Source organism: Paroedura picta, chromosome 5 (genome assembly GCF_049243985.1).
Source record: "Paroedura picta isolate Pp20150507F chromosome 5, Ppicta_v3.0, whole genome shotgun sequence".
NCBI lineage: Eukaryota > Metazoa > Chordata > Lepidosauria > Squamata > Gekkonidae > Paroedura > Paroedura picta.
The window spans coordinates 78,472,585-78,616,763 of NC_135373.1; the positions used below are offsets into that span (position 1 = coordinate 78,472,585).

General features: G+C 42.3%; 1 protein-coding gene across 1 annotated transcript; it reads right to left on the reverse strand.

The window, feature by feature from the left end:
* Nucleotides 1-12,839: 12,839 nt before the first annotated feature.
* On the reverse strand, nt 12,840-72,097 carry LRIG3 (leucine rich repeats and immunoglobulin like domains 3). Its single transcript, XM_077338659.1, has 19 exons — nt 71,709-72,097; nt 61,643-61,714; nt 61,327-61,401; nt 36,921-37,055; nt 35,626-35,769; nt 33,295-33,438; nt 32,914-33,057; nt 32,282-32,425; nt 29,413-29,493; nt 28,751-28,822; nt 28,436-28,507; nt 27,349-27,512; nt 21,162-21,482; nt 20,395-20,676; nt 19,775-20,227; nt 19,385-19,552; nt 15,622-15,765; nt 15,253-15,528; nt 12,840-13,551 (listed from the first exon to the last, which is right to left on the reverse strand). The coding sequence occupies exons 1-19, from the start codon at nt 71,888-71,890 to the stop codon at nt 13,310-13,312; spliced, it is 3,315 nt and encodes a 1,104-aa protein (XP_077194774.1). The 5' UTR covers nt 71,891-72,097; the 3' UTR covers nt 12,840-13,309.
* Nucleotides 72,098-144,179: the final 72,082 nt, after the last annotated feature.

Consider the following 144,179-nt stretch of genomic DNA (forward strand, 5'->3'; position numbering starts at 1 on the left):
AGAAAGTCCCTAGAATATATCTACTCACTTGGTAGTAGTAACCATGTGATTTTGGACATTATGATCTTGGGAAAGAGAAAAACTGTACGTAGTCACACTTACAGGCTGGGACTCAGGAGTGCAAATTTTAACAAACTTAAAATTATGTTGGATATATTTGAATGAAAGAAGACAGGGAAGAAAGAAAGTGTATTTTGCAAGAGAAAGAAAAAGGGCTAAAAGAGAGATTTTGAAGAAAAAAAAAAGATTTATGAGACAAAAAAATAAAACAATATATTTTTGAAAGAAAAGGAAAAAGGTAGAAAGAGAAAGCAATGTTTTTTGTTTTTTGTTTTTTAAAGACAGGAGTGTAAAGTGCCATCAAATCACAGCTGGCTTGCTTTCCTTTGCAGAGCTTTCCTTGGTGGTCTCTTTTCCGAGTATTTAAAAAAATAGAAAAAGAAATCAGACAGAGAGAGTTTAAGTGGAAAACATGCAACAACCTCTTCCTTTACCTCAGCCTTTTGCGGGTGGTTAGTCATGGTATCCATCCATACCTCTTCCTTCTTTCTCTGACCTGATGCCTCTTGAGCCTGTAGGATTGCTTGCTAATTTCTGAAGTAAGATATTATAGGGCTGCGAGCCAGTATCTGGGCACCACAGTTCAAGAAGGATACTGACAAGTTGGTGTTGTGTATATGGTTTCTCAGAGGACCAGAGCTTTGGGATCCAAGCTGGGATCGTAAAGCACCCAATCTAGAGTTTGAAGTGCCAGCTAGGATAATAAAAAAACAGCCAATGGGAAACAAGGATTACAGCTTTTCTGTAACCAATCATATGCCAGAGTTAATGTCCAATGAGAGGTCTCCACTTAGGACCAATGAAGTTACTGGGCAGAGAAATCCTTTTGTTCAGGATCTGTATATATTGGGTGAGGTTGTGGAACTCAGTTCAGTATTTTGCTTGGGTCAGATAAAGAGCTGAAATTCACTTGCCATGTCTGTGCTTGAACCAACAGGTGTAATATTTAGAGCAACTAGGATGGTTGAGGAGTTGGGTATGGGTAGCTTGGAGAATAGAAAGGCAAGAGATGATATTATAGTTGTGTTTAACTATGTAAAAGGTAGACATGTTGAGGGGGGGCAACCTGTTTATTGCAGCTTTAGAGACAAGGACTAGGAACCATGGATTCAAATTATGGGAAAGTAGGTTCTACTTAAATATTAGAAAATTGTTTCCTCATTATGAGGACTGTTAGTAGATGGAATATGCTGCCTTGGAGGATAGTGGACTCTCCTTCATCATAAGTTTCCATCGGAGATTGGATGAGTACCTGTCAGGAGGGTGTGATTTTTAAGTTCCCAAGAAGGTTGAGGGTGGGACTGGATGGCCCTCTGTGGGCTTTTCCAGCTCAGTGTAATTTTGATTCTGAACTGGGGCAATTACATCATTTCCAGGGAGAACCTGGAAGTGACATCACACCACTGATGAATTCTAGAGCATTGATATATCATCAAGTGATGAAGATTTCAAAAACATTTTTCTCAATCAGCCTACCAAGTGGTGGGAGGAAGGGATTGGGAGCTTACCATCAGAAGGTCTCCCAGTATAGCGGGAGACCTGGAAGCCTACTGATACATTTGCTCTTGGCTGGCATTGGGCCCTGGTGCATCTCAGGTTGTTGTTCCCAGCACTAGTAACAGAACTAGCAGTGTCTTGTAAATTTCAGGGTTTTCCCATCTTATAGTTCCAGAAGAAATGAATAACAGCAAAACTACCATGTCCCTTTAATATCTTGAATACAACTACTGCCTGTGCTTTGCTGTCTTTTAACAAGGGATAAAATGTAGGATTTTAAAGTACAGATATGAAACACCCTCATGAGGAATTCCCCTTTGCTGTTCATTTTCTCTTGCCAGAATTATGGGTTAGTTGCATAGAAAATCCATTTGATGATTGGCTAGATTTGTGTGGTCATGTAATTTCTTGCTTCAGTAGTAGAACCCAGATGTTTCTTAACATGTGTACTTTGTTCTGTATCGGAGTGTATCATTGTTTGTGTAACTGCTGCATAAATGTACTTAACTAGTGCTTATCGTACTTGCAGTCTACATGGAGGCCCTGTGAGACAGGTGGACTAGAAACAAAGGAAATAATAATGAAAGTCTGGAGGTAGAGGAAAATGGGCCCTGGCACCCCACCGGTTCATACTGAATGCATGTGAAAGGGTTTGCCCATGATCAGGTTCAATATTCAAAGGTGATACCAAATTTGACACACTAGGAGATATCGTCATATCCCATTATTCCAACTGCACATTCTTTGCAGTTATCCATTCAAGTCTAGTATTTGTTAGCTCCAAGTCACTTTTCTTGAGACTTCATTTTCTCTATCATCTCTCTCTCAAAATTATCCATAGACTCACCGCATCATTAACTTGTACATTGCCATTGCTCATTTACTGCTTCTTTTTCCCAACAGCAAGCTTTCTCAACTAGGGTTTTGTAAAACCCTGGGGTTTCTTGATGGCCCTGGAAATGTTTCCTGAATGGGTGGGAGTTAATTCTTTACATATTTTTTTTAAATTTGTTAAACATTTATTGGGTGATACAACCATACATGGTCATGTTGATTCCCCCTCTCCCAAAATGGCCAATGTTGGGGTGGGAAGGGGAGATGCCATGGATGGGCATCTACTCAACAATGCCTCCCAACCATATTCTGCATGACTTCTAGGGTTTCTTGAAGCCTGAAGAATGCTTCAAGAGTTCTCAACTGTCAAAAAGTATAGAAAGGCTGCCCTACAAGTAGATTCATGCATTGTCACTTTGGACATTAGCAGGAATATGTTGTCTCCAATGTGTACATTTTTCAATTCTACCATGTAACAACTGAAGCCACTCTGGGTCTTTCATATTCATATCCTTACATTTGAATCCCCACTTTGCCATGGAAACATGCTGGGTGACACTCTCAACCTAACTTACCTCACAGGATTGTTTGAGTTATTATTGGGGAGCAAAGTGGTATCTAAATGAAATAACCAGTATCCTTTTCCCTACTACCACCCCAGTCCTATATCTTCTAGTCAACTCTCGGCAGAATATACTTTATTACTGCAGTATTATCCACCATTGGGGCAACTACATGGTTTATTATTTCCTTATTTTCTGGCCCATCACTGCTTCTCTCCAGCTCCTCTGCCTCAGCATTGATACTACAATTTCTGTTTTAGTAACTGATGTCTTTGGGAACACTTTTCTCATGCATATTTAAGCAGTATACAGGTTGAACCCATATCTGAAGTCCAAAGTACACTGTATAACATATTCAATCTGTAGATATAATTTGGATAATGACTTTATCAGGATTTTTAAAAAATGGTTGAGTGAAGTCATGGAACTGGCCCTGCAGCAAGAGATCTCTACACACATTTTATTTATGACTTACTTCCCACCTACACTGACATGACTGGGAATTTACAGCCGTACCAAAAGCATTACAAGCAGTAACCTCAGAAATTCCACATTTTACCAGGCTGCATTATTATGGAACATTTGTCATACAGCCAAGTGCTGTCTCAGTCCTGTAACTGATTTACTGCAACTTCTGTTTAAAAAAAAAAGGGAGGAGAGAAGGAACCTGGCTCTGCTTTGGACTTTACTGTTTCAGAGGATCTTAGTGCCATACAATATTAACAGACTGAATGAGGGGGGACTATCCTTGCAAATTCATAGAAAGGAAAGGTTAACTCTCCCCCCCCCCCCTTGCACTATAGTTCTAAAAGTCAGCATGTCCTCTTTTGGACATGTTTTGTCTTTCTAGGTGGGGAGAGTCATATTGAAGGTGATACTAAAATCAGGTGTGTCTAAGAATGAATCAGGCAAGCATTTTTATAGATAGTTGAGGGTGAAAGGGTAAACTTGCTTACTTATAAGACCAGTGTCCAGTTGTATCCCTGTGCTAGCAAATGAAAAATGCAAACAATGTTTTTTTTTCTCCCTTCCTACAATGAGGGATACATTATGGTTTGCAACCTAGGCCATCTCTCACTCCAGTATCTCAAAATGACAAATACTGAGAGCATAGGATATTTTTCATAGTGCTTAATTTTCAATCAATTAATAATTTAATTGACATATATTTATTAAACAAAACAATCTCCTGAAGGCAAACTTAAATTGAACCCATTTATTCTCCTTAGAGAGTCTGGAAGATCAATGTTTTTCTTCTGCTTTCTTCTGCCAATGGACTAAGCATTTGATGTGGTTTTTGCTTTGGTGAAGTGGCATTTCTTCACAACATTAATATTCAGTGTTGTATAGTCTGTATACCTTTTATCCACCATTGATAATCAATTGGTAGGATACCTTGTTTAACATATTAGGAGAATATCAAACAAATTCAGGATTCCAACAACAATAATAGAACACTGTGCCTCTTGTGTCATTCAATTATGTTTGTGTTTTGTTCAGCCAGGAGCCATCCCTAACACAAAATCAGGCTAGTCAGAAACATTATTTGTACCCTTATGCTGCATGATATGAACAGATTAAGTAGTAAGCTTCATTAAATTTATATATCATACATAACACCATAGTACCAATGAGTTTTGCTTCACTTAAGACATAATCCAGCAGAGGTTATGCAACATTTAATCATGTTGATTCCATTGTGAGATTTTAAAATATGATTGGCAACATTCCTGGATTTGATACCCTCCTCCACCACAATCATTTTTTGTGAATTTTCCTGCAGAACATTTGAATAATTTTGAGTACAAGACAACCAAATTCCTCCAAGCAAATGGCTGCTTCCTTAATTTTCTGGTCCCCCCTCCTCCAACAGGAGCTGATATTGCTGATTCTGCGAATAATCTTACAGGAGGGAGAAAGATAACCTCCTTATGGGATCTATTTTTTTTTGTAATTACAAAACCCACTTTCCATGACCAGCAAGATGGCATCTATAGTGGGTTTACTTGCCTTTCTGTTTGAATCAGGAGGAAGAATTAGGTTGCTAACTCAGAAATCCTAGAGATTTTGGGGTGCAGCCTATAGAGGGACGTCCTCCAAAGCAGCCTTTTTCTCCAGAGGAACTTGTCTCTGTAGTGCGGCAATTAGTCGCAATTCTGGGAACTTTCTAGGCTCCATTTGGAGTTTGGCAATCCTAGGCAGAGAATACTACAAACCCATAATCCCTAGCAGAGACATAGCCAGGAAAGGTAGAGTTCATAGGTGCAAGAAAAGGTTTGTTCTGATCTTAACATGCAGGGCTCACTGCTGGTTATTAGCCCTGCCCTTTCCAAGGTGAGGGGTGGGGTGGCTGATGGTTGGGCTGATGTGCATGAGTATGTGAGCAGAAGCAAGAACTGAGCCAGCTGGGAAGGAAGACAAAACCCAGGAGAGGGCAGCTGGGAAGGTGTTTTGCTGTTGTCTTTCCTTTACTGTTAAATTACTGGGGAGCATAAGCTGAGTTTGCTTTTTGTGAGTCTGAGGTTGAATGGGCGCTTGTAGCCTTTTGAAGAGTGGTGTTTTTGTCTGGTATGTTGCTCAATAAGCAAGGTCTGTTTGCCTGGGAATGATTGTAAGCCCCATCCTCTGCTGCAAGGAGTCAGGGGTTGTGGGCCACTTCCTCCTAGGCAGAGCTGACAGCCACTTGGGGACCCTATATCATTTTAGGTACCTTTAAACCAACAACCAGTTATGAAGCTATAGAGCCAGCAAGGGAGCAGGAACCATCCAGTGCTTTGCAATGAAAGCTACTTATACAATTTTCTACCCACTAGGTAGAAATTGTGGGCCTGTGCTCACTAAATGGAGCTCAAGGCTGAGTTTCAGGGAGTAGGTTCATTCTCTAGAGGCTGGAATTGCTGACCTGTAAATGTTGAAGCAGAGAGAGAGGTTTAAGAAACCCTTGAGAACTTACCAGAACAATCCCGCTCCTGTGCTGACAGCTCTTTTGTTGTTGTGGGGAGTGAGAGTCTTGAGGCCAGAGGGTGTCAAAGGAGAGATATGATCCCTTAGAAGGGATCCCTTCCTTATACAACAGACCAATACCTGCTCATACCTAGGAGGCTGAAGGGAGGTGGGCTTCTGATGGTGGTTAGGAATATAGAAAGTTGTATCTGTGGCAGGCATTTTGACCACACAGTGACTTGCTTGCCTGCTGCAAAAGTTGCAGAAATTATGCACTGTCTAAATAAGTTGATAGGGCTGGGGAGGTTTCAGCGGTCATGGTATGTTGGCACCCAATGACCTTGAGAAATGTAGTTGTGTAGTCCTGAAGGCAAAACCTAGGCAACTAGGCAGAAAATCAAGGGCCAGGACCTCAAAGGAGCATTTTCAGAATTGCTGGTGATTCCATGGCAGCTAGACAGGCACAGATCAGGGATCTCAATGCATGGATGAGAAAGTACTGCCAGGAGGAAGAGTTTAGATTTGTTAGGCACTGGGACTAGCTGAACCTGTACAAAAGAGACAAGCTTCATTTGAACCAAAGGGAACTAGGCTGCTGGCAACTAATATCAAAAAGGTGTCAGAGCAGCTTCTAAACTAATCCTGGGATGGGTTGTATTGTATTGTCCATCAAAGGGGGCATAGAATCAAAGAAGACAGTAAATATCAGGGGTATTAGCTTCCCAACTGGGCCCTAAGGGTTACTTAAAAGGGAGCTTGTACTATTGCGCATCTAATCAAGCCTTTGAGGCTGATCTTAAGATGGAGAATAAAGGAATTTTTATGCTGGGAGGCTTTAACTACCCGCACATTGACTGGGCAAGCATATGCTTGAGTCATGCTGTAGATATGAGATTCCTAGACATCACAAGTGACTGCACTGGGACAGCTGGTCAGAGAGCCAACCAGAGGAGTAGTGATCTTTGAATTGATTCTGAGAGGGTCTCAAGACCTGATAAGAGATGTAGAGGTTTTTACACCAATTAGGAACAGTGGCCACAATGATATTTTCAACATCCAGGTCCATAGAAAGTTATCTTTAAAATTCAAAACTTTGATATCTGATTTCAAAAGAGAGAACCTTACAAAAATGAGAGGAATAGTAAAAATGAAGCTGAAGAGGAAACACATGTGAGTCAAATCCTAGAGGATGCTTGGAAGCTATTTCAAACCACACTAATTGAAGTTTAAATAAAATACATTCCACAGGTTAGGAAAGGTACTGCCAAGTCTAAAAGAAGGATTTGTGGTTAACAAGAGCCCATTCCGCACACATTGGATAATGCCTTTTCAATGCACTTTAGAGGCAGGTTTTCCTGTCTTGCACTGGAAAATCCAGCTGCAAAAACATATTGAAAGTGCATTATCCAATATGTGCAGCATGAATCAAGGCAAAAAAGTTACAGAAAGTCAAGAGGCTTCTTTTAAAAAGTGGAAGATCTGCCCTGATGAATTGAACAGGAGGGATCACAGGCTTTGGCAAAAGAAATGCAAGTCAGTAAGAAATGCAAGTCAGTAATTAGGCATGCATAAAAGAGATTTTGAGGTGTGGGATGCTAAATTCATCAAAACAAACAATAAATATGTTAAAATATATCCATAGTAGGAAACCAGCTAGAGAAGCAATGGGGCCTTTGGACGACAGAGGAATAATAGAATTGCTAAAGGAAGATGGGGAGATGGCAGAGCTCAATTACTTTTTTTGTTTCTGTGTTCACTGTGGAAATCGCAGGGCTAGCCATGACACAGCCCCTATTTTCAAGAAGGGACTCTGAAGAACTGAAACAAATAGAGATGATCAGAGATGACACACCGACATTGTATGGAAGCAGGGATTAGTCCTGCTGCCATATGAGCACTGCTCCAGCCTTTTCTGCCCGTGTGGAATTGGTCACAGAGGGACAAAGTCTGCTGAGGGAAGATCAGTTTGGTTTCTGCAAAGGAAGTCTTGTCTCAACATGTTTTTGGAGTTCTTTGAGGATGTAGACAATAGTGACCTGGACTTCCAAAAGGCTTTTGGCAAGGTGGACTTCCAATATGTCTGGACTTCCAAAATGTCTGGACTTCCAAAAGGCTTTTGGCAAGGTGCCTCACTAAAGATTTCTGAGTAAACTTAGTAGTCATGGGATAAGACAATGGGTTCTGTTATGGATTAAAAACTTGTTAAATGATACAAAGCAAAGAGTAGGACTTAATGGGCAGTTCTTCCAATGGAGGTAAGTGAGCAATGGGGTCCCACAAGGTTCAGTATTGGGGCAAGTACTGTTTAATTTGTTCATCAGTGATCTGCAATGAGTGAGTAATACAGAGAAAAAAGTTGAGGAGGGTGACAACCAAGATGTGGAAAGTTTGGGACTTTCAATTTACAAAAAAGACAACAAAGGGAAGACATGATCTAGGTTTATAAAATTATACATGGGGTCAAATGAGGTAACAAAGAGAAATATTTCTCTGTCTCCCAAAATACTAGAACTTAAGGGCATCCAATCACGCACTAATGGACATCAGATTCAGGATGAACAAAATGATTTTTTTAAAATAAAGAGTGATTGAAATGTGGAATTTCCTGGCAGAGGATGTAGAGATGGCCACAGGCATACATAGCTTTAAAAGGGGATTAGATTAATGGTGGATACTATTGATGGCTATTAGCCATGACAACTGAGGGGAACTTCCACATAGCAACTAATCCTCTGAATCTCAGCGCCAGGAGACAACATTAGGGAAAGACCTTGGCCTCTATGTCCTGTTGTTGGCTGTCCTGAGGAAATGGTTAGCCATTATGTGAGACAGGATGCTGGACTAGATAGACCATTGGTCTGACCCAGGAGGGCTCCTCTTATGTCAATTTCACATTTGTTCCAGATTGAGTTGCAAGTTGGGAGTCTGGAATGGGTGCCATCCAATAACAGTGTGATGTCACTTTTGGGGGGAAGCTCCTTAATGTCATTATACTTCTCTTAGAATCACCAGAAACTCTATGGTGAAAAGATCTCTACCTTAATGGCACATTCAGACTCTATACCACCATCTATAAGAAACTTGAATTATTCCTCTTCTTAGGTCTTACTGTAGTATTCCTGAACAAACAAGAGGTAACATTCTGTTTTGCTGTGATACTTTAAGTGCACAAGCAGGTTATCAAACTCAGAAACTGATAGATACAAAGCATGTGCTCTACCACTGAGTCCTTGAAATAAAGCTGTCAACAACTTGAATAAAATTGTGTCTGTCTCAAGAGGGAATTCTACAAGGGGGGGGGGAGGCATCAATGCAGAATAAGATTTTTCCCAGCTGGTATCATTCTCAAGATAGAGACATCTGGAGAATGCTCTAAAGTAGTACCCAAACAAACAGGTGCCACTAAAGTACCTTCAGCAGTGGCATGCACAGTGCATGCACACTCACACAAATACCTACATAGAGAAATACCAACTTTCATCCAATAGCGCTGATATGTAAGAGCAGTCTGACAAACTCAACAGTCCTACATGCGTTTCACTGACTAAAGGCCAAAGGTGATGTGTTAATGGATTCCAATTCACCAAGAAACATAATAGATTTTTCACCGTTGGTGAGACTAAGAATTTATGGAAGTGTCATAAATCTGTTTGGCTCCTATTCAGACTGTAATTTTTATTTTTTAAATTAAATATTATATAATTGTAAAGAACCTAGTCAGAAGGGTAGGGTTTAATATTAAATACCGCTTCTCATGAATAGACAGGAAGGTAGACTCAAACAATCATTTTGAAAGGGATACCAACCTTGTTTTTTTATCCATCTAGCATTTTCTTGGTATCTGCAGTCATGTGGATTCCTAAATTAGCAAACTTTAGAAGAACCAAGAAATCTTAGTGATTTAGTGAGTAAATCTCATTTAGGATTTCTTGCTTTATTGACTTTAAGCTTTATGTTTGAGCCAAGAAAAATTAATTTCTTCCCAAACGTTAATTATTCTTGAGTGTCGATATCAGTGTCTGTCACCACATATCCGCATCTGGCAACAATGAAGACAAATTAACAATAAGTCTCTGGAAGCGTGACTATTTGAGAAACAAATGCATGAAAAATCTGTTCTGTACAGGTTGACCACCAGTGATTGAAGATGGATTAAGTTCCTGTCTCCAATACTGGTGCCTAAATTAAAGAGAGAAATTAACTGCAATCTGGATACCAGGTTCCTGGAAGAGGAAGAAAGGGACTTGTATTTGACTTTATTAGACCTTTGCTCCAAACTTATCCTCTGATAGATGCTGCCTAGGAGTCTCTGTTCAAACAGCTGCTTTCACTTTAGCTGAAAAGTCTGACAACTGTATACATTTGCACCTTCAAAGTGAATGGATTGTTAAAAGGAAAAAACCTCTAGTAATATTAGCCCACAGGGAATCACAGAGGTCTAAGTATACTGCTGACTTGAGGAGTCATGAATTCAGAAACTCTGGTGGTGGGGGGAGCAGGGAAGTAGGACTGTCTTAATTTAACTTTAGTTATCCTCCACAATATGACGTTTTTTTTGTTTTAGCAAAAAAAAAAAGAATATGTAGGGATTCTCGGTTGAATCCTGCTCTAGAATGCCTATTTAGCAAATATATTCTTGAAAGATGTGCTCCTCAATGAGCACAGAAGACTCCTCGAGTGTCAGGTTTTCTCCCTAGTGTTTGCTTTGCATGTGCTGGAGATGCAGACTTTTGGTTTGCTGTGTGGGAACTGATTGTAAGCTTTATGGAGTATCTGAACAAACCTAAAAGCATTGCACCTTAAGTGTACAATATCCAGATTGACGATGACCCTGAGCATCGAATTCAGTATCTTGAGAATTTCATTGTTGAAAAAAGCAGAGTTCTAGCCTATAGCAGGTAGAAAATAGATTCTGAAGTATGTAAGCAGTAAATATGAGAGACTGGGAAGGGAATGGTATGACCCACATAGGTGTGGTGCTCTGCAAAGCTCTTTCTCCTTGCTAGTAGCAGCATAACAAATCATGCAAATAACTAAGTAAATCAGTTTGAATCACAAAGGGCACAGAATTCTATTTTTCACATCCTGGAATTTTGATCTGTGAAAAAGCTACCACCATCGTTAGGTTAGTAAGGGAATTGCAAATTCTACTTCTGGCATCAATTTAAGTGTGCTGATTTGTTATGGGAAGACCATGACCATAAGAATTTTCCCACCTGTATTTTACCTGTAGAGTGCAATTTATGTAGAATACAAATACCAGTGCTATTTTCCTACAACCAGCAGCAAAAAGGCAAAGATACAACACCACGGTAGTCTAAAGCAGCAGTCCGCAACCTTTTTCTTGTTGCGGCCCGCTGCCAAAGGGTGGGAGGAGAGGGCAACCAGCAAGCGGCAGTTTGCGCATGTGTGCATGCACAAAACCACCGCACGGGCACAAATGCGCATGTGAGTTTGCACCCTCTCCACGCCCCCCACAGCGAGTTCACTGGGCCGCGAGCTAATCAGCCGCTTCGATGGCCAATTTGCTTCGGCCAGGCAAGCTTCTCGCTGCAGGGGTGGGGTGGGGAGAGGGAGCCATGGCCAGCTGCCTGTCTAAAGGAAGGACACAAAACCTCACCGTAAAAAAATAAATGAGGGGTAGAGTTCTAAAAATTGAGGTTAACTTCTTTCACCAAATTCATAGCCCTTCAGGGAATAGTAATAACACATTAGAAAATGTGTATTATTGTGGGGGGTAGCCATGTTATGAGCAATTTGTACACTGATCGTTTGACATGTGTAAAAACTGAAGCCAGTTCATTTTATCACTCTTCCTTGAACCCTAACTTGTACTCACATGGAGCTTCCCCCGCCCCGCCCAAGTGACTGCCTTCCAACATGTGCTCCTAGGAAGAAACACAAATATGAAAAAGGAAATAGGCCGATGCAGCAAGTAGCAATTGATTTACAAGAAGCGACACTCTTTTCTGCAACTCTGCTGGAAGAGCCAGAGGCATTTCTGGGTATGTAGCTGAATACAGACCCCACATCCCACAAGAACTGGCCATTTTAGAATGACCCTATTTATTTTTACCTAGAAGTTATTTCAAGACAGTTCACTGGGGTTTACTTCTAGGTAAGCATGACTATAATTGCTGCCTTAAACTGGAAGATGGTGCACAGCTGAATAATGACACAGGCATTGAGATACATTCCTTCCTTCCTTGATTTTTCTCTGATAACCTTAAGATCAGCTGTATCATGTGAAAAGGAAATAAGAAACAGGGCTTCTCAATGCCACATTTGTCTTTTCCTTCAAATCTGGTAACATTTTTTCTTTTTAAGTTATTACAAAATGTCTTTATTGGCATATACTTTCGAAAACCAGGACTGAGGCAGTCAAGAGTGGGTGGACTTGGCTCTTGTTCAGATTTTATGAAGCTTCAAATGTTTTAGCAATTGCTTTAAAACAATGGTTTCAATTATAAAAAATGAATTTTGCAACAGATTGGGTAGGACTTCGGAACTTTCAGTAGCTAGATTAATATCTAACTAAGTAACTAAAGTTATTTCCATGCAAATGTGCTAAGAATGACTCAAATTGTGCTTTTTTTAAAAAAGTGAAAAGCAGCCAATAAATGTACTAAACAAAGAATCACAAGAATTTGCAGTCTCACTGTACTTGTGATTCTTTAATTTGTACATGTATTCATTTATTTTCAATTTATAGAAAGCTTTGGAGTGTGTTATCACATACTTGGTTCCAGAAAACCATAATGCACATTGTAGAATTGTATATATAATGAAAACCAGTTGTTGGAGGAGGAATACTAAACTCTACAAGGAATAACAGACCTAGAAGCACTTTTTTACACATCATCTGGTGTGAACCTTTAAGTGCTGTATTGTTGAAAGACTGGTTTTAAAACAATTTACTTTGCAATTTCAGTGGACATGAACCTGGCTTCATTTGTGATTTATTACAATGCTTCCAATCCACAAGGCAACCCAATTTATTAACAGAGATGTGCAAATATTACTAGCTGACCTGAAAAGTAAAAAAGGTTAAAAACAGAGAAGTACATATGTAGCTAACAGTTTAGAACACTTTAGCACCTATTTCAGTAAAACAAGGCCCATCTTGATAAACACCTAGATAGTTATTATTTACACCATTAATTTACAAAAAAGGTATCATTTGGTTAAAATAAAGCTATAAAATAATTAGAAACATATATTCTGTAAGGACTGTATATTTTATGAAACCGGGCAACATTTTGGCAATAAAACCGTATCTGTTAAAAAACAAAAAAAATCATAGGTCCAATGAAGAAAAAAACTACAAAATGTTTTGGGTTCTTTTCTTTTAAATAAAGTCCACTTTGAGGTAGTAACTTTGTTCGTTCATAAATCAATCTGTGAGCCACTGGCTATGTATCCAGTTCAGAGAATTGAAAAGCAGGAGTCCTCAAGTGGTCGGCAGCCTGTCTGTAAAGACAATTGTCCCCATCAGGAAACGTCCTGCCCTTTCTGTGATCATCCTCAGACTCAGAATCCAAGTCCCGTGATCCCCAAGGATGATTATGGGAGGTTTTTGGTTGCCAAACCAGTGGCTGCCTGCAGCCAGGGAAGGAATCAAGCTGATGTCTCCATATAGGTTTTCCAAATGTTCCTTAAAGAAGAAGAAAAAAGTCAGTTACAAAAGAGTTTAAATTTGCAAAGAGGTACAAAGCACCAAACTGCTTAAAAGAATAAGAGTTTGACTGTGAAGAGAAACAATTTTGTATAGAAAGGGAAGTGGCAGAGACCTAACTAGCTGTCTAACTTCTGTTGTGCAGTCATTCTGTTCGTTTTGGAGGGAAGCAGGGAGGAAGTCTGCTCAAAGGAGCAGGCAGTCTCCAAATCAGGACACAGGAGGAGACTATTTTAAAAATATCAGGAACCTCCTAAGCTAACTATGTTAAATTCACATCTCCTCCAATGCCCACTGTAGGATATTCTTCATATGCTTTTGAATCATGCACATTATAGATCTTGCATATCCCAACAAAAATAACCCATAACAAGCATTTCATATTCTGAACTAAGGTTTGCTTTTGAGTTATCACTTCATGATACAATTTATGCTGAATTGAATAGGTGCTAACAGTTCTTAAAAAAAAAAAAAACCTTTCCTGGTCCTTGAACAAGGCTTCCTCATGCATATCTCTAAGTGGACAGGAAAATTCATGCGCATTTGGGTACTTCAGGCATGGGTTTTCAACCTGATCAAGCTATGCCTCTGAAGGGCTGCAGAGACCCAAGTTTGAATCCCTACTCTGTCATGGAAGCTTACTGGGTGGCCTTGGACTTATCACTCTCTCTCAGACTATTTATTTATTTATGTATTTATGTATTTATGTATGTATGTATTTATTTATTTATTTATTTATTTATTTATTTAATATACCGCCCTCCCCGAAGGCTCAGGGCAGTTTACATAGGAACAAAGAACAATACATAAAACAGTCTATAAACAAGTGAGTACCTTATAATAATAATATTAATCGTTGTAACCATATAACAATATAACAGTATAAACAATACAACAGGGCAACGATGCAAAGTGGTCCAGAGCATTGGTGGAATTCTGAGGGGGGGCAGGGGAAGAGCAGGGGCCCTTCAATCGCTGTTGATTACGTCTGGTCTCAACCAAATGCCTGGCGGAAGAGCTCCTTTTTGCAGGCCCTGCGGAACTGTTTAAGCTCCGTCAGGGCCCTAATCTCCTCCGAGAGCTTGTTCCACTAGGTGGGGGCCAGAGCAGAGAATGCTCTGGCCCTGGTCGAGACCAAGCAAACTTCTTTGGGGCCAGGGATCCTTAGCTGGTTGGTGGTGGTAGAGCGCAGAACTCTTTTGGGGGCATAGGCAGGGAGGCAATTCCTCAGGTACACTGGGTAGACTACCCCTTGAGCCAATATGAAACTTCCTCAAAGATAGAACAGCTAATTTTGTGTATGTGTTCTTTCCCTCAACAGCTCAGGAAGAAAATCAGGTGCCTATTATGACATAGGATGACAGATGAAATCACAAGTTTTAGTATCAGGTGGTTTTATGTTCTTTCTTTCAGATGAAGCAGCCATTATGTAATCACCAATTTAGACCACTTCCAATATTTTTGTAGAACCCAAACAATGGTCCATCAGTTTCCTACAGGCAAAGGTCACCTATACAATTTAAACCAGGGGTAGTCAAACTGCCGCCCTCCAGATGTCCATGGACTACAATTCCCATGAGCCCCTGCCAGCATCCACTGGCAGGGGCTCATGGGAATTGTAGTCCATGGACATCTGGAGGGCAGCAGTTTGACTACACCTGAAAACAGTTGAAAACATACCAAGAAAAGTGTTGCTTGTGGCCACAGAAGGCGGTTCCTGATTTCTGTTAAAGTCACAGCTGTCCATATTGAGATGTGAGTTTTTTATTCCACTTTCTTCATTTGAAGTGTAAACAGAGGGAAGCCATTTCCTACGTGGTGCGTGCATTCCAGAAATGCTGATATGCTGGTCAAAAAATTCTTCAGGTGGGTGTGAATACAGGTCACATTCCTTTTTCTTTAAGCAGCTAGAATCGTAAAGGTCTGTGGACATGACTCTTTGCTCTGGGACACAGCCTTAAGTAAATAAATAAATACATAAATAAATGTGGGTTAGCCTAAAGCAAAATAAAAGTCAAGCAATTTAAATTCACACAGAGCACAGCTTACTTGTTCGGTATACTTCATACACATCTGGCCCACAGATATTCCCTTTCAGATGGCCACTTCCTGAAGTCCCCAGATAATGGCATAACAACGGATCAATTACAGCTTCCAGGTCAGTTTCACTGTGATTATCTATTTGACAAATTCCTGGAGAACAGAGAATGGCACACATCAGTGCTTTCTTCTTAATGAAGAAAATTGTTGTTTTTTTAACTGTCTGCAGAAAAAACTTTGATTGCATTTACAGTATCGATTTAGATGTAATATTACAGAAACCTGTGCTGAGAAGACCCGACCAATATTTATTTCAAGTCTTAGTAGCTCTGAGCCTTTTAAATTGTGGATGCAAGGACTGCTGGACCTCTGCTTCATTTACTTCAATAGCCTAACTGGGCTCCCCTCTGGATTTCTTAGGTGCATGTTGAACTGGATATGCATTGGGACTTCTGTTCTTGTCAAATCTTCATGAACAGACTTCTGATAAGGAAAAATAATCTTAAATTCCACTTTCTAAATCTGGCTTGCCAGGTAGCCCTCTATAGTCTTTATTACAATATCTGCCTGGATCCTGTTACATGTTCCTTGTGGTTTTTTAAATAATATACTCAAGGATGTCCTCTTTGTGTTGATACTGAACATTATTATTATTATCATCATTCAATTTATTCCCCGCCACTCCCTTGCGGCTCGTGGCGGGTTACAACATCTTAAAACCCCATTAAAATCCATTAAAACAACAACTACAGTTTCAACATTATTAGTTAATTAACTAGCATGGCAAGATCAGCTAATCAACTTCCCCCTCCCACTACTGGCAGGTGGAGAGGGGATCCTGATGGCTCCTAGTCCCAATCCCAATCCCAGGTCCCGGGGGGGCATAGGTGTTAGCCTTGGCCTCAACCATAAACCTGGCGGAAGAGCTCCGTCTTGCAGGCCCTGCAGAACGATGGAAGATCCCACAGGGCCCGCAGCTCTCCCAGGAGCTCATTCCACCAGGCAGGGGCCAAGACCGAAAAGGCCCTGGCCCTGGTCGAGGCCAGGCGTGCTTCCCTAGGGCCGGGAACGACCAACAGATTTTCACCCGCGGAACGTAAGGCTCTGCGGGGCGCATAGGGCGATAGGCGGTCCTTCAGGTATATGGGTCCCAACTCGCGTAAAGCCTTGAAGGTTAGAACCAAAACCTTGAATCGGATCCGGGCAGCAATTGGCAACCAGTGCAGCTGCCTCAGCACTGGCTGAATGTGGGCCATCCAAGGTGTACCAGTGAGGAACCTAGAAGCTGCGTTTTGCACTAGCTGAAGTTTCCAGATCAAGGACAAGGGAAGGCCCGCGTAGAGCGAGTAACAGAAATCTATTCTGGAGGTGACCGTTGCATGGATCACTGTGGCTAAGTGTTCGGGGGACAGGTAGGGCCCTAGTAGTCGGGCCTGGCGCAGGTGGAAAAATGCCTAGCCCGCTACTTTTCTGACCTGCGCCTCCAAAGTCAGTGAGGCGTCAATGATCACACCCAAGTTCCTGGCCTGGGACACGATGGTAAGGTGCGTCCCTCCCAGGGTGGGTAAGCGCGCTTCCTGATCCTGCCCCCTACGTCCCAGCCTCAGGACCTCCGTCTTGGAGGGGTTGAGTTTCAGGCGACTCTGCTCAAACCATTCTGTCACCGCTTCCAAACATCTGGCAAATGGTTCTGGGGGAGAGTCCGGGTGGCCGTCCATGAGGAGATAGAGCTGGGTGTCATCAGCGTACTGGTGGCAACCCAGCCCAAAACTCCGCACCAGCTGGGCCAGAGGGCGCATAAAGACGTTAAACAGTGTGGGGGAGAGGACTGCGCCCTGAGGGACTCCACAAGGAAGTCTGTAGGAGCGCGAGAGCTCATCCCCCACTGCTACCCTCTGGGTCCGGTCCTGGAGAAAGGAGCATATTCAGCGTAAAGCTGTGCTCCGTATCCTCGTGCTGGTGAGGCGGTGGACCAACAGTTCGTGGTCCACGGTGTCAAAAGCAGCCGACAGGTCCAGAAGAACCAGCACTGCCGACCCGCCCCTATCCAGCTGGCGATGATAGTCATCCAACAGGGCGACCAACAACGTCTCCACCCCGTGACCAGGTCGAAAGCCAGACTGATATTGATCGAGTGCCTAAGTTTCTTCCAAGAATGCCAGGAGCTGGTCTGCTGCGGCCCTTTCAACCACCTTGCCCAGGAACGCTAAATGCGACACTGGGCGGTAGCTGTCTGGGTCCCGCGGGTCCAGCATAGATCTTTTCAGGAGAGGGTGAACCACTGTCCCCTTCAGCTGCTCAGGGAACTCCCCGGAATCCAGGGAGAGGTTGATGATATCCCTGAGCTGGCCTCCTATGGGCAGACTACGAGGAAGACAGACAGTCCAGAAGCAGCAATCCAGTGAAGCAAAGATGCTCATCTTTGGAAATTGATGGCAGACTAGCTGAGTGTACAGCCCTGCATCTTGCTTCCAACAGCTGTTTCTGCACTGCTGTGAGCCTTCTATTCAGTAGCAGAGCTGAACTTGGGTTATGGACAGAAAAACTTGACAGAATGGATATCAGAGTTGGTCCTTGAGCAAGAGGCCTCAAGGAAGTGCAAAAGCAATCACTGAATGCATGATGTGGTGGGGGAAGAAGAACAACAAACTCTCACATTCATTTACTTTCTGGTCTGTAAGCCTGACAACATGACTGGGATTTGAGTCTTAATATTTTTCCCGTCCAACATGATGCCATCTGTGGGTTTTGGAAGATTTTTTTTCTTGGTTGCTAGCTTGCCATCTTGTGATTTGATATATTTGGGTTTTACTGTTGTGCCCTGAATTTTGTAGTGGAAGTTTTTATTAGGAATGGGGTAGACCCCAATTCTGTTTGTGAGGACTATAGCAGTTAAAGCCAGTCACCAAGCAAGGTTCTCCAGGAAGTATGAGAAGGCTAGTGGAAGTTTTGATTATGACCTAGGCAGCATTTACATCACAAGTGGGATAATAAATACTCATGAATAGGCCTATGTTTCTCTATTTCATTTGCCAAGCAAATAGTCTCTTTCCTACTATGTGGGGCAGAATACGTTTCTTACAGTCCCAGCTTACAGAGACTTAGCTATTTGGACAATGAATTTTTGGAAGGTCTTAATTTCAGACAAAGAACTGGCTGCAGAAGAAATGAAGGACAATAAGGATTGTTAAGTCATTACATGGAAATATCGCTCATCTGTATTTGAGGATTTATTTATTTACACAGACAAGTAGATTAGGTAAAATGGCATCCCAATAGTCCCTTTGAGCCAATACTCCTTGGCTAGCAAATTCCTCATTCTCAAAGAACTGCAAAGAAATGGGCGGTATAGAAATCTAAATAAATAAATAATTTTTTTAAAAAAAACCGTCAAAGTGTGATTCTCTTATTTACCATGTCTCAAGGTCGGTAGGCCAAATCCAAATTAGCTCCGCTGTGACTTAGAGACAAGATGGCAAAAGTGACAGCAGACAGATCTTCTTAATATGGCCAGGCACAGCCTAAGCTTTTAAAAAGGCAATACTAACCAACACTGTTGCCACCTGGGCTGTGCTGGAGAACCCCATACTGCGAATCTGAGCCTTATAATGGAAGTGCAGTGCTGCCGATAACAAGCAGGACATCTTGTCCTTAGCAGATGACTGGGAACACACCTAATCTCTTAAGAGTTCCATCTCATCTGGATTAAGTTTTATTTATTCAGTTGCATCTCAGCATTAAGTGCAATACATTTCAATAATCTGACACATACCATTACTATCCCTTTGTTGTAAAAAATATCCCCCCATAGATGATGAGGACGATGAAACAAAATGATGTTGGCTTCCATTCTCTGATGACCCATATCCATCTTGCCTTTCTGCTAGAGTACCTTGGGATGACAGATAGCTTGGAATGTCAGCAGGCAGGTTTGTCTCATCTGTGATTAAGCAAAAACACAAACACACAAAGGTATCAGTGTGCTTCAAGTTTCTTGGCAGTAATTTTAAGCTAATGAGCTACACTGGGATAGTTATGAAAAACGATTTACTTCAGAATTTCAGTCCAGAGACACAAACATTTCTGGAAGAAAAAAATTCTTGAGGGTAACCACACACGTATTTGAACATGCTTTTCCAGTGCCAAGTTCCAGTTTACACACCTGTGTTTGTGATGCTGCAATCTTCATTTCTTCTCCTTGTGTGGTAGATGATGACCACCCACACAAGGGAAGTGCCCACCACACAGCAGACCACAGCTATGATCACAACACCCACTGTGGCCCATCCATCATCATCCAAAGATGGGGCAGTGTTCTGAGGAGAATCACATGTTGGAGTGGGAATGACATTAAGGCGAATGTTGCCTCTCTCTGTCCCGAGTGTATTAGACATTTCACATGTGTACTTCCCAGCATCTTCAAAATCTGTGTCCACAATGATAAGCAACTGATTTCCTGCAGCAAAGAAATGTTTCTCAGTCACTATTAAAGTACTGTCATCCTTGGTCCAGTTCAGTCGAGGTGGGGGGCTACCACCAGCAATACACTGCAAGACTGCAGTTTCACCTTTCGTCACTGTTCGATCCACCAAAGGACGCAAAAATGAAGGTGTTTCTGAAAAGAAAGCAAAATTATTGTTAGCAGTTATGTTTACCCAATCAGTTGAAGGCTGTAAGCCTGTAAGGCTTTAACTATATCAGCAAGCACCTGTCAAAGAAAGAAAAAAAATTGTGACTAGCCAAGGCATTTGATCTCTGCTTGGCAATCACATTTTGTCTTACCCAGTACAGTCAGTGTTGCATTAGCTGAAATGCTCCCAGCAGTATTTTGAGCTGTGCAGCTGTAAACACCAGTATCCTCAATTTTGACATTCACAATAAAGAACACATCATCTTCGGGCATCACATGCATGCGTCTTTTGCGTGCTGCAGGGAAGTCTATGCCACCATCTTTCTGCCAAGCAATCTGGGGTACTGGGTGACCTACGGCAGAACATTCCAATCGTGCTGTTGCTCCTGCCCGAATGGTGATGTCCGTGGGTATCTTGGTAAATGAAGGAAGCACTACAGAATAAACACCAGAAATGCTACTCATTGTGCAATCTAGTCATTGTTTCTTAATGAAATATTTCACCTTCAGTAGTGTGGACAATAATTTCCCCTGTCAAGCTGTAGTCCTCCACATTTTCAGTTTTAAGGACAGCCTAGAAAAGATGCATCAAGGCTGCAACTTCATGACTAATACTATATGTGCATTAATCACATTTTTGTGACTTTTGTGCATGCGAAATTACATGTGTTCTGCATGTGCCCACTAAATTTAAAGTTAGCTAAAAGCACCAAAGCACTGATTATCCAAATATTCTGTGCTAAAATCTTTTGATGAAATGTTTATCAAGCCACATAAGACTGATGGTACATAAACTCCTTAAACCCCTCCCTCCTTGTCTGCAATAAGCTCTAGAGGTGGCTTCCCTGCAAAACATTTTAAAATCCAATAATTGCAAACTCAGTATGTCAAAGACGTTGTGTTGACTTGAAATGCTTACTGTGCACTGTAAGTTTAGCTTTGATGGAATAGGATGAGCCAAAATGATTTGAAATAACACATTGGTATTTCCCTTCATTGCTGAATTCAATGTTGCGTAGCCTCAGAATGGTGGTGTATTCCATCACTTCACCACCCTGTGCCCTGAGATGTGCATAATTCTCCATTTCAGCATCATCCAGCAATTCACCGTCCTTCTTCCATGCAAAAGTCATTGGGGAATCACTGCTGCTGGCAGCTGAACATATAAAACTTAAATTGGAACCTTTGATTGCTGATTGAGTTTCAGGCTGGACAGTTATCTGTGGCTTTGGAAAATCATCTGCAAACATGAAAGGGGAACTCAATGAACTGCAAGAATAAAATGACTGTTTTTAATCCAAACAGAAAAAAAGGGTGAAAGACCAGACGTGTAAGCTTTAGGTTTGAAAGAATAATACGTGTCTAAAAATAACAAATGCCATCTGAAAGTAACATAATGTGAGTCTCTCTAAACAAATAGTTTTGGTGACAACATTATTGATGGATGCTGGTGAACCATGTTCCATTTAGATAGTGAGAGCTAGAATTGCATGACCAAATCTTGCCCCATGAACTATTCACTGTTCATAGAAAAAAACATGTCGGGGAGAAGGCTAGACAGAAATCTTTGGCTGATGGCCAAATTTTATGGAATGGTATGCTCTTGAAAGTCAGTGTGATATAATAGTTAGGTAGACACTGGGAAGACTCAGGTTCAAACCCTATTCAGCCATGAATCTTATTGGGCGATTTTGGGCCAGTCCCTCTTTCTCAGCCTAAGCTAACCTACATGAATCCTACTCCCTTGTTACAGTAAACATACATACATCCTACCTGTACATGTGTACATTGGCTTGTAAGAGCTAACAAATGCTATGGGGTCACACTGAGTTCGCTATGACTTTATGGCACTTACCACTACAACCACCACACACAGATCAGTGAAATTATTATTCAGTATTTAGACAGAAGAGCTGTTTTTTTTGTATTCTGCTTTGTACTACCCAAGGAGTCTCAAAGCAGCTTACAATGGCCTACCTTTCTTCTCCCCACAGCAGACACCCTGTGAAGTAGATAAAGCTGAAAGAGCTCTGAGAAAACTGTGACTGGCCCAAAGTCACCCAGCTGTCCACATGTGGAGGAGTGGGGAATCAAACCCAGTTCTCCAGATTAGAGGCCACTGCTCTTAACCACTCCACCAAGCTGGCTCTCTGTATTTAGAGAGTACAGTGTGCTTAAACACTCATTTCTAGTTATTTTGAGAAACTACCTCACTTACTGAAATTTATCACCTTTTGATAGCTGGGAGCTCTGCAAATTATATCTGTTCTGAATTATAAAGGTAAGATAACCTATAAGCACACACTTTTATCTTTGTTAATATCCTTTTGTGTGTGTGTGTGGGGGGGGGTGGTCTTAGCCTTTTCTTCCCTGAGCTCTAACCTGGCATGCTGAATTAGCTTTTAAAACCAAACATACACAAGTTGCTTTCATTAAGTTTAGAGAGGCATTGCAGTATTTTTCTCCTGCTGTGCAATCATTATAATGAATGCAAGGAAGGATATTTGAATTATGATCATTCAAATGCAAGATCTGAGAATTAAGTAGCACACTATTTCTAGACTGCAAATATATATTTAAGCGACACTTCCCATTGAGACATTAAAACGATAACTGGGATACAAAGATCAAAAAATGTTTATTCAATTCTGTAAATTTGCTCAGCTCACTAAAGAAAACTGAATTTTGTTCTATTTCTGGTAGACGCTGTGCAATAAGATTAATTCAAATAGTAACTCTCTCAAGTAGACACTGTGGATTTATTTTTTAAACTACCAAGAAGCCATATTGTGCAGATGCTCTAGTGGATACAATATCACAGTGGCTGTGATATACTGTGTTTGGTGCTCAGCAGCTGAGATCTTAATTGAAAATATGGCTGTTTTTTCTAAAAGATTTTTGTGATTCAGGCCCAAACTCAGGTTGACACCTGTTTCTTTAAGAGGCTAAAATCTTCAACAGAGGAGTCAACCCAGATAAATCTCTATCCTCTCCCATCACAGAGCTACCATTTGCTCTGTGGGATAAAGCATACCAATAACTGTTACGCTCCAAACCAGGGGGCAAATAACAACACCGGAAAAGGGAGCAAATTGCATCATCAGGAATTATGTTACTTCAGTAGTTTTAAAAACAACTTCTTGTGGTAGGTAATACAATCCCTTGGCCCCCCCTCGAAGAAAGTTCATGCCTGTACCTCAACAAACATTACTAAACAAAAACCTATGATCATAACCTGGGAGAACAAAATGAAGTTTTGTTAGATGGTCATCTATATGGTCATACATGATAGGTCCTATGCTTGCCTATTTATCCCAGGGAATATTCTAGAACTGTCAGGGGGAAGCTATCCCCCCTGTTACTTTTCTTGCTATCTCTGCATGACTCTCCAAAGGGCAGGGAGGGGAAGGATATTTCTTTATTATTTTTTATATACTGCCATCCCCAAAGGCTCAGGGTGGTTTACATAAAATGGGAATAGTACAATTAACTCATTTTATAGTGATGTGGTAACAAGCCACACATGAAATTCTTGTTGACAAGCTGGTCAAATGTGGTATGGATCCTAATTCTGTAAGGTGGACAGGAGTACCCAAAGGGTACTTGTTAATGGTTCAGCAACCTCTTGGAGAAGAGTAATGAGTGATAAGTGGAGTTCCACAGGGATCTGTCCAGGGGCCTATGTTGTTCAACATATATATAAATGTTGAACATTTATGAGGGATTAAAAGGGGTACTTATTAAATTTGCAGATGATACTAAATTGGGAGGGATAGCAAACACAACAGAAGACAGAATCAGAATGCAGGATGACCCTGATAGGCTCAAGAACTGGTCTAAACTGAATAAAATGAAATTCAATAGGGACAAATGTAAAGTTCTGCAGTTAGGTAGGAAAAACCATCTATACCAATATAGGATGGGGGAAACTTGTCTTGGAAGTACTATGTGCAAAAAGGATCTAGGAATCTTAGGAGACCATACATTGGACATGATTCAGCAGTGCAACAGTGGCTAAAAAGGCAAATGGTGTTTTGGGCTGTATCAAATGGAGTATTGTGTGGAGATCATAGGAGGTGATGGTACCACTTTACTCTGTTCTGGTTTGGCCTCGCTTGAAGTACTGTGTTAAATTTTGGGCACCACAGTTGAAGAGGGATGTAGACAAACTGGAGCATGTCCAGAGGAGGGCAATGAAGATTCATTCTTTAATTCATTCTTTAATTTATATACCGCTGCTCTCAGAGATTTGCAGCAGTTTAAAATAAAATAATAAAAACAACACAACCCTTAAAATCCCCAACACGTGAAAAGATGTCTATTCATTAGAGTTAACTCCCTATCCCCCCCCCCCCCCGTCCAGCTAGCAGTCCAGAGCTCTTTCCTTGGGAGCAAGGGTCCTGATCTCACTGGTTCTAAGGGATCCCCTGATGGTAGTTCCGGGACCTCAACCTGGCCTCAGCTATACGCCTGGTGGAAGAGCTCCATCTTACAGTCCCTGCAGAAAGCTGATAATTCTGGCAGGGCCCTTAGCTCTTCCAGGAGCTCATCCCACCAGGCTGAGACTAGGGCCAAAAAAGCCCTGGCCCTAACTGAGGCCAGGCGAATATCCCAGGGGCCCAGGACCACCAGCAGATTCATGCCTGCAGAGCAGATTGCTCTGCGGGGGGGGGGGGGCATAGGCAGACAAGTGGTCCCACAGATATGCAGGGCCCAATTTGCGTATAGTCCTCAAGGTTAAAACCAAAACCTTAAACTTGATCTGGAAACAGATGGGTAACCAATGTAAATGACATAATAGTGGCTGGATATGGGCCCTCTAAGATGTACCAGTGAGGACCCTCACAGCTGCATTTTGTACCACCTGTAATTTCCAGGTCAAAGCTAAGGGTAGGCCCGCATGGATTACTGTGGCCAGATTGCATGGATTACTGTGGCCAGATTGCATGGATTACTGTGGCCAGATATTCAGAGGACAGGTAGGACGCTAGTAGCTGTGTTTGGCACAGATGAAAAAATACCGTTTGAGCTACCTTTGTGATCATCCCTAAATTTCCGGCGTTTGGTGCAGATGTCAATTGCACCCTATCCAGGCATGGGAGGCATGCTTCCAGATCCTGCCCTCATCTCCCCAGCCACAGGACCTCTATCTTGGAAGGGTTGAGTTTCAGATGGCTCTGCCTGAGCCACTACTTCCAAACATCTAGCGAATTTTCCGGGGGGGGGGGGGAGTCCATCCATTAGGAGATTGAGCTGCACGTCATCCGCATATTGGTGACAACTCAGCCCATAACTACAGACCAGCTGGGATAGAGGGTGCATGTAGATGTTAAAACAATGTGGGGGAGAGGACTGCCCCCTGTGGAACTCCACAAGGGAGCCCCACAGTGTCCGATAACTCATCCTCCACAGCAACCCTCTGTAACCGGTTCCGGAGAAAGGAGACCAGTCATTGTAGCACAATCCCCCCTAATCCCGGCTCCAGGGGGACAGTGGGCCAACAACTTGTGGTCAACTATGTCAAATGCAGCCAACAGATCTAAAAGTACAAGGATGGCTGACCCGCCCCAGTCCAGCTGGTACCAGATATCAACTGTCAAGGCGACCAGCATGTTCTCCACCTTGTGGCCAGGAAGTCCAACTGGTATGGATCCAGGGCCAAAGTTTCCTCAAAGAATGCTTGGAGCTGGTCTGTCTCCACCACATTCCCAGAAATGCAAGATGCGAATCTGGTTGGTAGCTGGCAGGGTCCAGCAGATCCAGCAATGGCTTCTTCAGTAGGGGATGAGCCACTGCCTCTTTAAGCCCCTCTGGGAACTCTTCCGAGATAAGGGAGAGGTTCACAATTTCCCTTATGGGGCCTCCTATCCACTGGTTGCCTGACTTAAGCAGCCAGTACAGGCAAGGATCCAAAAAGCAAGTGGTCACCCTCACTGAACCCAGCAACTTGTCCACTTCGGTTATCAAAAGCCACCTAAAGCTATCAAACACTAACCCCCGCAATGGCCACTGAGCTTCCAGTTCGCTAACTGAATCAACCATGCCAGGAAGGTTCTGGCAGAGTTCTTGTGGTAGGTTTATCCACAAAATAGCTCGATAATGCCAAACAGCTCAAATCCAATTTCCTTGACTTTTGATGCCCCTCCTCGAGGGCAGTAAGTGATCTAATTACTTTAAACAATTGTGCTGGGCATGAGCTCACGGATGCGATTTCCACGGAATAGAAGTCTTTTTTCACCGCTTTCACAGCATTCTCATACACCTTCATAAGTGTGCAATGAGATGTCCTAGCCGCCTCATCACGAGTCTTCCTCCACACCCACTCTAGCCATCTCACTTCCTTCTTTGGGACAGGCTTCATCAGGAGGTGGTGGGTTCTCCATTGGAAACTTTCAAGCAGAGGCTGGATAGCCATCTGACGGAGAGGCTGATTCAGTGAAGGTTCAAGGGGTTGGCAGGTTACAGTGGATAAGTGATAGGATTGTGAGTGTCCTGCATAGTACAGGGGGTTGGACTAGATGACCCAGGAGTTCCCTTCCAACTCTATTATTCTATGATTCCACTCTTTTAGAGGAAGCAGGACAAGCATGTAAGCTCCCTGCTTGAAAGTCAAAAATGTAACCCACTTGGAATGAGAAATTTCACAGAGACCATGAAAAAGAAATAGTATTTAAAGATGGCAACATTGTTTTGGCCTGAAGTTCTGTAAAGCTCCTGAAGAATATCTTGACTTTTGTTCAGTTCATAACTCTATATACAGCATACAACTAAGAATATTACCTATGCACCAGTCTAAACATATCAAACTATGCCTATGCATTTAGAACAACGCTTACCATATTTTAAACTTAACTGTACACACATATTCCACCATAACCACTGATCTTCCCTTGGTGTCCACATGTCAGTAACATGTCAGTCCCCATCTCAAATGAAACAACAAAGTCTAAATAACTGCAGGTCAGAGCTCATAAGCTGCAGGAAGAACAAGTATTTCAACAGAAATATTCAGGTAGAAGACATATAGCTTGTTAAAGTTTTCCTACAACCATCTCCTACTGAAATGTTCAGAACTGAATTTTTTAATAAAGGCTGTTTTAACTCACCACACACAAAGCCATCAAGGCTGACAGCAAAAATATTTCTTCCTTTCAATATCTGAGGGTGGGCACAAGTGGCATTTACAAAATTCTGGAAGTTGTTATCTACCAGCCATTCTGGCAGCCATTTCAGTTGGCAATCACACAAAAGGCTTGATGTGTTTAAATGCCTAGGATGAAAAAAGAGAGACGAACATCCAGTTCATAGGAAAACAGACCTTCTTGACATCAGAAAAGTCAGCTTTAACACACTGAAATAGACACAGTGGAATATGAAGGTGCACAAGTCATTTTTTTATTTTCTCCCTTGCAATGCTGGCAGTTCCATCAATGGAGCTCCCTGCACTCTCCCCTTTTTAAATATCACTCATGGGGCAGAAGGGCAATTCCTACTGCAGTGCAAAGGAGGGAAATAAGTGATGACAAAGACACTGGGGAAAAATTGCAAGATTGTATGTGCATCAAAATGGGAGGTTTTGATTGACTCACCTAGTAATATTCTTAATGCTATTATTTGTTAAAAGTATTTCCCTCTGATGCTGAAAGCAGCTTACATGTTATGTTACTATCTAAATGCACAGACAACTCCAGTTGCACAAGCCAATTCAAAGTTACACAGGAGTACATAGACTCAATGTTTAATGGGTTCATGCTACTGGACTCTTCAAAGAACCTGCATTACATCCTCACACTGAACTAAGCAAGCTATCGGACTTCTGTGGTTGGGCTGTATACACATAGACGCTATTTGGTCAATCTGTCCCATTCAGGTAGATGAGATGGGATCAGGGGTGGCCCACTACACTCTTGATTCTTGCTTTAGGTAGACGTGTAAACTGGCTACTTTTTAAAGGATTAATATGGCATATCTAATTTGTCAAATATTACTTTAATGACAACCCTCTCATTTTTAAAGAGATCTACAGCTTTTTGTTACCTGTCCCTGTGACATGGGGAAAACTGCAAGAGGCACAATTTTGTAATTACATCTTCATGTTAAATGCAGAGATATTATTGCTGCTGCCTCTTACTATCACTAGATGGTATTTTCAAGCATCTGAAGATCATTCAAAGGAAACACAGAAACACTTACAGTTCTTTAAGTTTCTTCATTTGTGAGAATGTGTTTCCTTGTACGGACATGATTGCATTGTTACTCAGATCTCTGAAGAAATGAAATGCACATACATAAACCAAGTTAGTTCAGATTCTCAAAGTTGGTTTCAAAAAGGCAAAAAACTATGGAGGGGTAGCATTTTAAATGATATGTCAATCCTTAAAAATAGCACTTTTAGCATATACAACAAGTAGAATGTGTTTGTTAGGGGAATTCTGTGTACAGATTAAGAAATGGCTTCCTATGGTCAATTGTACAGTTGTTAGTTAAATATGGTATGCAACTACTTACATGTGTTCAAGTGCATCCAGACCAGAAAATGCTTTCTTAGTGATTGACCTGATCCTGTTTCCTTGGAGCAGCCTGGAAATATAAATAGATAATGTGGAACAGGTGCAGAATAGGAGAGGTGACATTTTTTGACCCTGTCAAGAAAGTCTCTTACAAAGGCTTTTTAGGCACTTCAGTGGAAGTCACAGGCATTCATCCCCATACCACCACAAACCATCTCTAAAACCTATACCCTTGTCCTGATGTCAATATTAAAACATCCTAGCATTTCTAAACTTTCTCTAGGATTTAATAGTGTACAGTGCTTTTGAATCTCTTTTTCTTCCACTTTGGCAAAATGCAGACTGTGGTCACTACCAACAGTAAAATACAGTAGATGAATTTGATGTTACATTTTTATATGCAGAGTCTAACAGAGAAAATTATCTCAAAGAACTATACTTGAGCACATTCACCTCACAGATGGCTACCCATGGGTCAATGTCAGTTCCATAACTTTCCACCCTGCAGTTCTGTGATTCTTCATGACCTTTATCTCTTAATCTCCTAATTTGAAAACTGTTGAAACCTCAGCTTGCTTTTTGTTATTGAGCTCCTGGCCTTGGTCTACCATTAATATTCTAAACTTTACATTTGAAAATACAGTGAAAAGTTGTACTTACAACCACCTAAGTTTGTCAAGTCCAGAGAAAGCACCATTCATATCTTCAATAGTCCATGAGATTTCATTATTTTTGAGATCCCTGTTTGGAAAGAGCAGGGTAAAGAATTATAAGATCCAATACTAAAAACTGAATCAATAGTACTTTAAAAAAATCATAAACGTAATTAATTTCCTGGGATGAAGCACATTATGAACTCAGCAGCACGTTAGTTCCAAATCTAAATATTTCTCAATTGAAAAACTGGAAGATAGCTGACAGGGCCATCCTAAACACACTTATGAACTCTTAAGTCTGTTGACTTCAGTAGATGTAGAAATGCTTAACTCTTTAGACTGCACTGTGAGTGTATCCCTGCCAAACAATTCTCTGAAGCAAGCTATCTTTTCAACAAAGAAAAAAACCCCAGGAAACTGTAACAATGGTGCAACAATTGTGTCAAAGCACATCATTAGCAGAAAAGGTTAAACATTTATGAGACTCTGGATGAACTGGTCTTCTTCTGGAAGAGCAACCTATCATTCTCTGCCAGTTAAAGTGGTAGAAATGTTCCAAGCACTGAATACAACTGGGAGAAATTTTTTTCAAGGGATCAGAAGACTCATGAGTTTCATGTATTGCAGTATGGGCACAAACAGGCACTTCCACAGTAGATTTAGTGGCATTTGGAAATCAGTACCTATGGGATAAGAATGGCTGAATAAAATTTGGAGGCACTTATTTAATGCAACAACCATCATCATCATCATCATCATTTACCCGCCTCCCCCCGGAGGCTCGAGGTGGGTTACAATCAAGTAAAATCCAAAAACCTATTAAAAACCAATAAAGCTAATACAATAATATGAAAACCTATAAAGCCAAGAAGTTGTGGCGAAAAACTCTTCCTGAGCTTAAAACCCAACACATCTAAAAAGGGAGGTGGAGAGGTGCTGATGGAACTCACTGCTGCCATTCTGTGAGGGGGAGAGCCCAGATCTTCCCTGCTGCCTGACCTCGGCCATGAACCTGGTGGAAGAGCTCCATTTTGCAGGCCCTGCGGAATGCTGGAAGTTATGGATTTTTAATGTGGAAACATCTATAGTCATGGACTGGGAAGAACTGCAATGCATTCCCACCACCACTACCACACCTGACCAGCTGAGTGAGGATGCTACTCCTGCTCCCTGGCTAGGAGACTGGAGGGGACGGCAGTGTTGCTGTCATTACTGCTGCTGCTGTCCCTCCTTCTCTTTTGAGGCCTGGAACCAATGGGGGAGAGAGGAGGCATCAGGGGGAGTGGGAAGGAATGTGGGGACCCCCCTCACCTGCCTGCCTAGGGCTTCACCCACTACAGCCGTGGATGGGCCTCCTGCCACCATATTGAGGGCTGAGGCATTGCTAGGCAACTGCATGGTCTAGTTGGGGTGGAGGTGGGAGTGGAGGGGGAGGAGGCAGCGATGGTGACCTTTTCCTGGACAGCACCCAAGTTGAAAGTCCCTCACCAGGATGTCCTCTCCAGCCTGACCCCATTGCTCTTCCCAATGGGGAACTGAAAGTGCAGTGTGTGTGTGGCATCAGCCGTGCAACTATTACTGCAACAACCTGTGTGACAGGCTCAGGTGGGGTGCCGTGTTGGGTTGAAGCAGCAGGACAACTTTTGAGTGCAGGGGCATCTTGAAGACCAACAACATTTCATTCAAGGCACAGGCTTTCCTGGCCATAACCTTCTGCCCAAATTAAATATGCATGAACACAGAAACTTATGCCCAGAATAAGTGTGCATGCACAGAAAAACTTCTGCCTGGCCACTGACAGGTAAGGGGGGGGAGGAGGAAGAAACTCAGAAGGAGGGGTGAGGAAAGGAGGAGCAGTTGGAAGAATGGTGGGAAGAGGATGGCAGAAAAAAAATGGGGGAATGAGGAAGAAGAAGAAGAAGAAGAAGAGTTGGTTCTTATATGCCGCTTTTCCCTACCCGAAGGAGGCTCAAAGCGGCTTACAGTCGCCTTCCCATTCCTCTCCCCACAACAGACACCCTGTGGGGTGGGTGAGGCTGAGAGAGCGCTGATATCACTGCCCGGTCAGAACAGTTTTATCAGTGCCGTGGCGGACCCAAGGTCACCCAGCTGGTTGCATGTGGGGGAGCGCAGAATCGAACCTGGCATGTCAGATTACAAGTCCGCACTCCTAACCACTACACCAAACTGGCTCTACACCAAACTGGAAGGAGTTGGGGAGAGAGGAGGAAGGAGAGACTGAGAGATGAAGCTCAAGAGGGTGGTGAGAGGGAAAGGAGCGAGGACAGAAGAAGTAGGAGGGAGTGACCAGGAAAGAAAGAAGATGGAAGAAGAAATGACAAGGAAGTGACAGGGAATAGAGAGAAGACATATGGAGGAGATTCAAGGTGACAGAGAAGGGAGAGAAGACTGACAGAGGAAGCACTTTGTTAATATGTTTGATGTTTCCACATAATATTTTGTGACAATGCTCACAAATTTTATTTTATTCATTGTGTATACTCTCAACCACATTCTGTTATATGAGACAGCTGTCTAAGAAAGGCATTCGTGAAATAAAAGTCCAAATGACATACAGTGCTAATTTCCTGACATCCTAGCTAAGAAAACTTAGGTATTGATAAAGGTCACCAGACAGAATACAAGTTAGCTGCATGATTGGTGGAAGGACCGAGAGTTCTTTTTCATGGAAGAAGCAGGAACCAGCCTGAGACTAGCATTCTGGAGACAAACAAGAAAATTATATGTATAGTCTCGGTCTAGTTTTCCGTATCTTGCTCCCAGGAGGAGCAGCTTCTTGTCTTGAGCACCTGACATTGCATATTCCAACAAATAGTAGTGTTTTGTCCTTTACAAGCTATGGTGAAACTTACAATATTTGTAAACTGGAGAGTCCTCTGAATGCACAGTCAGCAATGTAGTTCACTTTGTTGTCGCCAATATTTAGTCTCACTAGTAGGCTTAAGCCAACGAAGCTCAAATCCTCCAGCCTTGCTAAATGATTATAAGTTAAGTCTCTGCAAGTTTGAGAAGAGGAAAAACGGTTATTTTTGTCAGTATGATGAAAACTTTGAAATCCAGTACAACTTCAATCCTTGAATATATTCAGAATAATTATTGTTAATATAGCTCTGTATAATATAAGCCATTATTTGTAACATTGCGGCAGGATGATATTTCTTTAAATTAAAAAAAAAAGATCGTCCAAGCTGAGCAAAATGACCACAAAGAAAATTTAGCTGGCTTCAGTACCTCACAACAAAAAATGCAGTTGCGTGGAATACTACACAGGGAGCTGTTGTCACCTTGGAAACTTTGTTATGAAAAATTCACAGATCGATAGTAAGTGGTTCATACTTTGGTTGGGATCCTGCTCTGAAAACTGGTTAGACTAAATAGTAATGGTAATAGCAATAGCAATAGCAATAGCAATAGCAATAGCAATAGCAATAGCAATAATAATAATAATAATAATAATAATAATAATAATAATAAAACTCCTTACAGCTCACTGAGTTTCTGGCAGAACTCCCAGGCATCGGGGCTGATCCTACTGATAGCATTTTGGCTAAGATGAAGTTGCTGCAACATCCGCAGGCCATAAAGCCAGCCTTTGGTAATCTCCGTTAGGTTGTTATGGTCCAGCTGCCTAGGCACACACACACACAAACCCACAATAATTAAAAGACTTCATATGTAAGCTTTAGCAACTTTTTAAAAAGGTCTGGGATGCTTGATTCTTATTAAAGGCAGGGGCTCTTTCTTCTTTAAACAGAAGCCAACTGGGCTTTTGTTGTTTTTACTTCACAAGCCTTTTCACAGTATTCAAAACCTGATGGAATTCAAAATGATTCATCCTAAAGATGATGGAGACGCAGATACTTACAGTATTTCCATGTTGCTTAATCCCCAGAAAGCTCCATCCATGAGTCTAACTAGCCCGTTTCTCTGTATTCGTAAAGATTTCAAAGCAGAAAGGCCTTGGAAAGTAAGACCGTCTATCATTTTAATTTTGTTGCGGTTCATCTCTCTGCAAAATTTTTAAAAAATCTTTTGTAAAATAAAATAAAGCACACTTTCTCATCTTTAAACATTAGGACATCTTTGATATCTTGCTATCCATTTGATGAAAGTCCTATCAAAACCGTGCTGCTGTTGAAAACATTGCTTGCTCTATGACCATCATCCTTCTAGACTTCTGAAATGATCGGTGTCCTTTCTTACCCCTTGCAGAATACCTCTACTGTCCCTTGTGTGGATTCCTTCTTTTTTTTAGTCCAGTGGCACCTTTAAGATCAACAAAGTTTTATTCAATCTTTGCTGCGTGTGCCCACTTCTTCAGATACAATGAAACAAAATTTCCTCAATTTCTGAAGAAGTGGGAATGCACATGAAAGCTTATCCCTATCAATGTGCATATTTGCCTTGGTGGGTGGAATGTGTCTGGGCATCCAAGCTCGAATCTGGCCCAATCTAATCGGGCTGGCCCCTACACAGCCCACCCCCCCTAGCTGGCCGCAGCCTGGATGCAACTGACCTCTCCACCCTTCACCACCACTGCCTCCCCCCCCCAAAAAAAACCCATCCCACTAGCGCCCGCTGCTTTTATCCTCACAGAGGGCTTTCTACTAGTATCTTCATAAAACTTTATTTGGCTTAAAAGTGCCTCTGGACTCAAACTTTGTTCTGTGTCTTTAGGCTAAAATGGATAACCACCTGAATAGATCTTCTTGGATTACTTTCCTTTTAAGTCACTTACCTACATTTTAAATCAATCCTGTTCTGTTCTTTCTCACTCTTTCTAATTTGGATGGAGGTATCAGTTGCCCCTGTCCTTGTGCTATGTTGTTTCCTATGTATTTTATCCTTTAGACCTCTTTTCCCGCAAAGCATTTCCTGAATCACCTCCAGCTCACCTTATGTCCCACTAACAATTAATTTGGCTCTACAGGTCCCTCCTGAATTGAAGTCACCAGGGCAGGTTCACTTAGCTGAAGTCAGTCAGCAAGTGCTGTCTAACAAACTACATTTGTATCAGGGAGGCCAAGCTGCTTTGAGGGAGGAGTGAACTTTCTGTTCCATACTAGAAGGGAGGCTGGCTGTCACCTTGGGCATTTTCACACATGCTAAATCATGCATTTTCAATGCACTTTCCAATTGTGTGAAATGGCAAAATCCACTTGCACACAGTTGCTAAAGTGGATTGAAATAGCATTATTTACCATATGTGAAAGCGCCGCTAATGGATCAGTTTTTAAATTCCATCCTTCCTCTCAGGGCAACATACATAGTTCTTTTCTTTTCCAGTTTACCTTTCCCCAAACCGTGTGCGGCAGAATGACTAGCCCTAGGCTGCTCATTGACCTCATGGATGACTGAGTCTACAGACACCATTTTCCTCAGTCTTGATCTCACATTATATCACACTGGCTTCTTCCCTCTTTGCAGCCAAGCCTGTTTCTTATAGTCTGTCAAACTGCTGGACAAAAATTGATGCCAATGGCACATTTAAGACCAACAAAGATGTTTTCAAGGTGTGAGTTTTCGAGGGAATGCACTGTTCCTCAGACAAAATTGAACAAGGATCATAAGAGTCCAGATATAAGGCAAAAGTTAGTGGCAAATTAATAAACTGTCATAATATCCAAATTATGCAGTCTGGTAAATCTTTGTTGGTCTTAAATGTGGACTCAATTTTTGTTTTGCTACTTCAGAGCAACATGGTTACCCACTTGAAACTGCTGGACACTCAGACCGTTTATACACTGGAGGTTTCATGATGGGCTGCAGGCTGGAGTTTTAGTTGTGGCAGGTTGCCCCACCTCTTCCTGCACCCACACGGGGGAGTATTTGGCCTGGTGTGCCTCTTCTACCCCTGCTTTGTGCTCCTGCATGGGAGCTGAGGCAGTGAAGTTCCCAGTGCGCAAACCATCTCAGTGACAGAAAGAAAACAAAAAAGAAACACCATATATTTTTGATACATCATGAAAACACCAGGAACAATAAGAGTATATTGCAGGGTCCTTATTCCAGGTGCAGCAAGTTAATATCAACACAGAAATTCAGAATGAACATGCAACCCAAGGATTGAGTCTCTTTTCTTTCAGCAGGCAAAAGGTTTTATGAGGTTGCTGCAGGGAAGTGTTTGATGATCAAGCTCTGCCAAAGGCTTTCAAAACTAATCTAAAACAATATGGTGACTCAAGGGTGCACTCACAGATGTTGCAGCTGGGAAAGTTTAAACATCTTCTGTGGAATGAACGCAACCCGGTTCTTATTCAGCTTCAGCACTTGAAGTGTACTGGATAAGTTGTCGAAACTGCCTGGTTCTAGGGAAACAATTCGATTACTGTTGATATGCCTGTGGAATGACAATGACATAAAGTTAACACGATATCATGCTCTCATTACCTGTTAGCTGCTACACACAACAACTTAATTATTGCTTTAACAAGTTCCCATCATTGGTTAAGTAGCAATCTGACAGCAAACAGTTCAGTTCTGTTCTATCAACTGCTATGGTTCTCAGGAGACATGAATCAACAATGCTGACTCAACAAATCAGCTCAGATTCTCAAATAATATTTCATGATTGAAAGATGTTCTTCCATATCATGTGTAACTTCAGACCAACCAACATTTATCATTGTACAGGTCTGACTGTGTTATTGCTAGCAGCCTTTTAAAACATATACTGCAGGATTCTGCTTGACCCCATAGGATCACATAAAAAGCTATACTGGGAAGATTTATAAAATAATTTCAGGAACAGATCTAACTAACAGTTGCAAGCCAGGAGAAAGCACTCTAAACTAGAATTTAAAGCATTTATCAGTCAATGAGTGCAATTAACAGACCACATGAAGGCAGTGGATTTTAAGTAAATGCAGTCAGTAGTGTCATCTGCAGATATTTCTCGATTCATATGTCTGTTGCTTTGTGCATACATTTTGTTTGCAGAAAGTGCTGATACTGTCCTGATCTCCCGCTGCTCTTCTTGAGATTAGTTTTTAGTTTGTATGATTGAGGTTTTAATGTTGTATTTTACTGGTTTTACATGTAAACTGCCCTGAAATGACTTGTTGTGAGGGGCGGTATAGAAGCTCGAAAATAAATGAATAAATAAAATAACGTTCAAGCCTTAAATGCTGGATCTGCATGAGGCTTGTAGATCATCACAAAACAGAGTGTATCAATCAGGAGATATAGTTTAAGCTGACACGTGCAGGTCCATAGACAACTATGATCTCTACTGTGTGGCCATCAGGTATACTAGGAGAATGGTAGGTCAGCACTACCCTAGGCTCTAATAGAAATGAATTAATGGATAGAATATGTCTTACTTAGCTAAGGAAACCATGTTATCCATTAATTTAACAGTATTGCATGTACTGGAGTTCAGTGTTACTTGAATCAGCAAAGTAAACAAACTGTTCAAAAACTAAAGAAAGCTGTTCTAACATTTTCTGGCTAACTGGGAAAAAACCTTACATTAAACAAAATGTAACTTACAGGTACTTAAGTGGCAGAGGAGGAAACGATGCCATAGTAAGTGCAGAAATATGGTTGTCACTCAAATCTAAAGTTTCTAAAGATTGGAACGGTCTCAAGTGTTCAGCCAAGATGTCGGAAATCTTGTTGCATGTCCTAAATTAGAAATTAATAATTAAGCATCAAATACTTTCCAGAACTTGAGTTTTAAACCATAGCACTTTTAAAGAACCTATTTACAAAAATATTTTATTATAATATAAATTAGCAGTGCATGAAATGTGCTTCTTATTGTATTGTACACACCTAAGATTTACTAGGTGGGGGTTCTTTTTAAAGGAAGGATCATTCCCTGCCTGCAGGCCTTGAGTCTAAGATCAATTGCTGCAACAAAAAAGCAAAGAAGCAGATAGAAATCCCCATGGTGGGGCCTGGGGACGCCCTAGTTTTACAGCTCATCTCCAGGCAACAGAAATCAGTTCCCCTGGAGAAAATGGCTGCTTTGGAGCGTGGACTCGATACCACTGAAGTCCCTCCTCACCTCAAATCCCACTCACTCCCAGCTCCACCCCCAAAGTCTCCAGGTATTTCCCAACCAAGATCTGTCCAGCTTAGAAATAGGTGTGAAAAAAGGGCTAGGAAAACAGCTATTACAAAGCTTGAACAGTATTTATTATAGAAGATAATTTGATCAGAACAGCCAGGGAAATGAGAGAAGAGACAGAATTGAAAAAGGTAGGAAACAGGAATTCTCCAGAAGAACATTAGCACAAATAGCATGATAATAATCTGACCAAAAAGAGAAAACCACCCTTACATTTAAGGTCCATAAGTAGAGCACATGGCCATCAGAACCATGTCTTTTGGCCCTTTGTCAGTATCAAGAACACAATTTATAATTTGAGTTTTTTTGGAAGGAAAAAAGAATCCATCATTTTGGGAAGGATGGGTTGTTTGTATTCTGGAACACTGATACCTGTTAACTGTTGTGGGAACACTTCAGGATAATGCTATAAAGCTGGCAAGGATCAATAACCAGGATGTTGTTGTTTCAACCATTGCGCTGATATTTAGTCAGGATCTAATCGAAAAGCATCTGCTACAGCCAATCCATTGACCACTCTTAGGGATGCTTCCTTAGCCATTTAGGCTTTATGCAGGTAATGTCTCATTATCTAAAGCATTTCTTCTTACAAATGGCTCCATGTTTTTCCTCCATTACAAATTTAGGGAACTGCTCTGCATTCAAGATATAGTTGTATATTTCTGGGAATTTTGACCACCTGCAAAGTTGGACAACTTGCAATCCTATGCAAGATATCTACCAGTCTAATTCCTGCAGTACACCGACTGTTTTAAAAAGCATGAATGACACCATGGTCATGGTCTCCTCTCCAAAATAAGTTTTTCTTAGAAAATAACTTCAAAAACTTATTTTGGAAAAAGGTTAGACATCTCAAGAATACATGACAACAATCTGTGGCAACTGTCGTGCCCATAAGCATGTGGTAGTTGAGTGAAAGAGATTACTTACTACTAGCTAAAACTAAATCAGAAGCTGTAGCTGTCCCTCACACCAGATGTGTAAAAAAAAGAAACATTTTATTACCCTTCCAACATTGTTCTCCTTCAGTGTCAGGTTTCACTATCCCTGCCCATCTGGAGCAAGTAATTTTAATTTAACACTTTGTTGGAAGATCTAAATGTAAACATAAGTTATCTTTAAACAACCGCAAATGATCTGTGTGTCAGATTTACAGGCAACCAGACATAGTTAGATAACAGATTAAAGAGTCTTTAGTTTAGACATTAGTTTGCTCATCAGGTAATGACTAACAAGCTATTAAAACTGCCAATTACTTGAGTGACAAATAAAATTTTCCTGCAGTAAAACTGTGGTTCAGCATAAGCCTGCAATTTCCTGAACTGCACGCCTCCTCAATTGCAGTGTGAAAGTATTCAGTTAGGGAGAGAGCTCACACACTATGGTCTTTGTGTCAGTAGCACTGCTTCATAAAACAGAAATTTCTTGCAACTAGGAGAATAATTTAAGAGCCTCTTGTGGCGCAGAGTGGTAAGGCAGCCGTCTGACAGCTTTGCCCACAAGGCTGGGAGTTCAATCCCAGCAGCCGGCTCAAGGTTGACTCAGCCTTCCATCCTTCCGAGGTCGGTAAAATGAGTACCCAGCTTGCTGGGGGGTAAACGGTCATGACTGGGGAAGGCACTGGCAAACCACCCCGTATTGAGTCTGCCATGAAAACGCTGGAGGGCGTCACCCCAAGGGTCAGACATGACTCGGTGCTTGCACAGGGGATACCTTTACCTTTACCTTTAGGAGAATAATAGTCCTTGTATCATGAATTTAGCTGTTCGTAATGGGCCTGAATAATACTGCCTTCAAACCAGACTTTTAATGAATTGACAAATTACTTCAGGTAGATGGTTCACAGATGAAACTCGGTGGGTCATTTCTGACTGGGAGACTGTAGTAAGTGCCCCCGGGAGGCATGCCTGGCCTCAACCAGGGCCAGGGCTTTTTCAGTCCTGGCCCCAACCTGGTGGAATTAGCTCTCAGAAGAGATCAGGGCCCTGATGGAGCTATCATTGTTCTGCAGGGCCTGTAAGATGGAACTCTTCTGCCAGGCATTTGGTTGCGGCCGGGCCAGGAAGACTGGATCCCTCCCTACATAGGCCGCTGGAGAGGCACAGCCTTTGGTACAACTAAGTGATGAAATGGCACTGTATTTTGTTGTTGGTGATCCAAAAGATGCACTTGAAGTCATTTAAACATTGAGTGTGGCGCATTACGTCATCTTTATAAAAACAAACTAAGGTTCCAGAGGTCCTCTGAGATTGGACCACCCCTTTCTTGATCAAGTACGATCATAAGAATTCACTAAATGAAAGGGATTATCAGCTTAATTATTAGACAGTGTACAGTTTTATTTATTCAATACATCTCTATCCTCCTCCCCCCATTATGGAATCCAAGATCTGCAAGAGATCTTCCTTCAACAATAGTTGCTTCCCCCAGACAGCTCCAAAACTCAATACAAATATCAAACCATCTAATGTAAGTCTGGGAAGAACCAACATAATATTCTCAGTTTAACCAAGCCTGAATGAATGGACTTTGTCTTGGGACTTGTCTGCAAAGAAATCTCCCCCCACTCCACCCCACTCTACTGCTAAGTGCTATTCAACCAAGCTCACAAGAGGCTCTCAAGCAGGTGACCCGGATTTTGTTATCTAAACTCTCAAGGGGCAACCACATCTCCAAATGTGTTTCTGGTAACAGAAGAATCAAAATTCAAGGTCATCTGTAAACAGCCCGTGGCACCACGGGCGCCACGGACTGAATAAAAGAGTAAGGGGTAGTGGGGAGGAGTTAGGGCGGGACTGGTCCGGGATAAAAACTCGGAGGGGCCAATCAGGAGCCGCGAAGCGGCTCCTGATTGGCCCCTCCAAGTGTCCATCCCGCGCGAAGCAGGCAATGGGGAGCCGCGCGAAGCGCGGCTCCCCATTGCCTGCTTCGCCCGCACAGCCACAGGTCAGCAGTCGGCCGCGCCGCCTTCTCATGGCCGCCGGAGCGGCCTCGCGGTGTCGTAGACGCCGCGAGGCCGCTCCGCCGGCCGGGAGAAGGCTTCGGAGACCCTCGGGGGGCGGGGGGCCCTGGCTGCCTTCTCTCGGCCGCCGGAGCGGCTTCGCGGCGTCTATGACGCCGCAAGGCCGCTCCGCCGGCCGAGAGAAGGTTTTGAACAGCTGCGGGGCGTGGGTGGCCCTGGCTTGCAAGAGCCACGGGCTACCTTGCCTAGGGCCCGCTGTATTTAGAACACAGCGGGCTTGAATACTAGTGCTTATATAAAACTGATTGAAATTAGATCCCAGCATCTACCAAAATGAAGAAACCACCACTGAAATATTACCTTATTCCTCACACCTCACAGAGGTGTGAATCAAAGCCACTTAGCTATGTGTGGGGAAGGAGGAATCTGCCAAGCCAGTATGCCTCAGGACACTAACCTATCAGATAATCATTGTTTTTAGTTGTATAATTGGTGTGGCAAATTAATTGTATTTGAAACACCCACCAGGTGAGGAGGAGGAAGCAGCAGCAGGGTTCCTCTCCAACTTCAAGCTTAGGAGGGTACTTTTCATTTGCTGCAAGATTTCACAGAGGATCTTCAAAGCACTGCACAAACAAACTTTGTTGGCCTTAAAGGTGCTACTGGACTCTGATTTTATCGAGGTGGGCCTGTAGTTCACCTGGAATTACAACTGATCCCAGACTATTCAGATGAGTCCCCCTGGAGAAAATAGCTGCTTTCAAAGGAAGACTACTACAGTATATCACAGATTGTAGGTGAAATCCCTCTCCAGGCATCACTGCCACTAAGTCTCCAGGGATTTCTCAGACCAGAGCTAGCAACTGTAACTTTTCTTATGAGCTGAGGAGAAGGCAGAGGATTATCATTTTGTACTGCACACTGAGACACTTGCTTCCAAAATTCAGCCTGACTTTGGATACAAAATTCATTTTTTAAAAGTGGCAGCAGTTTTCATTTCCGTACATACTGCATTTATTCATTTTCTTTTTTTCAGTCAATTTCAGCGGGAAATGCTGTCACTTCTATGTCTTCCATCCAACTTGGATGACATTTGCAGGGACAGTAACTCTCCTAGAAAGGATCCCCCTGCCAAAGGTAAGAAAAAAGTATCCCCATTTCATAAGGAATTTAAATCAGCAAGCAGGCAGAGGCAGGTGTCTGGCACAGGCAGCAAAGACAGCAGGCACAAGGAGGTCTTTGGCACCCCACAAGGTTTGCATTTGCTAGTCTAAGACAGCAGGCAGAATCACAGATGAGGCTCCTGGCACCTTAAGAAGGGCTACAAAGCTTTGCACTTTGATAGCCAAAAGAAGGGCATGATGAGCCTCTCTGGGCAGTCACTCTCTTCAAACCAAAACACTCACTGCATAAGCAGATCACTCTGAAAGGGAATACTGCCATGGTGCAGAAGAACATCTGTGCAGAACTGCACAGTTGGCAGAGGGAGGCCTTTGGCCCAAACAGATGCAGTGGAAGAGGAAAAAGTCTTCCCAGCACCCTCAGCAGCAGTCTATCCCACAAGAGGGGCAGAAAAAGCAGGCTGGCAGTCCCACGATAGCCAACAATGGCATTGAGGTATATCAAAAGTTTCACTTGCACTCATAAAATCAAAAGAAGTACCCAAGAGGCACCCTGAGGGTTGGTATGGATAGCTGCTGGATCGTGGCAGGCCAGGCAAAGACCCATTATGCACGGGGCTGAAAATCCGGGATGGCGGCAGCAGGCATCCCCAATTATGCACCCTGCTGCTGCCATCCCAGCCCTGGCCCGGTGCAGCGCCCCAGAAGACAAGGGAACGCGGAAAATTCCATGCTCCCTGGGATGCCGCAGGTGCCAGATGGGGCTGGGTCATGCCATCTCCTCCCATTTGGTTCTGCAAGTATTCTCTATCTCTTTCAAGTCAGGGAAGTGTTGATGTTGCCACTTTGCAACTTGATAACTGCTTAGTCTGAAAGTTTCAAAAAAGAAGATACTACATAAATGCCATGAGTCTTCAGTAGTACCCGCTGAGAAAAAATACTACCTGTAATACTTTTCTGTAACTTTCTACTACTCTAGTACTCAATGCTGGGATTATTCTAGTGCATGAAATGGAGTTAATGTTTGAAATAAAATTATTGGTAATACAATGTAAGACATTGCAGTGGAACCACTGAGCTTCAGCTTTAACACCTCATCAATCCAAACAGGAAACTCAATCTGATGGCAAACAAGATCCCCCACGGGGGCTGCAATTAATTCTCCCCGCAACCAGTAAAGCCAGCACACATCATCATGTCTTAAACCATAAAACTAAAATTCAGGCAACAAAGCACTGCATTTGCTCACATTAAATAGTACTGGTCAACTCCTTGGGACTCTTGCCTGATTCTAAGAAGTCCCCCATGCTCCTAAATACAAGTTAACTCCCTTCTTTATGAGCTCCCCTCTTGCTTTACTTGTCAGCATTTTGCTTGGCAAGCATTCAAATTTAATGTCAAACATTCCTGGCTCTACCAAGGCATTTTATTTTGAGAGGCAGCATTGTGCTGTGATTCAGGAGTAGAGTTACAAATGCCAAGTCCTGTATTTTATTTACTTCCTTTCTGGTTCAGGGAAGCGAGCATCTCCAATTGCTTCTCTGTTCGATTGTTAATACTAGCTGATGGCTTTCAAGTGTTACAACAGTGCCAACAGGAAAGTCTATCTTCGGATTCAAATGCATTCCCAGGTCTCTTTCTTTTGCTTTCCTGCCTCCCAGTTTGTTTTTCAGCCCTCATTTCTCTAGGACTTGAGCTTTCACCTTCTTTGCAATGCTGTGCTCTTCTGTGATCTCATTACTTAACCCACTTCAACCACTTTTTTTCTCATCTAAGTAGCATGAGACACAATGAAATCTTTAGCTTCAACATGAACCACAGCCAAGAGCTTGCAGAACCTGCTCTTGCCTTCCTTTCTGCTCTAGCCTTTTGTTCACTGCTTCTCCCCAGGTGACATTTTACCACAATTTTCATTCCTGGGTCTTTTCCCAAGTGGATTCCAAGAATTAAACCTTGTCTGTAATTCAATATGTTATGTTACTACCTTCTTCTCAAGTTTCCAATTTCCACAAGCCTTTTATTCCCCCCCAAAAGGTTCTCATGCCCTTAAAATCACCCAACACACTCAGGACAAATTCACACATGTGTAGAATCCAGTGGCACCTTTAAAACCAAGAAAGTTTTATTTATGTTATGAGCTTTCATGTGCATGCAAACTACCTCAAATAGAATATTGCATGCATTCACACAAAAGCTCATACCTTGAATAAAACTTTGTTGGTCTTAAAGATGCCACTGGACTCACACTTTGTTCTATTGCTTCAAAGCAACATGGCTACTCACTTGAATCACTCACACACATGTGTTAATCATGGACAGAACTGTCTATTACAGGGGTAGTCAAACTGCGGCCCTCCAGATGTCCATGGACTACAATTCCCAGAAGCCCCTGCCAGCATTCGCTGGCAGGGGCTTCTGGGAATTGTGGTCCATGGACATCTGGAGGGCCGCAGTTTGACTACCCCTGGTCTATTACTTCAGCACTCTTCATTAAAGTCAGTTCAAACATACATCTGTGAGTCAAAGATCAAGTTATCAAATAACCAGAGACCAAATAATATATGTGAGAATCTCTCCTCAGTTTCTAACCTTGCAAACCTAAACCGTTATAACCTTCTATGTCCATTGACTTCAATGGGTTTATATGTGTGTAATAACTATGTTTGGAACTAAATTGTAAAACAGCCAATGATGCTCGTTCACTCAGTCACATGTTAGTCACTCCAGGACTTTTCATTCATTCATTTATTCATTTATTTACGGTCATGGACCAGCATCAAAACACAGGTACCATTATTAAGTTAACAACCAAGTCGCTTAACATGAACCAAGGATTTCTACACTCTACTGGCAATATAACAGAACGTTGTCATTGTATAAGAAACAGAATGTTCTTTATCTGCAAGTAAGATGTTAACTAACAGACCATCAGTATAGCTAGAAAATCACAGCCACAAATATGAAATTAGTCTACTTATGATATCTTGGTAAAAAATCGCAGTGCAAAAGAACATGAGTAATCAATTTAACTGCACCCAAACTGCAAGGGCACAGTCGATCCTTCATATGCACACGGTGAAATCTTCCACTAAGTAGGGCTGATGGAAATGCACTGAAGCAAGCTCTTGAAAAAGGCCATTGGAATTTAACAAGGGTGATATGGGTTAAGTATGAAGAAGTAAAAAATCTCTCCCCCCCCCCAACTTTATTAGCCTATATGGGCTTGATCCGGAAATTTTGTATTACTAAGAAAACTTTAGTTTCTAACCACCAAATTATGAATTACTAAGGAAGAATATGTGTGAATCAGATCTAAATTTATTAATATATAAGAAATCAACAATCAGTAGGACTGACCATTGCACAAATTCATGATTCTACACAATACTTCCTGCTACACAGTAATTCTCATACACACCTCACAAATCATCCACAATAATCTACATCACCCAAGAGTAGGCAGCAAATGTAGATAAGCAAATGTACCATGCACCAGATGTGCCTTCAAAATTCAAGGAAATATTCAAGAGATAAAAAAAATATTGTAAATAATTCAGAGGTCTTAAAGGACCTCTAGCCAAGCTACATGGTACAGTGAGAAGCAAAGTTTCCAGATTTGCCCTTGCAACCAACAGGGGGGACTTACTAGTTGGTGGGGATTCTCACCAGTGATGCAATGATGACACTTCTGATGTACACTAGAAATGTCAGCACTTGACTGGCAAAGCTGCTGACTGACTGGCATTTGGGTAAAACTATGTCCAAATTTCAGAGCATTCCCAGTGATGGCCTGGCGTCATTTCTAGGCACACATTGACACCTCTCCATTTATCTCAATTCTTCCCCCCACTAGCCAGTTGACTAGCAATGGGGAATACCCACTGGGTTCCTGGTAACTCTATTAAGAAGGCAAATGGGGAGGGTAAAACCATCTAAGGCTTCTACTGACTTTTCTAAGAACTACTTTGGTGTAATGGTGGTGCATAAAAACAGAAATCCACTTAGCCATAAAGCAAACTAGACTACCTGGGCCAATGGTCAATTCTCAACGCGAAAACAGCAACACAGAAAAACATGTTTCCTGATGTTTTAAGGCTCCACTGAAATGCTAAATAAGAACTCAGAGTGTCACTTTCTGAAGAGAAAGTTCTGAAGTAGCTTGCTGAGGGTACCTAGCATTCTGTTCTTTCATCACTAGAAGAAGGTTCTTGAAGGTCTTCAACAGGCAAATCAACAAAGGCCAAATAATATTCTGCTCACTTCTGTCAAGAACCAAGAGTGGAATATTAAAACCACCTACTGCATGGTACTCTCTTAACAATTTAAATCATGGCAGCTTTATGCAGGCCAGTGGTAGGGGAGGGACAGACAGGAGGACCATTTGCTACTACTCAGAAATCCAGCTGAGCAGGAAGCAATACCAGCAGCACAATCCTAAACAGAGTTCCATTTAAGTCAATGTGCATAGAAGGCTGCTTAAGGCTGCACAGTAAATTTAATGCATGGCTTTCCATGCAGTCAGAATTATTATGCAATATACATAAGCAGCTATAATATACGTAGATAATCTTCACTTTGTTTGATTCAGCTCTATGGCCACCAAGTTCCTTTACATGTATGCACCCATTTCCAAAATGTACTTCATCCCACATGTCTAGCTGCCAATGGAAGGTTTTATATAACACATATGCCCTGCTCTTGACAGCTAACATCATGGCAGGGAATTACACAAGAGCAATAATGCTACCAGGTATGTAAAGTGTACTTTGCAGAATGCTTAAACTCCATGACAGATGTCTCATAGGTGTTTCACTCATCACCTTGTATATAGCAAAACACCGTTTGTGAGTAATCTTTGTTCTTGTACCATTAAATACCTTTTAAATTTTGTAAGAAGTCAGGAAACCAGATCATGTTACATACATGCATTCTATTTGGCTAGCATAAAGGTTTCTCCTGTGCAAGTACCAAGTCATGTCTGACCCTTGGGGTGATGCCCTCTAGCATTTTCATGGCAGACTCAATACAGGACGGTTTGCCATTCCCTTCCCCAGTCATTACTGTTTTTCCCCCCAGCAAGCTGGATACTCATTTTACCGACCTCGGAAGGATGGAAGGCTGAGTCAACCTTGAGCCGGCTGCTGGGATTGAACTCCCAGCCTCATGGTTTGAGCTTAGGACAGCATGTCAGCTGCCTTACCACCCTGCACCACAAGAGGCTCTTTTGGCTAGACTGGACATAAAAACAAGTTGGCTAAAATGCAATTAAACTAAACATTGAAGTGCTGGACTATCATTTTGGTACATGGGTGAACTATGAATGCAAATAAGTGTAAATGGAGGGGAGAATGATGCATATCACCATGATTCCTTTAGAGGAAGATTAAAATATCATAGGCAGAAGAATAGATTAACAGAGCAAGTCTACACACTAAAATACTTGTGAATTCATTCAAATGAGACCTCATTCTGGCAAGGATATACATCAGAAACAAAATTTACTACTTCTCAGTCTGTACATATTGTTGCAAAACTTTTCTGAATACAGGGGAAGTCACTCAGTGGTCTCCACAACTAAAACTTGTTGGTAAGATTATCAACATATGGAGTGAATTATGCAGTTTGGACAATACATATGATGTCACAACTCCCAGCCCCAGCAGCTCCATTGCCATCTCCCTCCTCTTGCCTGCTGAAAAGAGCGCTGCTTTTCCCTTCCCCCTTGAGCGGTGCACAGTGGTGGGGATTTGAAACATCCCAGAAACTGCTGCTCTCAATAAAGCCCCAAAATACCAAGGACTATGAATATGTGGCCAAGAGACAGTTGAAAATGTAATTCACTGTAGCTATATGGGAATCCCAGGCAAGAAAAGATTTCTATCAGGTCTGCTCAAAAGAATCATGTGGCTAATAGATTTTGAAAAGATGTATTACTGTCCATCAAGACAGCACTTTTTGAGGTAGCTGCTGGAAAATCAGAACTGTATGTGCAATCTGGGTTTCTTTCATATAGAAGTAATTGACTAATTTAAGCTTACTTGATAATTATATTTTTAAACACTCTCACAGAGTTGGGGTCTGGAAATATACTGGTTTAAATTTGGTCATTTGAGGCAGGGTCTTAGGTAACTCCCATGGAACTCTGTGTATATATTCATTAGGGGCACAGTTTTGGGATGACCAATTGTTTTCAGCGAACAAATTTCACTGAGCTGAAATTCTTTTAGTGAAGCTGATGATATGGCCCTATTTAAGGTAGCAATGATAAACAGATCTACTTGTAAGTCTTGTAAATCATTTGATGTAGCAGAAGCAAAGTTGCAACAAGGCAATACTTGTTGCATGGAAGTCAGGCTGGCAGATTTCAAAAAGTGAACTTTATCAAGTGATTATTCTTTCAAAACTTTACTTCTGTCTGCTACAGATATCAGCAATACTGAATACATAGCAACAGCAGTAAGAGGATGTTTGTTGACTGGCTGCACACGAAACACAAAAGTGACATTTTGGGGGAACTATTATTCATATGACCCTTTAATATATTCTGAGTACAAAATTTGTTTCTCATTTCGCTTTTATTTTAGTGTACTAGCCTTCAAGCTCGCTGCAGTCTATAATGCAGCAGGCACTAGCGATATTAGGGGGGTGGGAGGTAGGCCGCCAGAGGCCCAGAGAGGCCTACTGCCCCCTTGCCCACCTCCCAGCCCCAAAGGCAGCAGGGCAGAGGCAGGGTGGTGTCTTTGCTTGCAGGCGCAGCACAGGCTGTGGGGAGCTGCCGTCCAACCCAGTAGGGGGTGGCTGGCCCCCTACATCCTCGTCATAGGTGGTGGCAGCTCCTATTCAGCCCCCCCCGTGGGCGGCAGCTCCTATTCAGCCCCCCCCCCGTGGGCGGCAGCTCCTATTCAGCCCCCCCATGGGCAGCAGCTCCAGAGCGTGGGGGCTGGTGTGGTCTGCCACGTGTGGTGTGCAGTGGTGCCGACGATCCCTTGCAGGCAGTGCTGCCACCTTGTGGCAGAGCTGGCGGGCACAGCATGCTCACCACCGCTGCCTCCTCTTCAGTGGGTACCATGGCCGGATCATCCACGGTGGCATGGCTGCCTCTTCAGCAGCGCTGGTACAGGTGGCCCCTCCTTGCCGATGCAGCGGGCCACTGTGCTCTGCCACCACCACCACCCAGGTAGAACGGTGAGTGGCCGGCCAAGAGGGTGGCAGCTGTAGGGGCCAGCCCAATCGGGGTGCTCAAACATACTCCACCTCCCCAGCCAGTTTCTGAAATATTAAGAGGAGCCCATGGATAAGGTTGTGGGCATTTATATCCTTCTTTTCTCCCCATCTGGGGCCTCAAAGTGGCTTACAAAATAAATGCTAAAACATAACTTAAAAATAGTTTAATATCCTTACTTTTGAAAATCACTTCAGTCAAACAGCCCTAGCCATTTCTCATCAATACACTTTTACAGTGAACTCATTAGGGATCCCAACCTTCAGATGGTGGCTGGAGGTCTCCTGGTATTACAACTAAAATCCAGGTGACAAAGATCAGTTCCCCTGGAGAAAATGGCTACTTTAGAGGGAGGACTCTATGGCAGTGGTCTCCATCCCCAGTCTGGGGACCAGTACTGGTCCGGGGACCAGTACTGGTCCGTGGACCAGTCGGTACCGGGCCGAGGCTCCTCCTTGTCTGCCCTGCCACCAGTTCACCTTTGGTGCTCCCCAGCGGCCACCATGGCTGGGGCTCCCCCCTCGGCGTGGCACTGCGCAGCTGCTGCTGGCAGTGGCCCCCAGTGGGTAGCAGGAAGTCAGGGGCGCCAGTGGGAAAGCAAGTAGAGCAGGGGCTCAGGTGGTGGAGGCAACATACCTCGGCAAATGACTACCCCCCCCTCCTGGCCTCAGTAAAATTGTCAAGCGTTGACCGGTCCCCAGTGATAAAAAAGCTGGGGACCACTGCTCTATGGGACTCTATGGGCTCTAAAGAGCCTCTTGTGGCTCAGAGTGGTAAAGCAGCAGACATGCAGTCTGAAGCGCTGCCCATGAGGCTGGGGGTTCAATCCCAGCGGGCTCAAGGTCAACTCAGCCTTCCATCCTTCCAAGGTCGGTAAAATGAGTACCCAGCCTCCTGCTGGAGGGTAAAACAGTAATGATTGGGGAAGGCACTGGCAAACCACCCCATATTGAGTCTGCCATGAAAACGCTAGAGGGTGTCACTCCAAGGGTCAGACATGACCCAGTGCTTGCACAGAGGAAACCTTTACATTTACCCACCCACTACAGGGTTTGCTCCCAACATTTCCAGATATTTTTAACCTGTATCTGGGCAATCCTAGTTCACATACAGGCAACCTATTTCTCTGGTTTGAAACAATACAAGGCATGCGTACTTGAGCATAGATCACACTAATTTTAGCACAACTAACTTCCAAAGTAAAGCAGGCTTGAGTAGCATACTACCTTGGGAGTAAGATTCAGTTTAACAAAATACGATGCTTCCTAGTAAACACGCTGAGGCTCAAATTGCCAAATTCATAACCCAAACACCAGGCCTCATCTTAAACTGATCAGCCAAGGAGGCAGGGAGATAGATGAACACTCACACCACATTTTATTAATGACTGCTAGTAGCCTTTGTTGAACTTATCTCTGTCACTATTTACGTCCAAATCTCCATGTCACATTAAAATTACAGCACTATTCAACTGTGTAATTGCCAAACTATTAACTGCTCTGTTCTATTGATTATGCAGTGGAAGGGCTCTTTGAGAATAATTTTGCAAATAAATCCACAACACGTACTAACTCAATGATTTTTAGTGTCCTGTCTGTTGGCACATGTGGTTGTGGTTAAAAGCAAAAAGAACCAATTTTTGTAAAAGGTCTCTGTCTGGTCATCTGGAGGCAATTTTTGTTCAGAGGTGAGAAGGTGAATAACTTTCTAAGAGCTTGTTCTACAGCGAAAGTAGATTGAAGCTTCTCCCAGCCTCCTTCCCCTGTGTTTGTCATTTGGGCCATAAATAAGAGCATCAATTCCTGTGTTAATTGTCCACACTGTGAGTAAATGAAGTAGCCTGGTTCCCCTCCCCCATCTCAAAGTAATTGAGTATGGTACCAGAAGGCATGACATGGACACAGATAACCTGCTGCTGTTTGCGCACAAGTATAAAGAGAAATATTAAAAAAGCCAGCTGAATCCCACTGTCTATGGACGCTTCTAGAGATATTCTGTTGATTTAGGAAAGGCTAACCATGACAAAGGTTGAGCACAATCTTCCATTTTCCAACCACAGTAAAAATACGAAAAGACCTGATCAGTACTAAGTAATCTACTTTACATTGTCCCAAACAGAATAAATCAAAAGGAAATCACTGCAAGATCTTCAGAAGAAAAGAAACTGACTTTAATCCAATCTCAGACAACTACTTTCACCTAGCAAAAAACCCAACGTACAACTGCCAAACAGTTTGTAATATTAACTGGAAGAAGAAAGGACCATAATTTTGCATTACCTCGAGGTCCAGAACACTTATGGATACACAAAAATATTGTGAAAGAGTAGACCAGGTTTTCTTAACCAGGGTTTCGTGAAAACCCTGGAGTTTATTGATGACCCTGGAAGGTTTTCCCAAATAGGTCGGAGTTAATTAATTTTTAAATATACTTTTATAATTTGATAAACATTTATCTGATGATATAACCAAATATGGTAATGTTGACTCCCACTCCCCCAAGTGGCCAATGATGGGTATGGAGGGGGGTGGGAAGAGGAGGGTCCCTGGGTAGGCATATACACAGCTATGCTTCCCAACCATATTCTGCATGGTCTTACACTTCTGGGGGTTTTCAAAGCCTGAAGAGTGTTTCAGAGGTTTCTCAACAGTAAAAAAGTTGAGAAAGGCTAGATTGGGCATTTACATACAATGTGGTTTTGATAGAAAGTAAATACCATCTGAAGGTCAAATGTTCTGAGAAATGACAGCCCCTTGCCTATTGAAAAACAGTTATGTCACAAGACTTTCCATCACTCTTGATATCTTGGTTGACTCTGTCATAGCTCAAGGGTGAATGAAACTGTCCTCTATGTCAAGAAAGAATAGTATTGGCTGAGCAGCAAGTAAAAGTTGTAAAATTGAGGTTGTCATTGCCATATCTGTTTTTCACATTTCATTATTCTCTTTCTAGAACTGTCAATATGGGATCCAATACTTCTGACAAGCATAATTTTTCATAATATATAAAGAAGTTGCTCACTCTCATGGTTGCAAACAAATCTGTATCTATCTATTTAGATTAATTCATTTAGATGTTTATATCCTGGGTTTTTTTTTCCTTTGCGTTGTTGGTGCAATGGAGTTATATAACTTGCAGGGGAAAACTAGAAGTTACATCAGTCCACTCTAGGAATCACTAAGGTTTATCACATCATCACCCCTACTGAGGCCCTCCATACCCCCACCCTTGAGACTCCAGCTGGTTGTCAGCCAATGGTTATCAGCTATTACCTTAAAAATGGCATTAAGGCAATTTATAACAATTAAAAGGAATAATCCATTTATTTAAAACATTTATTAGCAGCTTACGAAGTCATTAAACAACAATTATGAAACAGCCAATAAACAAAATTAAAGTGGTTAAATGCAGTTCTAAATAAAACTGTATTTAAATAAAACTGTATTTAATTGCTTAATGACTACTGAAAGTGAGGGAGCCAAGCTCACCTCTCTGGGCAGCTGGTTCCATCTCTACTTCTTAAGTGACTGATTGTTGTTGGGGGCCTAGAGGAAGAGGGAATATCTTGAGGAAGAAGAAGAGTTGGTTTTTATCTGCTCAGAGTCCCTGTCCCTAAGGAGATCAAACTAGCCGCAAACAGAGGCAGGGCTTTCCCGGCCCCGGCCCCCAGCCCGAAGGAATGCTAATCCAAATGAGATCAGAGCCCTGCAGGATCTTCTGCAATTCTGCAGGGCTTGTAAGATAGAGCTGTTCCACTAGGCCATGGTTGAAGCCAGAATTATTATCTAAACTGCTGGCCTCTCTGTCTGACCTCACCAGGCTAAAATCCTGTACTGTAGTTTTGAATTATTCTCTCCATTCCTGTGCCCATGAGAGAAAGCACCATGGCACATTTTAATATTTAATATTTTAGTACTTTAAAATTTTAATGTAATACGGATACTCAGCATTTGTTATTAATCTTAAATTTTATATAAGGATTATATGTATTACACCATGTTGTAATCTGCCCTAAATTTCTGAAGAAAAGGCAGAATATAATTCCCAAAGTAATTCCCAAAGTAAATACTTTGGTCACCTCATGAGAAGGAAGGACTCCCTGGAGAAGAGCCTAATGCTGGGAGCGATCGAGGGCAAAAGAAGAAGGGGACGACAGAGAATGAGGTGGTTGGATGGAGCCACTGAAGCAGTAGGTGCAAACTTAAATGGACTCCGGGGAATGGTAGAGGACAGGAAGGCCTGGAGGATCATTGTCCATGGGGTTGCAATGGGTTGGACATGATTTCGCACCCAACAACAACAACAACAACATAATTCCAAAAATAAATAAACATTACTCAGTATGAAACCTCCTTTAGCTTCCGTTTTTACAGCACAACAAGAAAGCATTTTAACCTGCCTTTCCTCATGGTTCAAAGTGACTTAAAACTACAGTTTAGCAATTAAAACCAAAATAAAACAACAAACCCTATACCTCTCCTTCCTTCCCTCCAGTTAAAACTTATCAAATGCCCAAGCAGACAGCAAGTCCAAAGGGGGGGGGGGAGGATCACTACATCTCCTCAGGAAGGTCATTCCACAGAGCAGGAGCAACAATGAAAAACCCCTAGGCCCTGGTTGATACCAGAGTGACCACCCAAGGTGATAGGACAGAAAACAGATGGCTGCTTGATGACCATAGTTGTTGAACAGAGACATATGGAAGGAGAAGGTCCTCCAGATTTTGGTCACTCAGATATTGGGTCACTGGTCTATTAAGGAATGGGAGAGGCTCAAGAGATTAAAAATTTCACTGAACAGTCTCCTCATCCACCTTCCCTACTTAGAGGCAGAAAGAATCCCCACTCCTTTAGTTTGATTCCATGACACAGGCAAGAGTACCATATTTAGAATCATAGAATAACAGAGTTGGAAGAGCAGAGTAGGGCGGAACCATCACGTCCCGTGACCTGGACATGATACTCCATTTGATACAGCCCAAAATACCATTTGCCTTTTTAGCCACCGAGTAACACTGCTGACTCACGTTCAATGTATGGTCTACTAAGACTCCTAGATCCTTTTTGCACATGCTACTGCCAAGACAAGTCTTCCCCATCTTATATTGGTGTATTTGGTTTTTCCTACCTAAATGCAGAACTTTACATTTTTCCCTATTTAATTTCATTTTATTCAGTTTAGACTAGTTCTCAAGACTATCAAGATCAACCTGTATTCTGATTTTATTTGCTACCCCTCCCAGTTTAGTATCATCTGCAAATGTAGTAAGTATCCCTTCTAATCTAACTGAGCCTTCGGGGAGGGCAGTATATAAATCTAAATAAATAAAATAAAATAAATAATCCCTCATCCAAATCATTTATAAATATGTTGAACAACACAGACCCCAGGACAGATCCCTGGGGCACTCCACTTGTCACTTTTTGCCAAGAGGATATGGCTGCTTCTTATACCAATATCCAAAAGAAGGGAAGAAGACAGTCTGAAGCTGAGGAGATACTACATTTTATCCCATTAATAGCCTAATACTTTAAAAGAAAACTAATAGTGGTCACAGAATTCTGCTATGGGGTTAGGAGCAATTGTTTCATTTACTAGGTTGGCTCAGCATCAAGATTTTTTAAAGAGACAGTAATATCAGCCTTTATTTACAAATATATGTTTCAGAAATTTGTATTCTTCTGCCTGACCAGGACCACCAACTATCACATACCAAGTGACACTTGACAGAATAAAGTACCATGGGCACCAGGCTACAGTATTTGCTGGCGTATAAGACTACTTTTCCCCCCTGAAAAACATGCCTCCAAGTGGGGGGTCGTCCTATACGCTGGGTGCACTTCAGTTGGGATCGACAAAGCTGCCCATAGTGGCCCATAGTACTGTAATGTAATGAAACAAACTCTATATTTTGAGTGGAAATGTTGGGGGGTCGTCTTATATGCCCAATCGTCTTATACGCCGGCAAATACGGTAACTTAAACTCTTGAAGCAATTAATGTAGAAAGGAAGAAAGAGATACTGCTAAACATGGGGGGTGGGAATAATTTGCATTTCAAAAGGCACCAGTACTAGGAGAAAATAACAGTAGGCTTTTGGCCTTCAGATACTATCTGGCTGGCCACTTTGTGAAGCACCAGGCTGGACAAAATGCACTATTGGTCTAAACTAGCCAATCTGCTCTTATAAGAAACTCTATCTCTGGGGCTAAGCAAGCTAAAGAACACATTTTAGGTACTCTGCTGCTCACTAAATGAGGTAAATGATCAGAGGAAAGTCAAGGGTTAGACTATGGATTATTGCAACAGTTTAATAGTTTTTTAAAAAGCTGGTTTACGGATTTTCTTCCATTGAAGGGTTTTTCGATTTTTTGTTTGTTTTTTTTGGAGGGGAGGCTTTTGTTCCAGTTTATTATTCTAAAATGCTGATTGTAAAAAGCCTCAAAAAGAGAACAGTTTTACAATGCACAATTCTCACATAATTTAAGAGCTCTTTGTGATCCTTCAAATATTTCAGAAATGCAAATAAGAAAATACCTAAAATAGCTCAGTTTAAGGATGCACAACATGACCACTGACTGCATAAAAAATATTTATAGGAATTTTAACCCGTAATCTTCAGCATTAGAAAAACAGTGTCCACTCTTTTATAACACACAGCTACAAATTTCCAGAAACTAGCAAACAAAAACCAACAACACTATTTACCATAAGGATGATAAAAAACACACAGTTAAAATCACATAAACTATAAAATGATTCTGCTCAGTCTTCTTCACTCGGGAATTCAAGGTAAGCTTATAGGAAACTGGATAACACAAATTCTTTCCTTATAGACATCATCTCCATTCAATAATGGCTTCTGATCTGTACACTTGCTCCTGCCAAACAGAAGGGCAAAACATTCTCTTTTGAAAGCACAAAAGAAAGCATCTTCTTGGCTGTTGGGTAGGAAAGAAAGGAGGCTTGAACTGGGTTATCTCTCAACTGGATTACTGCAGTGCTCTCTACTTGAAATGATCTCTGAAAGTTCAGCTACTGCAAAATACCTTTTAATAACAAGGATGTCAGGCCATCAGCACATCATGTCACTTGTTGCCTGTGTATTTCTGGGCTCAATTCAAGGAGCTGGTTCTTCTTATTAAAACCTTCTTCAGGATCCAGGGCACACAAGCATGTGTCTCCTTCTATACTTCTGCTCACCAATTTGGATCAGGCCAAGGATTCCAATAACCCAAGTGTGACTGGCTTTCGTGAGGACTCATTCCTCCCTTGTGGAGACTCCAACATTGTACAGCAGCTTCCTGGAGAAACTCCAGCTTGCCTTCTCCCCTCTGTCTACCTAAGGAGCCTGTGAAACTGTCAGCTTTCTTGTAGCTAAAAGTTCTGTTTGCCTGAACTGAGGAACATTTATTGTTTTATGAGTGTTTGGGATGGTTAATACAGTTTTCATCATGGTCTATTGATTTATTGCGGGTGTACAGCATTTCTGCCAGACACATGTTTTATTGCTACCCACTTTCAACAGAGTTTTTTTTTTTAAATGGGGTTTATATATTTCTAAGTAAACAAACAGGATGCTGGCTTTCCAATACTCACCAACTTAACCATGTATCCAATAAGTATAGGCCCAAACCAGGAACTGGACAGTAAAGGGACAAGAGAAACTTCTTACCGTTTTATTTTTTTTTTTAATATGCTCTTCTCTTTTATGATGGAATGCTAAACATGGTGGGACTAATATGAATTAATTCACAACCGTTCTCATGTATTTTTAGATATAGGAGAATTAGCCTATGCCTGGGAGATACAATATAAACCTTTTGTTTCACATGGTCACCTCCCCTTTCCCAGCATACATAGCTTCTTTATGCTACCTATGATAAAAAAAAAATCAGGAGTAATTTTGCTTACAAATCTTACAGTATCTAGAGCATGTGGACATAAGAATGCCCACTGTAGTAGAAAAAGAAGAATTGGTTCTTATATGCAGCTTTTCTCTACACAAAGTAGCATTTTCCCAAAGGTTGTTCTGTATCTTGCTCTGCCTTTGAGGGGTGTAGCACTATGCTGGAATGGGCCTTCTCACAGAAAGCTGGGTCTGAATAAAGTCACACATTATTTAGACCAGTGGTCCCCAACCTTTTTATCACTGGGGACCACTCAACGCCTTTTACTGAGGCCCGGTGGGGGGGGGTAGTTTACTCCTCTACTCTCAACCACTGCCCTAACGCTCTCTGATCGCTATGGTAATGTTTAAACATCCCTTCAAAATAAGATACAGACACGCCACAACAATGAAGTGTGTTGAAAGGGCTGGGGGGGGGTGAAGTAAAGGGCCGGGGGGGAGAAGGCGTCCTTCGGGGCCCACCTCCAATCAGTCGAAGGACCACATGTGGTCCACGGTCCACAGGTTGGGGATCGCTAATTTAGACAATTATCTTTTTGCAGGCCCAAGCAGCATAAAGAAATGTGCTATGTTGCTGGCTATTTTTCTGGCATTGGAACTAGGGGTTCTTCTGGTAGAGGGAAAGTTTGAAGGCCCATCACTGCCTATTGTTTATGGGCACTGAGACTGACAGTTTAGCAGAGGCTTGTAGGTTGTCTGGGGATAAAAGTGAGATGTGCAAGGGGTTATTAAACGATTTACATGGGTCAAGAAAAGTGACCTAAGAGAACTACAAATTGCATTAGGACATTTGAATTTTGCATATAAGGTGGTGGCACCAGACAGGGCCTTCTTAAGGCATCTGGCCAACACAACTAAGGGAACAAAGAAGCCTCATCACCTGATCAGACTATCTGATGCAATGAAGCCTTATCTGTATACTTAGCTTGCTTTTGTCATGGCTGAGCACAAAAGGGGGAGGGGAAAAACAGTTCACAGATGATGTTATTTTGTTCTGGTGCAATGACCAGGCTGTAGTTCAGGTTGTGAATGATCTTTCCTCCAAGAACTCCAGGGTCATGCAGTTACCATTAGAAGAATGTTAGTGAGTCGGTTGCAGTTCTTGAAACCACTTACAAACATCTAAACTTTCATATTTTTATTTTACAGTGAGAAGATCAATCCAGCCTTCTCAGCTCTCTCATGAGTTTTGAAACCTAGAGGTTTGGATCTGTTTCTGTGACAGAGAACAGTTAGCATGAGTGAAATTCAGAGTAAACACAAGGCACTACCCATTCAGAAGCTCTTTAATATCTATTTAGCCCCTTTTGTGTTTGTCTATAAGCTTAGCCCCTACTCTGGTGGCAAAGAGGGGGATTTTATGTCAAAGCAGCCATAATCCTTCTTTTTCTTTTTCTAATTCTAACCATTTTCCACAGAGGTCATAAGGTGGTTAGCAAGCACTTGTAGCCTCAACTGAGTTCTGCGGAGTACAATACAGGAAGCCATCTGAAGCCATTCAGAGGCACTGCATGAGGCTTAAAGTACAATGGTAACAAGACACCGCTCAGGCAGCCCAATCGCACTACATAACAATTCTATCTTTTTTTTTGGGATGGTATAATAAAGTTTTTTTTAAAAAGCAAAATAGCACACAAAGTGTGTTTTGTCAGCTGAATAAACTAACTCAAGATCCCAAATTCAAGGGAAGGCTTTTAAAAGAAAATCTTTACACAGCTGCAGAGGAATATTGTTATGTTTCTCGAAACTGGGGTTACATTTTCATGGAAATGAAGACAGCTAAGGATGTCATGGGAAGGTGCAAATAGTATTTCTGAAAGTGTGGAAGAGAAAAGTCTTAGTAATCAAATCCATCAGTGCTTCTTATTTATCAGTGGCTCTTGTTCTTTGCTGTGGCATTCTATGGTTTGGATCACATGGATTAATCTCTCATTTTAGTGACATCCTAATCCATTCAGGACTCAAGTCTGGACATTTCCACGGCTGGGCCTCACACAGCTTATTGGAAAATGCTTATCCCCCAAAGTGTTCTGTGTGCCAGGTTTCAACTCCAATGCCACCAATGCCTAACACCCAGTGATGCCTTAGTCACATGGAGAGAAGCAATGGATATGTATAAGAAACAAACAAACAATGGATATGTATAAGAAACAAACCAACAAATAAATGATGTGGAAAAGTGCAGTAGCCACAGTATAGTGTGATAAAATCAACTTTAGACAGGCCTTAGAAACTGAACTGTCATGTTTATATTTGAGATTTCATTTAATTACAGGTTTTTTCCCCACAGGTTCAGCATCATTGGAGCTCATGGGGGAGGGGGAAATGGCTGTATTCCATCTGCGTTTCCTTTTTAATGCTCTCCCCCTTTCAGCTTGATCCATAGCAAAGCCACACCACTATCAGATGTCACTTAGCTCTTATTCAAACAGACTGCAGCAGACACAGCGACTGCACCGAGTTGACTTGGCTGACCCAGAGTAAAAAAATGTACTATAAGAAGTCAACGGAGGTAAGCAACTGAATGCCGATTACTTTAATTAACAGAAGAGCTCCCCAAAAGGTACATATTGTTTTAGTCCTTCAGGTTCCTCTGCCAACAGGCAAAGTAGAATTTGTACTGACTGTTATTTTCAGGGGGGTTCTCCCTTATTTAAAACATTAGAACCTTTGTGTGAACCTACTATTGTAATGAATAAGAAAACAAATTTCCCATCTAAACTGCCTGTAATGAAAACCCTCATATATTTTGTTTAAATTTCATTATATTTCTCTCATTATTGCAGTCTTCTCTGACTACTGAGTCACTTCTACAAGGCATCCAGCAGTTTTCTAATAAGGGCATGAGCAGTACTCTTTAAAGGGTGGGGGGAGAGAAGAGCCCTGGGCTTTCTTGACTGATTGCCATATGTAGCCACTAGAGTTGTTTCAATCCTAAAGGATACTGAGTTGGACTTTGCCTTCTTCTCTCCAGTGCCTGCCCTGTTGCGCCAAACTTCCCATTGCAGTCTGAAGTAAACACCCCTGCTTGTCAGACCTTATCCCTTGACCAAGTAAATTTACCTCAGAGCCCTCCTGCTATGTGCCCAGGTGCCTTGACCTTCTTGTACCACCAAAGGCCCTTGCCTTATCAATCTGCCTCCTCCTCATGCTACTGGCCTTCAAGCTACGTAGTGCACTGTCAGTTTCCTTCACTGCATGCTGGGGGTTTTTGTGTGTTTTGGAATCTTTACTATCAATTCTTACATAAAATGTAATGTTAAATATGGGCACCTTTCATTGCCTTAAAAAGAGGCACTCTGAAATTTGGCAGTGTGTATGTCTTAGGTGATTACTGACTGCCACCCACCCCTGAGTTTTGTCCTATTTGGAAAACGCAATAAAGGAGGTGGGGGTTTCCATTGACACCAATAGGAAATAAAATAGAATTCTGAAAATAAAACCATACAAATAATCCTTTTTGGAATTAACAACAGAAATAAAAGAAATGAACGAAATGCCCATGTACAAAACTAAAAATATACTATCACTGTTGTTAACTGGATGTTTTCCCCAACTAAACAGACAAATATGTTGGTCGAAAGCATCACCTTAATGTTGGCCATAATGTATGTCTGATTTCTCTCCTGCCTTTTCAGTCCTGCCCTGTCACCTTGCTCACAAATAACATCAGAAATTCTTAAAAGTGTAAGATAGTATCCCTATGCACACTGAACAATTAAGACACAACCTAAGAAGTGTATGTATAAATCTCCAGTCTGTTAATAAGAATGTTACTGTATACCGCCTGGTTCTGTTATAATCTGGGGCTGTTTTTGTCCCAGTGTGAATGCAAAATGATACATTTTCCCTCCTCATTTTGCCACTTTAGGTTCTGTATGTAGATCCCCTTTAAAAAAATATAATATCCATCTAAGAAGATCTTCAGGATGGACAGTGGGGGTTGGAATCAATCCCCTCCACAACTGATCAATGAGGTTCTAGTTTCACAGAAAGACCTGAATGTGTGCTACCTCTACTTTGCCACCCACTATGCTGGATTAGAGTCAGCCTCTGTCTTCCTCCTTTATCTGTAACCATTAATGAAGCCAGTAAGGGGTGCTGGGAGGAGCTGGGACTCACCACCTAACCAATAATCAGGTTAGGTGGCCTAGCACCTGTTGCATTCAGGGATACAACAGGCTTTTCTGCTAGTCTATCATATACCTCTGCAAGCAATCACGCATTCAATAAGGCCAAGCATTTGATGCTGGGCAACGAAGGAAGTGGCTGGTTTTTGGAAGATCATATCACACATTTAGAAACATGCTTTGATATTTATGAGAGCTACAGTGTTGCTTTTGTCCATTAAAAAAAGTAAGGAAAAGAAGAACATTGGAATTGTGCTACATTTTGTACCATGTGATGAATTCTATCAAGAAACATGGAAACATGGCAAACAGCAAAGTAAGTATCCTGCAATGACACCATTTTAGCAACATTTTGATTGTATTAGTTAAGTCAACCTCAACCTTTCCTGCATTTATGAAGATAATTTTATATTAATTTTGTATAGTCAGGGTATATACACAGGTACATTTTTATATACCAATAAAAACATGTTAACTTACAATGACAGAAGAGTAATGTTTGATGAAATAGTCCCCAGATTTGGTATGGCTTTAAATTCATTACCACTCAGCTTTCTGTAAACAACATAAAGAAAGTTACTTGACCTGTAAACAAGAACCAATAGATCGCATCTGATTTATTGACCTTTTATTCCCATTATAATAATTGGACACTTTCCAACACAAAATCTTTAATCAGCACTAAATTCTTCACAGAAAAAAAAGTCAAAAATGAACGATAGCCTCATATTATACTGGAAAGATTACCCTTGAATATCTGAACAAGTATCACCGGTCAAAAACAGTAGAGACTTACATTTCTCGCAGGTTATGGAGGTGATTCAAAGTACCAGGTTTGATTGAAGACAATCTATTGTAGCTTAAATCTCTGAAAAGTTATTTTTTTAAGTCAGTAATGCCAATACAATATATTCTTGAATAACTATAAAAATAACAAGGTCTTAAGATCAACATTTTATATGTAATACATCAACAACTACACATTATTTCTGTTTTCCTTTCCACGTTATGGAAAAGGACTTGTAGTAGATCACTCAGTTACCTTTATCTGCCCTTTAGTGGGTTATATGGAACTACGAACATTTTACCAGGTTAAGTGAGGCCTGGGTCTCCGTATACAGCATAATAATATGACTGAATGTTGAAATGATCCAGTGGATTGAACAGCTTCACACTGCAAGTGATAGACACCATTTTAATGCTCAACAAATCATTTAATGATGGAAAAGTCATATCCCCATTTTGGGGTGGGTGGAGGGTGTCAAGTTATGCTGACCCCCACATGATTTTCAAAGCAAAACACATTCAGAAGTGCCACTGCTTGCCTCTATGTAGCAACCGTAGACTTCTTTGGCAGTCTCCCATCCAAGAATTAACCAAGACTGACCCTGACTAGTCTTCAGGATCTGTGCAGATCAGGCTGGCCAAAGCTATCCATATGAGGGCATCCCCAACTGTTACCTGGTGATATTATTTTTGTGGTATAAATTCAATTGTGTTATAATCCAATCTACCCTTGGTGAACTCCCATATTTGCTGTGTCAATCAGGCCTACCTCAAATGCTATTGTCATATTAGTATATTGTTTCAATAAATAGCTGTTTGTTTCAATGTGAAAATTACTGTGTGTTCACAATCCAGCCTGTGTGCTTTTTTCAGTTTCATGAAATGTTAAGTGTTTTAATGTCTAGCATGGTGCACTAATGATATTAAAATACTTTTTCTGTATTTCTAAGCATCTAATGAGTTCCCATTATGTAGAATGTTTCATCTTTTAAAAAGTGTTTTATCTACTGAATATATTTCTATCTCAAACTTAGTCCAAGGAGCTCAAGGTGGTATATTCACTGTTCTCCCTTCTTTCATTTTATCCTTGCAACCATCCTGTTTAGTAAGAGAGACTGGTCCAAAGACACCAAATGAATTTTGTGGTGTCATAATTTGAACTCACGTTTCTCATATCCCAGATTAAGCATTTAATTTCACTGGTACAATAAGAAGGAGGAGGAGTTGCTTCTTATATGCCACTTTTCTCTACCCGAAGGAGTCTCAAAGTGGCTTACAATCACCTTCTCTTTCCTCTCCCCACAACAGACACCCTGTGAGTTGGGTGAGGCTGAGAGAGCCCTGAGATTACTGAAGAAGGTTGGTTCTTATATGCTACTTTTCTCTACCCAGAGGAGTCTCAAAGCGGCTTACAGTTGCCTTCCCTTTCCTCTCCCCACACAGGCACCCTGTGAGATGGGTGAGGCTGAGACAGCCCTGATTATTACTGCTCGGTCAGAACAGCTTTATCAGCGTTGTGGGGAGCCCAAGGTCACCCACCTGGCTGCATGTGAAGGAGAAGCTGGGAATCAAACTTGGCTCACCAGATTAGAATTCCACACTTCTAACCACTATACCAAACTGAAGTAATGCTGCCAAGGGGTGGGATTTCTTCATTATATAGGCCATACGACCTAACTAGGCAACATCTGAAACCTTCCTTGAACTGAAGTGGCTCTTCTTTGAGTATAAGGAGCCTGTCCAGAAGCCTTTCTCCCACCGAGCTTCCTCTAGCTGCAAATCAGAACACCATCCACTAGCAATCTTTATCAATCAGGGTTTCATGAAACCCTGGGGTTTCTTGACAGCCCTGGAAGGGTATCCTGAATGGGAGTTAATAAATTTTAAAATATATTTTTTAAATTTGTTAAACATTTACTGGGTGATAGGATCATATATGGTCAAATCAACCCCCACCCAATGGCCAATGATGAGCCTGGAAGGTGTGGGAAAGGGAGGGGCCCCAACTGGGCATGTACACAGCTATGCTTCCCAACTGTATTCTGCACAATCATGTTAGTTCTGGGGTTTCTCGAAGCCTTAAGAATGTTGCATGAGTTTCTCAATGGTAAAAAAGTTGAGAAAGGCAGGTCTATAGTTTGAACAAATGATACTGAACTTTCTACCACCTGACAACTCCACCATCCCACTCTGCTCTCACATCTGCCTGTTTAGACCAGGTCTAGCTCAATGCTATTTTCACATCAGTTTGTCATTTTAGTAAATGAATTTATTTTCTGAAATCAATGGACAAATTTTATGTGTGTATGGACCATATGACATATCAGGCAAAAATTACCAAGGAAGTCTATGGAGTCAAAGACAGTTTCTCCAGACCACTGCCATCTGGCAACCCTAGCATAAAGTTGCCATTCAATTTATAGCTTGCCCTGCCAAATCTGACTTTGCAAAGTTGAAGGATATGAGACCAGGGTATGAGATCCAGGTGCTCTTGCATTCATGGATCTCTGTACCATTAATTCTCACACATAAAGTCTTAACATACACCAAGTATTAGTAGCAGAACACAGGCCTGAATAAATGCTCCAGCTTCAAGGCATCAATACTTAAAGTGAGTTGAATGGAAGAGTGCCATCTGTGACATGGACATGTCTTATTTCCCTTGATGCATCTGTGCACAGGTCTTTCTGCTGCAGCCTTACTTTGTAAAGCTGGTGAGATGCAGTTCAAGCAACCTAAGCATGACTAAGAGTGAGCTGAACTAGCAGCTGTTAAAAGAGTGTAAGGACTTTGTATTTAGCTCATTACTTGGCTTTAGCTCACAGGGACTGAAAGAAATATGTCCTGCCATAGCCCAACACTTTGAAATCAGGGTGATTAAAGTCAAATATGTTTCTGCACATCAGACATATGCATCAAATGGTTGTAACAAAGGGCTTTTAACATTCTACTGTTGAAAATGTGCTCTGACAAAAAACCTGCTTTCCTTCACTTTACTTCCCTTTTTCTTTCAAAAACAGAAACACACCACTCTACAAAGATTTATTTAAAGCATGCTTGCTGTAGGACCTACCAGACAGTAACAGACATGAGTGGATTTGTTCTGCTGGCGTTATAACATACGTAAAACACACACACACTCTCTCTGGCAGAGTCCTTAAACTATAAAAATCCTGCAATTACAACCACGGCTGTGCATGATCACCAAACTGGAGCCAGACACTTTCACTCAGAGCTGAAAGCTCACCATCCATCTGGAGTCTATCAAGGCGACTGTGAGCATAACAACTTGCATTATGTTTCAAACTAAATGCGTATTTTCTGACTCTGCTGATATCTACAGATTTTTCCATGCATTGTCCTGCTGTGTTGTTGTTTTTTACAAAGCAAGGCCAGTTCCAATTTTCTTAAATCAAATTCAGAAAGTTATGACTCCTCTTGAAAAGTTATATAATGAGTCTTTATTGTGCAGTAGCCCAAATCAAACAACAATTACCAGAACTTTAACAGGGCTGCCATTTATATCTAATTTTACAGCCTCTGGAAGTAGAAAGGGGGGGAGGGACCTCTCTTTCGAAGAGACAGAGTTTCCTACAGAACTGTGAGGAATGGGCTGAAAGCGAAAATCCTTGCAATTGCTTTTGCAATCAGTTTTTTAAAAGTTTTGCTGAAGTTCTGATATGTTCAATTTTAAATGCACACTTTTAATTTTTTAAAAAACAAAAGGAGTCATAAAAACATCTTGCCACTAGTAGAAAAATAATGTGAACAAATCTCCCCTTATGATTTAAAAGAAGTAGCTGGCTTCCCTGTAGTGATGAAAACATACATTTTCCATTCCCAAACCTCCTCCCTCTCCCTTCTTTTAAACCACAGTATATAGAATTGAAAAATCTCTGCAGTGGTTCAAGTTCCATAGTAGACTTTTTAAAATGACCAATATATAGGGCTGACTGGACTCAACACACGGTGCTTACATCTACACTTGAGGCACATTTTAACAGGCAGAGCTCCAATATGTTGTTTAGTTACTCTCAGATCATTCTGCCACCACACCTCATGATATCCCAGGTTGGGATGGGGGCAAACCTAAGAACAGCCACAACAGACAATGCACTTTAGACATTAGTATGAAGAAAAGGCAGGACTGGGCCTAAGTTTCCAACTCCCCTCAAGATTTGTACATGAAGCCTGGGGAGGGTGAGTGAGGAGAGGCACTTCAGCGGTGTATAATACCATATAGTACGCTTTCCAGAGCAGCCATTTTCCACATAGGAACTGATGTCTGTAGTGAGAGTAGTTGCCAGTCTCAGAGAACTCCAGGGCCTACATGTGTCCCAGTATACCTTAACGGAAGCAACATTTGCCTCTTTGGGGGTAGAGGCTATATCCAAAACTGAGACCTTCTTGGGAGGAAAGGTTAGCTGAACTCTAGGCCAAGGCAGCTAGGAAGTAGGCATAGCTGGATATAAAAGGCTGGGGCAGAAGGGATGGTGAGAAGCTGAGCAAGAAGGTAGGAGCTGGCCAAGCTTGAAGCCATGGGCCAGAAGGAGCAGGCCTTCCCATGGATCGAGGGGCTGCATCCTTAGCTGACAGAGCTATACGTTGTTTTCCTGGGACCTTATTCCCTCATTGCCTAACCCTGTAGTGAGAGTGCAACAGCCAGCGGCAGCAAGTAAGAAGCATGAATACAGGATATGAAAACAGTGAAGGATAGGTGGACCTCCATGCTGAAATCAAGGAGGTGAACCTAGGACTCTGTTATTGCAAGCCAAGTGCAATAAACCACAGCCCTATCTAGGGTTGCAGCACTCCACTGGTAACTCATGGGAATATCTGGGGAGTGAAGTCTGGTTGGAGGATGGCAACATGAATGTGATTTGGACACAGTGGTGCCATTTTGAGGTGATCACCTAGAAGTGATGTCATGACCCCGCTACTCCATCAAGTGAGCATAGGGATGGGTGCGCCAAGGTGGGTACTTGCCCACACAAGGCTGGTAACTGACTAACTTAATCTTAATGGTGTTCCTGGAGAAGCTGGAAAATGATGGAATGCCTCGGTGGGGAGAAGCCAGTGGTCCTAGGGATCGATGGTTCTCTATGCAAAGCGCCCTGAGATGCAAGGGGAGGGCAGTATGTATGTATGTATGTATGTATGTATGTATGCATGCATGCATGCATGCATGCATGCATAAATATGTAAGGGATATCTGCTTCTCTCAATCACAAAGTAAAAAAAATCTTTCTACATAAAGTCCAGATAGACCTTTGAGATATAAGATTTCTGTGGGCAAGAAACTTTGGATATGGTTGCATATAACAAGCAAGTATTATATTAAACTTTGCTGGGTTCTTCCACAACAAATAAAAAGCTCAAATATGGTACAGAGATAGATAAGGGTATCTTAAATATAAAAAAACTTATAAAATATAAAAACAGATAAAAAATATAAAAAACAATGAAGGGGAGGTTGTGGTTCTTAATATACATAGATATCTTTCTTTAGCTTACAAGTGAATAGAAGCAAATACTGAACTTATGAACTTTAATATTCTCTGTTCTACTGGAGTAGCAAGTGGCTATTAAGATGTGCATTATGTGCTTCAAGGTGAAGGGGAGGTGGTTTTCATTTGAAAAGTGAATTTTATTTCATAAAAGAGGTCAGCACTCCAATACAGAACAAGGACCAGTAATAAAGGAGTTGGTGGGGTTTCCATTCTCCTCTTACACCCTTGAGGAAACATCAGATTTTGAGATGTTGGACTTGCAGAGGCAGTCCACGACAACAGAAAGAAAATGAAATCATCAGTATATGGAACAGAATTAAAGTTGTCCCTTGGACGGGGGTGGTGGGGATTTCCAAAGGCAGCAATCTTTACTAGTGTAAGACCTTCCAAGGCTTCATATTTCAACATTCACAATGCTTATATCAACTCAAAGCCAACATAAGTGGTAAAGAAAACAGAGCACTTCTTTGCAAGTTCAGCAAGGAGGACTTCAGATCCTAATTCAATGTGTACATCATTTAGGGGTAATCCACACCTCCTACCCTGGAGAAGCCTGAAATCTAAATCCTGAAATTTAAAATGCAAATCCAGCTACAGTTTCTTAATCAATCCCCTGTGGGGCATTTAGACTTGCTAATTCAGCAGAAAGAAGGAAAGCTAAAAAACAAAGAAGCAGGCTGTAGCAGTTTTAAGACATAGATCCAAAGTGACTCGTAAATCAGCATGCTATGTTCAAATTTGAGTCTGGAAAATACTGAAGAACAGCTGTGAAAACTATCAGAACTCTTTCTTTCTTCCCTGGCAATTCTGGTAAGGGTTAGAAAATGTAAATACTGAGACGTAATATAAACATTAGCAGAAACCATCCTTTAGGTTTCCCCTTCTGCCTCAGTGGCAGCTTTTGCATTCTTAGACAAACCTGGTAAAATAATCTAGAATTCCAAAGAGAACTGAAAAATAGTAAAGTTGTCTGGGAAGTATTCCTGGTTTTATGCTCCTCTGCTTTTCATCCTTCAAACTTTCAAAATAATAGAAAGTAAATTATTGAATATGTAAGAGTATTTACTCTTAGCCTATAAGTGAAATCATGCTGCAAAGATATTTGTTTACAAAGCATCACAAACATTTGCTAGATGTGATCAGATTTGCTTTTATTTAAATGTTTTACTCCATATTGAGAGCCTGTAATAAAATTGGGTGAAAATTGTACATTTCTGCAACCCAAAGGCTTTTTACCACATCAGTTGCAATTACAAGAGTAACGACTACTTTGATAGTGCATCTTGATAATACAATTTCAATCTTCCAGCAGTCAGGTCAGAAACAAACAGTATTTGTAGGATTTTCTCCCATCAAACATTAAGTATCTAAAAGATTTCATTGGCATTTGTAAATCACACAGACACACTGAACGCATGAAGCTGCCTTATACTGAATCAGACCATTGGTCCATAAAGGTCAGTATTATTTGCTCAGACTGGCAGCATCTCTCCAGCATGTTAGGCAGAGGTCTTTCAGATCATCTACCACCTAATCTTTTACCTGGAGATGTCAGTGATTGAACCTGGGGCCTTCTGCATGCCAAGCGAGATGCTCTACCCCTGAGCCATTGTCCTTCCCCAAAAGCAAAAGAGGAATCCTCTATCCTGGTATGTCACCTAACTATCTTCCAATGAAAGGCTTGGCTGCTTGTCCTAGTGAGAAGAGCAAAGAGGATAAATATGGAACATAGTATTTTCAGAGTTGGGGGTCGTTGGTGATAAATAAGTCCTAGTGATAATTAAGTCCAACCACAACAGCTGCAGAAATGTTTTATCTAGAACCTTCAATTCTCAATGCATTTCTTCCCCAAGCAAGTTGCAATGATTGCTACAGGGTATACTCAAAAGTAAGCCCATTTTATTCATTGGGACTTACTTCCAGGAAACTGTCTTTAGGATTGCAGCCACAATCCTGTCCTATTAGGTTCTATTTAGTTATTAGAATACATTAGCTTGCACAAAGCAAAAGCCTAAGCATTTTAATTCAAAAGTAAACCAATGGATTCAGTGGATTTACATCCAAATGTACATAGGTACAGACCTCAGGCAAAAACCTAAGTAAGGTACTTACCACCCACTGAAAATCAGTAGGTTTTACTCCCTAGAAATCTATAGGATCTGGCAACTGGAATTTTCAAGCTGGAAACTTTTATTTAGTCATTGCTTCTTAACAGGCTAAGGTTTCTAACATTAGAAACTTGCAAGATATAACAGAAAAATTCCACATTTCAAGGCAATCATTTCTTCAAGTCAGTATGGAAACAGAATTTCTCAAGGCATTTGACAAAAACAAAAGGAAGCATTTGTACCAACTACCAGACCACATGGCTTGGTGACACCTATAGAGACATAACCCTGTGATCTTAAGAGCAAGTGATGCAGCTGTCCAAGGAGTGATCACAGCAGGGTTCCTTACAAGAGGCCAAGTGCTTATTTATACAAGTGGAGCCCATTTTTCACACTTCTTGTAAAGGAATGTGTGTGTACATATGGACAATTTACATCTACAGGGGAAATCCAATTAGAAAGCCTTCTATGTGCTAAAAAAATAACACAGAAGACATGTTTTTTAAATTTGTTGGGGTTCACAGTTAATATATCTGTGAACAATTAGTCTGAATCACTGGCATTTCCACTGGTTTGCTATACTGTTAAATGTATTGTTGAGGTTAAAAAAAGGCAGTTGATTGCTGAGTGGATTTTTGTATGTTTGTTTAAATGCTGTTAGAAGCATGTCAAAAAGCAAAGTTAAACTTTCAGTGAAAGCACCTCAATTTGAACAACATACAGATAATCTGGAATATGTTCATGACATGCCAACTGTTGTTTCTCAAGTAAAAATGTAGTTTTCTATCTCCTTCAGGTATGCATGCATTTATTCACTCCTCTAGACCAGCCAAAGTGAAGACCAGATGTTATGTAAACACTAACCATTTCTCTTGAATGAAGCATACCCCCCTCCTCAGGAGGCAATTGAACAGAATTAGCCACAGCTAATTGAAAGCTTTCCTGTTTACTTTCAAGTCCATATATCTCCTTGCTTCTGAAGTGCATTAGAAAATTAATATATTAATGTGGCTGTTAACCTGACTGGTAAAGGACTAGAGCCAAACACAATACTCCAGTGAACACCAATTATTTTCTCATTTTAGAAAATGTCAGGTCCTTAAAATTTTGCCCTGTGTAGTCACTAGAGGAATAATTGCATGTTACAATGTCAGATTAAGAATTATCCTTCATCCTCAGTGAGATTAGTAACATTTTCATAGCAATAAGAATGAGAAACCCAAGCACAAAGATGGATGCCTGTCACACTGAAGAGACAATTTTATTCTGTTGGATAAATAATGATGTGGATAAAATTGCAAGTAACCTCAGATTTTCAACTGCTCTCAGCATGGGGGAACATTGTTCAGGAACCATGCCAGGCCAAACTCCAGCTTCCACAGTTATTAACTATTTTCTCTTCATTCTTAAAAGCTAACTTGTAAAGAGACAATCAGCAACCCTTGTTCTAAAGCAATGTCCTCCATACCCCTCTAAAGGGCAGAAAAATCTGACATTTACTGTCTGGTGCTTCATTATTACCATATTTTATGTTCATTAAATCCCCCTGTGGAAACATGCATCATGAAATTATCAGGCCATAATTTCCCATCAAATGATACATAACAAAGCATGTCTAAAAATACACAGAACCCAAACACAATTGTGCAGGCCCTGGAAGTTAGGGCCACTACACACATGACGTTATTGTGAATCAACATCAATCAACATCAGTAATAATTCTATAAGGAGAAATGGTTGAAAGAAACCATTATGGGGAAACAGGCCTGCCTCTGCTTCTCAACCGTGTTCACACGTCGAGCTTTGTATATGCAGGCAAGTCAGGGCATGTGAAGATCTATATGTAACAAATCACATTACATTCCTACATGGAGGTGTCCTCCCTGCTGGAATTCTACAACAAATTAAGCTGGTCATCGAGTGAGGGGGCGAAAAAAAAAATGGGCGAGAGTGAACTTTCCAGCTGACAAAATCTAGAACAGGGCTCTGTTCATTACAGCACACACGTGAGGAGTCTAGAGGCACCTTAAGGAAAAACAGATTCATCGGGACCTAAACTATGACAATTTAAGCCGCAGCAGTACCCTCAAACTCCTTATAAAAATCCCTATGTCCTTCGGAGTCAACCCAGCCGCCCCCGCCCCAAGTTAAGAAATCCAATACTCCATCGAACAAAAAGTGGAGGACTACATCCATATTTATGTATCCTGCTAGCGCTACTGTTTCATCGTTGCCAAGATTTCAGTGCTTTTATTACCGCTCCCCTACTCAGATTCAAGCGCGGGTGTGTGTGTGTGTGTGGGGGGGGGGGGTGAGATGCAAGAACTTCTCTCCCTCCCGGCTGCTAGTCCTCAAGCGCTAGAGGCAAAAGGCACGGCGCGTCCCCTAGCATCAGAGAGCATCCGATGGCGCCTGCGCTCGACCCCGGCGCAAAGCCCCCGTCCAAGGAGATACTTACAGCTGCTCAATCCACGCCGGGAGCGACTCGGGCACTCGGCTCAGCTTGAGGCGGCTGCAGTCCACCAGCTCTCCCAGGCAGCGGCACGGAGCCGGGCAGCCTTCGGCCAGCCCCAAAGAAAAGAGGCTACCGCAAAGAAACAGCCACGGCGGCGGCAGCAACTGGTGCGCCGAGAAGCCCATGGCTGGAGCTCCCCGCCGCTTCGGCGCACAACTTCTCCCGCCGGATGCAGGGAGGGGAGACGGCGCGGAGCCGCCGCCGCCGCTTTCAGGGCGCTCGGCGGGAGCCTTCCATGTCCCCCTTTGGCCCCCTAAATCCACCCGCGAGGCTTCCCGCTGCACAGCCAACTCCAGACACTTCGCAAAACTTTTCCGCCGCCTTCTGCCCGCCTCCCAGCTCCTGCCTGGGCCAGCCGAGCCCGCCCCCGGCCATGTGATCACAACAACGCCGGGTGCGAACCGAGGGAGGCGAGGCTGACTGAAGGGCACTCTATTCTAAAACCGTGTTTGGATAAAGGAGAAGGGTCTTTTCCCTGGAGGTGCCAACTCCGGGTTGGGGAATCCCTGGACATGTGAGCACACAGCCTGGAGACGGTGCAGCTTGCGGAGGGTTATAAGGAGCTGATCTCTGCTCTGGATATCGGTGGTAATTTGGAAGATCTCTCCCCACTGGTGGTCTTAAACATGTGGCCAATTTAAAAGACTGGAAAAAAGAGGAGAGTTTGACTGTTTCTTTGCATATTTCTGGGTAACGGATTTTAGTCCACTTTAGTGTCTGTGAATATGGAACCAGGTGTAGAATATATTTCAGATTCATTAATTAATGCAGAATATAAAACTGTGATGGGGAGAATATGCAAATCTCTTAGGTACTACAGCAGTGTCCTTTCACTGCTAGAGATATATCTACTTTATCTGGAGTGTACTCTAGCAACTGTTTTGCTTTCTCTGAGGTGAGGTTACCTCAGGTGAACAAGCTCTCCATAAATCCTGACTCATATTGTCTCCAAGAGCTGCTTCAGATATTGTGGAGTGCATATCTCACTTGTGTTTCCTATTCCCTTTGGGTTATCCACATTTTTGTCTCCATCCCCCCCCCCAACATAACCAGAGTATGATGTAGACAAGATCTTCTGGTGCCCTTCAAAGCTGTAATCCCCACCATGGTGCCTGAGAGTTGCCATAGTGCACTCTGAGATGCTTCCTAGTGTCTGCTTGCTTCTCTCCCAAAGCAGAACACTAATCCCGGTTTCCCTCCCCCCCCCTTTATTGGAATAGGAGGTACTTGAGAACATTCCATGAGACATCACCTTTAGGAAGCACCGTTTGGCATCTGGCCAGCCCAATGTCCTGTCTCAAAATTCCCAGGTTGCCCATTTGCTCAAAAAGGTAAAAAGGTTGCAGATCCCCTGGTTTAAAAAGCTGTATGTGGTCTTTTTTGTGAACCTTGTTCCTCAAAAAAAAAAAAAACTGTTTGGAAGCAGCTTTTGTGGCCCCTGCTTTCTGTTTATCAAATTAAAAAGTGCATCTCAGTGGTTTCTTAACAGGACTTCAGATTGCCAATATCAGTGGTCAGTCTTCCATGTTTGTAATAGGCATGCATTGGAATCTATGCAAAACTCAAAGCAGGCCAAGTTACCATCTCCCTTTTGATGTGGTGCTTTGAAATACTCAGTTCTCTCTCTATAAAGCCATGACCAAGATAGTCCAAGTTAGCCTGATCTCATTGGCTCTAAGAAGCTAAGCAAGGCTGGCCCTTACAAGTGTTTGGATGGGGGCTGTCCAAGAAAAGAAGAAGAGTTGGTTCTTATATGCCGCTTTTCTCTACCTGGAGTATCAAAGCGGCTTACAGTCACCTTCCCTTTCCTGTCCACACAACAGACACCCTGTGAGGGAGGTGAGGCTGAGAGAGCCCTGATATTACTGCTCGGTCAGAACAGCTTTATCAGTGCTGTGGCGAGCCCAAGGTCACCCAGCTGGCTGCACTTGGGGGAGTGCAGAATTGAACTCGGCATGCCAGATTAGAAGTCCACACTCCTAACCACTACACCAACAGGGTTGCAGAGGTAGACAATGGCAAACCATCTATGAACTTTTCTTGTCTTCAAAGCCCTATAGAGTTGCCATAAGTCAGCTGTGATTTGATGGAACTTTCCACCATTGCCATCCACAAAAAGGTCCAATTGTAGTTCTCCCCCCCCCCCCCCAGTAATAAAGGCTGTTTAAAGGTCTCTGTATTAATATTACAGGGGAAAAAAACAAAAAGTAGGAACATTGTGGCTATAAACAACTAATTTATTCAAACAAAAATCTTTCATGCACAAAGCTTTCTTGGAAATGCAATGAAAAAAAATTCACATTATGTCTTATCCTCTCGAATACATGGAGTGACCATTTTGTATTTTCTATGCACAAGGTTACACAGGAACAACTACTCTCAAACATCTGCAGCTCTGTTCACCATACTAAAGCTGTACACACATGGATGATATGTTTGCTGCTTTGTTCACACAAATATACACATCTTGACACATGAAGTTCACATTCTCCCATGATGTGTAGTTTTGAGTGCCAGAATTAAAAGGGCTAAAACTTGCCACATATTCATGTATTAATTTCCAATCTGAAGATGCTTTTCAAGACCAAATACTTCTAATAGCATGCTGATATATTGAGCCCAAAGTAGAACTTATGTGATCAGCCTTTACTATTTGCTCCCTTAATGATTCCCTTAGTTCCCAAATTCACTTTTTCTGTTTATTTGGTGGGGCAGTCCGTTGTCTTGCTGTTTGCTTTGCTGTCTGTTCCACCCAGACAATTGTGCTGCCTTTGCTTTGCTGTCTGTCCCAGTTGTTTAAATGTATATAGCTATACACTTACCCAGCCTAGGGAACTCAGGGTCTGACTAAAATTCAAAATAAAAGTCAAGGTCTGACTTTTATATTTGTCATATAATGGCACTTGAGAGGCTGATAGTAATTCAAAAGTAAAAACAACTTACTTATTTCACTTTTGAGGGGGAAATGATCAGGTAGGTATCAGGTTCAGGTCATTGAAGTATCTTTGAAGTATCAGGTTCAGGTCATAGGCAACAGGAATGAAGTAACTGTTGTGAGTTTTCCAGGTTTTGTGACCATGGCCTGGTAGTTTTAGCTGACATTTCACTAGTAACTGTGGCTGGCATCCTAAGAGACAAAACTTCAAGGGCTAAAACTACCAGACCATGGCAATACAGCCCAGAAAACCCACCACAACCAGTTGACTCCAGCCATGAAAGCCTTCAGCAGGAATGAGGTAACTTTGTCCAGTCAAGTAGCTGTTTTGTTATACAGGCAGATTTTTAAAACTGTGGAGATAGACCCTTTGGCATTGACTGAATAAACAAGCATTAGCTTCTTCTAAAAAATACTTAAATTTGTGAAAGCTGGAACATGCACACAGGTTCCAATTTTCCTTCTTAGCCCTTTGATAAGGATCACCCCCAGTTTATGAGGTGCTATTTTCCTCTGGGAAGGGTTACCTATCCCACTGTTTAAATTCAAGATCCTCCTTGGTCCTCTCATTCTGCTTAACTCTCCTTCACTTATCTCACTCTATTCTCACTCACTCTGACTCTTAACTGCCACTCCTAACTGACATTCTCAGCTGTGGAATGCCATTTGAATCCCATCACTCAACGTTCTCAGACCAGGTTAAAGCATCAACTATTTGCCGTCTATTATATATCCATGAATTAATTTCCAGCCTGGAGATACTTTTCAAGACCAAACACTTCCAACAGCATGCTACTCAGTGAAACCCTAATTGGACTACTGTGATCAGTTTTTAATGTTTGCTCCCTGTTTTAAAGTACCCCAACGTGTGAAATATACCTTTAGCTTTGGTTCAATAAAGAAATATCCAGAAATGAAAAATGAGGCAAGTCCTGTAATGTGCAAGGCTATAATCCCTAGAATTCATAGAAAACATTGCTTTTATCCATGCACATTTTTCCTTATCTTGAGTGTTGGCAAGGGTGATGACTTCAGCAAGTGTTAATAGAAGCTTTCACTTGTACCTTTCAAGATAAAGGATACAAGAAAAGTTGCCTGTACTTATCACAGCAATTTCAATATTTGTAAAAATAAATGTAAAAATAGAAAAGGTATGAGAAACAACTTTGTTCAGGGACATGCACCAAAGTGAACCACAAAAATGGGGTTTGTGCCCATCCCTAATATCCACTTTCCTTCCCTATGTACTGTGAACATCTGAGGCCGTGATCTATGTTTGCCAGGTCTCTTGCTTCAGTGGGAGAAACGGGGGGAACACAACCATTGGCATTGTTGATACCACAATAATATCATTTATGGGGCAACTAGAACTGACACCAAGGACACTAGCATTTGACAAAAATTAAAACATGGATCTTGGGCTGAATGCTAGCGTCCTTGATGGTTCAGTTACAACCAGTGTCACTGGTACAGGCAACCTAATAGACCAGATGTGGCTTGTATTTGTGAGTATTGTGCAAAACCAATGTGCAGTGCAGAAATGAGAAGACAGGGGTCGTGTTTGGAATATCTTGTAAAATAAATAAAAAGAATTATGCTGAAGAAAGAAAGTATAGCAGGTAGTTGTTTAAATAAACAAACCAAGTGCAAACTTAATATTGAACAGTAGTCCTTTTTCCTGCAGTGGCCAACCAGATGCCCCTGCAAAACCTGTTAACACAATCAGGAATCACCAACTCTCCTTCACTTTTGCCTATTCCCGAAAATGGTATTTAGTGACCTAGTACATCTGAATATGGAGTTTCCATTTAGTCATGATGCCCAAAAGCCATTGACAGGTATCTACTATCTAATCCTTTTTAAAAAGTTATCTGGATATTTCATGGCAGTAAATTCCCTAAATTAAATTTAATATTTGTGGCCAATATTTAATATATATCTCCTGGTCAATAAGGGATACGTTGCTCCTCTTGTTTTTGTTTTTCTCCTCTTCTGCCCTTTGAATTTCTTGAGTAATTGAAAGTGTTTTTTCCTCCCCTAAGGCAAGAAAATATCAATTGATAATACTTTTAATTTTATAATAGTACTAAAACTTGATGACCATTTACCAGAGTTCCTGTGATTACTCACTGCAATTTCTCTTGCCTTTGAGGAAAAAACAATACAATGTATTTAAATAATTTCCTAGTAATTAGAGATCCTTTTCTAGCGTGTCATAAGTCCACAGTGTACGCCCCAAAATGCATGTAGAATTCTCATTTGTGGTAGTAATTATACTTTACTCTATGTGATCCAAGACCCAACCGTGAAAACCAAATTATGCATAATTTGAGCCAGGCTGATTACAGCTATCGGAACCATATGAACTCTCTCTGAAAGCTTTGCCCAAGGCACCAAATGTTCAGCCATTTGTAGCATTCACCCAAATGTGGAGTGTTTGTCTCCATTACAAATAAACTCAAGCATCCTTCTGGCAATTCATGTTTAGTAACATTTGCTAATGTCTTTAAGAACTGTCCTCCATATGGTGAACGGGAAGTTAAATGCAGCCTCGTATAGGAGAAGGACAGTAATCAAACATTCATCACTAAAGAGAAAGAAAGAAAGAAAGAAAGAAAGAAAGAAAGAAAGAAAGAAAGAAAGAAAGAAAGAAAGAAAGAAAGAAAGAAAGAAAGAAAGAAAGAAAGAAAGAAAGAAAGAAAGAAAGAGGGAGGGAGGGAGGGAGGGAGGGAGGGAGGGAGGGAGGGAGGGAGGGAGGGAGGGAGGGAGAGGGGTAAAAAGACTGAAAATTATTATCTCTTAGCATGCATTTGTATATGGGATTTGAGGATACAATCATAGAAACAGAATCATAGAATAATAGAGTTGGAAGGGACCTTATGGGTCATCTAGTCCAACCCCTACACTATGCTGGACACTCACATCCCAATCACACATCTACTGTAACCTGCCACCCCTTTGCCTTCACAGAATCAGCCTCTCCGTCAGATGGCTACCTAGCCTCTGTTTAAAAAATTTCCAAAGATGGAGAACCCACCATCTCCCTAGGAAGCCTGTTCCACTGAGAAACCACTCTAACTGTCAGGAACTTCTTCCGGATGTTAAGATGGAATTTCTTTTCAATTAATTTCATCTCATTCATCTGGTTTGTCCCTCTGGGGCAAGAGAGAACAATTCTGCTTCATCCTCCATATGGTATCCTTTTAAATACTTGAAGATGGTTATCAGTCGTCTCCTCTACAGGCTAAACAGACCAAGCTCCCCCAACCTTTCTTCATACTTCTTGGTCTTCAAACCCCTCACCATCTTTGTTGCCCTCCTCTGGATGCGTTCCAGTTTGTCAACATCCCTCTTCAACTGGGGTGCCCAAAACTGAACACAGTACTCCAAGTGAGGCCGAACCAGAGCATAGTAAAATGGTACCATCATCTCCCGTGATCTGGACACGATACTCCGTTTGATACAGCCCAAAATACCATTTGCCTTTTTAGCCACTGAATCACACTGATGACTCATGTCCAATGTATGGTCTACTAAGACTCCTAGATCCTTTTTGCACATGCTACTGCCAAGACAAGTCTCTCCCATCTTATATTGGTGTATTTGGTTTTTCCTACCTAAATGAACTTCATTTTATTCAGTTTAGCCCACTTCTCGAGCCTATCAAGATCATCCTGTATTCTGTTGCTGTCTTCAGTTGTGTTTGCTATCCCTCTCAGTTTAGTATTGTCTGCAAATTTAATATCCCCTCTAATCCCTCATCCAAATTATTTCTAATCACAGCCTTATTCTTTTTTCACATGGATATTCTTGGAAACAAGCCATGCATTATTGTAGAATGCCACTGTCATAGAGATGCAATTTCAAATTAAGTAAATTTATTGTCTAAAGGTAGGTTTGTGCTCTATCTAGAAATTACAAGGGGAAGGAAGGGGGAAAATGCATCCTGGATTCTACTAATCAGAATTCTGAATTGCATAGAAGGCATGACACAGTTGTGACATTGTACTTAAAGCTGTAATGACTGGAGTGTGTGAACATCAGAAAGAAGAAAAGGGATCTATCTTTCAACATTTGATATAGTGTCTCATGAAATCTGTTTGGAAAAATTACTTCCAAGAGATTTGATAGCACAGTCAAAAGAGTGTGGTGTTGTGGGCTTTAAATAAAGGGGAGTCGACTGCAGCTGTAAAACACCAGGGTGCTACACTGGTAATTGGCATGAGAAGAGATTATTTGTTCCAGTAGCACTCTTCACAATCATGAACTGTAACATGAATTCTATGTTTAATAGTGGTAAGGATTGCTAATATGAGTAAAATCTTATTGTGTAGAGTTTGGGTTGCTGCACATCAAAGAAAATTTTGAGGAGGTGGGAAAAGTGCAGAAAAAGGAAATCCAAGTGAACATGAGACTGGAGCTCCTTTCCTATGAAGCAAGGCAGAAGCATCTGGGGATGTTTAGTTTATAAAAAAGGCAACCAAGTATGCATGGTGTAGACAAAGTTAATAGATACTCTCTTATAATACTAGAACTCAGGGTTATCCCATGAAACAGCCTGGCAATGTATTCAAGACAAACAAAAAGAAGTACTACTTCACAGAACAGGAACTCACTGCCACAAGATGTGATGATGGCCACTAGATGTCTTTAAAAGAGGGCTGAATAGATCTATGGGGGATGGTTATGTGATTGTCTGTGCTAGCCAGATGGGACCTTTAGGCTCAGAAGCAAACTGCTTTCCACCGGCAGGTGCTAGAGAGCAATTGGCTGTTAAGTGCTTGTGGGTCCTGCTTGTGGTATCTAAATTAGTATTGTTGGAAACAGGATGCTGGACTAGATTAATTTGATCCAGCATGGCTGCTCTTCTGTTTCTTTGTTCCCATGGCTAGTCAAATTGATCTATCCCATACGGGAAATAGCTGTGGGCTTTTCGCACCGGGATCTTTGTTGCAAATTGGTCACTGAACGAAAAATCGCCATTTAAAATAGTGGAATTCGTCGTTATGCATACCTGCCTTTGTAGTGGAATCCAGTTGCGTTTTGTAGCGTTTCCCGCAGCTTCCGGTCTCGGCAGAAAAGGAAGCGCTATTTCCAAGCTCGTCCCGTCCCTGGCCGTCAAGCAGCCAATGGGCAGCCGTTAGCATGCTCCCTTTCCCTTTAAGAAAGGTTTAAAAAAAAAAAAACAGACCCATTGTAACGAATCTGTGTAGATTCGTTGCAACGGAGAGACCCATCCAGCTGCCTAATGTGAGCTGTCGTTTGATCGTATGATCGTTGCCACGCTGCCTCGAGTGATAAACCCCCCCCCCCCTCACGGGCCCGATTTTCGGCTGAATTAATGTGTAAAAAATAAAGGGACTTTATTTCAGCAAACGGGCTTTTATGTGGTTTGTGCTTAGTGACTAAAGGTGAAGGACTGAAGCCAGGGAAGCCTCTAAACAGAAAGTGGCTCGCTGGTGCGTTTATCCCCGCTCGCTCGGAGAAAAAAAAATGGCGATCGCTTTGCCGGAAGTTTGGAGGACAGGCTCAGGAGGAGGGACTTTGAAGAAACCGCAACAATGTTAACGCACAGGTCTTTATCGCTAGTGTTGCAGATTGTTTGCAAGAGTGTAGCGCTTTCCGGAGGGTGAATCCACTTTTTGGGATTCCCCTGAAAGCGCTACAACGAAGCGCTTTTTGCTGATCGGTTTCAGGAGTGTTGCAGATTGTCTACGACGTCGTGCGTTATGGCAAATCAATAGCAATTCCAATGAGCAACCATTGTGCGATTTTGAAGCCGTGCAAAAAGCCCCCTGATCTATCCCATACGGGATCTATCCCATACGGGAAATATGTATATTTACATTTCATGTGCTTGACATTCATGTTTCTTGACATTAGCAGATACATTGTCAATAAAGCTCCTATGACTTCGATTGTTGCTTGAGAGCCAGCATGAACTTGTAGTTAGAATGTTGGATGAGGATCTACTTCAAATCCCCACTTGGCCGTGGAAGCTTGGTGAGTGACCTTGGGCCTAACCTACCTGACAAAGCTGAAACAAGGATACAATGAAGAAGAGAAGAACGATATATGCCATTTTAGGTCCCCACTGGGGAGAGAGTCAGGATGTAAGTAAAAATAAAATTTAAGAAGTTTGCCTAGCAAGCACTGGTCCTCCCATTACTGGTGCTCTATCAGGCCAACTATTCTGGACTAGTTTTATTCACCTTTTTGTTGCAGTCATTTTAAGGGACTGGAACATTGCCCAGGTGATTCTACTCTGCATAAAAATATATGGCCTTAAAACAGATATTTCAATAGTTTCCACCTTTTTCACAAATTAATTTTCACATGGTTGCCAATGAAACAAAATAAATGGGTAAGTAGTCCAAGGTGTTTAATGAAAACTGAGGGGGAAGGAACTGTGGGCATCATAGGCAGGAAGGTAGCTGGCTAGTATCAACATGGTGCAGGGCTTCTGACTGGCTGAGATTGCTCACTGCAGGTACACCCTCTGAACGAATCAGCAACCTTACTCCACCTAGTCAGGGACTCCAGCAACTCCAGATTCCAGTATTTTATTAACCCACTTTTCTCCATTCAATGCAGGCTAATAGTGTCAAATACACACGCACATACACTATAACAGAAAGCCATCAAATTTCACGAATGTATAAACACAAGTTACCTAGCAACAAATATAGAATCATAGAATCATAGAATCATAGAGTTGGAAGGGGCCATACAGGCCATCTAGTCCAACCCCCTGCTCAACGCAGGATTAGCCCTAAGCATCCTAAAGCATCCAAGAAAAGTGTGTATCCAACCTTTGCTTGAAGACTTCCAGTGAGGGAGTGCTCACCACCTCCTTAGGCAGCCTATTCCACTGCTGAACTACTCTGACTGTGAAAAACTTTTTCCTGATATCTAGCCTATATCGTTGTACTTGAAGTTTAAACCCATTACTGCGTGTCCTCTCCTCTGTAGCCAGCAGAAACAGCATCGTGCCCTCCTCCAAGTGACAACCTTTCAAATACTTAAAGAGGGCTATCATGTCCCCTCTCAACCTCCTTTTCTCCAGGCTGAACATTCCCAAGTCCCTCAACCTATCTTCATAGGGCTTGGTCCCTTGGACCAATATAGCTTTCAGTGGGCGTGTGACAATGCAGATGTCTTGCCCATGATCGAAACAATCTCTTTTCCTGGCAGGCCAGCAATCACAGTGTTATCTCACATTTCTTTTTGGTATGGCCTCCAGGACTCCTCTCTGAGAGCCACACAATGGCTGTTTTTTTCCTACCCCCTAGAGCTACCTCACTAGTTACTGCATATTCAAGTGCTCCTCCATCACAAGATAGTCATCAACTACATTTCTGTGGTGTTTCCATGAATTTGAAGGGATTAACACAAGCATGTGCTCCAGTTGGAGGCTGAATAATCAACCTATTATAGGGCACTGTTTCTGGTTATTACTCCCTCAGACTGTCTTCTGGCAACTTACCAGTCTGTTTAGTCCTCTGACAAGTTGAGAAATAACTTTACTTCACTGGGGCATCCACACTCTCTGGGACTGAGCATATTTTCCATCCAAGTAGCAATAAAGGATGTGTTATGACTAGATAAATGAGAAATTGGTTAACGAGTTTCAAATTGCTTATTGCCTAAGGAACATTTTAAATAAACTTTCCTTAGATGTTACTTCATTTTAAGACTGCAAGCTTAATACAGACATTGAAATGGAGTGAAGAAAGGCTAAAAAGATTTCCTTTGAAGCTTCAAGGACATAGGAAAAAAACATTTAAAGACAAATACTTTTCTTTGATTTGCACATTCCTTCAATTTTAAGATGTGGAAAACAATCCTGGGAAACAAAAAGAAGAGCAAAGTGCAATAGCTAGATTTTAAAGCCTGCCTGGACAACCTATACCTGCTTTCGTTTTTGTCTTACATTCAAAAACATTTGACTCATTTAATCATACTTTTGATTGAGCAGTATTTTCCCTTATCTGCAAGTTATATATGGTGTTCTTTTTAAAAGAATATGGTCTGTAGCTAGGAGATAAGTAATATGAGATACTAGAAAGGATGGCGATGGCTTGGGTCTAAATATGAGGCTGGTTGTAGGATTCCGTGGCTCTGGGGGCAAGGCACCCTTTAATCTTCCAGGTGTGCAAACAGGAGCCAGCATGGTACAGTGGTGAGAGTGTCAGACTATGATCTGGGAAACAATACTTCAAATTTTACTCTGCTATGAAACTCTTTGGGTAACTTAGGGCCAGTAATTTTTCACCATTTTCACAGGATTGCTGTTGTGAGAATAAAACTGAGGGAGGAGAACAATATTCTCAGTCATCTTGAGTCCCCATTGGGGAGAAAAGCATAATATAAGTATATCTAACAGCAAATGCCCCCTTCAAGGATCGCTGCCTTGTTGTGGCAAGGGGGCTTGCGTAGTTCAGTGAAGCTATGAGCTATGCCGTGCAGGGCCACCCAAGACGGACAGGTCATAGCTGAGAGCTCTGACAAAAGGTGATCCACTGGAGAAGGAAATGGCAAACCACTCCAGTATCTTTGCCATGAAAACTCTATGGACAGTTCCAATAGGCATAACGATATGACGCTGGAAGATGAGCCCCTCAGGTCGGAAGGTGTCCAATATGCTACTGGGGATGAGCAGACGGCTAGTACGAGTAGCGCCAGAATGAATGAAGCGGCTGGGCCAAAGCCGAAAGGACGCTCAGTTGTGGAAGTAACTGGTGGCGAAAAGACAGTCCGATGCTGTAAAGATTTTTATTCCATAGGAACCTGGAACGTCAGATCCATGAATCAAGGCAAGCTGGACGTGGTTAAACAAGAAATGAGAAGACTGAACATCGACATTTTAGGAATCAGTGAACTAAAATGGACAGGAATGGGTGAATTTAATTCAGATGACCATCAGGTATACTACTGTGGACAAGAATCTCGCAGAAGAAATGGAGTAGCCTTCATAATCAATAAGAGAGTAGGAAAAGCAGTCTTGGGATACAATCCCCAAAATGACAGAATGATCTCAGTTCGAATCCAAGGCAAACCATTCAACATCACAGTGATCCAGGTCTACGCCCCAACCACTGCTGCTGAAGAGGATGAAGTTGATCAGTTCTATGAAGCCCTACAACACCTTCTAGAAGCAACGCCCAAAAATGATGTGCGTATCATCATGGGGGATTGGAATGCTAAAGTAGGAATCCAAAAGATAACCGGGATAACAGGCAAGTTTGGCCTTGGAGTACAAAATGAAGCAGGGCACAGGCTGGTAGAATTTTGTCAAGAGAATACAATGGTCATAGCAAACACTCTTTTCCAGCAACCCAAGAGACGACTCTATACATGGACATCACCAGACGGTCAACACAGAAATCAGATTGACTATGTGCTCTGCAGCCAAAGATGGAAAAGTTCTATCCAGTCAATAAAAACAAGACCAGGAGCTGATTGTGGTTCAGATCATGAGCTTCTTGTTGCAAAATTTAGGCTTAAATTGAAGAAAGTAGGGAAAAGCACTAGGCCGCTCAGGTATGAACTAAATCATATCCCCGACGAATACACAGTGGAGGTGACAAATAGATTTAAGGAATTAGATCTGATAGACAGAGTGCCTGAAGAACTATGGACGGAGGTTCGCAACATTGTACAAGAGGTAGCAACTAAAACCATCCCAAAGAAAAAGAAATGCAAGAAATCAAAATGGCTGTCTGAGGAAGCTTTACAAATAGCTAAGGAGAGAAGGGAAGTGAAAGGCAAGGGAGAAAGAGAAAGATACACCCAATTGAATGCAGAATTCCAGAGAAAAGCTAGAAGAGATAAGAATGCCTTCTTAAATGAACAGTGCAAACAAATAGAAGAAAACAATAGAATGGGGAGGACCAGAGATCTTTTCAAGAAAATTGGAGATATGAAGAGAACGTTTCATGCAAAGATGGGTATGATAAGGGACCAAAATGGTAGGGACCTCACAGAAGCAGAAGAGATCAAACAAAGGTGGCAAAATTATACAGAAGAACTATACAAGAGCGAGCTTAACATCCCTGATGACCACAATGGGGTAGTTACTGACCTGGAGCCAGACATCCTGGAATGTGAAGTCAAATGGGCCTTAGGAAGTCTGAGCAACAATAAAGCTAGTGGTAGTGACAGCATTCCAGTTGAACTATTCAAAATCTTAAAGGACGATGCAGTAAAAGTGCTACACTCAATATGCCAGCAAATTTGGAAAACTCAACAATGGCCACAGGATTGGAAAAGGTCAGTTTACATTCCAATCCCAAAGAAGGGCAATGCCAAAGAATGTTCAAACTACCGCACCATCGCACTAATTTCTCATGCTAGCAAAGTTATGCTCAAAATCCTACAAGCTAGGCTCCAGCAATATGTGGACCGAGAACTTCCAGAAGTACAGGCAGGATTTCGAAGAGGCAGAGGAACTAGAGATCAAATTGCCAACATACGCTGGATCATGGAGAAAGCTAGGGAGTACCAGAAGAACGTCTACTTCTGCTTCATTGACTATGCTAAAGCCTTTGATTGTGTGGAGCACAACAAATTGTGGCAAGTTCTTAAAGAGATGGGAATACCAGAGCATCTTATTTGTCTCTTGAGAAATTTATATGCAGGTCAAGAAGCAACAGTGAGAACTGAACATGGAATCACTGACTGGTTCAAAATTGAGAAAGGAGTTCGGCAAGGCTGTATACTGTCGCCTTGCCTATTTAACTTGTATGCAGAGCACATCATGAGAAATGCGGGATTAGAGGAGTCACAAATTGGGATCAAGATTGCAGGGAGAAATATCAACAACCTCAGATATGCAGATGATACCACTCTAATGGCAGAAAGTGAAGAGGAACTAAAGAGCCTGTTGATGCGGGTGAAGGAGGAGAGTGCAAAAGTTGGCTTGAAACTCAACATCAAGAAAACAAAGATCATGGCATCCGGCCCTCTCAATTCCTGGCAAATAGAAGGGGAAGAAATGAAGATAGTGACAGGTTTTATTTTCCTGGGCTCCAAGATCACTGCAGATGGGGACTGCAGCAAAGAAATTAAAAGACGCTTGCTCCTGGGGAGGAAAGCTATGGCAAATCTAGACAGCATCCTAAAAAGCAGAGACATCACCCTGCCAACAAAAGTGCGTTTAGTCTTCCCAGTTGCAATGTATGGCTGCGAAAGTTGGACCATAAGGAAGGCCGAGCGTCAAAGAATTGAGGCTTTTGAACTCTGGTGCTGGAGAAGACTCTTGCGAGTCCCTTGGACTGCAAGGCGAACAAACCAGTCAGTCCTAGAGGAGATCAGCCCTGACTGCTCTTTAGAAGGCCAGATCCTGAAGATGAAACTCAAATATTTTGGCCACCTCATGAGAAGGAAGGACTCCCTGGAGAAGAGCCTAATGCTGGGAGAGATCGAGGGCAAAAGAAGAAGGGGACGACAGAGAATGAGGTGGATGGATGGAGTCACTGAAGCAGTAGGTGCAAACTTAAATGGACTCCGGGGAATGGTAGAGGACAGGAAGGCCTGGAGGATCATTGTCCATGGGGTCGCGATGGGTCGGACACGACTTCGCACATAACAACAACAACAACAGCAAATAAACCAGGAATCCTTGCACTGTTTTAATGTAATGATAAATTACGGCAGGGGTAGTCAAACTGCGGCCCTCCATATGTCCAAATGCTGGCAGGGGCTCATGGGAATTGTAGTCCATGGACATCTGGAAGGCCGCAGTTGACTACCCCTGAACTACAGTTACCAACTCTGGGTTTGGAAATTCCAGGGTATTTATGGGTGGACCCTGGGCAGGGCAGGGTTTAGGGATAGGAGGACAAGGACCTCAAAATGCCTTTCAAAGTTGCCATTTTATGCAGGAAAACTGATCTCTGTCATCTGCAAACTGGCTGTAATTCCAGAAGATCTCCAGGCTCCATCTGGAAGTTGGAAACCCTGGGGTTCTGTATTCTTAACCCAATCTTAGGCATGTTTTTTTTCTTAATTTAGTCACATGGATTTCTCTAGGGCTTGCTTTAAATTAAGGGTGCAATCCAAACACAAAGTTAAAAAAACAGCAGCCTAACAATCATTGGAGAGGCATTGGAGAGGCATATTATGGATATCCCATATGATCCCATATTCTTTTTTTCAGATTGTTTTTCTAGAGCAGGGGTAGTCAAACTGCGGCCCTCCAGGTGTCCATGGACTACAATTCCCATTAGCCCCTGCCAGCGAATGCTGGCAGGAGCTCATGGGAATTGTAGTCCATGGACATCTGGAGGTCTGCTATTTGACTACCCCTGTTCTAGAGGGTTGCCAGCTCCAGGATGTGAAATTCCTGGACATTTGGAAGGTGGAGCTGGGGAGTCTGAGGTTTGGGAAGTGGGGACCTTAGCACAGTATAATATAAGAGACTCTACCATCAAAAGAAGCCATTTCATCCAGCGGAACTGATCTCTCTAGCTTGGAAATTATTTGCAATTCTGGAAGAACTCCAACCTCCTCCTGGAAGTTGGTAACCTTGTTTCCCTACCTCCCCCCATTAAATAGCATGTACATGAGGTTCCTATTATTTACAACTGAAGTTATTGTGGAATTATGCTAGACACAATCCACAGTCATTAAAGTCTGTAAGAGTTTACCATTAGAGCCTGCAGAGGCCCTTCCCATCTTCCCAAGCCTGCTGTGCTACTTCCTTGGCAAGGTTTCTGTATTCCACCGATGGTGCCCAAGTTACCAAACAGCTATTTGGGTATCACAGTTCTACAGAGTGGGCGTCACTGCTGACAAGAACTGGTGCCGTGTTGTCAGCCAGCAGCCGCAGAATTCTTATCCAGACTCCTGGCTGTGCTTCAGGAGTATTCAGCACATGCAGGCTTTCCTAGATTCATCATTAATTTCCAGCCAGATGGATGAGGTAGAAGGAACTCTTTGGATGAGAGTATTCAGCCTATGTATATGCTAAGGAGACTGCTGGATCAAGACTATAGATTTTTGTTTAAAGTAACATTTCCTTCTCTGTTTTTCTTTCACTTGAACTGAAACATGTTATTCCAAAAATACAGATCAGACTCCCTTCGAGTATGGAAAACCTCCACTACTGAGCATTTGGTTAAATTCAGACACACTGTGAGGTAATATGAACCTGTCTTATAATGAAACAGCAATTTTTATAGCAGAGACTGAAATCTGAAAACACTTGAGAAAGATTTAAGCTGTCCAAGATGTCTGGTCTATTTAAATGACTGCTAGTGTTTTTGTTTTCTATATTTTTACTATCATTCTTTGGTGAAAGTGCCTTATTTGTATGCCTTTTCTCCCTTTCTCGGGAATAAAAGTAACCTTCAGAATGTCCTAATAACTTCTAGTGGTTTGTTGTCCACTGAGTGAGAGTGTGCAATACTTTCACAAGACCAGGACTGCCCATAAACATGTAGCAACTTGAGGGTAACTTCTTCTATATATTCAGAAAACATGTTGCAAGATGGTACAGGATTGATTTGAAGAGGTCTGGCAACAAAGATGATATATTCAAATATAAGTGCCTCCAAACTGCCAATTGTCCTCAGGCAGAGATTTGCTTCAGAAGTTTTCAGCTGAGCAGCCCAGGAACATCACTGTAATCAGTTGAATAAAAGGCTTGAGAACTTTCTGGAAGAGCTATAGGACGGCAGCCATGCTTATTTTACACAGTATGGTAGAGGTGGGGGCGGTGTGTATGTGTGTGTGTGTGTGTGATTCTATTCCTAGCTGAGTGCACTCCTAAACAACCAATTAGACATTCCAAGGAAATGCTTGAGCCTGTAACAGGACAAGGGATGAAATTTGATTTGCAGAGATTCTAAGGCTGCAAAAAAATATTTTAGGGTTGACTGGAAAATGTTAATGTTTGCAGAGAGAAGAATTCTACTCCATTAAAACATAGGGGATGGAGTAGAGCACCTGGAATATATTGCACATCTCATTCATAGACCCATTATGCATGGAGGGGAAGGTCTGCCTCAGAGCTGGAATGACGGTGGCGGAAATCCCCGATAATGCATGCTGCCAGCAGAAGCCGAGCGAAGGTTCGACGCAGGCTGCTGAAAAACCTGCATTAGGGAAACACAGAAGAAAGAGAAGCCTGCCGCCCGGCCAGGACACAATCATATACAGCACCGGAGAGCATAATCGGGGAGGGCCGCTGCCGTCGCAACAGCCCTGCGCTCCATCCTGCGGTCTCCGGTCCCTCGATTGCTGCGGGCCGCTGTGCCCTCCCTTGCCCTCTGCATCTGCTGGCTTGCCCCCCTTCCATTTCTGGCAGTCTGAGCGAACCCGACATATGCGTCATATGTTCATGCGTGTGCCCTCGGTGGCCCGGCTGTTGGGCGCTTCCGGCGCAGTGGGGTCCGGGTCCAGGAAGCCCCGCACTATGCTCCCGTCTTGTTTGCTCCGCATTGCTGTCTCTTCGGCCATCGCCCCTGGCTGCTCTGGGCGTTGCTGCCATGCTGTTCGTAAAGGCTTGCTGCGCAGCTTTCTCCTCCACATCTTCCATCAGACCCCCACCCGACGTACCGGCAGCTGTGCATAATGGGTCTTAGCCTGACCAGCATGATCTCTTCTTATATGGCCCAAGATTCCCATCATGCACAGAAAGTGATGACGACCAGATCCCTACATATATGCCCAGGGATAGAGGTTGGACAAAGCACAGGCAATTTCACATGTCATTTTGGAATGATCTCAGCAACTGTCAAAAAGAAGAATATTCTGAGTTGATCTCTCAAAATACTTCTGCTTCAAATGTATTTCAATAGCCACAATTAGGTTCAAGTCAGGTTCTAGCTAGGACATAGAATCAAAAATCATAGAATCATAGAATCATAGAGTTGAAGGGCCCATACAGGCCATCTAGTCCAATCCCCTGCTCAACGCAGGATCAGCCCTAAGCATCCTAAAGCATCCAAGAAAAGTGTGTATCCAACCTTTGCTTGAAGACTACCAGTGAGGGGGAGTTCACCACCTCCTTAGGCAACCGATTCCACTGCTGAACTACTCTGACTGTGAAATTTTTTTCCCTGATATCTAGCCTATATCGTTGTACTTGTAGTTTAAACCCATTACTGCGTGTCCTCTCCTCTGCAGCCAACAGAAACAGCATCCTGCCCTCCTCCAAGTGACAACCTTTCAAATACTTAAAGAGGGCTATCATGTCCCCTCTCAACCTCCTTTTCTCCAGGCTGAACATTCCCAAGTCCCTCAACCTATCTTCATAGGGCTTGGTCCCTTGGCCCCAGATCATCTTCGTCACTCTCCTCTGTACCCTTTCAATTTTATCGATGTCCTTCTTGAAGTGAGGCCTCCAGAACTGCACACAGTACTCCAGGTGTGGTCTGACCAGTGCCGTATACAATGGGACTATGACATCTTGTGATTTTGATGTGATGCCCCTGTTGATACAGCCCAAAATGGCATTCACCTTTTTTACTGCTGCATCACACTGCCTGCTCATGTTTAGTTTACAATCCACAAGTACCCCAAGGTACAAAAAAGTACACCTTAGTGCTTCTTCAGCTCAGTAGGGTTACCAACATGGTCGTGGGAAAATCCTGGAAATCTGAGGGTGGTGCCTGAGATGAACAGAGTCTGCAGAGGGGAAGGAGTTAAGAGGCAATGTTATACCAACCTATAGTTTCAATTTCTCCTGGTTTCTATGGAGAATCCCAGAATCCACTCTCCTAAATTTCCATTTGTTCCAGAAAACTAGGTGTAAACTGCACGGAGCTTTTATTCCAACCCCAGATCGATTCAGTCCCTGCCCTCTACACAGAATGCGATTTCCATTTGGATTTTGGCCGATTTAAATTTTCCTTCTGCAGCAAGAAGGATTGATCCGGAATGACCCTACCTTTATTGTGTGATATCTCAGAGTGCTGTTAATCCTCAATATCCAGATTGGAAAAAAAGCTCTGTGGTAGAGAACCTCTGATAGGCTACATGTGGTCATGTGACAAGTTTGCCTTAAAGGACAGGCCCCAAATTTCTCTCAACTTCTGTCGGTCCTGCATTTTTCCTCCCTCCTCTGCCTTTTTCGATCCTCTCCCCCTCCCCTCCAAGAAAAGAAAGAGGCTCCCTGCCTGGCTCCTCTCCCCCCCCCCTTCAAGAAAAGAAAGAAAGAGGCTTGGCTCCCACCCCCTTCTGAACTACCCTAACCACGTCCAGAAGACTTTCCTGTTTCAATGGGGAGGGGGGGGGAGAGGAAGATCCGAGTTCAAAGCGATCTGAATTCAACAGGACTGACAATGGAATAAACAAAGTAAGTGCAGACTCTGCCCTGGTCTCCAGCTGAGTTCACATGTTGCAGTGAATGCATGTGCATTGTGCATGTGCGTCATTCATGTACATCAGTTTGTAAGAAAGAGCCAACACACATTTACTTCTCAGCTTAAACCCTGAATCAGTACCTGATAAATCTAGGGGTCATATCACATATACAGCTCTATGTACACTGAATGGAACAAGGGAATTACACAACACATGTATAGAGAACAATCCACTGTACCCTGTATACAGAGTGCACCTGCATTCACCGTAACATGTGAATAGAACTTCTGTAACCTGGTGATCAGTTGTCATTCCCAGACATCTAGAGGGTGGAAATTCTGGCTCCGATCTTGGGCCTATCAACACTATCCTACATGAATGTCATATTAGAAAAGGTTACAATATATCAGGCTTGTCAGGGGGAAAAACAATTTCTTATGCTTGGAATATGGAATACTAGGACTGCACTCTAGAACAACAGTCCCCGCTTGATGTGCATGGGTGCCATAGCAACCTCCAAGGCCTTTCCCAGTGCAGGCCAAGTGCTTTTAGAAAAGTTCGGGGCTTAGATAAGGCTTTTGTACAACATGGCTTCTGACTGGCTGTGCAGATAAAAGTCATCCTTTTAAAAAGAGTTACTGACTAAAATGTTGAAGAGGTGCTATTAGAGTTATATATAACTGCTGTCCCTGATGTAATGTGGTAGGCTCTGCCTCCTGTGAAAGCCATAATCTGATTGACTGGCAGGAGGGCATTTGGGCTGGAATAAGACATCACACCACTGGTTGGCATTAAACATGGCCACAGCTTTATTGTCCTCCCACCAGAGGATTGGCACCACATGGGAGAGGGAGTCTGACCTAGCAGTGAACAGAGTGCACTGAAGCCCCCAGAGGTGCCCTGGAGACCTGCACTGTTTCCAGCCAGGAGAGCAAGATCCCCTTGCTCACTGGAGTCCACTAATAAGGGAAGCGAACTCTGTGGAGGGGCCAATGGGCACAAACCTCATTTGGTTTCTCCCCAGGCCACCTGGCAAAACAAGCCCTGGCCTCCCAGCCAGGTCAGCTGGGCTACATGCCACCTCTTAGAGAGGCCCCAAACCCCAGGGAGTTGGATAGCAAGCAGATTCCCTGCCAACAGGCTCCACACCATGCACACCCACAGCTGTGACAAATTGCTTATAATGTCTTAAACATCAGGTTCAGCAACAAGAACCCCATTACACAACCAAATTCCCAGGCAGGTAGAAGGGAAGTTGTTCCTTCGGTGTCTATTGCCCAAGAGGCGGACCCCAAGCCCATGGCGCCTTTTATAGGCGCCATGGGCTCACCTCATGCCTTGCTGCCACCACACTCACTGCAGGTATGCAGTGTGCATCCTTTCAGCTGGCCATTGGAAAAGCTCCCTCCCTCTGCAGCCAGCCCCCCATGATGGCAACCAGCAGCCCTGGACAGTCACAGCTGCACATTATCTCTACCCCCTATGGCATGGCCACCACCCCATATCATACTTCCAAAGATACCTGCAGACTCAAAATGGTTGGAGATCCCTGCTCTAGACAGTTCCTGAGTACGATAGTTCATGAAATTTAAAAACAGACTTTATAAAATACCTTTTCCATTCCAAATATGCCCACAGATCAGCCAACAAATATTGCCCTTGAGCATAACTATTACATATTTTGCTGGGAAGGCATTCTACAGGCTTTGTAAATTGCCATGTAATTAAAGATGGTAACATCCGCAGTAAAATGAAACTTAGATAAATGTCAGCCAGTGCAGTTGCTACCAAGACATATGGAAAATTTTAAAAACTAGTTTGGATTTAGGTCAAACTATGAGGAAACTTTAAGAGTTTAGTAGTCCCTAGTATATGATTCCATATAACACTTTGACTTTACTGTGTAGCTGGGGTTTTTTTCTTTTTCTCAAATCAAGCTTTTATTTTTAGCGTCCTGAGAACAAACTAGTCTATAGGATATGCAGCTGAGGAATACATGGTGAAAGGAGAGATTTCACTGTTTCTACCTCCATTGGTTTCCCAACTTTGACCATCCCTCCCTACAGCTCTTGATGTCCCCATGAAGGGGAAAGTACCTGAGTTCTAGGCCTAGTCTGCACACAATAGACAATGCACTTTCAATGTGCTTTGGCAGCTGGATTTTCCTGTGCAGAACAGGAAAATCTACTTCTAAAGTGAATTGAAAGTGCATTATCTATTGTGTGCAGACTAGGCCCTAGTATATTTCCCTTCATGGGCCAAATAGCAATTGGAATTCTATAGAGGAAATTATTGACCTCAATAATTTCCATTCAGTATTTATAATGAACCATAAAATGTTTTTGTATGATCTCCCCCCACCCCCACCTCATTTGGCTGGATAGAAGTCTTGTCTGAATGAGATTCAGAGCCACTGAAGATGGCCAAGCATAGGAGAGAAACTTCTCCATCTCTCACCAAATGAGGAGCTGCTGACTTTGTTTTTAACACATGGCCAAATGCCCCAACAATACCCAGACAGGAACTTCAAACACTACAATGAGTTTTAAGGTTTACAGAGTTCCAGTTAAGGACTGGAATGAAGACTATAAATGTTTTAGTAGAATAAGCATATGTCAGCATGCACAGTTTACCACAGATTTTCACATCAGTTGAGTTGTAAAGCTTTGATTTGTACTCTGTGTTTGGGTTTCACGCGATTTTTTTTCTTTGATATTCTTGTTTGTTTCTGAATTGCAGTCTATTTATTTTGCAGCCAAAAGAATAAAACTTTTAAAAAGAAGATTGGGGATGTCACTTGTGGTGGTGGAACTGAACTTTTTTGTGTGTTGCTTTCAGAAGTCACTCTATTGCAGCTGCACAGTAGCATTAAATTAAACCCTCCTATTCAAGTTCCTGATGTTCCAAAATAAGAAGAGCTAAAGAAAGAAGGAATTAGGATATTAGTGGAAATCATTTTCTTTTAATTACACATTGAGGCTCCAAATGTATCTTCGGTTAGGCAAGATCAAGCTTTTTCAACCAGGGTTTCATGAAACTCTGGGTTTTATGGATGGCCCTTGAAGAGTTTGTTGAATGGGTGGGAGTTATTTTTTTTAATTTGTTAAACATTTATTGGGTGATATGACCATATATGGTCATGTTGACCCCCCCAAGTGGCCAATGATGGGCCTGGAGAGGGTGGCACCAGCTATGCTCCCAACCATATTCTGCATGATTGCACCACTTCCAGGGGCTCTTGAAGCCTGAACTTTCCAGGGTAAAAAAGTTGAGAAAGGCTGGGCTAGATTAAGCCAGGAAAGCCGCCTTGTACTTTAACCTTAATATTTTTGACTGTACTAAAAGTTTTTAGAATAATATCTCTGGAAATAGCTCTGCCTAATTGAGTCATCTTTCTAACTTGTCTTTCTGGGCCTTGGCTGCAACTTTCTAAAACCAAACTAGCTGGCATTTATAGTTCCACAATTAACATTTAGTTATGCAAATGCTGTCTATTTTTGCCTATATCCTAGCCAATTAAACCTCCTTTGCCTTGTACAGACCCCTTTCTGATGAATGCTTGTCAAATTATTTTGCTAAAGAATTTGTTAAATAAGAAGAAGATTTGGCAAAAGAGGCAGGACAAGTGGGCTAGTCACAAATCAAAGAGAGGTAGAAAATGTGGCCACAAAATTGAGGCAGAATGCCCATGCTAACATGTTTGCTTCATAGCATCCTAGGGGACCTGAACAAGATAGTTAGACAGATATAATATTCAAGGCATTTGACCTCAGGGATTTTTCCCCCATCTTGCATTTTGTAGGAACTGTATCCAGTAATGGTACATTTCCAAGGCTCATTTATCCTGAGTGATTGTACCTGGAAAACAACATTGCACACACGATGTTGTATTTATATATGTTTCTGATTATCATGTCAGTTTATAGTTATCTCTTCATCTCTGTTTATACAGCCCAGTGCCATTAAAACAGGCTAAATGGCTGGCTGGGTATGCACTGCATATCTTGTTCACAAACACATATTGCTGCCCAGGCACTGTGTCACTGGTGTACAGTGGTTGCCTTCCACAGCCAAGTTTTCAGTACATAAAATCTATCATGGTTGGATAACCATAAGTCACAATTCTTTCTTCTTAGCTGCTGGTGCAGGCCAGCCCAGCCTAGCAGATCAGGCTTGTTTCCATACTGTGCATCCAAAATCCAACTCAAACCTCAAAGACATCTGTACTGGCCATAGCCAAGTATAGATACTGGCACCACTTCCTAAAGAACTACATATCCCATTTTTGTAGGGTTTGTTTTTATGCCCTAATGTTGTAGTTTACTTTTTCAAACTGAGAGCCAGTTTAGTGTAGTGGTTAGGAGCGCGGACTTCTAATCTGGCATGCCAGGTTCGATTCTGCGCTCCCCCACATGCCCCCAGCTGGGTGACCTTGGGCTCGCCACAGCACTGATAAAACTGTTCTGACCGAGCAGGAATATCAGGGCTCTCTCAGGCTCACCCACCCCACAGGGTGTCTGTTGTGGGGAGAGGAATGGGAAGGCGACTGTAAGCCGCTTTGAGCCTCCTTTGGGTAGGGAAAAGCGGCATATAAGAACCAACTCTTCTTCTTCTTCTTCTTCTTCTTCTTCTTCTTCTTGTGCATCCTAATGAAGCTGGCAGATACAGAATCAGACCACTGATCCATCTAGCCAATTATTTTCTACACAGAGTGGACAGGTTATCCAGTGTCATGGGCAAAAGAAGTCTTCTTGATACCATTACCCTGAAGATTTCAGAGAGTTTACCAAAGGCCAACTACACAGAAAGTAAGTCTATACCGAGCCATGGCTTCTCCCCTCCCAGAGTGACTTTTATCTTAATATTTTTATTTGTTATTGTACCATTTCCCATGTCATCATTTCCTGTCACCTGTCTCAGTGCTTTATTCCACTGAATCTAGCATAGATTGTGGCCCAAGTCATTTTGATTTTTCCATTTCCCTCTGGAGACTGGAATACATTTAGGAGGAAAGAACCTTGCTATTACAAATTTCTACTTCTTCAAGGCTAGGAGAAGAAAAGCAGTAGATAGGAAGTATAGCAGGGCTGCCAGGTCACCAGCTATAGTGAGAAACATCCCCAGGATCCTCATGCTACTTTGTGGAGCAGCAGGATCAAAATTAGGGGGAAAGTAATGCCTCAGTGTTGCCAAAGTATTACTTCTGGCTAGCTACCTAAATGGGATGTCATAGTACCATGACTATGCTCTAGTAATTTCCCAAATCTCTGTAGCTTTTACCATGCTGATTTGGAAAAATTGAGTATGTAACCAGAAATTATATTGTGACATTGCCATAGCATCATACACTGATGTCACCATGCGCCCCCCCCCCACCGGGATGGCCAGCACACAGATATGGATTTTTTTTTCTGATAGAATTTATGGTTTTTTTTTCTTATAGAATTCTTGTTCAGCTTGCTGACCTCCCCTACCAAAGGTTTCAGAAGGGGAAGGGGTATGTTCTAGACATCTACCATTTTCATTACATGCCTTCAGATAGGTTGGGCTGCTGAGACCTATGGTTTGGAACATACTCAGGAAGACTGTGTATCTTTCAATAGTAAAGTGGATTCCTGTGTAAAATCATAAACTGTTTTGGGAATCCCCCTGAAAAGCAGTTTTCCATGTGGCATGGAGAAATGGTGTTTGATAGCAGCTCAGATATTCTTAGGGAATTTGGAAGCTGTTGCTAGACTTCAGATGCCAGGCTGAATTTCTTGCTAGACTTTCTAGAGCTGAACTAGCATCTAAAGTTTGTGATCTACTGTAACTGTTTAAATACCAGCCAATTTAAATGTTTTTTTCCTGTTTGAAGCAATAGAAACATCCAAATGATTAAATGTCTTTATCATGTTAAGATCAGTATGAAGCTCAGTGACAATTTTCTAGCTATTCTTCCAACTTTTCCTCTTTTTAATAACTTTTAAGTAGATAAAACATAATTCACTAGGAATTGTTTACTGCCAACATAGTTAATAAAATGCATTTTAAAGTTCAGAAACATTAATATTTAAACTAGTTTCAATATTTTTCTTGATAGGGAGGGGGCAACTGCTTTGTTCCCAGTAGACATATGATAATTAAAAACTCTTTTTTAAAAAAAAATTACAGTAATATATAGTTTGCTAAATAATCCAATAACTACTGTCACATAGAAACAAATGTATTCAACCCAAGAATGACCTGATATGTACAAAAAGGATCTAGTCTTGTGTGAAACTAGATTTGTGTGTACTACTTGGGACTATCAGCATTTTTGCTCATTCCACTCCTGTACCTTTAGCTATAGGGGCATATAAAAACTGATCAAAAGAATATATTCCTGTAATCTTGCTTCCACCCCAGAACGAAGTCACCAAATGAATTATGGATCTTCCAACGGCTATTAAAGACTTTTGTGTTGGGCTGCTAAAACAGCTATAAGCCACTGTAAGAATCATAGAGTTTCCAAGATAGGTTAGAAACACCATGGAAAGCACCTTACATTTCTCATACAAGACAACTAATATTTCTCCAAAACAGAGTTAGCCTCCTTTTTGGCATGGCTATTAGGCCTTTAAAGCTGCTTGATATGCAGAAATCTGAAACATCTCTGTTTTGTTAGGATTGAATTTCAGCCAAGACTCAGATCTCAGCATTTGGCACTAGTGTGAAACTGAATTACAGCACTAACTTTTTGAGGTCCGAGGAGAGGTGGCCAGCAAACTTCTTGTCTTGGAGCTCAGCATTCTCATAGCATAGCACTGTGGAAATAAAAGGAGGGGGTTCCAAATTTAGTGGGCCATTCCGCACAGATTCATTGTAGCAGGAGTGTGGCAAATTGTAATCGCTACTAAAATGCAGTTATGCACAACATCGTAGACAATCTGCCACACTCCTGAAACCGATCCGCAAAAAGCACTTCGTTGTAGCGCTTCCAGGGAAATCCCAAAAAGTGGATTCACCCTCTGGAAAGCGCTACACTCTTGCAACCAATCTGCAACACTAGCGGGAAAGTTCTGTGCGTTACCACACTACAAAGGGACTACAAAGTCCCTCCCCCTGGCTCTCTCCTCTGATCTTCTGGCGAAGCGATCGCAATTTTTTTTTCTCAGAACGAGTGGAGAGCAACGAACCGGCGAGCCTTCATTCACCCGGCTAGGCTTCCCTGGCTGCAGTCCCTCTGTTTTAAATCACCAAGCACCACACAGCCCCATTTGCTAGCTAGATGGGTCTCTCCGTTGCAACGAATCATCGCAGATTTGTTGCAACGTGTGTGTGTGTTTTTAAAAAAACCTGCCTTAAAGGGAAAGGGGCTTTTCGGGAGCATGATAACAGCCGCCCATTGGCTGCTCATTTGATTGACGGCCAGGGGCGGGACAAAGCTCGGCAAATATCACTTCCTGGATAGCGATTTTTGCTGAGACCGGAAACCTGTGGGAAACGATTGAAACGCAACTGGATTCCACAACAAAGGCAGGTATGCATAACGACGAATTCCACTATTTAAAATGCTGTTTTTTTGTTCCGAAACCAATTTGCAACATTGATCCTGGAGTGGAATGGGCCAGTGATTTCCCTATGATCCCTCATGGGTCCCAAGTTGGTTAAGCCTGTCCACAACAACTGCATTCTTTCTTTTCATCTGACTTCTTTAGCGGGATATTAGGAAAACCTCTTAAATTATAAGGGAAGTTTAGTGGTAGAATTGGTTGCTCAGGCATGTTGTGTGTTTTCCTTCCATGGAGGTGTTTAAATAGAGCTTGAACATTTATTTGCCAGGGATTGTAGTTATTGTGTTGTCCTGCTATGCAGGACTGAAACACTAAAACTGTAATGATGAAACAGGGTTCATGTCTAGCCACCTAAAATCCTTACACTAAGTCTTCTGATACACAATATGATCATGAGATATTAAGATCATAAAGGGATCATTATCCAGCTGGTGCTGAGGCAGCTGCGTTGGTCATGAGTTGTGGCCCAGATCAAGTTCAAAGTTTTGGTTATAACTTTTAAGGCCATCTGCGGTTGGGGCCCCACATACCCGAGGGACTACCTGCCTCCTTATGCCCCCTGTAGGGCACTCTGCTCTGCAGGTGTTCATCTGTTGGAAATCCCCGGCCCAAGGAAAGTTTGCCTGACCTCGAACAGGGCCAGGGCTTTTTTGGTCCTGGCCCCAACCTGGTGGAATGAACTCCTGGGAGAGCTGAGAGCCTTGTTAGAGCAATCACAGTTATGTAGGGCCTGCAAAACAGCTCTTCTGCCAGGTCTTTGGTTGAGATCAGGGTAGGTAAGATTTATGGCTCCCAAGCTGACCATGGTGAAATCTTCTTCATCTGCAGCCTGGAGGGGAGGGTGGGGGAAGGAGATTTTATTGCCACCAGGGTGGATTGGATTGGATTTGTATGTTGTAAGGGGGGAGTTGTAATGGGCATTTTATTGGGAAATATTGTTCCCCACCATGAGCCATTTGCAGATGTTGGCTAAAAAATCAACTAATTAATTAATAATTTAAATAACTTAAATTGAATTCATGCTAAAGATATTAAATATGATACATTATGTGTGATTCACTTAATCAAGTACTGACATGTCTAGCAAAATAAAGTTTTGAAGATCCATATTCAAATTCCCTTTTACTCTGCCAAGTGAAAATTACTGTACGAGTGAACACTAATCATCATCTTGCAAACCATTGCATTTTTTGCAACTAGGATAGTGCACCTAAGAAATGGTTCAATCTGAAGCATTAAAACACATTTTATAAATTTCTATAGAATGGTACTTTGCAATTATTAGCTGTCTTTCCCAGGGTCATAAAACCTTTCCTCACTAGGTCTGGAATATGTCCCTGGCAGTTAAAATAATGTCATCTGTTTCTGAAATGGGCCTTCCATTTGCAAAGGTGTGAGAAGATTTTTGTTGCCAAGTTTTAGATTTTCATAGGTTACCAGAATTGAGGTGTTAAAAAAAATTATTCTTTGTAACTTGGCACTACTTTGCAAAATTCTTTAAAAATACATAGAGGGCATGTTGGAGTCAGGAAGAAGAGCTGGCCAAACTAGTATAGTGGCTATAGCCATAGACTGGAGAGAACAGTAGTCATTACTAACCTGGAATACTATCATTGGGTCATATTTTGTGGTGCAATATTGTCTCTGATCTTCGCTCCCTGGCAAACCTTGCAAAGTAACCACCTATAGATGATCTTGTGTGCCTGAAAGTACATCCTCTGAGACTACTTTGTCCTTTATGAAACTTACTTTAGATGTTCCTGAGGCTGCTGGAGTTAACACAACTGCTCAGGCCTGTCCAAGGTCTCTTTTAGATATAACTAAAAGCTTATTGGACAAACCTGCTTCCTTTAAAAGCACAGACTCTGAGGAAGAAAACTATATACCTTGACATTTTACTAAAATTCAGGAAGGTGCTCCTCCAAGGACTAGAGGGTAGATGCTGACTCGTAAAACAACTTTTACTTGGAGCTTATCGGAGACCATTGCCTGTTTGTTGGAGAAACCATTGTTCTTCTGTTTCAGCAGTTAAATTACATTCTCAACAACTTGGATTCCTGCAAATTAGATTTGAGAATGCTCCTCCAGAAGTCACGTTTTAGTCAGTTCCATCCGCTAAAGACTGTATGGAGTCCTAAATTAAAAGAGCCTGTACCTATGATTGAGCCCTCTGTAGCTTTGACCCAGAGAAAGATGCCAAAGCAGGAGTTCCATGGTAATATTATTATTATTATTATTATTATTATTATTATTATTATTATTATTATTATTATTATTTAATTTCTAGACCGCCCTTCTCCCAATAGGTCTCAGGGCGGTTTACAACATAATAGGAGCAAGCCATCTCAAGGAGTAGATTCACTCTGTTGTCTACTTACTAAAACATTTAAATCTAATCCAAATAAATTTCAAACAAATCTTAATGTACCCTGTAGGGCCTAAACTCAATATAAAATTTCCATATTAATCTACACTAAAATTGATCTTTGAATCTACTGATCCACTGTCTTATTCCTAAATATTCAGTAAATATTCACTAAGTGGTAGAGAAGGAATCAAATATGAAATGTGACATTTGGAAAGGGACAAAGGGAGGACCATTTGAGAACAGAGAGAATAACCCAACAGCAAATGGTATAGAAAAGCAGAGGATTTATAAAGTAGCTACAGCCACCTTTTGTTTGGAAAGCGCCATTGAGAAAAGTTTCTGTGCTTGCTTTTGGATTCCTTAAGTAGAGATAGATATTCCACCCCCACCCCCAGCAGGCACAACCCCCCTACAACACAAGAGACATCTATTGGCACTAGGATGTCTGGAAAAGATGATTCACTTTCATTTCACATGTAGCCCACAGTGTGATTTTAAACAATCATTATCCCATTGATTTTAGTGGATTTAGAATGGTGTACTCTGTTTAGGATTGCACTCTCTGTCTCTATTTTTACAGTCAGGATTCTGTTTTTACCATCAGGATTTACCATCAGGATTCTAACTGGGTTGCCAGATCCCTCCCTGTAAGATGCAGGGGACTTATAAGTAGGAAGAAGAAGGCCTAGGCCACATTGCTAGTGTCACACAGCGACATCCTGCCATTGACCTCCAGGTGATGCTCTGATATTTCAGCAAAATATGGTGAAACTGGCTTCTAATACAAAAGCCTCACCCAGAAGTTATTAGCATGAGCATGTCATTCCCTATGTGACACCAGCAATGTGGCTGAGGCCTTCTTCTTTCAACTGTATGTCCCCTCACTGGCCAGCTGATCAGCAATTGGGGAGCAGAACCTGTTGGCAGGGGACCACTGCCTCTACAGGGGAGATCTGGCAACCATAGTTTCTAAATATCTGGCATTATAGTCTTTGAATTCAGAAATATTGATAATGTTCTGAATATGGCATTTGTTACTGAATTCTGGATGTTTCTGAATCCAATAGATATATCCCTGTCAGATACAGAAGTGCTGTGTGATAGTAAGTAATATATCTTGTTTACAGTATCTGAAGATTTCCCCCTTTGTCTCTCCTGTACGCTGCATGCACACTCTCACACGCAAAATGGCTGGAGTTATCCTTGATGTGAGTATATTCATGATAGTTCCTTGCCAGGCAAAGCACATTTAAAGCATCATAATCTTACATTGACAGCAGTGTCATGAACTGAGCATTAAATGTGAGTTTCCTACAGATACCCCCTTTTATGTAGCAGAAATTATGCTCCCTGTTAAATGAAATAATAGCTTGCCTTCATGCAATGCTTCATCCTTTAATGATTGTTAATTCGATCTATCTTTTATTCTGACACATTCTAATGTCTCAATCATTATTATTGATGGTGTCATTCTATTGAGATATTCAGCAAGCAAGCAATGTGGGCTGTAGATGAATGAGGAAACATTTTTCTCTCCCATAAAGAGCCTTTCTTGCCTGGAAATGAATTGCAAACTGATGAAGATCATTGGTTAATTTTGTATCTGTGACTGCAAGGGTGACGACTGGTTTGTAATCAGAAGTGGGAATTCCGTAGCAGCTTATAAACATAACAGACACCATGAGAGAGCTCTAAGAGAACTGCTCTGTGAGAATGGCTCCAAGAGATCTGTGACTAGGCCATGGTCACCCAGCTGGCTGCACGTGGACAAGTGGGGAATCCAACCAAATTCTCCAGATTAGAATCTGCTGCTTTTAACCGATGCACCATGCTGGCATTACACTATGTTGGCTCCTGACCAAACTTCTCATGAGAAATATCTTTAAATGGTCTTGAGATAAAAAGTTTTCTTTCTAAATATATTCAACACTGCTTATCCTATCCCTCTTTGGAAAAAAACTAGGTATAATCTTTGAGGTGCTTAAAGAGCTGGAAGTTCAAGGCATACTATCGATACAATGATTCCTAAAGACTTTATTGGCATGCCCTGACAATGAATTGTCTGCCTTTGACCCAATGTCATAAATTCCAATCACAAATTCCAGTCTTTAGTCCAGTTAAGCTGTAAAGGATAATGATCAATAAGAGCAACACAATTTAATTGAAGCTAGAGGGTCTCCCTGACAGCTCGATGAGTAGCTTCATCCTATGTTCTGTGGTAATATCACAGAATGATGTGTACCAAATAATGCAATTGATCAAATATTATATTAAAGTTGGCTTCTTAAAATCATTGGTCAGTGTATCTTTTTGATTTGACAAGTACTTTGCTTATGTGTCTTCCATAACATCTACTGGGCTGTCCAGAAAACCCCTACCAGAAATGTCTAATGGGTCATCAAGTGTGAACAAATTAAGGTACGGCCAACCTGTTAATTTATGGTTTAAGTGTTTTAAATAGCTTTACATGTTTTAAAACGGTAATGTCTGGGGAAGGGAATGGCAAACCACCCTGTATTGAGTATGCCAAGAAAAGGCTAGAGGGTGTCACCCCAAGGGTCAGATATGACTCAGTGCTTGCACAGGGGATACCTTTACCTTTACATGTTTTAAATTATTATTAATGTTCATGCAACTTATTGATACTAATTTTAGAATGGATTATGTTTTTGTGTTCTATCCTGGTCCATGTTGTAAACTGTCCTCAGCTATACAGGAAAACGGTATATAAATATTATTATCTTTAAATTGCTCGGCGGTATTAAATAAAAGCATAAGGGGTAAGTGCGAGGAGAGTGGGCGGGCTCTGGGATAAAAATTTGGGGGAGCGAATCAGGAGCCGCAAAGTGGCTCCTGATTCGCTCCTACGAGTGCCACTCCAGGGCCAAGTGGCCAATGGGGAGGCGCGCTTTCCGCACCTCCCCATTGGCCACTTGCCCCACGCCGCCGACTCTCCACTCCTCCGAGGCCGCCATCGTTGCCTCTGTGCCCGCAGCACTGTAAGTCGGCCGCAGACACTGGCATGGCCGCCGCAGAGGAGCCTCTCCCCACGCCGCTGGGCTGAGGGAAACCTGCTTTCCCCCCACCCGGCGACACCCCTTTCCTGCCTTCCGAAATCGCTGCTACTTGCACAGCCACCACTTTCCACTTGGTCCTTTGGCCGCTTCCCCGCCGGTTCTGTTGCCTCCCCGATGCCATGCCGCCAGGGCCGCCTCCCCATGTGCTGTGGCTCTTCACTGTGCCATCCCACTGCCAGCTGCGTCGCCTCCTGGCCCTGGCCACGGCGTTGGCCACAGGGCGGGGCTGTACCCATGGACGCGAATGCTGCTGAGCCGGCCCACCGCCACCATGCCTCGCTGCCCTGACCTTCTTCCCGCAGCTGTCCCTCTGCTGGCAGCATCGCCCCCAGGCCCTGGCCGAGCTGCTGGACACAGGGCGGGGTCGCAGCCACGCACACGTTGAGCTGGGCTGCCGCTGCTGACACCATCACGCCTCCCTGGCCTGGACTTCTTCCTGCCACCGTCGCCCCGCCACGTAGCCCGTGCCTCTGCCCTGCAGCCGCCACTCGCGCACACTGGCCCACAGACCCCCGGCCACCCTCTCCACTCCCTTCCTATGGCCCACCTACCCCCAGCCTACACATGCTAGCTATGCTATTCAGAGGACAGCGGGCTTTATTTCTAGTTGTTAATAATAATAAAGAGCACACATGTGCAGATACCTTTCAAAATGGAAGCATTTGAGTATTACAGAATATCAATGTCCACATTTGTCTTTTTGCCTGGATAGCCACCTGCAGCAATCCCATGTGCTAGTTGTTCAAATAAAGATAGATATGAAAATATTTTATCTTGACTCTTCCAAAGACCCAAGAACAGCCACATTACAAGTTCTATCTTCTTTAAATGATAAAGAAATAGCTATTTATATTTGCACTAGAGATGAACACTAGAACAGCCATTTTTAACCTTTTGACTTTGGAGAAGCCCCTGAAATAAATGTTCAGACTTTGAGGATCATGGGAAGTGGTGTCAGCTGACTATTCCTTCCTGCCATGTCTCCAGTCATTTTATTTATTTATTTAGATTTTTATACCGCTCTTCCCTACGGCTCTGGGGGTTTACATAAAACATTTTAGAACATTTACAAAGAACAATATCAATATAACAATAACATACCAACTAGAACTAGAACAACATTTGAAAAACAATAACTTTGACACTCCCTCGGTAGGTTCAACCTCTCAGTCTGGGGAGAGGGCCTGTAGATGTTTTAAGTCCGTCAGTCTCACGCAAATGCCTGGTGGAAGAGCTCCATTTTACAGGCCCTGCAGAATTATGGCCTGATCCTTTTGGGGAGCTCATTCCACCAGGTGGGGGCCAGGACTGAAAAGGCTCTGGTTCTTGTTGAGATCCAATGTGCCTCTTTAGGCCCAGGGATCTGCAGCCTGTTGGAGGTTGTGGAGCACAGAGATCTTCTGGGGGTATAGGCAGGGAGGCAGTCCCTCAGATACATTTTAATTAATTTATTAGATTTTTAGTCTGCCACTCCAGAGTCTTGTGGTAGGTTATAAGACAAAGAATTCCCAATATAAAAATCCCCATAAAACATGTGGAACCCCATCTAGTCCCATAACAATGCTGACAGGGCATTAAAATCTTTAACCCTCCCCCCGCTCCGGAGGAGCGGGAGGAATAAAGGAGTAAGGGCAAGTGGGGAGGAGTTAGGGCGGGCCCTGTCCAGGATAAAAACTCGGAGGGCCAAGCAGCCAATGGGGAGCCGCGCAAAGCAGGGCTCCCCATTGGCTGGTTGGGCCAGCCTCGCCTGGGCCAGCCGGGGAGTTGCCGCTCAGAGGAAGAAGCCTTCCCCAGCGGTAAGTCCTCCGGCCGGCTTCCCCTCGCCCAGGGAGCCTTCTGCCGGGCCCTAGGCCGGGCTTGCCTGCCCTTGGGCCTGCCAGAAGGCCACAAAGCCCACTCCCGAAGTCCCGAGCCTTCTGCCAGGCCCTGGAGCAGGGTCGGCTGCTCCTAGGCCTGGCAGTAGGCCGCGGAGCCCACCGCCCCCGTCCCGAGCCTTCTGCCAGGCCCTGGAGCAGCCGAGCCTGCTCCTAGGCCTGGCAGTAGGCCGGGGAGCCCACCGCCCCCGTCCCGAGCCTTCTGCCGGGCCCTGGGGCAGCCGAGACTGCTCCTCGGCCCGGCAGTAGGCCTCAAAGCCTGCCGCCGCCTTCCCGAGCCTTCTGCCGGGCCCTGGAGCAGCCGAGCCTGCCCCTGGGCCCAGCAGAAGGTCCCAAGGCCACCTACCTTCCTCTGTTCCTCCCTTCTTCCCAGCATTCACTTTGTTTTTCCCTTTCTCCCTTCCTCCCTTTCTTCCATCTGCCTCTTTCTGGCTACCTGTTTCTCTCCCTCTTCTTCTGTCTCTATCTTCCTCCCTTTCTTTCTGTCTTTCTTTCTCTCTCTTTTTCCTCCTTCCTTCGCCCCATCCCTCCACCCACCCATCATGCTAGGGCCCGCTGTATTTTGCCCACAGCGGGCTTAATGTCTAGTAAGTAATATAAACCAAGATTAGTAGCACATCCTTCTCCCATTTCCTGAAACCATCCACCCACTAGGTGGGATATGGTAGATGTCACTACATAGCCTGAGGAGGGGCCTTGTTGTCCATAGAAGAAGAAGAAGAAGAAGAGTTAGTTCTTATATGCCGCTTTTCCCTACCCGAAGGAGGCTCAAAGCGGCTTACAGTCGCCTTCCCATTCCTCCTTCCCATGGCCCTGACCTCAACCAAAGACCTGGCAGAACTACCCACACCCTTTGCCCCTCTTTCATTCCCTTCCCCTACCTTTACTACTACTATGGTGGCTCCACCTCATGTTGGCTGGAAAGAAGGGCAGAAGTTGAGAAGACAGCCCGTACCCCTGGACCATGCCACAACTGACTCTCTCCCCACCATGATTTTGACAGCCACATCCATGAGGCCCTCTGGGTGGAGGTGGCCAGTTCCCTAGCTTGTGGACAAGTCCATTAAGGTAGGAAGGAAATGGCCATGGACCCCTCTGGAGCTCCTGCAGATCACTGATTGGAAATCCCTGTACTAGGAACTCTAATTTCTCCTTCCACTGGGTTCTTGGAAATAGTCTTCAACTCCACTTTCATGAGTATTATAGTGCAGCTGTTTAGCAATTGTTCATAGAATTTTGCATGTATACAGCCCTAGTTGCCTGCATGTTACTTCATAACAGCAAGCAAACAGGGAACTAACCAAGAATTGAAAGGCCAGAAACAATGGCTCTACCACCTTACATACTATTAGATGTAGCTAAAAAAAACCCTCAACAACCCCTCTTCTACTGTAAACAGCAGCAGATAACCTGTAAGAGTTTGCTCATCATTCATTTTAGCTACTTATTCCCATTTGCATGTGTACTAATGCTAGAAGACCCTTGTTGCTATCCCTGCTGAGGGAAAGAGAGTTAAAGTGGTGTTTGTTTGTATCTCAAGCTTGAGGGCATCTGGTGGAGGGACATGTGCATATGTGTACATATAGGGGCAGAGGTGTTGAAATCAAGGCCCCTGCTTGAGGTCTTGATTTGAGCTTGGGTTTGACCTCTTGGCTTCATCTTGATTATCTTAAATATACCAAGATCTTTCCTTACACAATTCCCTGTCCTAAGGAATTTACTGAATAATTTTCAGGACATGTTCCTCTTGATTATAGCTTTTATGATTTTTAATAATTGGAGAGGTGTTTTGTGCTGGCCTTAATAGGCAGGGAGAACAAAATAATTATTATGCCATTAAGTTTTAGAGGAAGTCCTACAGAGACGGTTATACAGAGAGAGAAAGAGAGAGAGAGAGAGAGAGAGAAAATTCTGCACAATAATTTCACCAATGACTATAATTTCACTAATAATTTCACCAGTGACTATGTATTACTGCATTTACAGATTCATTTGCTATTGTCCCATGAAACATAATGGAAACGAAAGGACATATTCAGAAGACAGCAAATCTACTGACTGTCCATTTGATTCCTTGAACAAGGCATTATACCTCTAAAATACTTCACCCTTAAGCAAATCATAGCCCCCCCCCCAAAAAAAAAACCTGTCAAAGTGACTCTAAATAGTGTCTGTGCTCTCTAGGTTTGTGGCTTATCACTTAATGAAGGCAGGACCCCAGACAATCAGGAAATATCTCCAGACATTTAGGACTTAGTAGGTTTCTTTAATATGTCACTGAAATCCTGGACCATCTATCCACAGCAATTATTTTAAAGCAAAAGAACAAATCTACTCTGTCTTTTTTTTAATCAGGCTGGTCAGGTTATTTCAGAAGAAACAAATGCAAACACACAGAAGCAACTTAGACACTTCAGCAGTCCATAACTGTTGTCTACTTAACGAAACACAGTTGAACAATCCAGTGTGTGTGTTTTAATTCCTGAATTAGGAGACCAGGCCTAAACGTCATGCACTGAGTTCTGTGTGTGAAAACATGTGCAGCTACCTGCACTCTCCTCAGTACTGCTCCTTCCATCTGTTGTATTTTGTTTTAGACTGTGGGATTCAGGATGAGGAGGCAATCATGCTGGTGTTTCCTGCTGCCTTACTGAATTTTTGTATGGAAATCTCACCGTGAGCTGTATTAACTCCCACTGTTTCTGTTTCATGACTGCCACTGCGCACCAGGGAAGAGACCCCAATGGCAACCACATTAAAGAAGTTGTTCAATTTATTCTGAGCTAAAAAAGCCATTTCAAATAAATTGTCATGTAAGCTAGGAGTCGATCAACATTTGTCACCACAGGAGGCCCATCCTCACAATCAAAGCATCGTCCCTGTTCAGAGGAATAATGTTCTGTTCATTTAGCAGCAAATCCCAATGACTCTTCTTCTGAGCTAGACTTCTCGTTAGAATCATGTCTTTCATTGGTGGGAACGAATTCTTTTATTACACAATTTAGCCAAGAAATAGAAATAGGTGAACAAGCTATAGCTCATCCGAACATGAAAGAAGACCAAATTGTTTGTCTCTAACAAGGCGAGGGGCAACAGTCCACACACACACACACACACACACACACACCTTTTAGTCAGTATTTGCATAAAAATAGTTTTTCCTGCATTGGAGGTAATGATGCAGACATCAGTAAAAAAACTTCAGAATATCTGCCAACAGATGCAGCAGAAGAGTTTCTGAACTGGCAGGAAACATCATGTTCATCCATCTCTATGCTTCTCTGGTAAGATCAGGCCATAAAGAACAAAGCTAGCTGTGCCCACAAGGCAAATGTATGATTTTATAAGAAAGCATGGGACAGCTTAGAGCACATCTGCAAGGCAGCTTCCAGCACAGTTGCTGGAACACTTTATAGCATTCAGCTGGACGTATAGAGAACATGTGGGAAAATGTGCTCATCCCTTCAGTGAAGTACCTTAAAATTATGAACTCAGGAGCATGAGACTGAATTTATTCAGATCTGGTATGGAAGATTTTAGAAAAGGCAAAAATGGCTTGGGAAAATGGCTTTGGAATTCCTGCTAGTTGTTGCTTAAACAGTTCCCTTATTAGCCCAGGATGGAACTCCTACAACAGTTCTGATGGGATCAAAAGACGTTGGCACCATCCCAAGGTTGAGATACTGTTTGAGATCTATGGTTCACCCCTATTAAGTGGCTGAAAATCTTGCTAGTTTTTAGAGTTCTGCCAGCATGAGAACATCAAAAATAGGTACTAAACGGGCACCTCCTATCTTATCACAGTTATTAATAAACCACTATAATAACCATAACCTTCTACAACATAGAATATCTAACATGCAAGTTTCCTTTCTTCTTAAATATTTTAATGAGGGAAATTAAGTTGTAGCAACCTTTTAGTAAGTAATGGCACATTCTAATTTCATAATTGCCCTGCTTAATTATACCATTAGAGTATGTACCCGCAGTTGCTAAGTAGCTCGTGTAATGTTTGGCAATTATATGCAACATAAGTACAAAGCAAAGGAATAGGTAGGAGCATTTCAAAAGTCGCATAATACAAAAAGAGGATGACATTTATCACTTTTTCCTAAGAAAGACATATTCTTCTTTATACAGTCTTATAGTTCTAGGGATGCCAACATCCAGGTGGGACCTGGGGATCCCCTGTAATTGCAGCTCATCTCCAGACTACATAGATCTGTTGCCCTGGAGAAAAGGGATGCTTTGGAGGGTGGGCTCTATGGCACTGGACCCCACTGAGGGTTTGGTCCTCTCCAGGCCCCATCCCCAGATCTCCAGGAGTTTCCCAACCTGGATCTGGCAACCCTACCCATACCCCTAGCCCTTGTCAGTGACCAGGGTGGACAGGGCAACCCTACTTCTGTCATTTGCAGTCAATGTCCTTTACTGGTTCTATTTTAGGAACTCTTAGAATCATGGTGCATTATACATTGTGTCTATGATCCTGTTACAACTCAAGCTTGCAGCATATTTTGAAACCAGATCAAAGATAATTTTGCTTTTAGACTGCCTCCAAGTTTCAACTGTGGATCTACAAATTAACTGGCTACACTCCCCAAACATATTTTATCCTCTAATGTATCAGGATAATCAGGGCCAATTCTAGGTTTGGGGAGTGGGGTTGGGCAGATTGACCCTTCTTTGTCCACACAGTGGTCCCCAACCTTTTTATCACCAGGGAACACTCAACGCCGGGGACCACTCAACGCCTTTTACTGAGGCCCGGTGGGGGGGGGGGGATAGTTTACTCCTCTACTCTCAACCACTGCCCTAGCGCTCTCTGATCGCTATGGTAATGTTTAAACATCCCTTCAAAATAAGATACAGACATGGCACAACAATGAAGTGTGTTGTAAAGGGCCGGGGGAGGGGTGAAGTAAAGGGCCGGGGGGGGGGGGAGAAGGCGTCCTTCAGGGCCCACCTCCAATTAGTCGAAAGACCACATGTGGTCCGCAGCCCACAGGTTGGGGATCGTTACACTAGCAGGTACTCGTGCTCTCCCACCCACCTACATGCCTCCCGCCTTCATCCTTTTCTCCAGTGACTTGGGCCGAAGCTTCCAGCAGAGAGCATGGGTGATGCAGCAGAGTGCAGAGTAGGGTTGCCAATTCTAGGCTGGAAAATACCTGGAGACTTGGGGGTTGAGACTGGAGAAGGTGGAGTTTGGGATGGGGAAGGACCTTACTGATATCTAATGACATAAGAATGCAATCCAAAGCAGCTATTTTCTGCTGGGGAGCTTATCTCTGTCACCTGGACATCAGTTGTGACAGTGGGAGATCTCCTGGCAGCAACTGGAGATTTGCAACCCAACCAGCAAGTGTGTGGGTGCTGGCAACAGTGGGCCTTGCTGGAAGCTCTGTGCCTCAGAAGCTGCTTCATCTGATGGTATACAGACATTGACCCTGAGAATAAGTCCCATGGTATCTGAAAGCTTCATGGTCAGGCATGCTCTTTTGTTTGAGTAATAAGAGATTCTGCTACTTCTGCTTTAAGGCAAACAAACAAGAAACCCTAGCACTGAGGCTCATTTGTGTGTATCTGTATCTAAAGTGCTGTTTTACCCTTACCTACAATTTGATATTTGAATGTAATATATGGAAGAGTCAAATTAACCTCAAATGCAGGCAAGGGCACAATACATACATCCTCCAAATGTGCAGAGGACTCCTCCTCCTATTTTTTAACCTGATGAACCGGTTGGAGAACGGGTCATCAGAACACCTTAATGCATACACAGGCTATTCATGGCACGTTGTCAAGAAAAAGCCCTGCAAAAGATCGTGTTCCCAATTGCATATTTCAAGCTGTTCGGAAATAGGACTGGGGAGAGTTTTAAGGTCAGCAAGCCCCATTCCATTCCCTTTTGCATTCATCGGGGCTGATTGTTGTGTGAAAAGAAATCCCACATGGCCTTACCATTTCCCCACAGTTGTAAGGAAGAGAGTGTGTTTTTGTGAAACAGTTTCAATATGTCTTCTGAATGGAATATAGGGATGTTCCTGCCCTTGGGGAGGGCAAATGAGGATGAGAGCTCTTTATGCGTCATTCCTCTTCTCTCCCACCATAGAAAGTTTTGCCCTTAATTAGTGTTTCAAGGTTACTATATTTGCAATAAGAGAAGCATAAAATGGATCTGAACAAAATATTATCTGTGAATAAACGTTTTGGAGCTGTAACGCAGATCTGCATTAGAGCACAAAATTCAATCTGACATTGAATTGTTCTGTTTTCAACATAAACTTGACATGCTGCAAGCAACAGAAGGGTTGAATACTGAGCGCTTCAGCAGCATCCCTAGAATATCTAATTGGTAGGTAATGATAGGAAGTATCCTCTAAAGAGACAGAGAGAATATTTACTAGGAAGTGCATTTGTGAGGAGACATTTCATAGAACACCACATTAGCCAAAATATAGAGAAGAAAGACTTCGCAACTCTGGATTCCAGTTTTGACCAACCACTGTATTCGACTAACAAAATCAAAAAGTGAGACCTGTGAGACTAAGACATATTTTGGTTCTTCCCCAGAATGTAAAGAAGTAGCAGGTATAAAATGGAACTATATGTCTTAATATTTGTGAGAATCTGGTTTATAAAATATACAGGTATTCATTGGGCGGACAAAACTGTATATGCCATTTTCTTTCAATAGTCTAGATAAACCAGCATTTTTCTAAAAAAAGCAGAGGGGAGGAAATTCTATGGTACCACCTTGTTGGCAGCTGCAACACCTGCCAGCTGAGACTCACTCATATGTGCTGATAGCATGAGAGGTGACCTTGCAACTGGCAGTTGGGGTCACAATACCATCAGGCAGTGTTTTGATAATTCTGCCACCACTCACTTATCTGCCTATAGGTTCAGTTATAGGAGATATTGATCCAAAACAAAGTAATGTCTGGAGAAGTTAGTACAAATACAACATAACACTTAGACCTGCACTGCCTTCCCTCAGTTCCGATTACAGCGGGGGGAACAAGGATCAGGCCAATAAATGATACTAGAGTTACAACTCTAGGCCTACCTTCAAGTGAAGAATCAAATAGCCAGGTACTCATATACCACATTGTATACCATTGTATACTGCACTGGTCAGACTACACCTGGAGTACTGTGTGCAGTTCTGGAGGCCTTACTTCAAAAAGGACAAAATTGAGAAGGTGCAGAGGAGAGTAACAAGGATGATTCAGGGCCTGGAGACCAAGCTCTATGAGGAAGGGCTAAGGGACTTGGAAATGTTCAGCCTAGAGATAAGGAGGTTGAGATGAGACAGAATTGCTTTCCTTAATTATTTGAAAGGTTGTCACTTGGAGGAGGTCAGCGGAGAGTCCCTGTTGGCAGCAGAGGACAGGACCCACAATAATGGCTTTAAATTAGAATGGTACCATCTAGATAGCAGGGGGGGTAGAATTTCTTAGTCAAAGTAGTTCAACAATGGAATAGGCTGCCTGAAGTTGGGTTTATAACCTCTAAGCTGTGGCTGGAGATTTCCCACTATTAAAACTGAAGAAGCCCCAAGTCAGCTGGCCAGGAGGTGCAGTATATAAATCTAATAAGAATTTTTAAAGAGCAATTCACATGGAGAAAAGAAGAAAGTGGATTCTACTGAAGTCCCTCTCCTCCCAGACCCCTGCCCTCTTCTACTTCTGCCTCCCAAATCTCATGGTTTTTCCCAACCCAAAGCTGGCACCCCCAGCTAAAAGTTCTGCAAGGTTGAAAAAAAAAATTCTTAGTCCTTGTTTTCCCTCCATAAAGACAATTTTATCTTTTTAGGAGTTAGTAAAAGGACCTTCTGAAAGTGTCCAATAAAAAGAAATGTCTCTGCATACGTTTCCTCTCCTTACTACCCCACAAGGTCAAAACTGTTTGAGAACTAACAACAAAAGGACCATTCCAAAAATGCAGCTCTGGACTTATCAGATGCTTGTTTACATTGGTTGGACTCCTGGGCCAAAACAGAATGAGACTTGATGAAAAACGTCAATTGTGATTGCATTGTGGTTTCAGTGATTTTTGTTTCAAATTTAGGCTCAAGGTTGTCTTGCAACAAAACTTGTGTATGTTTTTGGGTGATTGAATTTTAAAAGCTTCATCCCTTGCTTATAGAGCTGTATGTGATGCTTTGCTATACAGCAATAGTTTTGTGATATTATCATGGAGGAAATGCTTCAAAGAGTTTATCGGTAAATGAAATTTTAAAAACCCTTCCAACTGCTTTGTAATTATTCCCCTATTCCATTTTCTCTTGTATCCTGGTTGTAGCCACTCCTGTCAAGACTAGCCAGTTGAAATTGAAGCATGTTCCAGGAAAATAGGTGAACAATTCTGTTGCGGTGAAATTCAATTCAGGTATACATAAATTATTCTGAAATCATTCAGATACAATGACACTCAGCATTGAGTGAAAAAACAAGCATTTAATTAAAAAAAAAGGAAAGGAACTTAGAAAGTCCTGCTCCAGTGTTTAATCTGAGTACTAGTAGAAACAGCATGTTACTTCAGGCAAAATGAGATTTGGAATTATGAAGGTTAACAGATAAATAATATGGTGATCACTTGTCATAATAAATAGTTTCAGCTGTGTGGTATATTGACTTGCTGTAGGGCACCTTGGGCTCAATAAAGACATGAACACATTTGTTGGCTTTAACAAGGCCACAGCTTTATTATTATCTCTGCCAGAGTGTTGGTACAGCATGGGAGAGGGGGCCTGACTTGCAATATGCTGGCCACAAGAACCCTAACTCAAGTGGTACCCTGGAGCCCATCTGGTTCCCCCACTGGGAACACGGGTACCCTTGCCACTGGGATCCCATCCAATGGAAGTGTCCAGTGGCACCATTGGGCCCACCCAGTTCCCCCACTGTAAACATGGGGTCCTTTGCCACTGGATTCCCACAATAGGGAAGTGTTCCACCTGGAATGCCAAGAGGAAGTACAGACTTCCCTTGGTCCCAGCCCAGTCCACCTGTCACTGTAATCCCTGGGGTGCCAAGGACAGGTGTCCAACTCCCTTGCCCCCACTCTGCATTACCTGGCACTGTGAGCCCCATACCTCCCCTGCCAGATCAGACCTGCTCACAGACCTACTGTCTCTTAGGGAGGCCCCTAACCTGGAGACTCCAATATACAGACTGAACTCCCCCCAAACAGGCTCCATCCCATGCAAAACCACAACCAGAATAAGGCTCCAGGCTTTGTTCCTGCCAACACCCCAAAAACCTCAGCCATACCGCAGTAGGGACCCATAATATGATCTTCCCACATCGCGACCCCCAGCCCTGTAATCGGACTCTTGTCACTCTGCCACTACCACCATCTCAGTGAAGGAACTCTGAGTGACAGTTGGATAGCCCCCACCAATCCTGTAACCTGTATAGCCAACTCAGAGGTTGTCTGCCCAGCCAAGTGAAGCCTCCCATGGACCATCTCCTCCTCCAAACCCAGCATCCTGTCAGTTCAAGCCAACCAATCGATGTCCCTTGAAACCACTAGTGCCCAGTTCCAAGTTGCCCACAGAAAAGTTGGCCTAGTGTGGGAAAAGGTTACTGCTGGTTCAGCACTGTCTGTGCATCGCTCCAAGTTTGAAACAGTAGCAACTCTACGTCTCATGAAAGTCATTCTCAGTTCAGGGAATGACGACCACTCCTGGCACTCCTGCATGGTAAAGCCCTCGTCACAACAGTGACCAGAAAACTGCAACTTCCAACCATGATGTAAAGATTAGTTGGTGCCAAGGCCTCCAAGATCCCAGTGGACATCTCCTCCTGATCATTTGGCATACTCTCTTGTCTGTGACTCATCACCCTGCTCCATGACTGGCTCTGGCATCCCCATTGGCAGGCACTCTGGAACAATCCTAGGTTAGACACCAGAATTGAAGGTGCATTACTTTAAGCTGTAAAATGCATTACCTGACAAAGGACCCTACATGTCATGTCAGTTGGTAACGCAACATGGTCGGAATGTGTCCGTTCCCTGCCACCTGGGCACTTAACTGTCATGAGCTGGCCTACCATTTGGACCTCACTGCCAACAGGAAACTATTGAACTGTAGGAACATGAAAGTTGGGTAGTATCAAGTCAAGTTGGGTAGTATCAAGTAAAAATTAATGCTAGGCCTAAGGTTGCCAACTGTAGGGGAAATGCATGGAAGAGAAATTGTGATTTCAAGTAGTTAGTGACATGTCTATCTTTTCTTCCATTCTATCTCTGAATCATGATATGTATTATGTTAAGTGAGAAATATGTTTCCTAAATCCCTTGTAATACAATTGTATGACATTAAGGGTCTCTCCCTGTAAAGTGCCTTTTTGCTTCATTAGGGAAATGAAGATAATTTCAGGCTGGCTTTGGCACAGAGCCAAGGTCCTTGAATGTGTCTTCTAGGCAAAATCCGGGTGACCTGCCAGGGCTTGCGTGAGACAAGAGAGAGCTGGAGAGTAGGCAATGGCAGAATGCCAATGTTCACTGTTGGGCAGCAACCTAACATAACTTCATTTCATTTAAATGCTAAAAATCATGCTCAATTTTAAAACTCAACCCTCAGAGAGGCAAGTACCTAGTATGCTAATTTTTGAAATCTAATCTGGGTGGATCCGATAGGACAGAGGTCATTAGAACTGATAAAAATCTAAATGATGAGTGGACAGTAAGAATCAGGGGCATGGCAGGGGGCCAGTATAGAGCCTGAGGGAGCAGACTCAGTCAGAGAGAGGATGGGAGTCAGAGAGGCCTGTGCCTGGGAATGGCACCACATCTGGGAATCCTGCCAAGAAGGAGTAGTAGAAGCCCTCCAGCTTCAAAAAAGACAGCTGGGGCTTCTCTGCTTTAAGGAAGCAAAGGGGCTTCTGACAGACTGCACAGGAAGACAGTAACTTCGCTTGTTAGAGGTTATTTATACTATGCTAATACTTGTAATTTGCCCGCTAACTGGGGCTAATTAAAAGTCCAGAATATCTTTGCTTGCTAACTGAAGTGAATATATACTAATCTGAGCTATTCTTGCCTGCCTAATAAAGGAGAAAATTCTCCCTTTTCCTACTAGTGCCTTATTGCATCCAGATCCAATAAAGAAACTTGTTCATGTCTTTGGCAAAACACCAACCTCTAGTTATGACCTAAAAAGCTCCGGGAATTACAACTGAACTTCAGTCAGAAGAGGTATGTCCCCCTAGATAATATGGCTGTTTTGAGGGTAGACTCTATGGCATTATATTCTAATGAGGCCTGTCCGGGCGAGGATGGAGAGTTAGGGACCAACGGATACGAACGCGGGGAGGGAGGCTGTAGAGAGGCGCCCGGACTTCAAACCTGGAATGAAGACGCTAAAAGCAAGGGACTTATAGCAGCCAAACCGGTCCTCGCATTGAGTGCCCGGCCAGCCTGGGAAGGGGGCGGGGAGAAAGGGAGTTGTGGTCAGCTTTACCTCCTCGCTCGCTCACCCCGAGGAAGGGCCGCCCGAGAAGTCGCCGGCGCGGGAACCTAGAAAGAATCGCTTACCTGAATGTCGAAAGGAACTTCCGGATGCCGACGAACGACTAGGACGGAAGGGCGGCGGCGGCAAGACGGGTTATGTAGGGGGGCGGGGTCCAAGGCGGTGGATATAAGGTGGGGAATACTCCTGGGTAGGGGGTTGGTGTGGAGGAGAGAAAAGGACGTTGCGAGTGTACGGGGAGGAGAAAATAAAAGGCGGTGTTTGGAAAATCCAGCAGACTTTGTGGTTCTTGGTCGGAAGAAGAGGGGACGCCACGGCCGAGAAGGGTGAACCCCGCGGAGGGGCCGTGAAGAGCCCCACAGGCCTCTCCCTCCCCACAAAATCTCCAGGAATTTCCCAACCTGGAACTGGCAACCTAGTCCCAATGAATCCTCCCTCAAAGTCCAAAATAGGTCTGAAAGGGAACGTGCCCTCTCCCCCTAACCTTTTTACTCAGAAACCAAGCCTCACAATGCTGTAGTTGCCTACAGAAGCCAATTTATTACTTAAAGCTACTGGAGCGCCTTTTACCAATTTGGGGTTTTTAAAAACACTTCTATTTTGTTTTGTTTTAGATCTCAGATTTTTTTGCAAACATGGAGCCCTTTTCAGGTTTGTCCATCTTGCTCGTCCACATGTCTAGTCACAGCATTTAAGTGTCCTCAAGTTTGGGTAATTTCACTGTTAGAATATAGACAAGTGGGGGCCTGCAAGAAACATGTACAGAGAGGGCTTTGTTTCTTCCATCTTTGCTTCTTTCCCTGTCTCACCTTATTTTTTCAAAGTTCCCTCCTCTTTCTGCCCCCTCTCCTTACCCATCAATCTTATCTCTCCTTCCCTTCTCCCTTCACCCCTTCTATTAAATTTTTCTCCTTTCTTTCCACCTCACAACTTTCTCTTTTTAAAAAATCAGGTTTTCTGCAAGCTAGGAAGGGTCCCCCAAAATTTGTAGCAAAATCTGTTTCGCCCCAATCTACAGATTTAGCTATGATAAACAGTGTACCCTGTTCCTACTACCAAGTTTCAATCCAGATCACTATCTTATCTCCTATCCCTTAGGCTAAAGTGACCAGAAATCTGGGGCCAAATTTAAATTAAAAAAAAAAATGGAGAACGCCACGGGACAATTAGTAAATCCGGCAGGACGCGGGACAAATGCCCCAAATACGTGACTGTCCTGCTAAAGGTGGGACATCTTACTTTAGTTATAATTACATAAGAATTGTCACGTTGACTGTTTATGCACTGGAGGTTTCATGCCTGGCTGCAGGCTGGAGTTTTAGTCATGGCAGGTTGTCCCACCTCTTCCTGTACCCACACAGGGAAGCATTTGTCCCGGTGCACCTCATCTGCCCCTGATTTGTGCTCCTGCAGAGGAGCTGGGGCAGTGAAGTTCCCAGTGCGTAAACGGTCGTTGACTAGCCAACACAAAAGATCCATTAATACTCTGCCTATAATGCAATACTTAAACAAGGAGTTTTCAATAGCTACGGACTTAGATTGTGGTTCAGCTGTAGCTGTCCAGGTGTCTCAGACACTCTCATATAGAACTGAATCAAGTTACTTATTTACACAAGTTTGTTCCCTGCATCTCAATAGCAAAGATATTTTATCACTGACAGAAACACAGTTCCACTTGCCGTCTTTCTAATAATGCTCACATTATATTTACACAAGCTGCTGTTAAAGTTTAATAAACCTGTAAAATGGCTGTGCTTTTTAAAAATGATGTGATATGGTGAGCATGCAACTGGGATGCTGTTTTGGGTGGCATGCCCCATGTTATGGCATTTGTTAACAACACGCATTAAAGATACATATACAGAAGAGGAACAGCACGGTTCTAAATCTTGTAGGCGTTGCCTCTTTTTTGTAGTCTGCCTTCTTTTGGACTCTTTTTTTGAAATAATGATGAAAGTGTCCTCTTTTGGAGGGTGAGAGTCTGAACCTGTTTTGCCCTATAGTCTCCCCAGTGGAGGCAAGCTTCAGCTTAAATAGTATGGGTGTGGAGATAAGGGTGTCAAGAACCTGTGGTGTGGAATGTTCATTGAGTGTGGGAGAGGACTGACCTTTGGGAATTTTGGCATAGTGGTTACAAATGAGCTTTCCAGAGCCATGTATTCAGATATGTGAAGGGAAAATCAGACTGGAGACTCTTCTTAGGGGGAGATTACATGGCAACCAATTCCTCCCAGTTCTGCGTCATTTCCCTTCTTGTGTGAATTAGGCCACATTCACCAAAATGCCCCTCTGCCCTAATACACATGGGGTAGTCACAGTACACAGGTGTTCCCCCTGTTCCTTCTGTCTCCCATGTTTTCACTGTTGGTAAAATGTTATGTGCCCACATCCTTTTTTATGGTTACTCTTTAGAAGAACGGATTTTTGTACCCTATTGCTTACTACCCAAAGGAGTCTCAAAGCGGTTTACAAACACCTTTTCCATTTGTCTCTCCACAATAGTCAACCTGTGAGGTATGTGGGGCTGTGAGAGATCTGAGAGAACTAGGAATGGGCCGCAGTGACCCAGCAGGCCTCAGGTGTCTCAAAGCATTTTCCAATCGTCTTCCCTTTCTCTCCCCATAGCAGACTCCACATGAGGGAGGTGGGGTATCGAGCCTCACAGGGAAGCTGGCAACCCTAAGAGGAAGACTCTCTGTGCACAGCAGTCTTGACCTTAGTAAGGTTTTTTATACTGTTTTTTTTATTTGCCAGGCCAATAAGTCATTACAGTTACTATGTGTCTCCAGACATTTACTTGTTCTCTATTTACAGTTTCAGGCTGTAAATATTTATTTAGATCTTCCTGCACTTTCCAGACTCACAGGACTGATGCTGGTCTGCCTGTCTGCACCCCAGAATACAAACAGTTGCTGGTAAGGGCTGGCCATAACCCATAGGCCAGGAGGGACACTCCTGCACCACTCCCTACCAACTGCAGGCAAAAATGGCTCATTTGAAGCCTGGACTCTGAGGCATTGTATGATTTTGAAGTCCCACCTCCAAACCTCCAGGAATATTTCCAACCCAGGGGTAGCCAACCTCCAGGTGTGGCCTGGAGAGCTCCTGGAATTACAGCTCACCTGCAGAGTATAAAGATCAGCTCCCCAGGCAGAAAGGGCTACTTTGAACAGGGTTGAGGTAGAGAAGAAACATTTAAGGCTTCCCACACAGGTTGTTGTTGAATTGAAAGACTTGAGGCCTACTGCACAGGGTTGTTGTCCAGATGAAACAGGAGACAAAAGAGCCAGTTTCCTCTGCAGAATAACACTGTGCAGTGGCCTCAAATCTGCAGAGAGTTGCAAAGAAGAAAGATACATGGCTTGGCTGTGTCTAACCTCCAGGCAGAGCAGTATTTTAAGTGAGAATGGGCTTTTCTGTGGCCTCCCTGTCAGGCAACTGTTTAGCAGAAGGGGAAAGTCCCCCCCTCAAAAGGAAGTCCCTCAGCCTCCCCTGCATTGCTCTTGGAAAGGCCTCCTTCCCTAAGTTAGGGCCTGTCAGAGGCTCCTTCGCAGGAGGCCTGAAGGGGGGAGGGGGAGCACTCTGCAGCCTCCTGCCAGCTCTGTCAGGGTTCTGAGGCAATTTGCAGTTGGACATGACAGTTAGGACAGCCTTGGGGCGAAAACAGCTGATGCAGCCTACCCAAGCCTCTGTTCTCATCCCCCTTGGCAGCCCTGCTGACCTCCTCTCCCTGTGGTGGTCAGGAGCAGACTGGCAGCCATTTCTCCAGGTTGCCCCTGGCTAGATGGAATTTTGGTCTGTCCTGGTGAGGGGCCAATAGGAAGGTGCTTTGCGCACCTCCCCATTGGCTTCTTGGCCCTGGATGGACACTCGGAGGGCCCAATCAGGAGCCACTTCGCGCCCTAACTCCTCCCCAGGTGGCCTTACCCTTTTATTTAATACCACAGGAGTGGTTAAAGATTTGCTCTAAGAGTTGCATTTAGAAATATTACACTCATGTTAAACATATTGATTAAAAAAAATAATGCTCTTCAAAATGCAAGAAAAAGGTAACCAAAATAATCAAGGGGGAGGGACAGTGTTTTCTCTATAAGGTAAAGCTGTACCATGTGGAGATTATTAGTTTAGGGGAAAGATGATTAGTTGCAGGCCCTAAAACAGATTTATAAAAATTATGCATTGTATAGAGTAAATAGATTAAGAAAAATTATTCCCTCTTGACTATAACTAGGTCTGCATAATGAAATTGATTTAGATTCAGAACAAAGCAAATACTTCATCCAATGAATTACAGTTAATTAATGGGAATTACATCCTGTAAAATGTCATGGTCCTTATGCTTTATGGCTTGAAAAGAAGGCCAGACAAATGAATAGGGTCATGGACAATGGCTGCTCACTGAGAAGTGCCATCATGGTGCCCCCCCCAAAAAAACCACTTCCTGCTCTGTTCCTGGCTCTCACCTTCCCCCATCAGTTGCTATATCACACATTCTTGCCACTGCTACACTATGACATGCTTAGGCCCTAAACTATGTTGAGCTTAAGAAATGCTGTAGCATTATCTCCCCCCAAAAGGTAATTCAGTATTTGAAAGCTCCTCACAATCTTATTTAATTTTTGCATAGGGTTGCCAGCTCTGGGTTTGGAAATACCTGGGAATTTTGGGGGTGAAGTCTGAGAAAGTTGAATTTTTTTTTTGTGGGGGGGGGTGAAAGAACTTCACTGAGGCATAATCCCATGGAATCCACTATTTCAAAGTGATTGTTTGGGCTTCCCGAATTCTCACAAGAGTTTAGAAAGGCCTGTTGAGTATGTACAACTTGCTAGATGGTATTTAAAGAAGCCTAGAAGAAGGAAGGAAGAAAGCTAATTAGCTGCTCTGGATTCTGAGTGGCAGAGGTGGCAGAAAAAGTGAGTTAGAAATAACAGATAGTGGATATGTGCAGTTGCTGACCCCCAATCTGCCAACATCTTGCCTCATCATAAAGATTGACATAATGACAGATGTGTGTTGTGTTGAACAGAGCCTCCAGATTCAGATTCTAAAAGCCAGCTGTAGAGGATAGACAACAGGGGTCATCTTCAGACTTCACTGTTACATTACTTGTGACAATATTAACAGGCAATTAAGAAAATAAAGGCAAGATTCTAACTTCTAGCTAATCTAGTTTAATGCTAGCTAGTAGTATTAAGCCCATGAATTTTCTTATGTTACGTGCAGATTCAAACCCTGTAAATTTCCATCAACAGGTTAGTTTTCTTGTTCTGAAATTTTGGTCAGCTCTCACATATTTCATAAATGCAACCCAAGTGAAAGACTTGGCTGGACTTTCACTCATTGACTTGGATTAAATGAAGATAATATATACATGATGCAAGCTCTCCCTTCAGGGTACTATCTTATCTGGAATCAAGCCCTTTGACCACAGGGGCAACATATAAGTGGAATGACAGGTTTCTCCATTAGAAGCAAAATAAAACTGAAGTCTAATAGTACCTTCAAGACTTAACAACATTTGTTCAAGTTTTGGAAGCAGCCTCTCTGATTTAACACACAAAAGAAAGGAATAACTTACCCACAAACCTTGAAGCACAAGGCCTTCCTTCTCATTTGTACTCTGCTGAAGAATGCAGAAAGGGAAGAGACTGTAATTCTTCATTGTGAAGGAAGGGAAGATACAAGCTGGGTCTAAATCACATGGTATTGCCACTAGCAGGAAACAAACTAATTGGAGTTACAATCACAAGAAAGAGCAGTGAGATGTAAGAATGGGCTAGAGTAATGCTGGGTACTCCCAATGGAGTTCAAAAAATGTAAAGGTAATAGCAAGGCAGTCTTGAATCATACAGCAATGCAGGATTTTATCTACTCACTGTGGCAATTCAACCTTTATTGGGTAGTCTATAGTTTCAAGGAAAACAAGACACAACTGAAAAGAATATGCTTTGGTTACTGAATTCATTCAATTATACTGGGTCTTTAAGGATGAAAAAGGGCACCCAAATTGGAATGTCTCCTGGATTTAGATGGGGGAATTAGCAAATTGTAGAACACTTAGTGAGAGGCAGGTAACTATGGGATCTCCAAATCATTTATAAATGCACAAAAGGCCCAGGACAGAACCCTGAGGTACTCTACTTGTCACTCCTCCCCAAAAGGATGATGAACTATTAACAAACACCCTTTGGGTACAATCCATCAGCCAGTTATTAATCCAACTAGTAAAGATTTACTGAAATTAAGATAAACTATATCCAGAGCATTCCCTTGATCCAGCATTGTAGTAATTTTCTCAAAAAAGGAGGTAAGATGTAAGATGATAGGGGAGTATAAGGGGAAAAGAAAGCTATAGGTAATTCTGTGGCATGCAGTGTCCAAGGGGAGATGGCCAGCAGTTCTAGAAGAGATAAAGAGCCCACAGATTTGTAGGGAAGTATGTATTGGATCCAGTACTGGATCCAGTATACACTGAAAAAAGTGTGGCCACATAGAGGTGGAAATGTGAGAAGAATCTCAGAGAACACACAACGAAGCTCTGGTGTATGCTTTAAATAGCTAGATTTGTAACCTAAGGTTAGGCACTGTGGCCCCTAAAACAATGTACTTGATGAGATCATGTATAATAAAGAAACCCAGAAGTCAGGTGACGTTCTTGTCCAGTGTGGACAAAACATGGGGCAAGGCCCTGGATGTTTCCTATGACAGAGACAATATCTGGGCTCACTCTGGGTGGATCCTTGATATTTCCCAGAAAAAGAAACAAAGATGTGGTTACATCAATTGAATTAGGAAAAAATGAAAATGTTGCCTTGACAACCCTGGGATTAGAGGATGGGAAATGGGTTTAGATGTGACAGGTATATTAATCATGATTAATAAAGTTTGGTAAGAGCAGCAGGAAGGAAGAAGCATTTAAGGGGTAATAAGATTAGTAACAATCTTAGGTATACCATTGGCCTGCAGATGGGCATTGTTTCTATACTGGGGACAGAAAAATCAGTGGCTGAGTACTTCATAATGCTATCACCTGAGGAATCCAGGCAGCTTGGCATCTGATTGGAAAGTACATTTCCTGCTAGATTGCAGAGCAATACAATAGTGAGGTATATGCAATGTTGACAAAGTGTGCAGGCAATGTTGACAAACTGTTCTTCAAAGTCAGAAGGGGTCCGGCTGTGAGCTATTTTGATAACCGCAAGCTCAACTACAATATCCAAAATCAGTTTGCATGTAGATTGTAACTCTGTTTAGGATTGCAATTTTTTCATATTCTTTGTTAAAGCTCAAATAATCCTTCCCTTTTCAATTATTATTTACAATACTTGCTTTATTATTGATTTTCCTTAGGTAGCTTTAGAATGGGCCAGCACCTGCAATTCATTTTCAGATGTCTAGAAAGAAAGAAAGAAAGAAAGAAAGAAAGAAAGAAAGAAAGAAAGAAAGAAAGAAAGAAAGAAAGAAAGAAAGAAAGAAATTTACTATTACAAAAAGCCTGATGTGTTGTTATTTTTCTTTTTGCAGTCTCTAAAAGAAATAGGTTTACCTCTTCAAATCATTAAATAGGATGCAAAACAACTGTGTATAATAAGCAACAGATACTTAAATGTAAAATAGGGCAAATGTAGCAATCCAGTATTCGTTATATAGCCTATTATAAACAATTATACTGTCTTCACCTGCTGGGTGACATATTGGTAATACATTTAATCATATCAGGAACTATATAAAGTTGATTTCCCATTTACTAAGTGGAAGGTGTGACTGCATATTTTACATAGCTATTTGAAATATCTACCATAAACTAAACCTAAATGGCTCTTGCAGCCCAGGATTTCACTGCCAGAATGAAAGAGCACCTGAAATTACAATAGAATATATTGTTTCAACCTATTCTGTCTAACATGGTTATAATGAGACTCCATAAATGTTTGTAAATGTTATGTTTCCTCAATCCAGATTGTATGTTCTGTAATAATGAGTATTTAGGATTTTCAGATACATTACTTTGGTTCAACCAGTTTCTGTGTTGAATAGAACAATCCTATGGAGTTATTACAATTTTGGCAATCAAAAGGGAGATATTGTAATGGGAGATATTGTTACCCACACATATTTATCCACTTTGTTATGCACAAATGTATACCCTCAATAAATCTGAGTATTCAATCATGAATACCAAAGCTGGAAGATAGGCATTCTGCCCTGTTCACACAAAATGGTGACCATATGGCATGTGGCACATGTACAGTGAACATTACAAGTAGTGGAATATCCTCTTGTGCACAGTTTAGGCACCATAATTGTGAAGACAAAAAAAGAGAGTGCCCTGAAATCCAGAAAACAAATGCTGGTTGCAGCTACCAAACAGTACTAGATTCTTATGACCAAATGGTGCAAATCATTTTTTGTTCAAGAAGGTGATTTTCATCATTTGTATTCCAGATACAAATGTCAGCCATGCCAGGGGACAAAGAATGCAGGGTTACAGTGAGAAATACAGGCTATATTAAAAGCAACACAGAATCATATTTTTAATTTTGTTTCAACAGAAATTTAAATCTGTTCAAGCTTCAAGAAACCATCACCAGTATCACAGCTCACCCTTCTTTCCACGGGTTGAACTATAGGGTAGAATTCAACCAGCCTTTTAACTCCATCTTTCCCAGTTTCCCTCCTTACAACATCCCCCACTCCACATGCTTTTTAAAAAAATGCACATCCTGTGATATCCAGCAAAGCCTTATTTGACGGTCTAAGGAGACTCATGTTTCCATTTTCATAAGCAGAAAAGCTGATGAATCTTTTGTTTCATAGCACAGGATTTTAGAAAATATGAGTAGTGTGACTTCTACCAGGACTGTGTCACAGTATACATTGAGATCTAGGTTTCTGAACTTTCTCAGAAGAGGTGGCAAAGAAACTTTCAATTAATAAGCTATTCAATACATAAATTATTCTAATATTATTTAAAGCATATCTGTTCCACCTTCCCATCCAACTCAGGGTCTTCAAGGTGAGTGGCACAAGAGGGCTCTGATTTGCCATTGGAAATGTCATTGGCTGTGTAGATGTGGTTGCTGGTGATACTACCAGGGCTAACAAAAGAAATTAAAGACATGGATCCCTCTGGGGAGGGGAGAGAGAGAGTCATGGCTGAAAGGCAGAACATCTGCTCTAACTCCTGGGTTTAATCCTTGGCATCTCCAATTAAAGGACAAGGTGAACAGAAGAACCCGGAGAGACACTGCTGCTCAGTGTACACACAGACAATGCTGAGTTTTGATAGAGAGATCAATATTGTGACTCAATAGAAGGCAAATTCATGCATTTAGAAGTTCAAAAATAACAATAATTGAACTAGATTACTGAACCAATGCTTGTTGGAGTATGGTCCTTAAAGAATCCTTGCAAACTGATTTCCCTATTTTGCAGCTTACAGCTAGCATCTGATGAAACAGAAATAATGTACAGAAGGTCATGCTTTCTAAATACAGGTAGTCTAAAATGTGCAGGTATATTTTCTTTAAAAAACATTTCAGGAATTCCTAATGACCAGGAGTATCCCCAGGCACAATGTGATCATCTACTTTTGAAAGAATCAAAGTAACACCCTCCATAAATTGATAAACCAAATAGGGTTGTTATAATGAAGCAAAAGTTGCAGGTGCACTTTGAAAGTGAAACCGCAATGATGAATTATGTATCATATAGCCCACAACATACATAATATACACTACAAAGATAATATTCTTCTTTGTTTTAAGAAAAGTAGGGAGAAAAATGTAGGGAGTAAGAAAACAACAGGTTTTGATGTACAGTTCTCTCTATACAATCTGAATTTTCTATGACCCTCTCCTTTATTTACTAGGAATGCCATAAGAATGGGGACATGAAAAATAGTTCCTTGTAGTTAGTGTGTTGGATACACTGAATATATTAAACTGTGTTATCCTAAGTTGATCATCAGCTCAGTTTCGTCTCAACCTGGCAGATAATCAGGGCATTTCCGCACATTAGTAAAAATAGTGTCATGCCCGCAGAATGGCAAAGTGCAACATTATATCGCACCTCCCTCAACTTTTTGTCGTTTTGCCTTTGTCTGCCTTCTTTTTGTGCATCTTACCCCCCACATCTGCTGGTGGAAGAGATCAATGCTCCTTATATATGTTGTGCTTCTGCCTATCAATCAATTCAGGCAACCAATCCCCTTTCTCCGACAGTTTAAAGGTCCTGTGATGCCTGATAATTTTTTAAATCATACTTCTCTGTTGCAATGCCTATGCATAGAATCACAAATGCATAGTGCTTTTGAATGCCACCCCTTATGGGATCGTTAATAGGCTTGTGCACAAAGAGCCCAATTTGGCCACTTTGGCTTCAATGGTGCCATAGACTATAATGGGAATGTGGGTGTTCCTACCTTTTCTAGGTTCAGCCTCCAAACTTTCAGGGTAGCTCCAGGAGGCTTTTCCCTGACTCTGTTCCAAATTTCAAAATGATTGGTCCAAGGGGTCCAAGATCTAGGGGCCAATATTCCCATTATAGTCTATGGTGCCAGTGACATCCATGGCTACTGAAGCGGCAGAGTCCTTTGATAAGAGAGTAAATTAATATTACTGCTGATTTTTTTTGGGGGGGGGAACTTTCAAGAGGCATGCTTTATTGAATGATTTTTTTAATTATTATTTCTAGCATTGCCTACATGCGCATCCATCTATTAATTGCTCCAGGAAGATTGCCATTTTTAAAAAGAAAGAGGGAGGTGGGAGTGAGGGTGAAATGCTACAGATGACTTCAGCGCTTTTGAGCCTCCATACGTTCCTTCTGTTGGTTGTCTGCTGGTTGCTCTCCAGTCGCTAGCACTTTTTAGGGTGGTGAATCCACTTTTCCCGATTCCTGAAGAAGCACTTTAAAATGGAGGATGTAGAAAGCTGTCAGCTGGATGTGGGTGACATCATGTACAGTGGCTGGAATATTCAGCTTCCATCTGGCGGGCATTATGCTATTTTTAACGGGTGCAGAAAAGCTCTCAGAGATTCTTTAATTGGGAATTAATAGTGCAATCCTAAAAACACTTCCCAGGGAGTAAGCCTCATTGACTAGGCATGAGTGGGAATATGAGGAGAGTTAGATCTGAAAATATACCTCAAAAACTTATCATATTATTGGGGCATATCTGGTGGAATAAGTTACCAGTGGAGATGCAGGCCCTGAAAGAGCTATCAGAGTTCCTGTAAAATGACACCCTTTCACTGAGGTCAGGCCAGCCTAGCTATACTCCTCTCTTCTTCATGTCCCTCCCCAATATGAGACTTCCCCTACAAAGGGGACATTTTACCATCACAATCACTGAATTTACCAGCTAAATTACAGTGGCTATAGCACTGGCTATATTTTATTATGTTATTATAGGTTTTATAGTTTTAAATGTACTTAACCGTTGTAAGTTGCCCCAAAGCCCATCATTTGGGGGAGCGTCAGTCTATAAATTAAACCATAAAATAAAATAAAAATATGAAGAGCCAGCAGTTTAAGATATAAATCTGTTGGTTCCATAACAGTGAAAGGGAAGGTGACTGCATGTCAAGTGAACATGACCATCGGCCTGTATGAAGATGCCATATAAATCCTCTGGCAGTAAATCGGCCACACCTTTGTTGCAAAACACATATCAATGACTGTTGGTGCAGCATGGGCAGATCCTGCTATCTCACAGCCAGCCCCTGTCCAGTGACTCCAGCTGGAGCAATTGAGCTGCTCCCTCTTCACTTGAAGCCCAGCTTCTATCCATACCACCTGGCACCTTGGGGGGTAGCAGTTTAAAGGGAAGCCCCATGAGCATTGGCCTCAGCTTGTTCCCCGCCTGCCACCCGGAAATGTGAGCCACCTGGGTAGCACTGCCTGGGGGCACTGCTGTGGCTTGCCATTCACACAGCATCTTAAGGAGGTCCCCAAAGGATCCACCCCCATGCGCAAGCACCACCATCAGTGACAATGTTACAAAAAGACATGCACACTAATAAGAATATGCATAACAATTGCAGTATCAGGGTAGTATAAAATACATGCCATAATCATGCCATAATACCATAATAATAAAATAATGATGGAATCTGTTACAACCCCCCCCCCAAAAAAAAAAAATGGGTGTGAGGGAGAAAGTGGTTAGGAGTTGGCACACAGCCCAATGCTTAGGGCTTGCCAGACTGAGGCCGCATACTGCCCACCCATGGGTACAGGCATGCTTGCATGTTGGGCACACCAGCCTCCTGTCCAATTCCTCCACCCTCCTTCAGCTGAGGCCATGCCTCCTCCTCCTAGTCCACTGAGGTCCACAATCTGCAGCCTTGATTTAGTATGTGGCCATTGCCACAAAATGGAAGAGGGAGCACATCTTTCTGTAATAGGACATGAATGTGTACTAAGCAAGGGACAGGGGACAGAACAGAAGATATGATGGGCATTTATGGTTTAGGTGGGGTAATGGGACAGTTCCTCCTCCAATTTTATAGCAAGCTGTTTTCTGTCTTGACTAATGTGCTTACTTCCCACATGTGGAAGGGATTAGATTGATCACCAAAGGCCATTCCTACTTGTCTTGCAATCCCTCAAATCATTGCTTAAACCTGTAATGTAGAAATAAATGTTTCTTCCTGGGCAGAGGTATAAGAAAATGAGGTAATTGTGTAGGAAGTATTTGTGAGGTACTAGTTATTTGCTGCATTCATATCTAAACCACTAGACCTCTTAGGGACTGTTGAGTGGTGTATAGGATGCTATTTCTTCCAAGCTGTGCAAACTACCCTGTGAGAAATAGATTGCACTGAGAGATAGCAAATGTTTCAGGATCAGCTGACATGCTTGATTACCACATGGGGATTTGAGCTCGTAAAAGATCAAATGAAACACTATAATCACTTGATAACACTATAACAGGTTCTTCTCCAAAATAAAGGCAATGCACTACTTGTAGCCTCCCTCCAGTATTTTATGTACAGTATATTGTCTAAAATGTGCTCTCTAGACGATCACCGAAGACCAATTTTATGAGAATGAGCAATTGATGAAGAACTGGCTTTCTTTAATGCACAATTCACAAAGCAACACAAGCAAAACAGGAAGGACAAAGCTGGAGGTACTGACAGTGTAAAAGTTGACAGTCTTTTTGGTGGAGGGGTGTGTGTGTGCCTGCATCAGGCATTGTTGCAAGGTAAGGTTGAGGATAAATTAGAACACCACAAGAGGCACCAATTTCTGTTCTTCATTTGTTTGGTGGTCATTTTTTGGGAAATACTTAAGACTAGTAATCAAGCCCGCTGTAGTCACAATACAGCAGGCGCTAGGCAAGGGTTTTTATCCCGGACAGAACCTGCCCTAACTTCTGCCCACCAGCCCTTCCTGTTTTATTTAGTCCGCGGTGCCCGGGCGGTTTAAAGATGAGCCAAGCCATGCTCCCAAATATTTCTATGTCACCTGCTGGGTACCCAATCACACATCCTATCCTGAATATTTTAATGAAAATATTAATACCTGAACATCCTCTGATTTTCAGCAGATGAGGCATGCAGTATGACTTTTTCAAATCTCACCATGTAGAGCTCAAGAGCAAGTTTGGGCTGGCTTCCCTTTGTATCACTCCATAAGACCATTTACCATCCTAACCCCGCCTGCGGCGCTGCGGGCGCCGCGGACTAAATACAGCCGTAAGGGCTTAGGGGGAAGAGTTAGGTTGGGCTCTGTCCGGGATGAGGAAGGGTGCCGATTGGCCCCTTCCTCCGGACAGACCATTGGCCGATTCCCACCCTACCGACAAAGGAGCAACTCCCAGAGTCCAACCAGGTCCAAATACTACTCGCAACCTCGCTGGAATTATGGAATCCTGAGATCTGGAAAATGTGCCTTTTGTTCCTTTTTAAAATTATTTTTTAAAACATCTTCCTGATGAAAGTTTCTATAGAACTTGGAAGCTTGCACAATATTTTGTACCATTTGATTACCCTCAATAAAAGTTAGATTTTGTGCCTTTAATCCCTCTCAAGAAGACAGATGTAGCATAGCTATATCATCACTTCCCACTCTTTCAACATGGGAACAAAACAGGGCTTACTAAAACAGTTATGATTCAGCACACAAGGGACTGAAACCCATATTCTTTCTCAATGTAACAACAAAAACTCAGGTTCTCACCCTGGGAACATGTATATCCTGAAGTTTAACCCAAAATAGCAATGCAGGATGTGGGGAGATGGCAAAAGTGAAGATAAACAGTTCCAGAAGATACTTCTGGTCTAGTTCAGTTGAATGTATTTAGGTTTAGTTTCAATAGGAGCTTTGGGATAAAGGTATCCCAGAAAAGATGGGCTTGATGAAAGGCTTTGAAGGAAGAGAGCAGCAACTTGGGTGCTTTTGGAAGCTATTGCAGATATGAGGGACCACGAGATAGTGAGGGTGGAGTTGTTTAAGGAGCCCTTGGATACCTAAGAGTCATGGAGAGGAAGAGTGATGGTCAAGCATATTGTCAGGATGTGATGGTTGAGAGATGGGACAAAGAAGGCAAGAGAGACCTCCTTCCTTTTTTATTTGACTAAATCTGACTACATTTTCACATAAATCTGAATAGCTGTGGGGGTCCCCTTTGAAACCAGTTGTATATTGAGTGTGCACAATTTTGAAAAATATCTTACAACAGATATGAAGTACAGCAACAAAAATGATTTACTGAGAAAAGAGAAGGACTTATTTACATTTTAGCTTACATCTGATAGCAAACCTGTCAACAGCCACAAAAGAATCTTCTGAATCAATAACTCCCCTCCACTGTTAATTTATGCTGAGTTAGAAATCAAATTGTAATAAAGTTGTGCATGCAATAAAAGTAATGTGTGTATAGAATATAACTGCTCCATGATTGATTTCATGATATATGACTCCTTTCATTGTGAGCCATGGAACAGGTAGAGACTTGGTAGACTAATTTATATATACAGCTGTAAGGCTAGACACTGCATCATTCTTTTCAGAAACCGATGACTCTAAGCATGTGGAACTCGTAGCCATGACAACAATAAAGCAGTTCTGAATCTGGGCTTGAACTAAGAAACTCTGCTTTGTTTCCATCACTTCCTGTTCATGACCTGCCTTTCCTAGCTCTCTGGGCTGGGTGCTGAAGTTATATGAATGATCTATTGAACAGCAGAAGCTGAAATACTCAGCTAAGTCTCAGAGTTTCCCACTCCTGTGTGCTTCAGCATCCAGGTTGGATTTTATTTGAACAGTTCAGTTCTGCAAAGGGGTGTTGGCCTCAGCAGGACTTGGCATCAAGGGAAATTAGCTGGCATACTGAGTGAAGCAAATGGTGATTTTCCAGTGAGTGCTCTGGTACTTGCTGTGTGGTCTCCTATCAAGGATCAGGGAGATGTGGATGTTGGTAGAGTCTGTTGGGGTGCTGTCTTACCTCACAGAGTCCTCATGTCCTTTACCACTGTTGTTTGTATGTCCCTTTCTGGAGACTGCTGGGCTGGTGAAGCTTAGTATTCTCTGGCTGGTGTGAATATTCCTCTTTCATGATAGCAGGTTGTTGTTATTTCCAATGGTGATCCCTAGAACTTTTTATAAAGCCGTTTGAGAGACCATGCTCAAATTCTGTCTGCAAAGGCCTGCAGTGGCCCATCCTGGGGGAAGGGGAGCATTCATGTCCATGCAAATACCTTTGTTTAATACATACCAAGAGTACGTCCCAGTAGTTTCCTTCACTCAGACTCTATATCAGCCCTCCTGAGTTCCCTGCTTCAGAGTTGTACTCCTTTGCCCGCTGCTTTCACATTAGCTCATACTTCTTCCTGTTTTCTCCTTGATACGTCCCTTCCTTCATCTTTGTTGCTCCACACCATAGTCATCTTCCTCCACCTGGCCTTTATAGCCCAGTGATGCCTCAAGCAATGATGCTACTATTGGCAACAACTTTGAATTGGTGTGATGCCAACAACATAAATCTCTGCCTTCCCTAAGTCATGCCACTTGTCTATCTGGTGTGCAGCCCTGTTTTTCTCAGGATGCTTTCTCATGATCTGATAAGGCCCTTCAGCACTTCTGAGCCACACCCCAGGGTGGGTATGCAGTGGCAGCCTGAGAACAGGAAGGTTCACTGGCTTGTGCTATATCCTGCTGTCTGTGTCCTTTCACTAGAACCAGCTATACCCCCAGCAGCAGGTGGTAGAATAAGAAGAGCTATTTTTTGTACTGTGCTTTTTACTACCCCAAGGAGTCTCAAAGCGGCTTATAATCACCTACGCTTCCTCTCCTCAAAACACACATCCTGTGGGGTACGTGAAGCTGAATGAGCTTTGAGAGAGTTAACTGGCTCAAGGCTATCCAGCTGGCTGCATGTGGAGGAGGAGTGGGAAATTAAACCCAATTCTCCTGGCTAGAGATTGCCACTCCTTAACCACTACACCAAGCTGTCTATTTTAAGTAGCCAGTAACAACTGAAAACTTTCCTTGACTTCTCTGGAATCTTCTAGGCCACTAGCTTCCACACAGGGCTGTTTATTCGAACTAATATACCTACGTTGCTGTGGGGGACACACCTGTAACTGCAGGAAACAGTTCAGCACATGCTGTACAGATGATTATTTTTTCTGGTCTTCAGTTTAGAGATCAGGGACCCTGGGGCATGGATTTGGGATGGCAGAAAGCTCTTGTTTTTGGACTCAACAGCCAAAACAAATCACATAAGATATTTCTATTGGTAAAGGTCGGAGAACACCAATATTGCATTAAAATTATTTACTGTTGTTATTCATGGGAAACCTCAGTGTCCATTCAACAAATGGTGTGCATATGAATCATTATGTATCACAAACATAACTGTTTTCATTTATTGGTTTAAGTGACAGGGATAATCCATTCAGGCAGATCACTCATCCAAATTGGTGAAATGGGTGACAAACAGAGTAGAAAAGGATCCAAAAGTTGGACAAATATGCTCTGTAGCCATTTGGAATCACACCTGGGTTTCCAATTCCATTTTAATTGTGCATTGGATTAGCGCTGATTCAGCATTCATAGCTTAATAACTATAGGAACATTGTGAAAAAGGAGAAAGGAAAACCTCCTGATGTGGGATGTGAGGGGGGGGGGGCAAAGTACATAATAACTTCCTGAAATAAACTTGATCTTCCTCCTTCTGTTTTCAAAGGAGAAGTAAAATGGGCAAGATCAGATCACAAACACTTCCTGCTTAATCAATACACATTTCAGTTGTTAAAGAAACACATTTTTCTAATTACTTGGCTTTTCCATCTCAATGCAATATAAAAATCGAGTTAACCAAGTCATAAGAAAAAATGATTTTTTTTTTCCTTTGATGAAGTATCTTTCTTTCTCATTAGGAAGAACAGATCAACCATGACATTTATATAGATGCTGCTCAGCAACACTGTTGTGATTAAGTGAGAGCTGCTTTTTGGCATTTAATAGACTTTATACACCGGTAAGAGGCATATGCATTGTTTTTATAGCATGAATCAAAGAGTGGAAATGTGTTTGAATTATGCCAGCAATTTCCTTTGGATAGATTTCAATATCTTAGCATTAAACAAATGTTTGATATATCCACATTGGATTCAGTATAGGTTACTCAATCAGCAACTCCTGTCATATATATTTTGTTATCAATAAAGTGAAAGTATTAAATATATGTTCCAGAATAGAATAATATCGTGCATAATAGAACACACTTTCTCTTTCTGAAAATTATAGATAACTCTTGGTTATGATGATCAAAAGGACAGGAGCAGTGAGAGAAACTGCTCTAAAGTGAGCATTCTGGGTGTCTACTGAAGTATCTCAAGCACTCAGCTGTATTAACTGGTATTAGGCACTAACTATTCTAGAGCAAAATCAGTTATGTCAAAAAAGAAAATTATATGTGTTCATTTGTGAAGTGCCTTAAAGGCCAAAGTTTAGATGTGGTAGTCTAACCTCTGATGCAGGTAGAAATCTCAATGGTTAACTTTGGCTAAACAATATGCACATCACTTAATGATGATCAATTAATGATGAGGATAAAAAATTAAAATAGTTGCCTCCTCCTGGGCCACGAGTAATCCTTCTGAGCACTCCTGATGGCTTAGCCATCAGTTCCAGCAGGGAGGAAGAGCACTGCCAGCCTCCAGGTGGGGTCTGGAAATTTCATGATAGGGTTGCCAGGCCTGGCCTAGCAGCCAGCAGAAGGCTGGAGGGGGTGTGTGCATGGCTGTCAGGGATGTTATGACATCCCTTTTGGGGAAAACTCAGAAGTGACATTACAATGAGTTGCCGGAAACTCTAGGGCGAAACAAAATTGTTCAGGAAGTCAGTAGCACCTTAAAGACTAACAACATTTGAGGTTGGCTATAAGCTTTCATGGGTCATAGAATCATAGAAGAATCATAGAGTTGGAAGGGGCCATACAGGCCATCTAGTCCAAATCCCTGATCAACGCAGGATCAGCCCAAACCATCCTAAAGCATCCAAGAAAAGTGTGTGTCCAATCTTTGCTTGAAGACTGCCAGTGAGGCAGTCTTATTTGAAGAAGCCAGCATTGCTTCACAAAAATCTCATACCCTACACAAATCTTGTTAGTCTTTAAGGTGCTTCTGGATTCTTGCTACCCAATGTTCAGGAGGGTATACTTATGCGGGGATTTTGTGCAGAGTTAATGCCAGTAGAAAATGTTTAAGCAGCTGCTATTCTAGTTATTTTTTATTGTATTTATTGTTAAGGTTAAGGTATCCCCTGTGCAAACACCGGGTCATGTCTGACCCTTGGGGTGACGCCCTCTAGCGTTTTCATGGCAGATTCAATACGGGGTGGTTTGCCAGTCCCTTCCCAATATTTATTGTATTGAGCTTAAACAAATTCTTTGTAATAATCTTTGAGTCTCTGTGAGAAAGGCAGAGTAAAACTGAGCCATCATTTAAACAGTACATTCTCCAAATGCTGCTTTCCACAGCTTCTTAAACACCATTTGTTGAGATCCTTCTCACTGCCATGGGCAGAACCTGGCCTTGTCCCATGGTCATCTAGAGCCTCCTGAATGGGTGACCATTGAACCTTTCATCTGATTGAAGTTCCTTCTCTTTAACTGTTCACTTATAGCAAATGCACATATTTTCATCTCACTCAACATCCATGTAGAAAATGCTGCTATGGTATTAATATCCATCACACATATGGGAAAGACACAGTCTTTGCCAGGAATAAAGGTTCTTGTAAAATAATTTGTGTGCTGGGAAAAAAAGATTTACAAGCAATACCTCTCTTTCCAATGAGGATCCAAGGTAGATTACTATTATTCTCTTCTCCTCCATTTGATTCTTAGGACCATTCCGCACGACTTAAATGTAGCCAAAGTCTTACCTTTTATGAACGCTACTAATTTAATGTTCCACATGACGTCATAAGCAAACCACAAAACTCCCGCCGAACTCCTGCAACAATCAGAATTTTATATCGCTTAGGGGGAAATCTAGAAAAGTGGATTCCCCCTGAAAAAACCACTACAGTTCCGAGCACAAGCTGCAACACATCAGTGAAAGACATGTGCATTCTCAAAATAGAGGTAGAAAGAATGTCCCTCCCTTGCTCTCGCCCCCGAGCTTCCAGAGATGCGATCGCCATTTTTCCCCCCTTAGACCAGCGAAAGCAACGAACGAGCGAGGCTTCTCCGGCTAAAGTCCCTCCACAGAAGTGATTAACAGTAAAACAAAGCTCCCTACTGCAAGTGTCTTTAAAGTTCCCAAGCACAATACAGCCCCTGTTCGACACTGCCCATAATTTCGGCCACAAATCTCGCCCATCAGGGGGGATTTACTTGTAAACGATTAAGCGCTAGCTCCTATGCTAGCAAGAAAAGGTCTTTCTGAGACAATTATTGAACAAATATTAGTTGTAACTGGTGTGTTTGTGTTTTTAAAAAACAGTTTTTAAAGGGAAAGGGGCTTTTCGGGATCAGGAACACAACAGTCCATTGGCTGTTCTGTTTGATTGATGGCCAGGGGTGGGAAGAAGCACAGAAAAATATTGCTTCCTTTGTTGTGATTCCAGCGAGACCGGAAACCTGTGGGGAATTAATACAACACTACTGGGACTTCAATATTCCACTAAAATTAAAGTAGCAGAATGACGAAATTCCACTATTAAATATAGCGTTTCTGCATACTGAAAACATTTGGCATCATAGGTCCTTGTGCAGAAAGGCTCTTACAATAGGAGGCTTTGAAACCCTTAGCATGTTGTCAGGGCTGCAGTCACAATTTAATAGATTATGTTCTAGAAATAGTAAATTTGCAAAGGTACCAAAATGAAAGAAAATAAAGATCCCTATTCTCAGCAATGACACTAATTATTTTATTAGTTGCATCATATATTTAGACTGGTCCCACAGTGATAATAAAACAATAAACTAAATAATTGACAATATGTTGTCTTTTAATCATGAATGCTTGATTGCCCACCAATTTGGCTCAGGTCCTGCTGGCTAATAGTGATCAAAGGAGCTGAATGTTTAGCTGTTTGTCTGTATCTGAACCAATTTCACACATCTGATTTTAGGGAGAAAGATTACTTGCAAATGCTTGGTTACATGCTGCTTTGTGGCAGCTTTTATTCTGCAACCACGTCTGGTGCTGACACTGCATCTAGTGCTGGTGCCACATCAAACTTAAAAGACATAATATTGAAGAAGGGGATTCTTTACATTTTGCTATTTTATGTTGAGACATGCTCTTTTGGGTTTTCTGGTGCCTGGTAATAATGGTCTGCAATGAAGGCTGAGTTCATGCATGCATGTTATCACCTAATTGCATGAAACATGTAGTTCATTTCCCCCCCTCCTACATATATAAACAACATTTGTAAAACAACTAGAAGGGATGCATCAGGAGAACTGCTCCAATGTAGTGTTCCTAGCATATGACATTCACACTGACAATCAAAAGGAAAGGCTAGCCAAACTATTCTATTTTAAATTTACACAAAAAAGGAAAACCTGTGAATGATCAGTGTTCACTTTAGTGACCCCACTTGGCCCCTAGTAGATATATGGCATCTTTTCCAGATTTCTAAAAGACTGAGTTCTCTAACTACATGGGTGCAAAAGTAGTCACAAGCTACAACAAATATGCAAATTAAACTTATCAACGCATATTTGTTTGTTTGATTTATTGTTTATTTGCTTATCCTTATCCATTGTTTCTCTTAATATTTGTGAATGGGGGGTGGAATGTGTCCAGGGTGTCTGAGTTGGAATAGGGCCAATTAGGATGCATCCAGCAAAGTTGGCTGCACCCTGATTGTTCCTGCCCCTACAGCTCCTGCCCTCAGTTCCTGAATGCTAGCTACTTTGCTCTCAGACGTGCTTTGCTGCTGGAGCCAGCAGCAGGTCAGGGGAGAGGTCCCTGGATGAAGGGTGGTGGTGGAGGGGGCAAGCCCTCCAGGCTGTGAATGAGCTCCATCCCAGGGCACTGAGCTCCGTCCCGCCCTGTGCTAACAACCTCCATCCTCCATCCTGTCCCTGGCTGCTAATGACCTCCATCCTGCCCTGTGCTCACGAGCTCTGTCCCATCCTGCCCTGCTAATGAGCTCTGTCCCAGGCCTCCAGACAAGCTGGCCAGCCCTCACCAACACCACTTGATCAGGCTGTGAGCTGCTCCAGACTCCAAGTGGCCCAAAGCCACCTTAAGTGGCATGGGGGGAGCAGGAGGGGCCCTTTCAATGCCCATTTTTAGGAATGGGCTTTTAAGCTAGTTTATTTATAACTAGCTTCAAAGCCCGTCCCTAAGAACAGGCGTTGAAAGGGTCCCCCCCTCTGGCCCCTGGCCAGGCAGCTTAAGGTGGCCTTGGGTGGCAGCTCGCAGCCAGATCAAGTGGGGCAGCTGGCGACTGGGCAGCTTGTTAGCAGGGCTGGGAGAGAGTCAGCTAGTCAGCTCCTTAGCAGTCCTTAACGAGCAGTCAACAGGCTGGGAGGCCCTCATCAGCAGGGCCAGCCTAGCAGGGTAAGAGGCCTTCATTAGGAGGCCCTCCACCACAATCCTTTGCCCAGGACCTCTCCCCTTACCTGCTGCTGGCTCCAGGCACTAAGGCATCTGATAGCAAAGAGGCTAGAGTCCAGGGATGGAGGGTGGGAGCTACAGGGGCAGGGCCAATCAGGGCAAAGATGGCTGGACAGCTGGACACATCCCACTGCTCATGCTGTTTCATAAATATATAGAGAAACAACAATGGATAAGGATTATATTTATGCAACTGCTCCCAGATATGCCGTCTCATGGTAGCTATACCATACCATGCAGCACAAGCATTTTCTGTGCAGATAAAAAAAAAAAACATTTGGCATGTAATTCAAGTTGAACGTCAAACAAAAACAATAAGATGATCCGGATCGGGGGAATTGACTGACTCTCAATATATTCAGTATGCTCAGCTTCTCAACAAAGCTGTCAGGATCCTGACTTTCTTCTAAATTCTGCTGTTCCAACAGGCCACTTAGCCCTAGCTAACTTTAAAGCTGTCTCACTAACCAAACTCCAGTGCCTATGGTTTTTCATAATAAAGACATTTGATTAAACTGGCTGATATTAGAGATTGCCATTAATTTTATGATTAATGTTTTCAACAGTTGAGTTTACTCTCATTTAATGGTAGTTGTCATGAACACCTCCAGGCTACTCAGATCCTCTGACTCAGAATCCCTAGAAGATGAGCCAAGGCTAGTGACTGAAGTAGACCAGAGGGACTAGAAAGAACCCAGCAATATAAGACAATTTGCAGCAATATAGGGCCATTTCCTGGCCAGGAAAGACAGCCTTGCTGGATCAACTAGTTTACAAGGCCACACCTTTCCCTGCTGGACCTGGCTCCAGCACGGAATTGGACTGTGAGAGAACTCCAATGTATAAAAAGCCAAATGTCCTGTAGTGTTAGAAAGGTACAGTTGAAGCAACCTGCTATTGAGTAGCTATACATTGGTTGGTGAACAGAGAGTACTTCAAAAATCAATTCCGTATTCATGACTTTTAGACAGGGTAAGAGTTGAATTAGCAGATTTTTTACCATCAGATGAAGAATATGGGATTAACCTGACTTTAGAATTTGACCCATCTGGTAGAGGAGAATTGATGCCAGATATTAAAATTGAGTAATGTGAAAAAAATCTCTTTGTGTAAATGCACTAAAAATAATAAAACAAAACCAAGTGAAGACAATAAAAATTTGAGGTAATAATAATATCATGCCCTTGCTTCCATCAGGATCTGACCAATGTAATCTATAGGCTACCTAAAGCTGAGTCAAATGTGACTGATTCTTTATGAATACCTTTGAATACAAAAGAATGTTCATCCAACCCGAAGTTCATTTTTAGTTCCAACCTCACTACCTTTCAGGCCCTGAATATAGAAGAAAATCTAGCTGGCACAAAAATAAAGCACAGAGAACATGTGTTTAAATCAATAATGTAGTAGAGAATTGGTTTTCTATATATAAAGATAGTGATAAAGAAAAGACTTTTCAAAATTAAATTGTCTGAATGGCAGGAGATAAAATATAATTATTTGGCATAAAAAAGAAATAAAACTATTAAATACATCTTTGTATACAGCATCTATTATTGAAAAATATATATTAAAACACATATGAAGATTGTTAAAAGGATAAAACTATACGGGAAAAGCATTGTTTTATATATCAACACCAAGCACTGACAATACCCCACTGTCATTTAATTAAATTCAGATTAAAATTTTAGTAAGCCTAGAATACAGAAAAGAATTGTATATTCTTTCATGGCAGTAAATCATCCAAATCTCATATATATTCACACAAGTGTTTTATAAAATGTTACTGATAATTTTATTTGTACAGGCCACATTTTGCCAAGATAAAATGTTTAAATTTTTAGTAGAGCTCAGGAGAATTTTTAAAATGACAATACAATAGTTTTTAGAAGAAAACTGCATTTGTTGGTGTTCAGAAATGTTGCTGATAAAGCTTAGTGTAGGAAAAACAGAACAATAAATGCAATTCTTAATGTGTAGCTATGCTTTTCCCTGTTAGTTATTGCACATTAAGATTTGTGCTGAGTTGCAAAACATTTTAGTTAAACAGGTTGTTTAATGGTTCAATTTTAAAACTTGGTGCATCAGCAAATAAAGAGTAAGAAATGGTCATATCAACCTTGGGCTTCCATGGTATGAGACACGCCAACATTTTGCAGGTCAGCTAGGTGAGTTTCAACTGAGTCAAATGTTTGGAATGTAAACCGGGGCAGAATCTGCACTTACTTTGTTTATTCCATTGTCAATCCTGTTGAATTCAGATCGCTTTGAACTCGGATCTTCCTCTCCCCCCCCCCATTGAAAGAGGAACGTCTTCTGCACGTGGTTAGGGTAGTTCAGAAGGGCGGGGGGGGGGGGGAGCCGAGCCTCTTTCTTTCTTTTCTTGAAGGGGGGGGAGGGGAGCCAAGCAGGGAGCCTCTTTCTTTTCTTGGAGGTGGGGGGAGACAATCAAAAAAGACAGAGAAGGGAGAAAAAATCCAGGACTGACAGAAGTTGAGAGAAATTAGGGGCTTCTCCTTTAAGGCAAGTCTGCCACATGACCACCTGTGGCCAATCACGGGTCCTCTACCACGGAGGAGAGCCCAGATTCAAAACAGCCTGGTTTCTCTAATCCGAATCTTGAAATATTGAGTGTTAAAAGCACTCTAAGATATCGCATAATAAAGGTAGGGTCACTCCGGATCAATCCTTCTTGCTGCAGAAGGAAAATCTAAATTGCCCAAAATCCAAACGGAAATCGCAAGGACTGAATCGACCTGGGGTTGGAATAAAAGCTCCATGCAGTTTACACCCAGGTTGAGTCTGCATGCTGTTAAGGTTGCAAAGTCAGATTTCAGTTATTTAGTTGAACATTTAGTCCAGAATCATGTGTTCATGAGGGCGGCCTCCATTTTCTCATCACAGCAAACTTAAAGATATTTCTTCTTTACCTGAGCTTTAGGTCACAGTTCCAGATGAGACTCTTAAAATCACCGAATAGTGTTGGTTATCAGGAAAGCCCAGGCCCAGATAACTGTCCTAGCCAGAACCCCATTATGACTTCGATGGACTCCAGGCACTTTTGCTTTTGTGGGCCCTTCCCATCACAATAATAGCAATTATTTTTGATACAACTTGAAGTACTTTAACAGATTTTTCCTGTTTTATGCAAGAATAAATTGTCATGGGCATTTTCTGTCATGGGCAGAATTGAAGTATTTTCATTGATCCTAACAGTTCACTTTGTTCTTCTGATTAAAAAAATAAAATAAAACATTTTATAGGCCCCCCAAAGTATCATGGGCTCTAGGCACTGTGCTGACTGTGCCTAATGGTTAAATCAGCCCTGATCCTAGTTTATGTATTCAGTTAAACTGAATGGCCACCGGGGATTAGAGGTGTTCCTGTAGCATTCAAAAGTACCATTTCAAGAAGATCTGTTAGAAACCATTCCAACATTTCATGGTCTTATTGGCACTGATATCACCTCCTATCACAAAAGGCAGAACAAGCAATCATACCAGAAAGTTTCCAAGAAGCACCATAATCTTCTGAAAAGTACCAGCAAAAGTGTTCTGGATAACCAAAGCACCAAAGATTCAGAACAGTTTGTCTGCAAAGCTAATGTGCAGAATGCTACAAAACAAAATCAGTGGCACCTTTAAGACCACAAAGATGTATTCAAGGTGTGAGCTTTCGAGTGCAAGAACTCTTCCTCAGACTAAAGACACATAAATGCTCAGACAACTGAGAGCACGCGGAGAGAGCTACTGGGGAGAGTTGCTGCTGACCAGGTGAGGCTATTGTTCTGCCTGGGTGAGGTGATTGCTGGGTAATTGTTGGGAGGCTTAAAAAGGGCTACTCCTCACCAGAGGCAGAGCTCAGACAACTGAGAGCACGTGGAGAGAGCTACTGGGGAGAGTTGCTGCTGACCAGGTGAGGCTATTGTTCTGCCTGGGTGAGGTGATTGCTGGGTAATTGTTGGGAGGCTTAAAAAGGGCTTCTCCTCACCAGAGGCAGAGCTCAGACAACTGAGAGCACGTGGAGAGACCTACTGGGGAGAGTTGCTGCTGACCAGTAGTTGCACTGCCTACAAGTTACAATGGACCTCCAGGATACTCATCCCATCATCTGCAGTGAGTGTGACATGATTGCCTTCCTCCCAGAAGACAAGATGGACTACAGCTGCCCCAAGTGTAAGCTGGTAAGACTTTTGGAGGAAAAGATTAGGGGATTAGAAAACAAAATTATTACTCTGACCCAAAGTAAGAAAGGGGAGGAGTTCGTAGTCCAGAGCTCTGCAACATGGAATAAAGAGAATAAAGAGAATACAACCAGTCCTGAAGAGGACAAGGAGATTGACCACAATAGGGAACCTCTGCAGGCAGTTCGGCGAAGGGCGAGACAGTTCTCGGGGCCTTTGGAGCTCCAGAATAGATTTCAGGCCCTTGCAGAGGAGGTGCAAGGGTCAACAAGGGAAGAGGTCCCAAAACAAACTCTAAGTCAAAGGGAAGAGGCCACGGGGACAGAAGGAAATGGAGTTGAGAAGAAAAAAAAAGGAGAGTACTGGTAATTGGAGACTCCCTGCTAAGAGGAATGGATCACCATGTGGCTGGGACCGACCCCCTAACCCGAGAGGTGTGTTGCTTGCCAGGGGCGAAAATTAAAGATGTTTCAGAAAGGCTGCCCAAACTCCTCAAATCTACGGATCGCTACCCATTTGTGATGGTCCATGTGGGAACGAATGACA

Bases quoted from the DNA above. Each gene is read 5' to 3' on its own strand.
- LRIG3 (XM_077338659.1), bottom strand. From the start codon at position 71,890: ATGGGCTTCTCGGCGCACCAGTTGCTGCCGCCGCCGTGGCTGTTTCTT. The intron at 28,823-29,412 runs GTAAGTACAACT...TTATATTTCCAG, and splicing joins CTTGACAAACTTAGGTGGTT to GCTGCTCCAAGGAAACAGGA. The intron at 21,483-27,348 runs GTGAGTTAAAAC...TCATGTTTGCAG, and splicing joins CCTTGATGGCTTTGTGTGTG to ATGATTTTCCAAAGCCACAG.